The sequence below is a fragment of the Poecilia mexicana genome, unplaced genomic scaffold (genome assembly GCF_051168715.1).
Source record: "Poecilia mexicana isolate PSO_F unplaced genomic scaffold, ASM5116871v1 scaffold_13, whole genome shotgun sequence".
Lineage (NCBI taxonomy): Eukaryota > Metazoa > Chordata > Actinopteri > Cyprinodontiformes > Poeciliidae > Poecilia > Poecilia mexicana.
Genome location: NW_028263382.1, coordinates 25,130,949 through 25,273,537, shown reverse-complemented (window position 1 = coordinate 25,273,537; position 142,589 = coordinate 25,130,949). Strand labels below are relative to the sequence as shown.

The following is a 142,589-nucleotide window of genomic DNA, read 5'->3' as shown; positions in this document are numbered from 1 at the left end:
ACCACTTGACCTACTGAGTGTACGCTGACATCAGAGCCGAATGCGGATTAAAGATTTATACAGCGGCGAGTAAAAACCTTCAAATAAAATTCAGCTGAATAGACAGTCTTTTTCTTGCAGAATATCACGTTCATAAGCGTTTAACGGAAAGCAGAGAGTACGCAGACACGTACGAGTGTAAAAGCTTTTCAGTTCGACCGTCATAGAAAGACTTCTGGCCAGTACAAAGAACTCTGTGACCTGAAAAATCACAACAAGGTCTATAAAAAAGGTTAGAAAAATAAACATGGCAGAGTAAGTTTAAGAGCCTTTAAAACAGCAGGCTCTCTCCTTGGGTCAAGCATTAAATGTCGAGGTACAAAACTCACAACGCTAGCTGTTTGGAAATGGGTGGTACATCAACACATCAGCAGGTCCTTATAGTCTACAGTATGGCTATATTGATTGGATAATAGGCGCATGACAGTTTTACCCTCTGAACTACTGCATGAGTAAAAGCACTTGATGTCAGAGCTTTCATAAAGAAGAGGGAAAGGGGGGAAAAAATATATATATAGCACTTTTCTGTTATAAGACACAGTGGATACACAGGGAAGGTTGGCTGGCGGGATTCACGTCGCCGTCTGAGAGAAACATCTTCATGGTGGCACCGATGGGACTGTGCTGTCTGTACCATCATCCTGAGTGGTTAATATCTGAAGAGAACAGAGAACATGGTTCCCTCAGTAAACCTGAAATGGTTCATTACAGACGATAGCATGTGTTGTTTCAAATCATCTATCGTTTCCCGATTCTTTGCTTCCACTGAGCCAGATGTTCAGTAAACGCTTAAAAGTCTTCGTACCAACTGATGGCAACAAATTGTTCAGACCTTTAGTGGAAACTGGGGGAAATTGAAAATGTGTAAAACAAAAGGAGAGGTGTGAGGTCTGAAAAACTACCAACAGCAGATCATAGTCATGTCTTTACGAAACAGGAAAATCCAGCAAGGATCGACACGACCAGTGAGAAGCATTAGCCTTCTCACTTGGTTTTCACAGAACCAGTGAGACTAAACATAAATAAAGAAAATCAAAAGAAATACTTTGAAAAGGCCTCCAGGAAGCATAATTTACAAGCTGACCAAAAAAAAAAAAAAAAATGACTTACTGGAAGCAAAATATAAATAAATGGGACATATAGTGCCTTGCAAAAGTGATATCTTGAACTTTTTTGAAATAATAAAAATAAAAGTTTTCAAAGTTAAAAATAACTATGTTATGACCCCATTGCAAAGCTGGAGTCATTTTTTTTCTCCATTCTTAAATATCTTACAATTGACTAAAAGCAGCTATGAATATCAATTTTGCCAGTTTTTTTTTTGTCCTTTTGCTTTTCATAACCATGTCTATTTGTATTTCACTTTATAATTACAGATTGATCTCCCACTTATAATCCCCATTAATACAATAAAGTTTGTGATACAAAATATGATAAAGTTCAAGGCGTATAATTAACTTTTCAAGGCGCTGTATCTCCAAGGTTTTGCAAGGTTCCGCACTACTGAATGCATCTAATTCGCCTGAAAACAGTATGGAGCACTACTTAACATGCAAACATCACATTCACTAGTTTGCTATTTTTACAATGTTCACACATTATAATCACAAAGTACTAAAAAACAAAATCATGCATCATGTCTACTTATATACATTAGATATTAGATATCTAAATAAGAATCAAAAAGAGTGACTGAAAAATAGATGAGTCCAAAAAGGACAGAAATGAGTGCCTTTCAAAAATGTGTGTGAAGGATGAGACACAGTGATGGTTGAAGCAACGGGAGTCTACAGAGCTGCAGAGTTATGAGTGTTGAAGCTACAAACAATGGATTCAAGAAGGAAGGGGATGATTTTACTGATCGGGTTCAGACTGAGGGAATCACATGTGAAATACCGTGTCACTGAAAAGCGCTTTTATTCGGTAACCGGAGCGACTGGATTGTCTTTCTGCTCAGAGGGAACGGCTAGGTAGTTTGTCCTGCAGGAAAACAGAGGAGCGTCTTAAAAAAAAAGAGTGCCTTGGTTTTCTCCTGTTGGAAGGCAGAAGTTTTCTTTTCAGTCTGGAACAACAAGGCTGCAACATACATTTCCCTTCAAGTCACACGCAAGTAATTCCTCACATGTCCCATGTGGAGTTCGAAAAAGACAAAGCAATCAGTGCAGCATTGAGACAGCGAGTGCACATCCAGATGAACTGACACACTCATTCAGTATTTATCATCATGCTCTTAGCCTCTTAAAATCTCAGCGCTAAAAATGCTTGCAGTTACATGCAGTGCACCTTCACGACTTCTCTGCAGACTAAACACGATTTTTATTAATGAAATGAACTTTGTTAGCCAGTCAGCAAAGTACCATCTAGCTTAATATGCTTTACCCAAGGTTAAAGTAATTATTTGGAATGCAAATATCAGTCATGGTAACCTTATACAGCAAGGCTCACAACTTTAAAATAACTGCTGACCTGGAATATTATAAGAAAGTCCTCCTAATAGTAATCATAGCAATACAACTACTCTGCTCACTGGCAAGAAGAAGAAGTCACTGAAATGTTTGAAAACCGTAAAACAGGCTAACAACAAGCTCCTAGATTTTTCACCTTCTTGGCCTAAAGCCAACCTTAACACTATGCAATGAGTTAAAGACCAATAATGGTTAATATATCAATCATATCTGCAATTATGTATATACCGTATTTTCCGGACTATAGAGTGAACTTCACTACAAGCCGCACCCAAAAAGTAAAAAAAAAAAAAGAAAGAAACTGGAAACATGCATATAAGCCGCACCGGGCCATAAGCCGCTGGTATCTCCGCAGACGGCTGCCTCCTTTATAAATTTGCTATTAAAGACGCAGCCCTCCATCTCCAAAGCCGAACCATGGTTTCGTTCACGCCGAGTTTACGTGCAGCGGCTCCATTTCCCTCCTGTACTGTCAGATCGATAACATTCAACTTAAAAGCTGCATCATATGAGTTTGAAGAAATTTCTCCGTTGTGCCTGCTGCTAGCATGTGCTTGTTCTAAAACTGAAAATTAGCGCTTTCTTCTTTGATTTCCAATTTTGACTTCCAATGATTCACTTCCTGCTAAAGAGCCCCCTGGTGGTTGAAGAAAAATCCACAGAAAAGCCGCACCGGCCCATAAGCCGCTTGGTTCAAAGCGTATGAAAAAAGTAGCGGCTTATAGTCCGGAAAATACGGTGCACATTTGACTAAAAGGGGCTCAGTTAGTGGAGTATACATGTACAGAGGCTTTTGTCTTTAACATGTGGGTTCAAGCCATTTGCTCCTTGTCTTATTCTTATTTCACAGCACTAAGTGCAGCACCACCTACCATTTACTTTTGAATAAAGGCCATAAGAGCTAAAAAAATAAATAAATAAATTAAAAAAAAAGAGTTCTGGGGAGGTTTCTACGGAAGAGGATTAGGGCCACTGGGGGGAAAAAAAAAATCTGAATTCTGAGAAAAAAAAGTCAGAATTGTTTTGGGGGGTTTTTCCAGTGGCCCTAATCCTCTTAGGTTTCAGACTTTTTTTTTTTTTTTTTTTTTTTTTTAAAAGAACCTATAGATAGATAGAAACTTTATTCATCCCTTTGTGATTTACCCTCAGGGAAACTGTAGACATTATATGACATTTAACCAAAGGTACAAACAGTGACATTAGATATTTGCCACCATTTTCACAGTCTGTGATTGCATTGCACATTTCCTCCCCCATGAAATAAGGAATCTTTAGAACATACCGCATTTTATTTTGCAGCTGCAGGACTCTATTCACATTGCAAGAATGGTGAATCAACACATGGTGCTGTGTATTATCTATTACTTTTCAGAATGTGACTCAATATGACTCATGATTTTCAAAAGAAGAAAGAAAAAGCTGTCAACAGACATAGGCTGGCAGAGTCAATGTTGTGGAAATCCAGTGGGAGCTGAGTACATAGGTGGCTTTGAGACAAGGTGACACAAAAAGCCAGTTTACGATGGAGCTGAAAATCCAGCTTGGATGTTAAAAGGTTGCTCAAAAGACGAACAGTCAGCAGAGCTTGCAATAATTCAGGTGTGTCTGTCTGGCTGGCTTCCGTGGAGAAAAAATAAATAAAAACAGATTAAAGATGTAAGAGGGTTAAAAACCAGAGCAGGGAACATACTCAATTTTCAATTATTCCCATATCTGTCTGTTAGTCTGACCTTTTCAGTCTGGCTCTCTGTCTGACAGCCTGCTAAATCTCAGCCATTGATGTCTGGAATTGTAATATGAGCATAGAGTAAGAATACGAGATTCAAGGATCCACAGGTGCAAAACATCCTTTTCAGATTAGATCAATTTGATTTGCTATTAAGCAGATTGCACATCAGAACACATCAGTGTTTCTCGTCAGCTCGCATTGATCTGAGCGCATGGAAACATGCGAAACTCACGCCGTGTCCTGCACTTGCTCATCAGATTTCGAGATCTTCCTGTAGCAGTAGACCATTTCCACCAGCAGCCACAAGGTCAAGAACACCAGCAGGACATACATCATGATCTCAGAGTAGATTGCGGTGGTGTCATTGGAGGCTGCGGAGCACAAACAGCAGATAGGCACATGCTTTATTTAGCACACATTCATTTTCTGCACCATTTTTTGTGAAGAATAACAAAACAGACTCTGCTGCAGCTCTGAGGAAATGTCCTGAGTTCGTTGAACACAGCTGGCACAAAATCTCGCATCGTTTATGACGAAGAGGACGAGATATCAGCAGGATACTTATTTGACTAAATAAAAAGTTCACTTTAAGTATTACGTATTCATGTTTAGTCCTTGTTTTGTATTTTTATTTATGCTTTTCTTGTTAACATTGCTATTAACATAGAGCATTTTACACATTGGATCTTTTAGCTTGGTGCTAATTAGAAAGTGATTGAGAAATGAAGGTGTTTGTCATTTTAAAGAGGCATAAAACATCAATTATTCATTTAGTAAAGTGGAGGTAATAGTAAAGGTTGTTTTCATATTCCACTAGCCCCTACTGATGATGACAAAACGATCTAAACCTGCTGTCTCGACGTTCTTTGCAGCAACTCGGCTCGATGAAACTAAATTTCCCACTAAATATTCTGCTGCCAAATGCAACCCGGTCTAACAGCAAAATGCAAAAAAAAAAAAAACTGAATTTACTGGAAACAGTTTCCAGATGTTTTCCAGGCTAATGGCCACAGAAATGAATGCACTAGAAGAGGACTGCTTGTCAGCACATTTTCGTGCCATCAGCACATTTTCAGAAACACTTGCAAAATAACCACTGGATGATATTCAATGAAGAAATCTGACTTACCAGGAAAGGCTGGCAGCCTTGAACGGCTGAGCTACACACACACACACAACTTTGTTGCACAACAAACCGTCTTTATGTTCTCTTACTCTGAAATTTTTCACTTAACTTTTATAGCTTAGCCTGGAACAGTGCATTCTGTCTTGATTTGTATTTTGGTTTATTCAAAAATATATATTTTTTATTTGTCTCTATACACGAAAAACCCAAAACATGATGGTTTCCATGCAACATACATTTTGTTAACAACATGAAAAATCCCACTTTCTGTTAATCTACTAAAAACTTCTTCTTTTTTTTTTACATTTAGGAGTAATGAGATACTGTCTGATTACCAATTACAGTAAGTACTGTTAAAAAACATTCCTCTTATAAGTTCATGCTTTTAGGATGCATTATGTTTTAGATAAGTCTAACAATATACAGGTAAATATGATGGGCATAAGTACTGAGTGATGATATTAGAATCTAAAAACGTGAAAGGAAAGGTGCCTTGCAGAGATTTCACAAAGTTACATGCAGGCAGAGAGCAAACCTGCCTATTGAACTGTGAAAGCTCCACAGGGTACCTCTATGTATGATATAAAATGGAGGTGCAAACTCACAGTGGTTCTTGGCTCAGACATTTCTTGTTGTTGTTTGAAAACAATTATAGCATCAAATGAAGAACGTTTCTGCTTACTCTCGTCATTTATTATCTTTAAATCCATAAGAAAGAGTGTTTTCACTATTCTATTTGTTTATATTTTCTAAAGTTCTTCGCTTAGCTGTAGTAAAAGATAAGAAATTAAAAAGTCATTGGAGAATGAAGTGCTTCGCAAAGGTATTTATACCCCTTAAGCTGTTTCACATATGACCACAAAATTCAATGTATTTTTGGGTTTTTATGTAATCGACCATCAGAACATTGTGCATAATTCTGAACTGAGAAAGAATTGTTTTCAACTTTTTTGGTGTTATTTATAAACAAAACACTGAAAAGTTTGACCTGCTTCCTCAGCCCTAATCCTCTAAGCTGATTCACAGCTCAGGTGGGAGAATTTGCCAGGAAGCCTTTATTAGCCATAAACTATCCAAATCTGATCTCTAAAGTGGAAAAAACAACAAAGCCTTCCAAGAAGAAAATACGCCATTCGCCCAGTTTAAAGTTTTGTCACAAGGCATGTTGAAGCCAAACAGGAGATGATGGAAAACTAACATCACACATCACCTTGAACAGCGCGTTCCCATGGCAAAACATGGCATAGCCTTATCATCCCATGGGAACATTTATCTTTTTTTTTATTTTTTGACAAGCAGGAAAGTTGAGAATAGATATAAAACAAATATTTGCAACACTTTCAATATTTCAGCTGGAAGTGTGCAAACTGTGTATTACTTTCCTTCTACTTAACTGTTTGTGAATTGTTTTGTTGGTCTATGACACCAAACCCTAATAAAACGCATGGATGCACTGACAGTTTTAATGATATAAAAGAAGCAGAAATGCTTTTGCGAAGCACTGAACGTCAACCATCAATCACAATTAAACTTCGTTTGGAGGAGAACCTTAACAGATGATTTAAACATGAAACTGGACTTTGGGAACCAAAATGTCTTGGGAACAACACACTGACGTCTGGAAATTGTATATAAAAGCTTAACATTTTTGAGCCACTGTGAACCTGTTTGTTTGTACCAAATTCCAGAAAACCTTCTCAGAAGAACTGTGTTCGTCCAGCTTGATTTGGCTGTTTTTGTAATATGATCCATTAGATGAGAAAGCACAGATCCACTGAAGGCAAGCGTTTCCACTTTGTTACCATGAAAATCATTATCAGAACATATTGCATAATGGTTGCTGCAGAAAAGGCTTTCTGGAACTCGACACCGCTGTTGTATGAAATATGAAGGAAGATTTTTGATATTTGTGCAGAAAGAAATCTGACTGCAACATTCTGCGTGTATATGCATCTTATTCAACGTTCTACCAAATGCAGGCAGTAAAAATGAAAATCTAAAGAAATGCAACAGATTTAGGAACTTCCAAATATACACGTTGATTTGTATATTCGACTGAGGTGGAAGATGAAACATTCAGCAGGCCAAACATCCAGGAAGCATAATACATTACCCAGTTTTAAACAGATAGCAAAGTAGCTGGTTTGAATTAAGGCCTTCACAGACAACAGAAGAAAGCTTTAATGGAAAAAAAATAAAGGCAGACAAAACAAAACACAGTTGTTATTATTTTTTTTTTTAAACCAGTCACAACATAGAGAAGAGTGGGGAAAGGGAAGAGGTACTGTTAGTGGCAGAGTGCTTTCACAGTAATGCATCACTTAGCAGAGACAAAAAGTTGGGTTTATAATTACAAAGCAAGTCATGCTGGCCTGATAAACATTTTAAAATCACATGAAGAGGAGGCAGAGCACAGAGACAGGGCTACGTGCACAGAGGCCAGCAGTTTTGCATCTAAACAGTGCAGTGTTGATTCAGGCAGCTCTAAAATAAAATTTAATTAAATAAACTGCTTAGCAGCTTTCAGCAAAACACCAGCGCCTGTATGCAGAAGGATTTTCAGATCCCTCAGAGAGCTTCTATCTTAGCCCAAAAATTATTGCCAAGAAGTCTTAAGAGTATCTTAAGAGTGATTCAGTCAGGTACTGGGAGTGAAAGAAATTGCCATCTTACTGAGGAAGTATGGTTGTCCCTGGTTGCTATAGGCAACGCTGTCTTCTAGGGTGAGTGATTGGTTGTTCTTTTTCTGCTTGTTTTTTAATGGCGGTGTAATGCTACATCACTAACTGAGACAAAAAAACAATGGGTGTCTTTTCACACAGTGAGTTGAATATCTGGTTTCTGCTGTATTTACACACAAAATAATGGACACAACCGTACCTTTCTCTTTCACGGTCAGTGTGATCTTCTTCTCTGTCACTGTCGATGGTGTATAGGTTCCAAACTCAAACGTGCGATTAACGTGGCACTCGTAAATACCACGGTCGCTCTCTGAGACATTTAGGATCAAAAGGGAGACGTCTTGCAGGTCTTTGCTACCATTCCAGATCAGACGGTTTTTAAAAGGTCCATCCAGGCTTTGTGGGTCTCCATTGTTACTTTCAAAAATCTAGGTAAAAAGAAAAAAAAAAGAAAAAATGTTAACATTTACAGTCTAAACCGATCAAGCACAGAACTCAAAAGCATGGGTCGTACACAACACTGTTCTGGAAACATACATGAATCCTGTCATATGTGTTGTTTTCACTTGACGTGAAATACCAATTCACATTTGTGTTTGGTTTGAGTTCCTCCCTCTTCAAACAGGAGATGCATGTCAGCTTCATGGAGCTTCCCAGCACTGCTTCGGTGTCGGACGCCACATCGACACATACTGGCCTGCTCAGGTGGACTAAAAAAAGAAGCAATATTTCACACATTTATGTCCACAATTGACTCATACTTCCATATGTAAAATTCGTCAACTTTCAAGAAAGTGTTTAATGAATCTTGAACATTTTCCTCTGTATTTGATTTTACATAAACACAGGCATAAACTTAAGCTTACAGTTCTGTGTTATAAAAGATCGACAAAAAAAATATTGTGGTTCCTGCCAAGTAAAGTTTTCTTGGTTTTGCAATATTGGTAAAGACCACAGAAACTATGGGAAGCATTTGAAGGGGTTTTCATCATACTGTGAGCAAACTGAGGAAGGAAAAGGCTGGAATATAATTGAATTTCAGTTAATTGAATAAGGTGGAGAGGGAACTGAGTAAAAAAGGCAAATGATGCAGTGGTTATAAATGCTTAGACTTGGAGTCTGCAGCCAGCAGCTCTAGAAACAAAACTCCTTCACTCCCTCGTTTGTGGCTCCTTAGAACGAGGAAACATTGTCTAGGCCTTCTATCAAGAGATGTATGTAAAAATTTGCACTACTGAAAAACACTAATGGTACAGCAGACATTGTTTGTCTTGCTCTGTCCGGTAATGACATCAGACTTCAAATTATGATTTTTTTTTTTTTTTAGTGGACTATTTTCCATAAATAAAGAAAAGAGTCAAGTGGTCAAAATTAGTTGTATTCATACTTAAGTGTCCTCTCAAGTCTGAAGATAAAGGTAACAGACAGTTGTATATTCATAAAACTTTATATGTTTTCTTTTGTCAAAGGATGCTTTATAGTTGCGTATAATGTCACAAAATGTCTATGTGACTGTGTTAGGCCCATTGCTGTTATATAACCAGAGTCTTGCCCTGGGCAGACAGTGACAACATTGATTTTATCTCATCCTTTTTTATTTTATTTAAAAAAACAAACAAAAAAACATTATGTGGGCGGAGAGAAACAAACAAGAGGACAGAGAAGGAGACGAGAAGGAAATAAGAGGACACAGCCTAACATCGCTTTCTTTCCTCCAGTTTACCCATTTTATGAAACGAACGGAAAGCTCTGGAAAACGCCAATGTTCACAACCGTGAATGCGCCACGGCCAAACACACAGCATTGAACGCTGATAATTTAAACCAGACAATGTACGAGCCAACCTCAAGATGCAATACTTACCGACGAACAACAACAGAAGCAACGTTTGCTGCTGAACTCGGTGCAGAGTTAGCATATTCAGCCCTATGAGGAGCTGCTGGTGGGACAACCCGCTGCTGCAACTCCAGCTCTGTTTTGAAGTTGTCTTCAAGGCCAACTCCTGGGTGAGATATGCGAGTTCAGGACCACAGACAGCGCCTCTCCTCGGCCGCCCCGAGCGCAGGGAACTTCCCTCTGCCCCACGAGTGAAAACCCACCTGCTGAAAGAAACGACGCGAGGCGACAAGTCAAGTGACGCTCTGCAGAAGTGCGGGGAACTGATTTTTCTTTTTCTTTTTTTTTTTTAGCGGTTTTACGAGTCCATCTATGAATTTACAGCTTCTCGGTTCGCAATTCCTCATCTACACGGAGACAGGAAATTTCATCATCCCCGGGACTTGGATGGAGTGAGCAGGTCCGTGATGTGCGAAAGCAAGCTGGAGTGATGCAACAGTTTCCTCGCCCACTAATGCAGTCACCTCAGTCCAGATCCATCCACAAAAGTATTTTCTTCTAAAGAAAAGAAGAAGAAGAACGAATCAAAGATCAGAACCTGTGGATTCTATAACAACAAAGCCGATTCACTCACTTACAGCCTCGAGATTTGAAGTCTTCTCCTATTTTACACGACATGCGGTAAAGATTGTTGATTGATTCAAATCTATCTCTTTCATAAAAAATAATTAAAACAAAAAAAGCTATTGACCGTATTTCCTAGCCGCTGCTCACTCTTTGTTTTCCACTTAGCGCCTGGCTCGAGGAGAGGGTTTGATACGCATGCGTGAGTTACTCCCACCCACAACACAACGTGCATGATCTTGTTATAGCCATTTGGGTCCTGTCTAAGAAGGCTCCCCCTTCAATTAATTTTTTTTATTTGACTGAAAACAAATCCGAGCAGCTCCTAGAATGGCTTGCAGACATTTAATGCAAATCAATAGAGTGAAAAAAAAAAAAAAACAGAAGTATGAAAGAGAAGGGGGTTCCTCGTTTGTCATGTCTTACATAAGGTGTTTAGAGAAGCCCACTCATGACATTTCCTTTTAAAAAAAAAAACACTTGAGCCCTTACATTATTTCAACCTCTCCAGCGTCATCATAACAAGGCACAAAACATGTTGCAGACGGTCAAGCCTTTAAGTAATAATAGCAAAATGAAGTATCCCCACCCTTTTTTCATGTTGTCACTTTATAACCAACTACGTCAAAGTCTTTTATTAGAATGTGATGGACCACTTCAAAGCCATGTATAATTATGAGGTAAAATAAAATCTGAATAGCCATGTATGTACTGTACATGTACTCAGACTCATTTGCTGTAAGTACAGTTGTTCGTTTTCTGAGGCATGTTCAGCTTTGAAAACACAGAGACTACAATTTGTGCCTCCTGCTTCTCCGATAAATGCTGCTATTCCCATGGCTGTTAGTTCAGCCAGACAGCCTCATCTTCAAAGGTTTAGCCGTCCCGCACTCCTTTCATTTTAAATTGGATTGTCCAGTGCTCTGTGAGATGTTCATATCTTTATTGTTCTATAAGCTAACCCTGATTTATCCCCGACCTGTCCACTGTGCTCCCTGATCGTCGTTATGATGTTTTTCTTCACTGATGTTCTCTAGCAAAACTTTGCGGTCAGCACAAATAAACCGCTTATGCTAAGAATAATTTACACACACATGTGATTTATTTGCTAATCAGGAGACCTTAAAAGGTCACACAGGGGCAATGTAGTGTGGTGAAAAGTAATGCACCAGTTTATTTATTTAACCACTTCTTAGTCATGCTCCACTTGTTTTAGTTTGAGATTGTAATATAAGAAAATATGGAAATGTTCAAAGAGCATAATTAAACCAGGGGACTAATTAGCAAAGGATAAAATAGAAGAGTTTAAATTATTAGCTGTCTATAATCAGCAGTGTGTACATTTAATGGTCTAAAAACTTCCCAAAGTGAAGCTGCACAACTTTAATGGCTGTACAACAAAATAATGACTTGATGACTTCTTTAATGAGTTAAAAACAAAAAGCTCTTGACTTGAGACTTAAGATAAATTGAAAGCCTTTGGAAGGTTCACTAAGTCTGAGGTGTCAAACTTATTTAGTTCACACAAATTCATGAAGTGAACTCACTTCATGAATTTGATTTATTCCTTGCACGTTTACTGCTGTTGTACAAATCCCAGAGCCTCCAGACGACCAGAACATCGTTATGGGAAATGATTAAAACTTTGAAAACCGTTATTGATTTTTCTTGGTAAGTGCATCATTAGTGTCAGGGTTGGAAACTGTCCGCGTCCGCTGAAGAGTTGGATCTTAAACTGAAAACTGTGATTCATGATTGACCAATTGACGGTCTCCTTATTTTGCCAAGAATTTCATTTCGTTATTTATCCAGTTTCTCCTCTCCGGTGCTCCATTTTATTCCCTCCTGCCATAAAGGCATGTTCAGCAATAATTTAAATAGGAGGCAGATTCAAATCAGTTGCTTATAATGTATAGATTTAGAGCAAGATAAAGTAAGGCGCCTCTTTCCATTCATTATTGCAATGTCTAATGTCTCTGCTGAAGCTCTTTGGAAAAAGGAAATCATTAAATGAGCTTCCAGGATCCTAACAGAACCTTCACTGCTTTCCAAGTGTTGAAGTGTTTTCCCTCGGGACTCGGACTCCGCTGTCCTTGCTGCAGGACTCGGCTGACGAGGACGACTTTAGTCCCCAGGGCTGATCAACTCCTTCATTTCCAACCTTGTCCTGAACTGCACTAAGACGTTGAACCAGCAAGGTTGTGCAAACGTTTTAAATAAAGATGTTTATTTTTATGAACCATTTTAAATCATTTACTCGTGAATGTTTTTACCCAGTAATCCGTTATTCTGATGAGTCCTTCTCTGGTTTCTGTGAATGTGTCTGTGCTTTCCTTTACTCTGAACAGGAAGAAACACAAACTACTAAAGTCTCACTTTTCCTTGTCTAAATAAAATATACTGTGTTCTGTTTACGGTTGTAAAATGGATTAAAACTTAGAGAGACATTTTAACATTCCACATAAATATCCAAGGTTCTACCCAAGCAGACTGATGGATATTTGAGGGGTTTCTTACAAAGTTATGTAATTCTTGCTCAAATCTGTGTTCAGTATATTTTTTTTTACTACAAAGAAAGTCTCATTATATGATATAAAGTGTTTGGGATTTTTTTTTTTTTTAATTCCACATAAGATAATGTTTCTACCAAGAAAGTCAGATTTCCATGTGGACTGTTCCAATCTGTGAAGGACCAAAGAGTGGCAGGTTCAGACCAAACTGTGATAAAGCCTTAAAGAGAGACAATAATAATCTCAGAGTATTTAATCCTGCAGATCTCGTATCTGGAACTATAAGCGGATTATATAAACAAAACAAGAATGTAGGCTTGGTGAGGTTCGCCAGCATTATTTTGTTCAATATTTTGTAATTTCAAAGATAAAGAAGTCTAATTTCTGGCTTACCACTCCCCTCTATGTAATTGTACATGATGTTAATTATGTTAATGTTGTGCTAGAAGTGCAAAAGTAAAGATTTACACAACAGAGCCACTTCATTGTTCACAGTGAAAAAAACAAGGGATGCTAAGTGCATCCAGCAGCAGCAGACTAAATATGGCAGGTCTGGTTGAACCACATCCTGCAGATAAGGAAACCATAGCAACAGTAATGCAGCGCCATGGTGACTAAGGGCCTGCTTAGTGACAGACTGAAAACTCAATATAAGCCTACAGGAAGCTTCAGAACTATTTCTCTTCCTTACATGCAGACCTAATAGCTGCAAGAACCGAAGCCAAAAAAAAAAAAACATTGTGTAGAGTGAATGGATGTGGTTTTACACTGTTGCTCTTTAAAGATCTGCATATTTATGCAGCTCATGAAAAATTAAGAGACCATTTAAAATGGTCAGTTTCTCTGAATTTACTTTTCACAGCTACATGTTTGAGTAAAAAGAACATTGTTTTTCTTTATTCCATGAATTTCTGACATGTCTCTGAAATTCCAAGCAAAAATTTTGTATTTATTTGCAGAAAATGAGGAATGGTCAAAATAACGAAAAAGATGCAGCACTTTCAGACCTCAAATAATGCAAAGAAAACAAGTTCATATTCATTTAGAAACAACAACACTAATGTTTTAACTCGGGAAGAGTTCAGAAATCAATATTTGGTGGAATAACTAACAGGTTTTCAAAGGTGCAGTGAGCTCTTCATTTTTTCCAGCGCCATATATTAAAAGTTTAAAGGGAGCACAGTTGCAGCCTATAAACATACGATTGCTGCATATATTGACGTAACTTTTCAAACAGGAAGTTGTTGTGAGAGCAGATATTCATGACACTAAAATCGAGAGAGCGCTCCAAAATGGAGGAATTTAAGTGGTGAGAAGTGTAGATGCTGGTTCATTTCTACCAGGACGGGTTGTGTGTGAGAGTGCTTGCAGGACCATAGAGCAGATTTCCAGGGATTTGGAAGGATTTCAAGATTATAACATGATTACAGCAGGCAGTCATGGATCAAACATGATGGAAATTGAGATGTAAACCTCATGTGTGTCTTACAGGAAAAACCTCTTAAAGCTGCAGCTTGTACAGCCAGACATCACTCATCCTTCGGCACGATTAACTGTTTTGTTGCGCGCCGCGCCTGAAGAGCGTGTCTTGCAAACATAATCGTACCCAGTGTACTGTGCAATATTTTGTCATGTTACAGTCACTCATTTTAATAACCTCTTGGTACCTCTACAGTGTTTTCTTGCAGGGTTGCCACGTATTTAGCTTCGTCCATGTTTCCATCAGCTCAGACTGGTTTTCCTGTCCCTGTGGAAGGAAAGCATCTCCACAACATGATGCTGCCACTGCCATGTATCACCATGGACACTGTGTGTTCAGAGTTAGGCTTTCTGGCACTAATGTTGTGAACTTTGTTTAGTAATTAGGTGATTTCTGAGGACTTATTTATCTGGATTTCCTTCTTCTTCTTCACAGTTATTCACTTAGAATCTCAAAAGAAACGTGTGTGCGGTTGAAATATGTGGATTTTGTGAAAGAATAAAGATACATTTTGTTTTCTTCTCTAATCATACATTTAATCTAAATCTTGAGCAAATGTGTTTGATTTTATTGTCTTTTTTTTTCCATATTTCAAATGTTCATTGATTTCATCTGTGCAGCACTTTTTAGTAGCAGTAGTTTACTCAGAAAAATGTTTTCAAGCAAATGAACAAACACAGATTAGGTCCGCATTCACTTGATTAGTTACCATGACTTGATTGAGGGGAAAAATTCAAAGGGAGCACAGTTTGCAGCCTACAAACGTACGATTGAAAACGTAACATGTATGGAAACATACCCACACAGATGTCACATGAAGTTAATCTTCCCGAAATAACCCATGTGTTGCGATCTAAACAACTAGAGCAAGTGTAATGTGGTACAACTGCAAAACATCCCACAGATTCACACACGCGGACTCCTCCAGCAGTTTGCTGCGCGCCTGTGGCACTGCGAAGCAGACGTGCAGGTCAGATCAGTGGCAAAAGAAGCTAATCTGACTGATAAGCACATAATCTCAGGTCAGTCACTAAACGACACCTCACATACTGACCAACAAGCACCCACACGTAGCTGCGGGGCATTGCTGGGTTCTACAAGGGGGACTTGGCATGGAGCTGAAAGCTAACACTGATATTAAGTGAAGACTTGTTCCATCTGACCTTCTGATTTGGCTCACAGCCCCCCCGGTAGGAATACTGACTTTCTATTATAAGACCCAGAACCCTGTGTGTTAGATAAAGCGCTGGCCCAGAAGAAAGCAGCGGTTCTGAAGCTTAGGTTTCTCCTCTCTGACTGGCACTCATGTTGTGGATAGGGTTACAAAGACATTTCTAAGGCTGTGGGAATCCAGCAAACCACAGGGAGAGCTATTATCAACAAAGGAAGACCAAAATGGAACCCAAAAGCGGTAGACTGGCCAAAATTACTCCAAGAGAGTGTTAGCAACTCCTCAGGTTGGTCAAAAAAAAGATAACCCAGAAAACATCTAAGGCAGTTAAACACCTAGAGAAGAGCTGCAGGGGGCAAATTACTTCTGTACGAAAAAAAAAAAAAAAAACTCCACAAATCCTCAAGACTTTTGAGAAAATATTCTGTGACAAAGGGAGAGCTTTTTTTTAAACATTTGTGCATCCATTAAATCTGACATTAAACTAAAACAATGTCAGCTTATATAGAAACATAGAGGTGGGTATGTAATAGTGTGGGGCAGCTTTGCTTTTTGCAGGAGCTGGAGGATAATATTTTGGAAATTATAATTTTTTGTTCTCTAACAGAAATCTCCAGGCATCAGTTTGTGACCTTGAGGTCAATCTCAAGCTGAGATTGCATTATGTTGGCTTTGCAGCGATACAATGACCCCAAAGCAAATAAGCAAGTCCACCTCTGAATGGCAGAAGCAAGTAACTTGGATTTTTATTTATTGAATATATAAACAAAGACAGGTTGTTATCAGGAGACAAAAAAAGGAATTCAGTTTTAGTTTGTCATCTAAATTAGATTATTACAATTAACATAGGTTGTTCTAAAGGCAATATTGCTTCCCCTTTATTACCTCTTGACAGAGACGCTGTCTGGATAATATTACAGGTTGTGTCATACCGCGGCTCGTTGCCAGAATATATTCCTGTCTGTTATCGCTGGTAGTTAGCAGGGCACAGCTGAACTGCATGGTAAGACTGAGGTCACTGGAATCACGCTTTAGCAGACAAATGTATTATCTTGTACAATATTAGCTCAAAGCTATTAGAGGCCAAATACTACAGAAGAAGCAGCCTCTGAGGAAAGAATATGACATTGCCATCTGAATGAAAAGCAAAACATCAAATATATTTTGTAATAGTTTTGTGTCCTTTTCTATTTTCCTTTAGGATTGTCTATTAGGCTTTAGATTTCCCTGGGGGATTTTATTTTATTTTTTTTAATGGAGTTGATCTTTAGTGCGCCGGAGAGTTTGATCCATTAAGATGTCAGGATTGTTGGTCTGAACAGAGCCGCTTCTCTGCTGGTCGGAAATGTAACTCTCCGCTTTATCATTTAAAAGACCTCTGCTCTCTCCGGGCTGCGTGGGCTGAGTTTCTGACCAGCTGAAAGAGCGGCACTCCGCTGGTGGTCTAGAGGACTGCGGCGCTCCGTGGCAGGATCGCGCTCCTTTTCTCTGTGCCGATCGGAGCCGTCGTCGCTTTCCTCGCGGCCTCTCGTTCCGTCTCTCGGCTCGGCGCCACGCAGCTGGCAACGTCTCATTTGGTTTAATGTGGTTTGCAGCTCGTCGAGTCGCTGTGACACGTAACATCTCTTCAGCTCCAACAGGATCGTTCCGTCACGACTCAGGCTCGGCGTGCTTGTTGATGTTTCCCACTGCAAAAATAGACCACTTGTTCATTCATCATACTTATGCATCCTAATGTGAGCTTTTATCTTCCATGTCAAGAATGATTTGGAGCACATTTACGTCTACATGAAGGAGGGATTTGTTCAAGTAATTATTCCCATTAACGTGATTACATCAATGCAATGTGTCTCTTATTTGTTCAGGGTCTAGAAAAATAGTCAACTCTCTGAACCTTTTCAAAATTTGTCATGTTACAATTTTGTTTTGTTTTTTTATACAGCTGAGTGAAGAACTAAGAAGTACTTTACTTTTATACATAAATCAAATCCAGTACAACAATGTGTAATTTAACGAGAATAAACAGCTTAAGTTTCAGTATATAAAGCTATGAGGTCTGTTAATAGTATCATGAAAACCAAAGAACACAAACAGGTCAGGCAGAAAGGACCAGAGAAGTTCAAAGCAGGGATATGAAACAATAATCCAAGTTACTATATCCCATCTCAGAATTGTTGAGTCATCATTTGGAAATGAAAAGAGTTTATCCAAACTGCAAATCTACTAAAAAAAATATTGTTCACCCAAACTAACAAGTTCGGCAAGGATATTATTATTATTCACCTGGTCAATTCTTATGGAAACTCTGGATGAGCTGCAGAAATTAGAGCTCAAGTTGGAGAATCTGCTGACAGTAAGGATGAGTGATTAACTGTCAATTGTTCTTTTAATCTTCTCGAGAATTTTTATTTAACATGACTATAACAAACTCCAAATCCCCAAAACTAAAAACATTGCCAGGACTGTTATTTCTGATTTTTTTTTTTTTCACTGTTAGATCCATAAAAGCAAAACAAATGTTTAGATACAGAGGTCATGAGCTGCTTAGGGATAAAACTGCACTGCAATGTGACTGGTGTCCAGAAGTAGCCTTTTCAAGAGTTTATTAACCCTTTCATGCATGAATTATGATCCTTTGTGTCAGGATTTTTTTTTTTTTTTACATTTTTTCAAAATCTTTTTAAGGCATAAAAAAAGTAGGATTTTTTTTTTTTAGGTGATCAATTGTAACTTTCTCCAAATACAAAGTTGTTATTTGAAAAATACATCAGCAGTATTGTTCTTTAGCGGTTATCTGATGTCACAATATTTTTTTTTACCTGCAAGAGTCGTCTACAGTAGAAGGAGGGACCAGGATGGTTGGCTTGTCGGACATATTGGATTTGGATGGACAAAAATAATTTCTTGCATTTGCAGCTGATGGCCAGTAGTTGATGTGTATTTTATGATGCATTAGTGTCCACTTCAGTGGTATGTGTGCATTTATGACATAAAAATCCACAAGAAGCACAAGAAAATAGCTTTTAGACAGCTGTCCACTGTAGTGACCACTGTGCATGAAAGGGTTAAAAAGTGGTTTGTGACTGTAAAATTAAAACATTGAAAAGGTTCAGGGAATTTAAACAATTTTGGCTGTATTGAATAAAAAAAAAATCTGTGACAAAAACTTCAAAACAAAGACACAGGAAATAAGTCAGAAAGAAATCACTTATGAGTGGGACAACGCACCATTCAGTTTAAACAATAATGTACAAATCATATATATTTTTAGGATTTTAAATATGCAACCAATCATTCTAATTACCGCCTTTTCTGCAGCGCCGTTCTCTCTCTCCTTTAACATTGTGCTTATTTGAGATCTCCTCTGCATCTGCATGCTTAGCTGCAGGAAAGATTCACTCATGCGGTCAATTTCTTCCTCTATGCATGACATCTGGGGAAAAAGGATCATGTTATGCAAGGCATAAAGGAAATTATCTTTGCTTCTTTTCTTCTAACCATCTATGCCATGTAGCTTCATTACCTGCACTGGTGTCCCATTTGGTGGTAAAACTGAGGAAATTAAACCATACACTGTTAATTTCTATAAAAAAATTAAATAATGAAATAAGCAATTAATAAACAGAGCGGTATGTAGTTGCTTTTCTAGAACAACAGCCCCTGTGTGCACTCCTTCAGCACTCAATGGTGCTGGGATATTGGGTCATTTCTCATAAACAAAAGCTCTCTAAACTCATTAGGGAGGCAATAATTGACTTTCTCTCCAGACCCCACAATTGTTTAATGATGTTTATAGCTTGTGGAAGTGGAGAAATGAGAAAGAGAGAGTCTGATATGGCAAATGGATTCATCCATTTATCTACGAGGCGCATTATTCTAGCAGATTAATGGAACTTAATTGTTCCACTATCTGGACCCGAAATAGATTACGTTCTGAAGATCTAAAACAGTAATTTTAAGTTTAATCTGTGCTAGAAGAGAAAGTTTGTATTGACCATTCAAAGTGTAGTTTTTCCGAAGTACATTTAAGGATTTTTTGTAGAGACTGCTAAAGGCAAACGGAAAAATGAAAAACTGGAAAAACATAACACAGTGTTATTGCTTTCATTTAAAGCAACAGAGAATTCCTTATTCCTAGTGCTGCCATTATAAAAAACCCTACTGATTTCTACTGTTATAATATCCTCTCTCTATTTTGAATACTGGCTTTACTGTGCAGAGCTAGCTTTTGAATAAGAATGCATGCCTGGCTTTTCTCTGACATGGATTAGTAATTACTAGCTAGTAGTAATTACTAATGAATTACTGTTCATTAAGAGTTCACATGAGTGCAGAGCTCTGAAGGATTAATCAGGTATAAAAATGTTGTTTTATGAAATAATCAATGTTATATATAAGTAGTGTCATCCTAAAGACTTGAGACATATTTAAAAAAAACATTTGATTGATACTATGCTTAATTTGTTTTACTACATAGCACTAAATTCATAAATTAGGTTTAGACACACAAACCTGAAGAGGCAGAGCTCATTTCTCAGACGTAGCATCAGGAGGAGGTTTATCATCACACTAGCTGTGTGCTCTTCTAGGCTTACACCATCTTTGTTTGGACAGAGCTATGTGAGAGTATCTCAGCAGCTGATTTTTTCGTTTTTTTCTGCTCTGTTAAGCTCATGCTCTATTTGCTGAGCTCTACAAAGTCTATGATTAGATTTACCTACCTCCTCTTATTAAAGAGAGATGGATAAAAAAAATGCAGACCGCAGATGGACTTTGTTGTGCATTTTTAAACTATATTGCCTCTTATGAATTTGTCAACTGTTAATAGACTTAATATTTTTAATTATTATGGCAGATGAATGTAGAGAGACAAATTTTAAATGTTTACAAAGTCCTCTGCAAGTTCTTTGCGTGCCTTATATTGCACTTGTTTATTCTAAAAGTGTGAAGAAAACAATAAGCCGACAAAATAACTTGAACTTGAACATTAAAAGCTGCCATACCCGCATTTGGAGTTGATCTTTGTTTGAGGTTGCAGATAAGATCCTCCAGTTTAAAATACTTATATTTCTCAAGTCTAAAGTAGAAGAAGATGAGAAAAGTTACTTATAATAAATGCATCCCACATTCTCCGCTGTAATTTTCAGCTTTTCACACCAACCTTCTAGCTAACAGGGACTCAGTGAAGCGCGCTTCAGAGGGAACTCTGATATTGAGAAATTGCTCCACTAATGCCCCGTGCCGCCCACCTAATGCATCAAAATTAGGCTGGGAAAAAAAGAAGCAATAAAAAGTTATCAGCCCACATTTCAAACTGTGTGAGGATGATGAGTGAGCTTCAGATTGCTCTCACACACCTCTGCTGGGCTCCATTTAAAAGAAAGGTTGAACAGCTGAAGGCTTACAGCTGAAATGGCTTCATGCAGAGCTTGCAGAAACCTCTGGGGTTTGGATCCTGGATATAAAAATAAACAACAAAAAAACAAAACACAAATTAATTTTTCTGCTGCCGAAGAAGATTACATAGTTACTGCTCAAAGACGATTGCCCAGGCTATAATGTTATGCATGACATTCAGGACTCTCTTTTACTTTATTTTTATTACCTACTGCTATGTGGGCCATGGACAGCAGGATGACAGCAATAAAGTGTCCCACATGCTGAAGCTTTGCCTCTGACAGATAAAGGATTTGATTGGTCGGATCAAAATAGAAGTCCCCAGTGAAAAGAGCCAGGGGATTCTCATTAGAGGAAGATGAGCAAAAGGGAACCGACTTTGCCAGTAAAAGAAGCACAGAGGGGAACATGGGGGAATCTGCGAGCCACTGCACCACGTGGCAACCAAAAAGGTAAACAGCCGAGTGCTGTGGAGACAGGCTGTCCAGCGCAGTCGGAATCAGACGCTCGTTGTGGTTCTCTTGGACCGAAGGCCCCGTCTCTGCTGAAACAGAGAAATGGTGAATCAGGAGTTGATGCATTGGGATTTATGACACAGTGCCTCGCAAAAAGTATTCAAGCCCTCGTTTCCCATCTTTTGTTGCATTCCAGCCACAAACTTGCAGTAAATGCATTTCATCAGGTTCAGTAAAAGTAGAACATAATTTTCACATGGAAGGAAAATGATTTGTGGGTTTCTTTTTCTTTAAAAAAAAAAACATCTTTCCAAACAATCTAATTGGTATTCATTTGTAATTCAACTCTTCATTAACCCCTGAAACAACTAAGTGCCACCAATGGCCTTCAGAATGGTAAATGGCCTGTACTTGCATAGTGCTTTAAAATCACTGTCCATCACTACATGGTGATCTAATGAATAAACACCATCAGGAAGACGAGTGGTGTCAGTGATAACTCTGTGGTGAACTTTAGTGCAGGTTAACATTATAAAACTGTAGCAGAGCTGCTATCAGAAAAGCAATTAAGAAAGTTATGGTAACTCAGATGGAAGAATTTGTCAACTTTTATTGTGAAAATCTCAGGTTTAGGGAAGAGACAAAAGGAAAGTGACATTTTAAGGAAAGACCCGTGAAGTCCTGTTTTGTCAGTTTCCAATAAGCCAATGTGCAAGGCATAGTGTGTGGACAAAACATAAACTCTGATTGCACAAGTCATCCCCATTCTGAAGTAGAGTAATGGCATCTTCTTGCTGTGGAGACGCTTTTCAACGACAGGAATGTGGAAACTGTTTGGACTTGGGGAAAGACAGATGGAGCTAAATGCAGGGCAACTTTGAAAGAAAACTTGTAAGGGGAAGGAAAAGTCTTAACGAGTCCAAAATCAGCTCCCAAAATACAACGAGTACAGTGGAATGGTTTAGACTTAAGGACATTAACGTGCTAGAAATGATGTTTACATTAATTCCCAACATTCTTCCTGATCTTTACCTGTTTTGGAAAGAAGAATAGGGAGAAGCTTCATTCTGTAGATTTGCAAAGCAAGTGTACATGTAAGCTTAAAGATTTCTATGAATGCAGAAAATGGAGGTAATACAAAGTTAAAACTCTGCCATTTTATTTCTATTTTACAACAATGCACTATTTTGCATTGGTTGATTAAATAAAAGTACTCACTGGTATGAATGTGAAGTTTTATGCTTTTGCAAGGCACTGAACGTAGTTCAAAGTGAATTTTACTTTCAAGCTAAAACACAGTTTTGTTTTTGCACCTGGATGGGAATGCTGACATGACTCATCTGTGGTAAGCTGCTGTAAAGACTGCTGAATCTCCTGGAGAGTTTTGAACAACGGAGATACGGTGACCAATCTGGATAGATCGTCTTCACTGAAACAAGGGGCAGCTGTCTGTGCACAGTCTGGAGAACAGAGAAACGGCATCTTAAAGCAAGTACTATTTTATCCTGATTTATTCAAGAGAAAAAAAAAAGCTCAACTTTTAAAGATTTGTTTCTGACCTGTCTCATGACAAATAGCTTCTCCTTTATTCAGAGACGTTGATGAGCACTGGAGAAAGCAAACGAAAAAGGAATACAGCTTTTACATTCTCAACGTATGCTTGAAGCAATTGGCAAATTTGTCTATATTACCTGTGTAAAACACATATTGGTGTTACCAGGCTGCATGTATCCAACCTGAGCCTCAGAGTCTCTTGAACCATGGCAATATGGAAGACCACGCAGGTCCTGGTTCAGCCAAGCCTCTCCTGTCAGCTTGCATAAAAGAGCTTCGACTGATCTGAGAACAGTTCCCAGTAAAGACACGGAGGCCTCAGCTTGGCCGGTGGAAATGTCTGCTTCCATGAAAATATACAGAATATACACAAGGCATTTTAAAAATCTGAAGCAAAATAGTTAATATAGAGAAAAATCTGAATGAACTTATGAACAAGAATATGGCTAAATGTATCCACTGAATGACATCTGAAAGATTAGACGTATTAAAGCAACAAATGAAAACAGTTTTATAATTTTTACAATGCAATGTTATGATGATTTTATGTTATTTCAATCACATGAAATCAATTCTCTCTGTGAATATTTGACAAAGTGAAAATGGTGATTTTGTTTGACATAAACTGGATCCTCTCTCCATCCATCCACATCCAATATAATATAATATAATATAATATAATATGATATAATATAATTACTATCATCAAGGTAATCAGAGAAACAATTAAAACTTGTTTGGTATGAAAGAATAGAGAGGAGAAGGATGGATTGTATTTTTGAGAGAGCAGTTAACATTGATTAATTTTTACTCTGGTTTGGTGCAGGACTTTTTTTTTATTAGAGTTGTCCAATTTGAATAAGTTCCTCCAAAATTTGTTCAAACATTCATTGCTTTACTAATAAAAGCAATGTGTTCAATTCATTGTTCATGTTTATTCTAAAGATTTGAATATTTGATGCGTTATGCTCAGCATCTTCTTTATATTTTCTGTAAACACATCAGTAGACCTGCTGCTTGATGATGATGATGCTGATGCACCACATACATTTATGATCGTAGCTTTAAATACACCTATAGTTAGGATAAAGTGTGAGAGTGGAGTGGGCTGATAAAAACAACTTAGATTATCTGTATTATTAAGTTAAGTGTAGTTAAGTTTGAATTTTCTAAACTGTCCAAGTTGTAAACATTTAGTTGTTGAGTTGAGGTGTGCTGAAAAAATGTGGACGTTCTCCATTTTATTGATATTACAATCCACTGACCAGAACCACTGGTACCCACACAGACCCTGGCATAATGCTGCCAGCTGAGTCTAAAAAAATACTCAAAGTGATAGACAGAATTTTGAATATCATAGAGCATATATAATTTCAGTTATTTTTACTTTCTGTTACTTCACTAACTACAGGCCTGTCTCTCTTCTCCCACAATTTTCTAAAATCCTGGAAAAACTCTTTAAGAAAAGACTGGAACAATTCATAGAAAAACATTCGCTACTTATTAGCAGTCAATATGGATTCAGAGCAAACCGGTCAACATCGCTGGCTGTAACTGACTTAATAGAAGAAATAACCAACGCAACAGATAGTAAGAAACTGGCAGTAGGGATATTTATAGATCTAAAGAAAGCTTTTGATACAATAAATCATGAAATCTTACTTAAAAAATTAGAACGCTATGGAATTAGGGGAGTAGTTTCTGACTGGATGAGGAGTTATTTAAAGAGCCGGAAACAATTTGTGAAATTGGGAGATGTGGAATCTGATTGGCAGGAGACTGTCTGTGGAGTACCACAAGGATCAGTATTGGGACCAATTTTATTTAATCTTTATATAAATGATATCAGTAAAGTGTCCAATGTATTAAAATTTATCTTATTCGCTGATGACACAAATATTCTAGCCTCTGGCGACAATTTAGAGCATCTTCTCTCAACAGTCACTTCAGAGATTAGTAAGTTAAAGATATGGTTTGACCATAACAAATTATCCCTAAATTTGGACAAGACGAAAATCATGGTCTTTGGGAACTGTTATAAAAATACTGAAATCCAAGTTCAAATAGAGGACGTAACTCTACAAAGGGTTTTTGCTAATAAGTTCCTCGGTCTAATAATAGATGACAAAATCAGTTGGAAACCTCATATTAAACATTTACAGAGTAAACTCAGTAGAAGTATATCCATATTGGCTAGAGCTAGACATGTATTGAATGCTAAATCACTTCATATTCTATATAACTCTCTGATTTTACCATATCTATCATATTGCTGTGAAGTGTGGGGAGTTAATTACAAGAGCTCTTTACATCCGGTAACCGTCCTACAGAAACGAGCCATTAGAATCATCCATAATGTCGGTTATTATGAGCATACAAACCCGCTCTTCATAAAATCCAGAATTCTCAAATTTGACGAGCTTGTAGAATTTAAAATGGCTCAGTTTATGTTCAAAGTATCTAAAAAGTTGTTACCTGAGCACATACAGAGCACGTTTTCTGAAAGAGAAGGGGGGTATAACTTAAGGGGTCACTCAAACTTCAAGATCCGCAATTTTAGAACAACAAGAAAAAGCTTCTGTATTTCAATTAAAGGTGTAAAGTTATGGAACAAGTTACATGAAGATTTAAAACAAAGCAATAGTTTAACACAATTCAAAAGAAAGTACAAAGAGGTAATTTTCAATAGATACACATATGGGTGACAGAAAGCAATAAGGTGTGTATTGCAGATAACTTGGTGTAAGGGTTTAGAAAGACAAACCAGCATAAAATGGGAAAATGTATAGGTAAATATTAGTAACTGTTACTTCTGACTGCCACTTTGATTGTGATTTTTTTAATGACAGTAGGACTCTAAAGTTTCAAGTGTTTAGGGGGTAGGAGTTTATAAGTTCTCACTTCTTCCTACCCCATTTTGAGCATGATATGTTAACTGAAACAAAAAAATCTGTATTTTCTCTTCTTTCTTATGCACTTCTTGTTACTGTGCACTATTTTATTTTTATATTTGTATCATGTTCGAATAAATTTCAAATTTCATTTCATTTCAAATTTGTTTCTTATTTTTAATGATAAATTCTTGTAGCACAGACTAATGTGTTTCTTGATCTTCAGGTTTTCATACCGCAGACAGTCAGACACAGACTGTTAACTGAGCAATCAGAGTAAGGCAGGAGGGACTGCAGTGATTACACACAACAGATGGTCGAATGCTGCGATGTGCTGCGGTGAACCTCAAAACTGCACCGAAGTGTTGTCCATATTTTATACAAAGAGACGGCCCGTGTTTTCAGAGCAGCAGCCGGAACTGCAGTGAAGGGCATCAGCAAACAATCTGTCCATCTGTTCGTCCATCCCTTCAGCAGATACCGAATGAAATTACGAAACGCTAATTTAACGAGATTTCTTTTTTTTTCCCCCCTTATTATTTTAATATAAGATGATCCAGAAGCTTCTTCGGAGCTGGACAAAGACCGACATAATGGGAATAATAACTATAATTTCTGGTTGCAGCTTCTATCATATTAATGGGTCCATCTACTTTTATGAATACCAAAAAGTACATCATTTATCTTTCTTTGACCATAACATTACATTGTGTTTTTTTTTTTTTTAAAAGTTCACATTTTTTGATTTATGTAGCTTAACTATTTCTTTAATACGTGCATTTATTCTCACCTTGGTTGTCTCCCTCTTCCAGATGAGTGTGTGATAACACTTCCTTCCTCACATTGTGGACTAGAATCTCTTTAAGGAGACTCAGGTTTTTACTATCCATATTTTCAAACACATCCTGAAACAAAATGTACAGTTTTCTTCATACATCCAATATATTTTCAGTGTAAGTCCACCTATTTGCAAAAAAAAAAAAAAAAAAAAAAAAAGCCACTAAACCTTCAGTGATTCAGCCTGCTGGCATATATTCCTATAAAATTCCTGCATGTCTTTGCGATGTCTGGCCAGCTGGGCAGCGATGTGGAGGTTCTGGTCCTCTAGCTTGTCATAAAGAGTCTTCACATTAAACTCCTCCAGATCCAGGCAGCCTGACACACTTCCTAAATGAGAGAATTAATCATCAGTAATTGTGAAATGATCTTCGCATATGGCTGAATCTTGAAGTAAAAACTTTGCTTAATTTGACCACATGTCGATTCACTGGGCTCTCTCTCTCTCTCTCTCTTTATATAAATGATATAAGCACCAGTCATTACAGTCTAACATTACCCATTATTTTCTTTATTGTCTATCTAATTCAGAATAGGCTGCTAACTAGGAGCTGTCATGGATGATGATCTCATTATAACCATCCTGTGAAGCTGAATGAATAATGCAATACGCACTAACTGAGTAACATTAGGGTCAGCACCATTATCAGACAGTGGAGCATAACAGCAAATGATTACACATGCAGAGAACAAACACTAAAGGAAAAGTTAGAAGGAAAAGTTAGTGAAGTGTTTCAGAAGACTCTTAATTAAAATGGAAATTAATCAAAATACAATTTTTTTTGTTTGATAAGCCTGCCCACAACCCCTCCTTAAAGATTTAAATATTTTCTTAAAAGACATTCTAGTCTTTAAGAGTGCATAGGTACCTTTTTAATTAAAATATGCTTTTACATAATAAGTCAAATTAACACACTGTCCTGACAGTGTGTTATGAGACAGATGATCTGTGGGGGAAAAAAAATAAATCAAGCTCCTCTGTCTCCTCACTGAGGTCCTACTGCCATCTGCAGAAATACACCAGCTCCAACCAATCAGAGCCAGGAGGAGGGTTTTAACGAACCAATCACACTGCATGTGGCGCTCACACCCTTCTCCTTGCTCTCTGCGTCTCCTGGTGTGAACATGCAGGCTAGCAAGCATCCATCTCATACTGCACTGTTATGACATTGTGGCAGTTTTAAGCAAATATGTACAGAAAATATTTTTATTAAGCTTACCTACTGCATCTTTAAAGACAGATTAAGGAAAAAATTTAATGGTTTCGTATGAGAAAGGTTTCATTACAAACAGAGCTCACCTCCCTTTATGACTGCAGGTTCCTCAGCTTCTGCTCCCTCGCCTACACCTCGACTGGCGAGAACGGCGCCTTGACTCTGGACAGTTGTGCTAAAACAGACGAATAAAGGAAAGATTTCTGAAAATCTCTCACATGTTTTCACAAGATGTTTTGATTAAGGATTATATGACTACAGGTGCACCAATTGCAGTTCTCTATCCGATCACAACCTTTAAAGCTTGACCTGCCAATACCAGTTTTGTGAGATGCAGAAGTGTTTTTTGTCAGAATTTTTGAAAAATATAGTAACAAAGTCTCAAAGTTGGCAATAGTGGGATTAAAATAGTTCTTCTTATAAGATCATCGAGAAGCTGATTTTATTTTCCAGACTATATGGAGTATAGTCGGAAGGAAAGTCTGTAGATAACTATAAGTGTCTTATTTTCTGAGCTTATTTTCTTGGGCTATCAGCAGAAAAATGCTTGAAATAACATAGTAACAACTGTGTACGAGTTTATCTTTCAGAAAGTACCAGTCTTGTATGTACTGTAGAGCAAATTTTGTACTGAAAAACATTGTGCATAGAAATGCTAAACAGATCAGTCTACTTTAAACCAATTTCCGTTTTATGCATGCACAGAGCATGTTGCAAGCTCATTAACATGCTAGTGACACTGTGATAAGCTTGCTTACTCTAAGAAGATTCAGCCCATTCAGAGGCAGTTATCACAACATAATCAGCCGGAGAGGCAGAGACATAATTGTGTTTCTTGGCAAGAAAAAAAAATCCTAAATCACAGGTGTCCTTATGGTCGGGTGTCCTGGCAGTTTTACACGTGTCTCTGTTTCAATACTGTTGATTCAAATGGTCCAGCTACGTCCTCAGCAGGTAATGGTGTTCGTCAGGAACCTGCTTACAAACCATCATTTAATTCATGTGTGTTTTACCAGAAAAGGAACTAAAACATGCAGGATAACGGCCCTTGAGGACTGACTTTGGACACCACAGGGTTAAATCCCTCTGTTTCACTCTAGCTGATAAAATGACTCAACTTTCTAATTTTGATTTGATTATCGTCTTAATAGTATAACCACAGGCTTATAAGTGAAGAATCTTGGCCTAATCTATAATTTGGAACCAACAAAAAAAAAAAAACTCAAACTGAATGGTGGGTAATATATAATGAGCAGGAATTGTACAGAAGAATAGCATTAAAAAGAATCAATTCTGTATTTGTTATTAGTTGGAAAGAGGGGAAAACAAAATGTTAATAGACATGAGTGTCCAATTGTAAGTAAATAGAAAACTGGCTGTGTGCGAATATTAACGTAGCCCCCCAGCAAGTTATTAAGGAGCTCCTGTACCACTCATCCAACTTTGTATTTCACCTTATGACAATATTGGTTGCTTTGACAGATAAATGTGAATTATTTCTTAACATGGTGCAATATATTATTTATGCAGTAGAATAAATATATAATGTTTGGATAAAAAGAAAACAGCTGCAGTAAGAAAATTCGGGTTATGTAAAAGTAAGAAGTAATCTTTTTTTTCTTCATGTTATAAAACTGTTTTAATTTGTAACGTGTTATAAGAGGCTTTAGCTTCATCTTTGTTTCTTTACCTGAAGCCGAAACATCTGTATGTAAATATGTGCATAAATGTGTAGATGTGTATATATTGTCACTTATTTCTGCATTTTCTTTTCTCTGTACTCTGGTAGCCATGCAACAAATTTTGTTGCCAAGTTCACTGTTGTGTCTTTGTGCAATGACAATAAAAATACCGTATTTTTCAGACTGGAGCGCACCATACTATAAGCCACAACTACAAAGTTTTAGAAAAAAATGGAAACGTACATATATTAGCCGCACCGGGCTATAAGCCCCTGGTTTCTCCGCTGCTCGCGGTTTTCCATAATAACCTAATAAATCTGCTGGATTTATTAAGGATGCAGCCCTCCACCTGCCGAATCATGTTTTCATTCACGCAGATCTTACCTGCAGCGGCTCTATTTGCCTCCTGTACTGCCAAATCAATAACCTTCAACTTAAAAGCTCCATCATATGAGTTTGAATAAATTTCTCCATCCTGCCTGCTGCTAGCATGTGCTTGTTCTAAATGAAAATCAGCACTTTCTTCTTTGATTTCCATTTTTGACTTCCAATGATTCACTTCCTGCTAAAGTGCCCCCTGGTGGTTGAAGAAAAATCCACAGAAAAGCCGCACCGGGCTATAAGCCGCTTGGTTCAAAGTGTGGGGAAAAAAGTAGCGGCTTATCATCCGAAAAATACGATATCTATAATGTAGTTTATAAGCAGTTTTAAAAACGTAGTATGAAAAAACTGCCTGAATAGTACTCTAGCGTATCTGTAACCCAAACACACCTTTCTCTACTGCAAACACACTCAGCTGGGCAAAAAGGCTCTCCGAGGCTGCGCCACTTTGGTCTTATCTTCCAGTGGGGAACGAGTTTCGTTTTGCTGGGTCGCAGAACCAGCACAGTTGTGGTCAGGACTACAACTAGGACCAACAGCAGACTCAGGATCCCTGCACACAGCCAGTGTTTAATAATCCTGCACCACTTTACTCAATGAAGTCAATCATTAAAAAAATAAATGAAAACAGCTTGCCAACAATGAGCCCCCAGTCAGGCAGAAGGTTGAGGCGGTGATTTTTTACAATGCCGTATTTGACCAAGTGTCCTGGAGTCATGGGTTGAAACGCGGCAGCCCTGGTGTCACATTCTGTCCCCTCCCCACTGACCACCACAACAATACTCCACTCAGGGACAGCACTGTCCACAAACACGTACTTTCCTGCTTCTGAGAAAACATGGGCAAACCTGGGAGGGAGGAGAAAAGATTTTAAAAAAACAAGTGTTTGCAAAATGCAATTTGAAAACGTTAACTGTGGAGTCGACTCTACATTGAAGAGTTGAATTTTGTTTGCTTCATGAGGATCTGCAGATGTCTGAAGGCTCCAAAGTCCCAGCTTGGGTTACTGTTAAACAGATGGTCCTTCTGGTACACTGGGAAGTGGCTTAGAGGGCGATCTAAAGATTTAAATACAGTTAAAATATCATTGGAATAGCTAAAATAAACATATGTAATCTCACCATTATGACAAATGATTGTTAAAGTAAATAAAATACAATATACCAGTGTGGTTGATGGTAAGATGAAAAACCAGCATGTCACCCAAGTAAAGGCAGGCGATAGGATTCGGGATCCGAGGAAGGGCATCAGTTTTATTCTCGTCATCTTCAGTGTCTCTCCTCTTTCTTGTATTTAGAATATCAATTGGTTCTAAAACCAAAAAAAAGAAAACAAAAAGAAAAACAGTTCATGAATATGAGAAACTTTGAACTGATCTTGTTTTTTTTAAGAAATATTCAAGCAGATCAATAACTTCAATGTTTACTAAAACAGAATCCAAGAGGAGATCATTTATGTCAATAAATATACTAATTTATACTTACAATTTGTACTTAGATACCAACTGAGTATTACATTTAGAGTAAAACAGAAGAATCCTTTCTTTTTACACAAGGAATTTGCAAGAAAGTATAATTTGAAATTCCACATTACAAATATTAGAGATGGTACTTAAATCTATAAGTATAATGTTGACCAATACAGATAAAAGAATATCTACAATAAATTATGCCTACTCTTTTTTCAAATTCACTTAAGTTGCATGTTTTTCCATCATTCCTGCCTGGAAGATTTATTGTTGAAATACATTACAAAATGCCTGAGACTAATTATGACGTTGATGCTGATGATTAGTGTATGTAAACTTCTGACCAGAACTTACCTGAAAGGAAAAGATTGACAAGATCTCTTTGGAGGGGAATCCAACCAAAGAGTCCTTCAGAGGTAAACTGCACTAGGTGAACTCTTCCAGATGTCTGTGCGTGGATGTCAGGACCCAAAACATTTTCTATTTTCTGAAAGTAGAAAACAAAAACCGACTGCACAAGAATGGCACTGCAACGCTTTGTCATAGTATTAGTGAAATCATTTTATAAATATGGTTTTTAGGGGGGGAAAAAAAAGATAATTTAATTGTTTTCTTTCTGATTACTCAGTTGTAAGACTTGCACCTTTAACTATATTTATAAAACTATATTTGCACTACTGTACTGCTATTAAAACTATTTTATCAGTGTGTATGAGAATGTGTGTGAGAAGCGATACTATCGCCTTTCTACTACAATAGTATATTTTTACCAGTGCTATGAGAAGAAAAATATTTGATCAATTTTGTTGATCAAATATATACATTTGAAAGTTACCTGAATGTTTGCCGTGACACTTTGTAAAGTAATCTCACCCTATTTAATGTTGAGATTACACCCAATGGCAACATGTTTGGTTGACAGTGTTGCCAGATTTCATTTTGAAAACGGTTTTACGTGGAAAGACGGCTTGCGGCTTGTCTGCTGTAATGCAGGCGGTCGTCTGATCTGTCATGGTGGAAACCTCCGCTATCGTTCCAAACCTCACCCATGGCTATAAATCATGACTGATAGGAAAATATCTCAGATGTGAGTGGCTAAAAATAACTTTTTTCCAGGTGGCTAAGCTTAGCTTCAGGTGAGGAGAAAAGTCATCCAGAGGAAGATCGTAGAGAAAATGTTAATCTTTCCCTACAAATAGTCGTCTGATGTGGTTGGGACATCTCATCAGGAAGCCTTCTGGGCACCTTCACCTGGAGATTTTCAGAGCTGTGACATGTTGACTGTCAAAAGATTTTATTTAAATGTTTCTTCTAACAACTTTACTTGTTTAAAGGAGGTATTATGTATGTTCCAGGTACATGGTGCCATTTTACAGAACAATCAAGTAACTATGTCACCTGCATTGTTATAAAAAGGCAGATTATCCAAATTAATTCTCCTTTTTGCCTCTTGTGACAATATTTTTTTTTCTCAGTTGCGCATCTGGATCCACATACTGAATCATGACCTCTGACAGTAATAAAACACCTTCCCTATAAGCCTAAATGGTGCTAGACTTATCTGGTAAAAAATATGTGGACATCTATTACAGATCAGAAACTATACAGTTTTACCTTTTCTTTTTGTTAAAAAGAAATGATTATTCATCATTTCTCAAGATACAATCCAAAAAAAAAAAAAAGAGTCTGAAACTGCAAGTTATTTAATCCAGTAAATAATAATTTGGGACTAATACTTCTTGTGCAGAGCTTTCCAAAAAAATTCTTATTCCAAGCAAACAATACGGTCTGCAAAATAACTTGGCTCTATCATTACAATCCTGATAATGCATTGTGTCTATTTTTATCTCCCGGTAGCAGCTTTCACATATCCTTCTCAGTTATATACGGACATGTAGGATAACAGATTTATGCATGGTAAATAACTGGACTGGACGGGATGATTTGCTGTGCTTTTAAGGTGTAGCTGATCATCATTTTGCCAGCTTTCTCTCACCCTCGCCCAGACCCTGCTGTCTCTTTCCCTAAGGCTGAGCTGCAAGTCGCCGTCCTGCGTGAGCTCGGCAGACAGCTGAGGCAGCCTGAAGAGGCAGGAAGCATTGCAAATCTCCTCGGCGGACACATATCGCTCACACCGACAGCTGGGACAGCCGCAGATAAGACAGGAGACAGGGGAATATCAGACATATCAAGATGAAAATTTCAAACCTGGGCGACACGGGCTGGATTAGGCTTTGCATGGTAAACTAAATCAGTACTAAATCAGAAAAAAAAAAAAATGTGTAAAATAATAAGACTCACATGCCCATCTCCACATCCAAGATTCCTCCATGTGATCCACAGGTGATATTACAGGAGTGGAGGGAGGGCGAGACACACTCTCTGGATGCAGCTACTCGAATTTCTCCTGTGCTGCACCGTCTGCTGACCTGAAAAACACACACACACACGCACACACACACACAAAAAAAAACAATCAGAGACACCAACATCTGAGTTGGCTTCAAACACGAGCATGTTGCTGTTTGTTGCATCACTTCTGTTTGGATCCTTAGAAAACAATACATAAGTTTAATCACAAATATCGGCCTTAATGCAAGTGTTCTGGTAAACGCTATATTCTGTAAGATTTATTAAATATTCAGTATAAACTATGTATGTAATTTTACTGGCCTCAGGCTGGCAGTCTAATCCACTGTCAGAAGTAGAGCTTTTAAAGTCCAGCTCGTTGTAGTAGATGAAACCGGTTCTGCACAGACACGACCCATCAGAATACTGGAAAGCCCGGTTCTTCCCGACGCAGGTACACGAGACGGAACCTGAAAATGTCATTTTGGAAAAAGAAATAGTGTAAAATCATAAAAATTAAACTTTTTTTAAGTTGAAAGAAATAACTGGTGTCATTACATATAGTACAGATAATGTATTTTGAAATCCAGCAAAAGCAGAAGTTGCTTATTTTAACTATTAATTAACTCTTAACCTAATGACTAAATTGTTTCCAGATGTAAAACAACTTTTGTGTTTTGTGATTACGTAAAGAAACTAAAAATAAATAAATAAATAAATACATCTCATTTTCAAGAGTTTCTTTCAGTCCTGATGCTAAACTCTCATTCTGTAACACACTTGCTGAGACAACTTTGCCTGTCAGAGGAAAAACAACTTTCACATCAGTTGACTTTTTTATATACATATTGATTAAAAGTGACTCAATTAAACAAGAAAAGTATTGTATCCAATTTTAAAGTACTGTGTTTTTGTACGATGTGTCACAATAAAAGTAGATTAATATTATTTCTATACTTATTTTGTTAACAAACCAGGTGTTGAGAAGGAGGAGCTGCCACAAGGAAAGCAAGCCTTCTGGGCAGGCAGGTGGTTAAAAGTGTTGGCTGGACAAGGGTGGCAGTCGTCCAGTTTCTCTGCACGGGTACGGTTACCAAACGTGCCTGGTGGACAGGACATCGGCTGGGCGTAACCCTTCCCACATACATGTCCAAAAGGGCAGGGATGAGCTTTGTAATCTTCTGTGCCTTTATGAAGTTACGCAACAACAGCAAAAAAACAAAAAAAACAAAACAAAACAATCAAATACTGGAAATTCAAAAGATAATAATTTAGAATTTCTTTATTTCAGCACCTGGAGGGCAGTAATATCCCGGTGGACATGGGAGGCACTGCAGACTCGGGGAAAGATACAGACGATAAGTGCCACCTTCACACAAGCTACAGCCGCTGCTGTGTGACCCTCTGAGAGCGCTCGTGCTGACAGGCACGGATCCTCCAGAGCAGGATTTCATGGCAGAGCTGTTGGCAGGGCAGTAGTAGGGAAACGGACATCTGTGGGGTGACGCAAAACGTTTATTTATAAAGCTGCTTTCATCCACCCCTTGTAGAATCAACTAAAGTCCACATTTTAACAACTGATTTTTTTAAATTTATTTTTTAAAATCAAACTTACAGGGTGCTTTTGGGTCTGAACACACACTTTAGTTTGATGGATCCTTCACGTACTCACAGTTGTTTAGGGGTGTCGTACGAATACGATCCCTCGGGACAAATATAACCCTTTGGACACACTTGAGGCTCAGCAGTCTGAGGTCCACAGAACGAGCCAGCTCTGCATAACTTCTCTGAAACTGCACCTGGAGAGCAGTCAAACAGCTCACTGCAACACCAGGACCTCGTCTGGATGTGTTTAGAAAGTTAATATTTATAGAGAAGCCTACCAACGGGACATTGATATGAGGCTCTGCAGGGGATTCCTTCCACGTTGGGCTTTCCTGTCACGCGAGGGTCTGGGCAGAAGGTTCCCCCTGCACACAGTTCACACTGGTTGGGTGCAGCGGCTCCAGGAAGCGGCCTCTTGGTCCCTGCTGGGCAGAGGATGGGGGGTCCGGTCCCACTGCACCAGAAGCCAGGCGGGCAGGGACTACTGGTATACTTTGTAAGTCCTAGAGAAACCCAAAAGTCAAAGGGAGGCTATATGGAGGTAAATTAATCTCCACAATGGCCAGCCTATAAATGTGTTTTGAATTTCGTAGGCTTCTTAACAAAATAAGATTGTTTTCCTCCAAATTGGCGTATTACATTTGTACTCATTTAGTTTTCTTACAATGACTGGCAAGTTTTTGTTACTGAAGTTTTTTCTTTTTTTTTCCCTCAAGTCAAACCTTGTTCAATTTGCACAGGCTTGAGACGGGCAGTCGTTAAAATTCGTTAATTTTCTATCAGGAGAGAAACCAATAACAGTGTGAAAAGCAAAAATGAAAAAAAGGAAAACTGCTACAAACATGCAGTGCTGTGGGAATGTGCTTGCCGCCTTAGAGATTTCTTCTTTATATTTTCCCTGTCACACTTAATATGTTTTATCTGAAATTTGCACGACTCCAGTCATCAACCAGCCTATTTTGAGGGGATGGCAACTGCAGCACTTGCCTGGCTGTTAAATTTGAAAGAATTAAAAAAAAACATTAAATTTAAGTGAAACCTCCTGGAGGAAGGAATGAAATTGCAGCAGCATCAACCTCACACATTCAACGGAACGTAAAATTAAGTAACGTCCCCCTCAGGGTTCAGATATATTAAAATTACTGTTTCAAACGTGAATCTCCTTGCTCCTCGTTATTTAAAAAGGGAGGTCGTTTCAAACCTGTAGAGGAACGGGGAGGGAAACTATCTGCTGAGCATTATCCATTAGCTGAAATTACAATAGGGTTTAGTTTCAAGCCTCGAGCTTTTGTTAAGGGGATTAGAAAGACTTTTTCTTCTCTGAAACTCCACAACTCATTTATTTCTGTGGCCTCAAGTGACAAGCTTTAAATTCAAAGCTTCCCCTCGCATCGCATTTCTTTCACTCTTATCTCAGGCAGTGGCAGAGGCAAACATATTAGAGTGAGCGAGCATATATAAATATATATACACATATATGAAAATAACTGCATAAAAATTTGCCGTGAATGAATTTAAAATATAAAAATTCTAATTCAAGTCCACCAGTATAACAAGGTGAGTTTCACCTTGTTACTGTCAATAGAACAGAGAGGATAGAAGTAAGGGAAATAAAAACAATAATGTATGTTTGATTAAAACATTCGCTAAAGGGTCTTTGCATGGTACCTGTGGTGTTGCAGTGTGAACCAGGAGGACAGGGCAGGCAGTCACCCTTGCTGCCCGCTCCTGGGGAAGCTCGATAAGTAAATACGGGGCACGGCCGGGGTCCGGTACCACCGCTGAAGTCACTGCCGGGCAGACCGTCACAGTAATGACCAGGTGGACACAGGTGAATGACTGGATCTCCTGCAAACAAGGAAACCCCAGACAGTAATCACCCAAAAATGATTTTGTGGTACAACTGATGTTGCTGCTAAGTTTGAATGGTCCATGTGAGACGCATGAAGTCCCTCTTACAGGCATTCAGTCAATACTGCAAGTAGATGCAGTGCATTCAGCAAAATTAACCCTAACCCTTGAATATTGCAACCAGTTTTATTGGGATTGTATTGAATAGACCAACAGAAACTTGCTTGCATACATTTGTAACGTGTGGTGGGTATTGTATCCCATATTCTGATACCATAAAATGAATTTCAATCAATTGTCTTCAAACAGTTAATAGAGTCCATCTGTGTGCAATGCAACTTTAGAATCATCAAAGAATGTCTGAAAGTCTCAGAGGTTTGTTAGGGAACATTAGTGAACAAACAGCATCATCAAGACCAAAACTCACTGGGTCAGGGATAAAGTTGTGGTGAAGTTAAAGCATGTTTAGATGGTAAAACAACACCCTGACCTCCTCACAGAGAACTGTTCAATCCATCAGCCAAAACGAGCCATTAATCTGGCAACCGAAAGCTACCAAGACAAAGCTCCCCAACCTAATCTCAGCGACGAGGCTAGAGGCAATTACAGAAGCACTCCACATGCTCACACCAACTACAAAATTACCGTAGAATAAGAACTACCATTGTCAGTTTGCCACACGTGATGGAGAGGACACTGAAGAAGTGCAGGAACATGCTCTGGTCAGATAACAAAACTTAATTATTGGGTGGTTATCACATGCAAACCGCTGTGTGAGGCGGTTGAACATTTTTTTTAAATAAGACTAAGTGAACTTTTTTTTTTTTTTTGCTTGTCCCAAACATTTCAGACATACCCCCAAAGAAGTTGAACAAAACTCCACTCTACACTTTTCAGATTTAATTTGCAAGCACGGTTTGTAAAGCATACAGCCATTTCACTCCACTTTAAATGCACAGACTTTTTTTTCTATTAGTCTAAAAATCTCAGTAAATTACGATGACATTTTTGATTGCACAATGAACAACTTTTCCGGCACGCGTGCCATCACTTACCAGGTTTGCACCAATACTGCGGAGGGCAGGGTAAGCAGTCCTTCAGACTCACTGCCCCTGCGAAGCTCCTGACTGTGTTTGCAGGACACGGCTGCGCCTGTTCTGCACCTTCAGGGCAATAAAAGCCTAAATAAAGAAAAAGAAAAAGCTCTTTTTACGATCGATAACTGGAAACTTCAAGGACCAAAAGAAACTGAGGAACTTTTTATTGATGCATAATACCTGGTGGGCATGGGCCGGCACACTGCACACCCCACCGGCAGTGGGTCATGTTAGACATTGACCCCTGAGGGGTGAACTCTGCACTCCCAGAAATGCACAGATATCCTGCAGCGCAAACTCCCTGGATCTTACCAGCCCTATGAAAACATGACCAAATCAAACACACAAAACCATTGGTAGGTACTAAAATGTGCACTTAAATGAATAGAATTGTACTTAAAACAATTTGCTTTCTAACAGCATCATTTTTATCAGTTATAATAGCAGTGCATAACAAGCACGACTAAATTTCTCAATATGATATAGTTTCCTGCTGTCTGCCTGTAAAGTGAAAGATGAAGTCAGCCTTCCAGCATGTGTTGGTGAATGTAGGATATAAATGTGCCAAATAATGTGAGTGGAGTGTTGGTCTAAATATAGAGTGTGACAGTGAGACACGTGCAACGCATGGTGCATTTGCTTCCAGAGGACCTGCAGAACCTCCCTGGAGGGCAAGGCAAACACTCCTCCTCTTCCTGTAGCCCAGTCTGGTTGGAATGGGTGTACGTCCCGTTAGGACAGGGCTGTGGCACCATTGTCCCTAAAGAAAAAGTCACAGTAGTAAAATAATAGTTACATTCCTCCTGTTGGGAATAAAACTTTCAATATCCCACCTGCAGGGCAAAACGAGTGTGGGGGGCAGGGCCACGGGTCTCCCACCACGGCCTCCTCACAGAAGAATCCAGGTCGGCACGGGACGCAGTTCTCGGAGCCCGGGTTCGGTTGGTACTCTCCGGTAGGACAAGGCAAGGCCAACGCTGATCCCTCAGGACAGAAGTGGCCCTGGGATGACGAGAACACAATAAGAGGCACATCCGAGGAGACGCATCCAATTTGGCAGGCCATTAATGATAAACGATGCGGCGTATTCAGATCCAACGACAGAAAAGAGGACAAAAAAAAAAAAAAAAAAAAGCGAAAGTGTAAATTGAAGCATGCATAAATAAACATACCTTGGGACAGAGGAAGGCATATGGAGTAGTTGAGGAGAAGTCAAATGGACAATAAAACCCAGCAGAGCATGGACCACTGGGGCTAGCGAGGCCCTCGGAGGAGCAGTAGTGGCCAGCAGGACAGGCGAAGCAGCTTTCCATGGAAACGCCTCCTACAGTCAGAAAAAAAGTACTTGTTGTATATAGTGACACAATAAACATTTCCAAACTGCCTTTGAACCAAGGATGGCAGCTGAACAACTGAATTTATCACATGTTCAGCTTTTTCATAATGTGCTTTGTAAAAGGATTTATTGCAGACAGTAACTTTAGCTGAATGTCAATAGGAAAGTTTGCAATCAGCCAATCCATCCATCAGTTTAATCCAGGGTTGAGTCAAGGCAGCAGATTAAACAGAGAGGCCCAGACTTCCTGCCGCTTGGGCTCCTCCAAGGGAATCCAAAGACCTTCCCAGGCTAGCAGAGAAACATAATCCCTCCAGCGTGTCCTGGGTCTTCCTCCAGGTCTCCCCCCCCAGTGGGACGAGCCCCAAACGCCTCACCAGGGATTGGCCAACGATTTTTAAACCACATTTCACCAGAACAACAGTCTTAGAGATATGGCTTAAACAGCTTTTCACACCCAGAGTCAAAATTCTTTGCAAAACAGCCCAAGCTCCGTTTCATTGTGGAATTGAAAAATGCGTAAAATATGTCTAACTCTGAAAAGAATAATAGGAGAAAAAATACTCAGAACATGTAGGACACTCTATTTGGGGTGTCTTACACATGACATACTACAAAAAGAAGTTGAATACTTGGTAAAAAAAAAAAGTGATAAAGTCATCACAGGAATATAAGATAGGATCAACCAGTGACTGTGCATTGTGGAGGCGATATCTGTGATAAAAACACAGATATATAAACTGAGACTTCAAGGGGGTCCGTTTATTAGGAAATAGGAAAAAATGGATTGATTATATGGACACGAAAAACTAACAATTGTCCAAGGATGTAAACCTGCTGATACTTCTCCATTGCAAGTGTTCAAAGAAAAGCTCAATAGGAAATGAGAAAAAACACAAAAAAGAAAAGACAAAATCCAGGGCAATAAATATTCTTGAGACTCAATTTAGATGGTGTTGTAATAAAGGCATGTACCAGTTGCGTTGCGGATACTCCCAGCGGGGCATGGGAGTGGGGTGAGAGACCCTGCTGGACAGTAGTGTCCCACCGGACAGAGGCCGTTCCTCAGGAAGGTTTCGGAGCTCTCGGGTGTCGGCACTGTAGCTCCACCTTGGCAAAAGTAGCCCTGCAAACATGGAGCTACACAAAACCCATCAACGCCAACAGCTTGATATCCTCTAGCAAGTCGAATCAACAGACATCAGCATGAGTTTGAAATAAAATCAGTGAGAGTCTGAGTGTGCGTTTACCGTGCGGAGCAGAAGCTCCACGTAAGCTACAGTAGACCCCAGAAGGACACGGCAAGCAGGCAGAGAGCGAATGAGCTCCTGTTTGGTTATTGAAAGTTCCTATAGGGCATGCCTGAGGCACCACTGTCCCAGCAGGACAAAAATGGCCTGAGAAAAGAAGGAATTATACATTTTCAGCAGAGAAATAAGAGCTGGATGGCTGGAACATATTGCACCTGCACCCAAAGGAGTAAACCACAAGAATTCACAGTGCTGATTCAAAATGAGTTTGTACCGGCTGGGCAGGTAGAGGGCTCTCGAGTAGCTGAAGAGGGACACAGGGTTCCTCTCGGGCAGGCCAAGCAGCGAGCTGCTCCGGGAGCAGGACTGTAAGTGCCAGCTTCACAGGGCACTTCTCGCGCTGAGCCAACAGGACAGCTGTAGCCAGCAGGGCAGGGGTAGCCATGGGAGCCGTTGGATGGAGAGGGGCTGGAGCTTCCACTCAAACAAACATATCTGTAGGCGTAAACAAAGAAAACAAACTTCATATGAAATAAAAGATTACTGGGAGCATGCATTAGTAAAGCTGAGTAGACTGTCGGCGGGAAAGTGTCCCTCCAGCGAAACACTTTTGGACGGGTGTCAGGCTGTGCCAAGCACTTCAAATGATGATCGTTACAATTATTGGTTTGGCTACAGTAAAACTCTCTGGTTGAGCATGTGGGCCTCGAACATCGAAAGCTTTATATATATAAAAAAAGGAGAATTTATAATTATTTGTCAAAAACCGACTGTATTTCTTGAACTCGAGGAATATAATGAGGCTCACTGAGTGAGTTCAGGATTAAAGAAATGAGTACTTGTGTTAAGACCTGACTCGGCATGCTTTTCTGTCTGTCAGCCATATTGGATTTAACAAAAACAATTTCTTGCATTTGCAGCTGATGGCCAGTAGATGATGATGTATTTTATGATGCATTAGTGTCCATGTCAGTGGTCTGTGTGCATTTATAACATAAAAATCCACAAGGAGCACAAGAAAATGGCTTTTTTCACTATGCATGAAAGCGTTAAAAGCATACTCAAAGTATTGCTTTGACTCATTCATGCATGTTTGAGAAATCCTTGAATCTCCCACAGCAGCCTTTCGGGGTGTACAATGCTCCACCGATTTACCCAAAGCTCCTCCTCGGAGCTTCAGGCCCCAGCTGAGCTCCACAACTATTTTTCTGCCAAGTGATTTTTTTTTGATAAATGCGAGCCAGTGTGCTAAATGCTTCTGATTTAACCTTACCAACCTCACATTTCAGGTTATCCAATAGTGCCAATGTGCATTACAATTTGCACAAGACTGTTTTAATAAAAAAAAAAAAATCTCAGAGCTACAAATTCACAGCACATTCATAATGAAATTTAACTCTATTACATTTAAAAACCAACTATTTTAAAATATGAAAAAGGTCAGGAAGTTTTACCCAGCGCGACATGGCAAAGCGACAGAGAGGTCAGACATTGCAGGACTGTCGCAATATAATCCAGGAGGGCAGGGCGGACATTCTTCTGCCGCTTTTAGTCCTTGAGAAATGGCAAGAGAGCCAACAGGGCAAGGCAGAGGATGACCACTGCCAGATGGACAGTAGTGGCCAGATGGACAGAGATGGTGGTTGGTTGAATTACTCTGGAAGAAAAATTAGAAAAATGTAAGCAAAGTTATTAATAACAGCACGATTTTTAACTTTCTTAAACAGTTGGTATGGTAAATAGATGAACTTATTTTGTTATGTTTCTTACATACTCTGACATTAAATGTTGCCAGTGGATAAAATTTTAGTGAACTTAACAAACAGAGCAAGGTTCAGACAGCAGGCCTGAAGATCCAGAGTCCTTTTGACCCTCTCTCCTACTTTATGAAATTTCTCTACAGCCACAAAACCTTCTTTCCATCGGGGAAAAGATTAGCTATGCACTTTAGCTTTTTTATTGTTTTGAACTTATCAAGTTCAAAACAATTTTTGACAATTTAGTCAAAATAACAAAATATGCTTCGATTGGTAGAATAATGAAGGAGCCACGTAGCTTTTATATGTAAAAGTGTTGCTCATTTTTGTGTCGGTTTACATTTTAAGAGCCACTGTGGAGAATCTGAACAAATCTGGGGGATGCACACAAGAACAAATTACGAAGGTCCTTTTAACAATGAATCCCGTCAAACTACTCAAGCTTAAAGACAGGATTTTTTTTAATGTAGCAAGGTTACATTTTATGAGACCTATAGTTGAACAAAGGCGCAATTAACAAAAAATATAGACTAAAAATCCTCACACCTGACTTTCGGTGGAGTTTGGGCTGGTTGATCCTGCAGGGCAGAAATATCCCTCCTGACACAGACCTGAGGGCTGTGACAGACCAAACTGAGAGCAGAACATTCCTGCAAACACAATACAAAGAAGCATTAAATAGTACACATGATCCATGACGCACACAAATATTTTCCAAAGTATATTTCTGATTAGATGATTGGGAGAAACTATTTTAATAAAAACTGTTCCCTAACCCGCAGGACAGGGACTGCAAGCATCAGGACTGGACGCTCCAAGCCTCCTCTGTACTGTGCCAGGTGGGCAAGGGAACGCATGCCCTAAAATCTGCCCCGCAGAACAGTAATGTCCAACAGGACAAAGTACAGGCTGGAGAGTACCTTCATCTGAGACACACCAGAAAGAAAACATCAGCTGCTCAACCAAATGCATCCTGGGAACTTGTTACTTTGTTGCTTCTATAAAAAGACAACACATTGACTAACTCCATCCATTTAACTCAAGACAAAAACTCTGTAATCACATCTTTGCTCCTTTTGCTGCACACTGTGTTAGAACAATGAGTTGACTCTCACCTTGACAGTAGTAACCAGGTGTACAGGCGGTGCAGTTGTCTTGGTGAGTGTTGCTCGTTTCGGAGCTGAACGTCCCTGCAGGGCAGGCTAAGGGGACTGCTGTTCCACTGGGGCAAAAGAAACCAGCTGGACACACAGCCTGATCTGCTTTGGTGGACCCCCAGTCACAATAAAACCCTGCCTGGCAATCACCTGACGAAATGAGTTCACTGCTGGTTTACATGTATTCTAACACTACAACAAAAATGACAACTTTTTATTTGTTCTCGATTCATCCCAATTAGATTCCATCTACCTGCTCTAAGCCCCTGTTGGCAGAATATCCCCGGCGGACAGAGAGATCCCGTCATGTTGTCGCTTGGATTTGGCACCTTTGCACCCATCAGACACAGAAAACCTGCCGCACACGATCCTGAGGGCTCCACCAAACCTTCGGATCCGCAGAAATGGCCTGCCGGACACATTAAGCACTGACCTGCAAAGAAAGAGACCAGCAGCTGTGACATCAGCTGCCAAACAGCGAAACAACCTACCTATCTACCTCATGCAGTTCATCAGCATAAAGTGCGGACGTGCTGTTAAAAGTGCTTGGGGTGTGATAACTGTAATTTGCTGAATGTAATTAATAAAAACTTAATAAAGGAAAATCTGATTTCCACCTGTAGAGATAAGACCCTGGCTGGAGCTGTAGGTTCCTTTAGGGCACGGAACAGGCTGATTGTCCAGGCTGTCTCTGGGACAGATGTGTCCAGCTGGGCAGGGCAGAGGACTGGAAACTCCGAGAGAAGTCCCTCTGGTGGGACCAGGACTCAGAGGCTGGCAGTGGAATCCCGCAGGGCAGGGAATACACTCTGTCTGCCCCGGCAAATCCTGGAACCAGCCTGGAGGAAGCATTATTACGGGAACTGTAAAAAATCAATTCGTAGCACTTAAAATGGGAGGTTTTGCAAAATTTGCTATGGATTACCAGGTGGGCAGGGTTTACAGTCATCTTTGTCTTTGCTTCCAGGATTATTCTGGTAGAAACCAGCTGGGCAGGGTAAGGGAACACTGGTGCCTTCCAGACAGTAGTGGCCTGCTGGACAAATACCTGCAAAGTCACCTGACCCTGGAGAAGCAGACTGAGAACCCTCTAGACAGTAGAAACCTGGAGGCATAAACAAAGTTTAACAAACTGAATCAGGTGTCTTATGAATATTAATTTGCAGCACCTTATGGTGGGTGTAAATTTGTACAACTTTAAGATTTAAAAATGAGATTAAAACATTTGGAATAAAACAACACAACGTTTGGTGCCACCACGCAGAGTGAGCACCTGTGGGGTTAGCAGACAAGACGGGAGCAAAAGAGAGGATCCAGGGCTTTGGTGGACACATTTATTTTAATTTTTTTTTTTTTTTTTTACACATCTTTGCAAAAAATGTAAATAAGTTTGGGAGGCATCATGTTTACCTGGGAGGCAGGGACCGGAGACTGAAGAGAGACCAGGTTCTGAACAGTAAAAACCAGGACTGCAGCTCTGACACTGAGAAATGTCTCCAAGCCCACTCTGCTCACTGTCACAAAACGTTTTAAAAACACACATTGATAATGACGCGCAGGAAAATTAGGGTTGCTACTTTTGCTTGTATCTTTGTAAAAAGAAACCTCACTAACAAGTTGATAACTTGGAAAGAAATGTAAATACTTAAACAACTTTGCAAAAATCTAGGTTATCACATTCTCAAAACCTCAAAAATCAATTAAATTTCACATCAAGTCATATTTTGCAGATAACATAGTATGTGCCAAGGAAAGATATTCAAAGGTTGAAGAGATACAACTCAATTTGCACCTGTATGTTCCTTTAGGGCACGGTTTTGGTGCAGAAGTCCCCATGGGGCAGTAATGCCCAGGAGGACATGGGAATCCTGTCAGACTGTCTGATGGCGAATGCTCAAAGGCGCCGCCGACACAAACGTACCCCTCAGCACAAAGCCCACTGGGGAAAGTCCTACCTGGAAGCACATTTAAATGTTTTGTTATACAGGAACAGTACAGCACCAAGATCAATCCGACGTTTTAGCACTTAATTTAAATCCCACAAGTCTGTTTGAATTTGGCAGACATTCGCTGTGCGGATCAATGTCATACTCGTTTTAGGCTTTTAACAATTCATTTGAAGCTGTGTTTTTCCAAAATGGGAGGATGTTACAACATTGGCAATGAACTTTAAAGGCTGTTTTCATAGCCTTCAGCAAGCCTATGGCATAATTCTTTGTGCATATTTGTCCACTCTAAATCAGCATTGGTAGACCTTAATCAAAAATGTTGGTTTTCTGGCAGTGTTTCAGATCCTGTGCATAACACACACATTTGAATGCGGTTAAGATCCCAAAAGGTTTATGTTAGTCTTTGCTATTCATTTCTTAAAAGCCAATTCTAATGTTCCAGGTCAATTGTGCCGAGGTCTCGACCATCAAACCCAAATTCTGATCGGTTTCTGACGATAAATCTTCATACACTTCATAAGGCTGGAAATCCAGCATCACTGACTAGAGTAAAGCAAGTCTTCAAGTGAATCTATTCTATCATTCCACTCTGAAAAATAAGCATCTCAAACAAATCACAAAAAGCCCAAAATGACATGACACTCATGCTGGTGATGAATGGCTGTGAACTTCTGGAAGCTTTCTGCACAGTGTAATTCCCTTACACTTTGAGGAATGTCTCCATGTTACCTGCTCCTTTGCAGTACATGCCGGGGTCGCACGGTGTGCACTGGGACTGCTCTGCAAGTCCTGACAAGTTTCCATAGGTCCCTGATGGACAGGGACGTTGACTTGCTGAGGCAGAGGGGCAGTAATGTCCTCTTTCACAGGGAAGCGGGTGACTCATTCCTGTGTTGGTGCAGAATTCCCAAAGAAACATTTCCTTTGCTCTCATTAAAAACGACATGAAAGAAGGCTAATCAAAATTCAGTTCTTCATCCGCTAAAAGTGTGAAGCTATGATTTACCCTGATCTTGACAATAGAAGCCAGGAGGGCACGTTTCGCAGGTCCCTCGGCCCCGTCTGTGCTGGTAGCTGCCAGGAATGCAGGGTGTCTGTCTTGCACTGCCCTGAAATGACAATTAAAATGATTTTACAAGACTTTACACCTGGGGAACAGCAGCTATCAGCTGTGATAACTGCAGAGCAGTGATAAGAGTGGAGACAGACAAGAGCACAAGGAGAAGACTGAGACAGTCTTGACCCAGTCTGGGAGACGACATTAATTGACTGCAGCATATAGTAATGTGCTTGTCATACCAGAGCACTCTGCTGTGAGGAAATCTCATACAAAATTCAGGAGCGATGACTGACAAGAGCTTGAGGACTAATGGAGCATGGCTGACCTTCTCACAATAATGTCCAAGTGAGCAGACATGAGGTTGTGGTCTCTGAGAGGTCTGTCCTTCAGGACAATAGTAGCCCTCCACACAGTGGCCGCTTGGCTCAGTCCCGCCTCTTTGATTGCAGTAGTGACCCGGAGGACACGGCTGACATGTCTCCACTGTGGATCCACCGAGGAAACCTGGGGTTAACACACAATAAACATACCAGCAGAAGAAAATGTTAAGCAAGAAATTAACACAGTTACGCATAATTAAGTCTTTCAAAGATCCCTTTTCAAGATGTGATTTGTGTATTAAACCACTTGCTATTCAGCTTCCATCTTACCTCAAAATAACAATGGTTTCCTTCATCACAAAACATCAATTGTTGACATTTCAAAGCTTGTTTCACACCATGTCAGCCTTTATTGTTCTCCAGAAAGACGATTTAAAAGGCATTTGTATATTTTCTGAATGGGAGAAACTTCCAGACCTTTACAGGTTCGTTGGGTCTTGCAAAACTGATGTTGCATAAAAAATACTTAAGATTTGAATATTCTTTATATCATCAAGGTGAAGGACCTTGGCATGGGTAGTGAATGTGCACCAAACTGTGCCAAAATCAAACTTGAAGGCCATGTTTATCACAATAATCCTTTTGAGCCGAAGTCAAAATGTTGGTTTAATATATAGATAACATATTCAAAGCGTGCACTCTTGAAGAGCAATCATGTACTTGAAGAGTACAAGTTTATCTCTAAGCTTGCATTTTTCTTGGAATGCAGCAATGAATCAGTTTCAATCTGTGAATTAAATAAATTTAGTCTTTTTACAACCACGGCTAATAGAAAACCTCGTAATAGGATGACATTCTGACAATACCACAGTTATCATCCCTTCAGCCTCAAGGAGTCTCATTTACAGCCAGTTGTTAAAAAATGTACAGCACTGCAGAGAGTTTGGACAGATGAAAAAGACTTAAAGATGGAGGGTATGATGACCTAGTTTTAAAGAAATGTTACGGTTACATAAAAAAAAATCCTAGCAGGGATCAAGCAGGGTTTTCCTAAGTGTATTATAGGCCTGGCGGGCCACCAGGCTTTACTTGTGCCCCCACCAGGCTGAGCATTGCTTACTTTTTTAAAATCTTTTTAAAATATTTGCATGTTTTTAAGGCTTCATAGTTAGTGTTCAAGTATTAATCTCCCAATCTTTCAATAACACATAATTATCAAGTGATATTTTCAAACTTTCTGTCAATTTTAAACATTTTTTAACTCAAAAACACGCTGGATGAATGACTGCCAAGCGCCCCACCCACCAGGCTTAGCAAGTTTTCTGGGGGAAACCGTTGATCAAGTATTAGCCTCCAGACATCTATCTCATAGAGAATCAAACATTTTATTGACTACTACATCTACTACAATATTTAAAGAGACCAAAAGACGAGTCCACACAAATTGACTTCAATTGGATCGAAGGAGATGTTTTTCTAAACCCTCATGAAGGTAAAACGTCTTTCCACTACTTGTCATATGTGGTAAACAGGTGTTAAAATGCCCATGAAGCTTTGAATACATTGGCAAAACTAAATAAGATTTTTGAAAACAGATCCCCAGTTGATAAGCACAGACGGCCATGATTTGTTATAAAACAAGTTCACCTTGCCCACATTAAAGAGAGGAAAGAACACGCAGCACTGTTTACTTTTTTGGATATTTAAAAAAACAATATCAAATCAGTATGTGAGATTAAATAATTAAAGCATTAAAACAGATAAAAATGTAATTTTAATGCAAACTACAAAGTACCTGCTCCCTCATCAGTTTCTAATTCACAGCCACACAAAGAAGCTACGGCACACATTAATGAGCTTCTAGTTGTCTGCAGCGAGACGAGAATATAATTACACGATTAAACCATTTTGCGACAATAATTATTTATAAGCGCCCAAGGGAGGTGAAAAAAAACCCTGCTTCAGTGGATGTTTTCATATTTTTCCACATCAGTGACCCACAAAGACAGACATCCAGTTCATTTGAGGACAACAGGGGGAACAAAACTGACAATGATAGCAGAAGAGGATTGGGTCCTGTTTATCTCGGCTCCGGTTTGTGTCTGAACGCTCACTATTTCCAACTCAGGACGGATAGGGATTACACACATGTTCAAACATTGTTTTACAAGCAGTTTTCTTCAGAGAAGACTTACCAAAGTAATTTAGAAATGTCAACTATATTCCAAAATGTCTCACTTTTAATGGTTCCTAGGGGGCATGGCTTGGGAAGAGGCGTTCCAACTGGGCAGTAATGTCCAGAGGGGCACGGGTTGACGTAAGCGTCTGAGGACCCCCAGGGACAGAAATAGCCACCCAGGCACGGCCCTGCTGGTGCCGTTAGACCCGTCTGGTTACAGTAAAATCCGACATCACAGAGCTTAGGATAAGCGGTTCCCAAAGGACAATAGAAACCTGAAAAACAACAACAAAAGCTGTCAGTAAAACTATTCAACTGCTGTAAAATAGGAGGAGGATTCTTTGGATTCTTTTACGCATTGCTCGCCCCGCACACAGGCATAAATACTGAATCTTTTCTTTTCCATCTACCAGAGAGCTTCTTTGACAATTCAGAGGAGCTAATTACTTTGCTGCAGAAATGTGAATTTGTTCTTTTATGGGCTGATATGAGCAACTACTTTACAGTGCCTTCATGCACATCGTCACCACCACCAGGCTTCTTTTGAAGATGGAGGTCACAAAATGACATTCAGACTTTCACTTCTTCATATGAGGACACTTGGAAAGTGAGGCGCGTCGAATAGAGGAGGCAGCTCACTTTGCATAACCATCAGCATCTTCTGCTGCTTTGATTGACAGCAAAGATCGCTTAATCACAGAAAGTGCATGTAAACACTTTCTACAACTACTGTAAAATGTTCTGTCACCACATTTATTTTTTATTTTTTCCAAATATTTAAAAATGCTCGAATCTTAGACACATGCATTTGAAAGTACTTACATGTTACAGCAACTATAGTGACAATGTCATAAGATGAAAACGTCCATGGCAGAGGGGATAAAGTCATATTATATCACACTTTCACTGTCAGGATTTACTCACCCTTAGGACATATATCTCCTCGGTAGGTGGAACATGCATAATGTGGACTTTTGAGATGTTCTGCTGAGCGATTCGCATTGTGATCAGAATCTGCCAGAGGCATCGCGGCTACTTTGATCCAGGTAGTGTTTCCCCCTGCAGCTGAACACGGCAGACAAAGCTAAAAAACTGCTGGTTTTACATCTTTTATCAAACGGACAGTACACAAACAGAAACAGCTGTCTGTTTCTTACAGGGAGGGGGGCAATGGGGAGTAATGCAAAATAGACTCTTTTTTTTTTTAGCTGTACTACATGTTATAATGTCATTCCCTCAGCAAAAACCTACCAGGAATGTTGCTTTGACTTATTCGTGCATGTTTAAGAAAACCCTATGAATCTCTTGTGGCAGCCATTCAGGAGTTGCAGTAGGCAACTTTCAGAAAAAATACATTTTTTTTACATATTTGCCAAAACTGTCTCTTTGTCCAGACAAAATATACTGCTCAAAAAAATAAAGGGAACATTTCACTTTAATTTTGTGTGTGGCTCCAAATCCAGGCCTCCATTGGTTAATAAATTTGATTTCCATTGATGATTTTTGTGTGATTTTGTTGTCAGCACATTCAACTTTGTACAGAACAAAGTATTCAATGAGAATATTTCATTCATTCAGATCTAGGACGTGTTATTTGAGTGTTCCCTTTATTTTTTTGAGCAGTGTAAATTGAGAGTGATAATTTGAAATAAAAAAAAATAGCTCACAAGGCTGCTCAGTGGTCTGAATACCATTTGCAAAAATACACCGCACCAGGTCAAAAACAATCAAGTCAGGAGGAATGTCTTTTCACCGTCAGTAACGCTCGCATCTCAATCAAATCAAAAACCCAAATATCTTGTTTTGTTTTGGAACAAATAACATCCCAATATGATATAAAGCTCAAAAAAGTCAATTTTACATAATGTCCACTAATGACACAAAACAGAGCCACTTGTGATAAGCCTCTCTAAAACAAAAACTTCCTGTAATATTTGAAAAATGTGTATGTAACAGCAGAATGACATAAACAATGCATTTTGTTCTAGCCAAAAAATAGATATTTTTGTAGTCAATTCTACTTATGTAGCACATTTTATAACAGGAATATGCTAAACAAATGTGTGGCTGTTCATTGGCAAGACATAGAAACAATAGTTTTGTAGAAGTGTAAAGTTTCTCGGATAAGAAATTTGACATTTTACCATGGATTTTACTGTTCGAACCTCTATCAGTCACAAGGTCAGAGCTCTAAGGATCGTTTTGATAAAACATTATCAATTATCACACGTTACCAAATGTTCTTCTCAATACCAAAGCCAAATGAATGAGCCCTATGAGCCATGTTTGTATTTTAACTTTCCTTTTAACTGTGTGTGTAGCATTAGCTTAAAGTAACTTTTCAGATCAAAACATGGCATAAAGAGAATTAGCCATGTTATTATGGACGTCTAGAGTTTGAGTCACATGACAACTAGTTACATCAATGTGGTGTAACTAAATCCGCATCACTAAAACACAGAATGGCTGTAGGAAAGAGTGTGTTTTAATTGCTTTAGATCAATACCACTATTTTTCCTACAACCAATGCAGAGCTTCCTATGATAAAGCATTTTGATAACAGTTGTTGGAGAAGAGCGAGTTGTGTTGCACGACATTACACGTCAGAGTAATGATACAGCTAAGAACCAGAGCAAAAATTATAAATCATACTAAATTCATAGCAGAATTTTCACTTAAGCTATCAATTAAAACTGAGCTCAATAGAGAACGCTTTTAAATCTCTGGGTCAGCATGTTTTATTTCTACAAGACGGCCCTCTACCAACATTTCTCTTGACTTCCTCCTCGATGGATAAATCTCTACTATAATTCTCCCTTTATGAGCCTTCGTTCAATCTGCAGTTTGGATCTTTTCCATCCATCCATCGTTTTTTTTAGAGGGCTGCAAAAACATTTGGCGAGATGCATCCTGACGTCCACTACAAGGCAAACGACCACGTATGTTAACACACATACTTAAGAACTAAGTGACCTAATAGTCATGTTTTGAATTGTGGGAGTACCAGGAGAGAACCAATGCATGCACTGGAAGATCATACCCAGGTAGAACCAGAATCCTAAAAGTCAGCAGTGCTTCCAATGTGCCACTGTGCTGCCCTGTTTCTCTAATTTGTATGTATAAATGACTATAAAACAACTGAACAGAAAATGTTGTAAAATGTCCTACTAAGCAGAGAAACATTCACTGCACTACTTAAATGTTAAGAAATGCAAAACAATACCAGATCTAGAGGAAAAGTTGGAGCAGGACAGGTTGTACATCCACAAGACCAAGTCTATTTCCACCGAGTAAGAGTCCAGGATTTCCACAAGACATTTTGACATGGAAGAGTTTGCTCGCGGTGTGGGGCTATCAGCACCACCAGCACAGAAGAAACCGGCGTGACATAAACCTAGCACAAAGAGGCATCAATTCAGAAGAGATGGGATTAAACAATCTGTCATTAAACCCATAAATATGTGTTTGTTTCTTGTAATTATTTGATTAAAGCCTTGAAAAAAAAAAATAAAAAGGAAAAAGAATGTTTCACACTTGACACAATGCAGGAATAGAGAGTCAGAATAACACAAGTTCCCCACCTGAGGGTTGTGAGGCTCCAGGAATAAGGCAGTATTTCCCTGGAGGGCAAGGGCGGCATTGAGAGACGGATAAAGCTCCAGGTTCTGGAAGAAAACTGCCAACAGGACAAGGTTTGGGTGACCCACTTCCCTGAGGACAGAAGTGTCCCAAAGGACAAACGTCCCCATACGGCTGGGAGACAGGTGAAGACTCGGTGGAACCCTGGGAACAAAAATGTCCTGTAGTAGAAAATACGGACAAATATCCCCCTAAGGATTACTGAAATATTTTTAAATTTTACCACACGAGCAAAAAGTGTTTTGCAGAAAGAAATGAACACATGATGTTAAACTTTAATCATAAAATACATCCAGTAAGATTTTAACCTGATCTGATTGCAACAAAATATTTTCTACACACACTTTCTTTTCTAAACATATTCACACCTAATTTCCCCTGCGTTTGAAGATAGATCTACAACTTTAACGCTGCTTTTTTTTTTTATCTTTAAATTTCAATTTATATTCAGTCTCTGCTCAGGCTTGATACGTTTATAGTTGAGGGATATTCCAAAGCCAAAATAGATATCTAAAGAGTCCTTTATGTTATCTCCTTTATTACAACTTTTAACTTTCTCTTCTGCTTCTTGAGATAATTTGTCTTACCAGTTATACATCTAGTTTGTTTATGACAAATTAGCGAAAATCTACTTTTATCATGTTGGGCAATAAAAGTGATAAGACTCAAGTGATAGTGGAGTCCGACTTTCATGATATAGACTTATGGTTTCAGAACTATTAAGTTTCTATAATTTTATTTCTTGTACAGTCTGCTATCATGGATGCAGCACCTATAGATGATCCTACATTTTCACTGAATTCTCTCATTCATTTTTACTTACGTTTACCAAGTATTTATCACTCTAACTTGAACCCACAAAATGTTCTTGCACAAAAATAACTTTTATTAGCTAGGTTTGTTGATACACAGCTTGTGAGCTGACAGACCTGGGCTGCAGAGTCCAGACGGTTCTGTCAGAGCATCACTGTTACAAAAGTAGCCAGAGGGGCAAGGAGAGCAGTGGCTCAGGGACATCCTGTCAGCTAATCGACTGACATAACCCACCGGACATGGAGAAGGAACAGCAGAGCCTTCCAGGCAGTAAAAACCTGAAAAAAAAAAAACTAACTCAAAATGAAAAAAACTATGTACAAATTTAGAGCAGATAAATACATTTGAACACTTAATTTACCAGGTGGACAGCTATCACAAACTGACTGTCCAGACAAAGCCTGAAATGAGCCTGGACTGCAGATCTCTGGCTCTGCACTTCCAGCTGGACAAGCATAGCCAGGTGGGCACTGGTTTTCTGTGAAATAATCAGACATAAAAACCCCAGATTGTTATTTTGCTTCCACAGTGGCTACATTTTGGAAAAAAAAAAAAAAAAAGTTATATGGTGAGAACTTTTTTCCATATATAAGGCGCACCGCATAGATACTACTGTTAGGGTTACCACTCATCCCGACTTCTTCCGTACTCTACAAATGTGGATGTGTAAAAATAAAGAAGTGGTCCCCGAGTACCTTATATAGTAGGCTGCCCCAGTCATTGTTTCACTCACGGTGTTGGTGTTGCGATATTGTGCCCAACTGCTTTCAGCATCACAACGCAAGTTACAGTTCTCTGTCACTACATGCACATGCAGGAGACGTGGATGCAATCAGCTTGAATTCAATAGAAAGAAATTAAATCAATTATTTAAGTCGTCCAGCTTTACATACATCAGCTATCCTTTTTGTTTTTCTAATTGGGTTGAATCCAGTTATCAACTCCACGTTAATAAGTATTGTGGACAGAATTTCTTTCTAATTAGACAAATTATAGTAAATGTTTTATGATATTTTATAATTTGACTGCTATATCAGTTTAGTGAGCATGAGCTATTTATGGCTACAATAATTATGCTACCTGTTATTAAATTTGACAGCTTTTCTAATATTCTCTACTTCACATTAGAGCTCGTTCTGTTTGGTTACTGCTTCCTTTATACAGTTCGTCCACCGTGAATCATTTCAAAAAGGAGCTCATGAGTCATTCTTTACGCTCTTATTGAACAACTGCCTCCTACGAATATTTCCTTCTAATTGCCTGGAAACTGCGACTCACAGAAGAGATTTTTTTTTTTTTTTTTTTCGTAGATATGATTTGTACGATGTTGTGAATTACACCTGGCTGATGTCCAGACGGCGATCCTGTTGGACAGAACCATCCCGGGGGACAGATGAGGTCCACCGACGTCTGAGCCCATGACGGGCAGTAGAACCCTCGCTGGCAAGCTTCACAATCGTCCTCGGAGTGAGCAGCAGTCCTCCCCAAGAAAGTACCTATTCAGAGAAGATAAATGACCCCTACATGCAAAAATGATTCACAGTCCTGCTCCCTTTTGTCACATACACACATATATCTATGCAGACTTGAAAGGGTATGGGATAATTGCCATATGTGCTCCACTGCTCCATTTATTCACCTAATTAAGTACCTATCTGACCATTCTGACAACTTTATTTGGACTCCCATTAGGTTTTACATCTCTCCATAATGTTGTAGATACATTAACCTGTCACACATTCCTCCTGGGGGAATTATAGCCCTTCGCCGTACCTATTGAAGAAATGTGTGAGGTCAGGAGCATTGCTCATGCGGGGGCGTGACAAACCGTTTCTGTGGGAGCCTCGTCAACAACGCAGTCTTAGCAAAAGATAAAACACCCACAGGTCTTGTCAGGAGTTCATGAACACGCAGTGTAATCATAAATGTTATAAAAAGCTCCTGATGATTAATGTCGGTCTAAAAACTAGTTCGTGTTTTAAATCCTTGTCCTGTAGAGGTGAAATTTATTTTGTCTAAAACTTGCCACCTGTTGATTTGAGGTGAACTTGAATAATTAGAGGTGATTTCATCCTTCACCTTCATTCCATCTACTTTCCACCAATACCTCTTGAGCAAATTAAAATAAAATAAATCAATATGAAGCAGTATCATGTTCAGTGGTGCAGTGTCTTTTTACATGAATATTTTGTCACTTAAGCCCAATGACAACATTCTTGACTCATCAGACTATAAAATCTCTCTCTTAGATTTGAGCTGGTAAAAAACCCAGCAGCAGATTTCAAGTTTAAAAGAAAGTTGTCTTTTAAAAAAACAACTTCGGGTGATTTTTAAAAAAAAGTGAAATATTGCTTTAAATGCTTAAAAAAAGGCTTAGTTCAATTGGCAGATTGTTTCACTTATATCAAGACATTTTCCCCCATGTTATAAGTGATTCTGCCAATTGAATTAATACTTTTCATCAATATTAAGAAATTACTGACTTAAAACAGGCTCCCATTTCTTGCTGAAATGTCACTTGTAAGTTATTTCCGTCTTATTTCAAGTGCTGTAAGATATTTGCACCAGACTAAACTAGATCAAAAGTATTTGGTAAGATTTTTGACCTAGTACACTAGTTCCTTTATGTAAGCGGCTGACTTTAAATGTTAATATTTTTTCCTCATCAGCTCTGTCTGTTCATCCAGTCTTTCTACCTGGAGGACAAGGGCTTGGCTTTGCGCTGCCTTTTGGACAGTAGTGTCCCGCAGGACACACGTCCCCATGGACTGAATCGCCATCAAATCTGGCTGAAGATTTCACTTCACCTGGAACAGACAGTACAACTTTATTGGATGCCTTTACTGGCTTTGTTAGCAAGTTATCCAACAGACTAAAATATTTACCAACCTTTGTAAAAAAAAAAAAAAAGAAATGAGAAAAAAAAAAACTACTAAAACTATTAAGATTATTAGAAAAATCTTAAAGGTGCAAGAAAAATACCAAAAAATGAAATTTCGCTTTGAAGGTGTTTTACAAAAGCCCTGCTCAGAAAGTTGCAATGCATTTATTAACATTATTTACAGGTCAAGTCGTGAATGAAATGCTACCAGTCATATTTCTCAAAGGCGATGCAGCTTGTGATCCCTCTCTGCAGTAGAAACCAGGATTGCACGGTCCAGACGGGGAAGATGCTCCAGGCTTAGCGCAGTAGTGGCCAGGCAAACAGGGCTGACATGCCTCTATAGACACTGCACCTAATATTGAACAAGACAAGGAAACTAGTGATTGAAAGAAGAAATAAGGTATGGTATGATGCTGTAATCTCAAATATATCCAGGCTTCTTGCTTTCAGTACAAAAATTTGTCCCATTGTGGGGGAAAAAAAAGCAAGTGGCATTTGAATCATTTTAAAAAACACACAATAGATCAGGCAACAAAATATTTAAAAGTCTTCATTCAGGTTATTGTTTTTTTCCATCAATCAGTAATTATTTCTTATTTATTTTTACTGTATTCAATGTACCAAATTGAATTTGGTTTTCGGCGAGTTATCAAATTAATATAACTAACTTTTTATTAAAAATCATATTTCTATTGGGGCATTTGATGAAGAGTACCTCAAATGACTTAAATCTGTCATGTGGTTTTTTCCCTCAGTGAGATATTAGATAAACATAAGTTACTTTTTTCAAAATAATTTTATTAAAGCATTATGAATTTTTTATACAATTCATTTTTCTTCAGAATTTAAATACATCTCTGTAGTTCAATGATTCTTCTTTTTACCAATAGTTTTTCCTTTTTACTTAGATATATGAACTGACAGGCTAAACAATTTTTAATGCAATGACTGTTTGGAGTGCCATAGTTGACTATTTATTTTTCATAATTATGTATGTAATGTATCAGCTTTTTTTTTTTATGAAGGTTTACTGTCACCATCTATGGAGCTAAAGGTGCCTGCAGGGCAAGGAACCATGTAGCTTGTGCTCTGTGGGCAGTAGGACCCTGCAGAGCACCGCCGTCCTGTTGGACCCTCCTCTGGCTGGGCCGAAAGAGAACCTTGGACACAGAGGTAACTAAGGAGAGAGAGGTCATTACAGCAGAGCTAAACTGAGGTAATATGTGGACAAACAATGGAGAAGCAAGATCGAATCAAACAGAGAGAGCTTTCAATCTTTCTGCAAACATCAGAGTGTTTATTTACCCAGGAGAGCAGAACCCTGAGGGAGTAGCCAGGCCTGAAGAACTGCAATATCTCCCAGGGGGGCAGGGCTCACAATCGGACTTATTGGACAATCCCATCTGGCTGCTGAAAGTGCCAGCTGGGCATGGGAACGCCACACCAGTCTGGGTTCCTGTAGATAAACATGTATTGAATCTACAGATGGCTGAGGGCTGAACATCAAAGAACGTTTCATGATGACCGTGCCTATCCGAATTATGCTCCGTAATAACCATTTGCATAATTGGAAAGCAGTTCAGCGCCACAGTCATTCATTGAGGAGTGCAAATAAAACAAGTTCAGCAAAGCACTCTGCGGTATTCAGACAAGCAATCTCACAGAGGTCAAACGCGACACAACCTGTGTCACATTTATCGGTGACGTTGCAATGCAATGAGGCTGTACATTTGTCATGAATGTGTTGTCATATCCCATGCACCGTAGCTCACCAGGTGGGCAGTAATGTCCTTTAGGACAAGGAACAGGGGTGGAAGTTCCAGTCACCTGGTCAACGTCTGCGCTGACCACGCCAGGACAGAAAAATCCTGCAGGACATTCAATACAGTCTGCCTGTAAAGAAGTAATATAGAAGAAAACTATTGAATGTACATCCACTTAATATGCTTATTATGATTTTCTGGGCTTTAGATTATTTAACGCATGCTGTTAAGTTGTTTTTCATTCTGAAATATGGCAAAAAAACCTAAAAACATTTTCCTCCTCACCTGACCCGGCAAATTCTGATATGTCCCAGGCAAACAGGGCACCTGTCTATCAGATCCAGGTGGGCACTTGCTTCCTGGTGAGCAGGTCATAGAGTTGTGCAGGCTGCCGTTTTCTGTGCCTGGACAGTAAAAGCCTGCTGGACAGACATGGGGAGGGAAAGAGAGCCCTCTGCTGACACACAGAAAACCTACAAAACAGAAACATTTGTTAGGCAGCCACTGACGCAGCTTCTTAGGATTACTGCCAAATAATTCAAATTAGTTCCGACCTGGAGGACAAGGTAGGCAGTCAGAGATATGACTGTTTCTGCTCTTGTTGCTGTAATGCCCTGCAGGACAGGGAAGCGGAGCCGAGGAGCCTTGAGAGCAGTAATGTCCTTCAGGACATCTATCACCCGTCATCCCTCCGTCCTCTGGTGTGGGCGAACGAGCACCAGAGACACAGTAGTAACCTGCATCACACAGGCCGGATGCGACGTCTTTGCCAGGAGTCGCACAGAATGAGCCTGTTTGGAAGAAAAAATAAGAGAAGCCAAAATATCATTTCTATGCCGCTGGAAATATATCCTGGAATAAAATAAAAAGCGTTGTGAACCTACGGCCAAAAATACATAAATCTAGACATTTTAATAACCCACTCTGAAGTGGACTATTTTAACAGCAGAGTTTGTAATTACAGTAATGATCATTGACAAAAACGTGACCCTGGGTCAACTGCTGAATCTTTAATTAATCATTAGCTGTAAATGATGAGTGACCTGGAGGGCATGGCAGGCAGTCCAGGGGTTTTGTCATCCGAGTGCGAGGATTGAAACTTCCAGCTGGACACGGGAACTGGTATTTGGACCGGGTTCCGGTCGGGCAGTAATGACCCGGCGGACACTCAAAACTGCCCAGCAGAGATGTGGTACTTTTGCCAGGGCAATAAAATCTGTCCAGGCAAAACGGGAAAAATAATAATTTAGTTGTTGGCGTCTGCTGAATGCAATGAGTGATGACTGTCCTGTGCTCCTGTTCGTTACGCAGAACTAATAGGAAAAACACAGCTAAACTACAAATGACTTGTGTTCAAAACCATCAAAAGCAGACTCCTTACACGCGCCACAGGAATATTTACAGGTCCTGCACCTTCTGCTGTGTATGCCTGTGAAAATCTGTGTCAGCTTACAGTTCGTGGAGACCGTGTGAGTCTTGATAAGCAAGCATACCCCTGGGGACAGACACTGCAGCTGGCTTGGCCGTCTTCTGTGCTGATGGTTCCCGGGGGGCAGCGCTGAGGAGCTGCAGAACCCTCTGAACAGTAATAACCTGCTAGTGCAGACAAGTGCCATGAAACAGAGACACACACAATCCACAAGAAACAGGGTTTGGTTTCTGATCCCGTCAGACCAGCTGCTTCTGTTTGGCATGCCAAGCTTGAAAGAGGCTGTTGTTTACTTGTACGCTGAGCTTCCTTTCAGGTTATGCAAATAAAAAACACAATCGCTTGTTTAGAAATCCCTGTATGTGCTCCTTGTTAAATGTCTTAAAAACATAGTTTTGTGTTGAGGTTTCCTGCTTGAGCAACAATATAGACCTGACCTAATTATGACCACATTTGTATTATTCCCTCAGTAGCTCATTTCCTCCCCAGGCTAATCTGTTAGCCACTTTAAAAAAAAAAAAAGAAGAATAAAGCTGATATCCCAAGAGAACTTGAGCACCTTTTGGGCATGGACCTCCACGGTCATCCTTAAGAGGAGGGTCAGGACGATCTGCACCCTCCACACAGAAAAAGCCTTCCCAGCATTTTCCCGAAGGTGCCGAGAGCCCCGCTGAGTCACAGTAGTGACCTGGGAAACATGGCTGACAATCTTCCTATAAGAAGATAAAGAGCCTGTTTTAGTTCAGACCAAAACTCTAGGAGTAACTTTTCTGATAACTTTATACAACGCATTGAGAAAATATTCATAACGCTTCGACTCATAGCACCAGCAGCCTTAATGTATTTTATTGAGGCTTCATGTTATAATCAACATAATAAGGTTGTAAATACCGTATTTTCCGCACCATATATACTTTTAAGGGAAAAAAATGGAAACGCATATAAGCTGCTGGTATCTTCGCCGCTCTCGGTTTCCCATAAGGACCCAGCCCTCAACTTAAAAGCTGCATCATATGAACTTCTTCTGTAGTTTCTAATTTCTCCGTCATGCCTGTTGCTAGCATGTGCTTGTTGTAAATGAAAATTAGGGCTTTCTTCCTTGATTTTCAATTTTGACCTCCAGTGATTCACTTCCTGCTAAAGAGCCCCCTGGTGGTGGAAGAAAAATCCACAGAAAAGCCGCACCGGGCTGTAAGCCGCTGGGGAAAAAAGTAGCGGTTTATAGTCCGAAAAATACAGTAGTTATAAAGTGGAAGAAAATCTAGGTGTGCTTTTAAGTAAAAGCTGAAGAAAAGCTAAAGAAAGGTTTTCACATAGTATGATGCTGCTATGTTTTGATTTGGGTCTAAAACTTTTACTTTTTGCCTCTGTGCCTCTTATTTTTTGTAAAAGTAATGAAAGCTTTGTCATTGCAAAGAGGATAAGAGAATCACATGCAGAGTGAACGTAACCTCGGAGGCCACTCTGGTGATGTTGGAGAATGTTCCAGGTGGACAGGGCTGAGGATGGATGGTGGCCTGAGGACAGTAGTGTCCAACAGGACAAGGTCCTCCTTCTGGCAAGAGACATGTCTCAAACAGAGCACTAATAGATAATCACTACCAAATTGACAAAGACATTAGCAAAACAACATCTGGGATCAGTTACAGTAAATGTGTGATTTTGCAGAGCATTTGTGTAAAGACATTTGTTTACCTGCAGCCTGTGAAAGAGGCTGTGGAGAGACGTTTCCATGTGAACAGTAATATCCTTCCTGGCACGGTCCAGTGACAGCTGTGGCATTTCTGGAAGAACAGTAATGGCCTCCGTCGCATTGTCTGCACTGGGAGACAGACCAATAACCAGGATCTGGACCGTAGGTTCCTTCTGGACAACTTCTCAGGGCAAATCCCGTCCCTTCAGGACAATAAAATCCTACAGGACAAAAACAGAAATCATGGAAATGGAGAAATATGAAAAGATTAAAAATATTTTGATATATTTCTATGCTTTTTTGTGTCTGTATTTGGCACCAATGTCATGGTATAATTTAATGGATAAGATTGTTTTTTTTTTCAATTTAGGTTTATGAAAAACAACCAAACAAAAGGACAAACAACAAACCTTCAGGACAGAGGTACAGAGAGCCAGACACACAAAACCAGCCTGGGAGACAAAGCTCACACTGAATCGCATGTGTTACAGCCACATAAGTCCCTGGATTGCAGGGCAAAGGTTCAACAGTTCCCTCGGGGCAGTAGTGACCCTCAGGACAGGGTCCTCCTGAAATCCCATCACTGGGGGTTGATGTGACAGCACCCTCTATGCAGTAATATCTACGTAAGAAACGCGGCAAAACAAAATCGGTTTGATTACCAGACGGCTTGAATGGCTTTGACTCAAACTAAATAAAAAGTTGATGTACCCTTTACTGCAGAAGCCGCTGGGCTTAGTGAGGCCAGCAGAGTCACAGTAAAATCCCCCCAAACACGCTTTACAATCATCCGGTCTATGCAAGCCTGAGCTGTTTGACAAACTTCCCACTGGGCAGGCTTTGGGGGATCCGGCGCCTGTAAAGACAACAGTAAAAAAAAAACTGCATTAAACAGGAGTTTGAACAAAAAAATAAAAAATAAAATAACGTTGAAATTATGCATGCACATTGTCTGACAAAACTATATAGCGTGGCAATGTTTCGCACGGTACGGTCAAAGCGTAAGAGCGAGTGTACAAGTGAGACACTCCTATGAAGGAACGAGTGTTGGGTGCAGCGCTGGCTTGCTCACAACAAATCAGTTTGCCCTGCAGCAGCGTTTCTAAGAGATGGGTCAGCCAAGTGAAAGAGGGCATGTGTTGGAATTATTTCAAAGACATCAGGAAAGCAGAAGCCGAAAGATGCGTGTTGTCAGAACTTGCTAATGGCCTCCAAATGGTAATTAGCATGAATAATACATTACAGCCATACAGTGTAATGGGCCAAAAGGGTAATAACGTCTTCCTCCATTCATTTGTGTACATTGCGCTTTTATCATATGGATGTTTATATGTATTGTATTAAAAAAACAACAACGCTTTAACAATGTGCAGGGTATAAACAGCTACAAGCTGATTTTAGCAGAGGCTGGGAAATAACCTGTGGGGCAAAAGTGACCAGGTGGGCACAAGGAGCCTGAGAATCCATCCTGGGGGGAAGGAGAAGACGCCCCAAGCTTGCAGAAATATCCAGCATGACAAGGTCCTACGGATGAAAGGACATAACAGATTTTTTCAGTAATGTTATTATTCAGTACATACATACAGCCCTCCAAAGATTTGTAGAGACCTCTTTCAACAAGTAAATCACACAAATTGAGTTACTTTTAATCCAACAGTTCAACTGCTGTGGAAAGTTTTGTTGGCGAAACTAAAATGCACCAGATCATATAAAGGCTTTACACGTAATAAATCTAAACAGCGGTAGCTGGATTGTTGCCAGGACAACCGTGTCCACCTCACCTGTCGGCTCTGACAGTCCAATGGAAGGACAGTAGTGTCCAGCAGGACAGGGGATGCACCCTGCTGGGCTGCTTGTTCGCTCACTTGGGTTGAAGGAGCCAATGGGGCAGGGGTATTGGTTGGCCAGGGCTGTACCTGCAGGGCAGTAATGCCCTGTAGGGCAGGGCCTGGGAGAGGAGGCATTGACAGGACCCAGTCTCAAGTCACAGTAGTACCCTTGAAAGAGGAGAAATGGTTATTTTTAGATTAATTGTCAGTACATAAGAAGAGTGGAAATTTTTGTACCTCTGCCTGTCATTTTTCTGTACTGCATACAATCTATTCAAACTCAAAAAAAACTTTTTTTAAGCATTTAAAGCAAATCAGATTTCACAAATACATTTGTAGACCTTTGAAAGTTGCCATTTTAGTTGGACAACAGTGATAAATGGCTAAATGGCTATTTTTAAAAATCAGCAAAACTATTAAGCTCTTGAGTTGTTTTGGTGTTTTGATTATTTAATTCTAGTTTGATTATTTTGTGTTCCTTGGTTTCTTTCCTTCAGTCATGACGTGCGAGTTTGAGGGTGGACCAAAATGCAGACAGGAGCTGGGAGCATGGATCATGTAGAACGTATTAATGAAAAATTAAAAAAACACAAAAACTCACAGGGGGCACAGGGAGCCAAAGCAGAACAAAAACCATAAATCCAAGGGATAAGAAAGCAAAGGAACACAGGGAAGAAACGGGGAGAATAACAGGATATAACAGGAACGACCAGCAAGGAGTGTGAGCAAAAGAAGGGTTTAAATACTGTGAGTGTGAATGCTGGAATAAAAAACCTGAAATGATGAGCTAATGGGTGGAAGGGGTGAAAGGAGAGAGCAGCAGGCTGAGCAGAGAGAAAGAAAATGACACAGGGGGTTGAGTGAGAGTATAAAAGGGACTAGGAAATGAATCCAATAATAATAAATAACTACACTTAAGAAACAGAATTAAACTAGAGTAATAAAGAATAACGAGACACCAGAAATGAACCCACTGAAGTATAATCACTCAGGAAGGACTGAATTAAAGTAAAATATAAACAAGACGGATCTATTCAAAGAAAGAGACCAACACTAGAATTAAATAATCAAACCAACTCACGATCCTGACAAAAACATTCATAAAACTTGTTCAGATTAAAAAGAGTTTTAGTCCCGCTCACCAACGTCACAGATGATGCATGATCCCTGTTTGTCTCTGTCCTGGTATGTTCCTGAAGGACAGGGCTCTGGAGCTAAACTCCCCTCTAAGCAGAAATGACCAGAAGGACACGGCAGAGCTGTTGCAACACTCTGACCAGGAGGACACCAATATCCTAAAGTGTTAAATAGAGCACAGTCAAAATATCAAAGTAAAACATGAGAGTTTTAACAACAACAAAAAAAAAAAACTGATAGCAAACTTTTTTTTTTTACAACAATAAACTCATGAAACAAGAGTGTGGATTGACCTTGGCTGCAAGGTCCAGTAGGAGTCCTAAGTCCCGCTTCTCCACAGTAGAATCCGGCCGTACATGGCTGACAGCTAGCCTCATTAGTCAGACCAGACACAGAGGAGAAGCGTCCAGGTGGACACAACTCTGGCTGTCCTGATCCTTCCGCTAGACAAAGAAAGAGGTCAAGAAGTCATCAGTCATTCTTCTATTCATTCATCTTACTTGCGCATCAATTGCCACTGCAGGGTAATGAAGAGGGCCAGATAATTTATAGCTGAATAAACTTGGCTGAATGTATGGGCAAAACTCCGTATGGTTTGGCATTTTATGAGCAAGCCACCACACAATGAAAAGAACCGAGTCACACAGACACAGACAGGTAATTTTAAGAGTTTTATCTACCCAAATCTCTTGGATTGTTTCAGGTCTACAGCCCATCCAATTTATTTTCCACTTTCTCTTTCGAGAAGTGAAAGTGGAAAGATAAAATCAAGATAAAAATAATAATAATAATAAAAAAAACAATACCTCAGAAGTACCCTATTGGTCTCTGTTCTATTTGGCTACAAAGAACAATTTATAAAAGCTATGTATTTCAGTGTGTCCACCCAGGCTGCACTCCTTATTTAGGAATGTAACACTGATTTTTATCAATAAAAAGAAAGTGTTATCTTTCTGGCCTGGGTGGTCCATTACTATTTAGAATGGTTGTTGCAATACAAATTTATCATTGTCCTTGTTCAACACCTCGTTAAATGGATGTTACAATGCACTATAGATCTATTCTCCTACTACCGCACTTTAATTTCACATAGTTTTTAGCTTGCTCATGTGGGTCTCACCGCAGAACGTCCCAGGAGGGCAGATGTTGCCTGTTATCCCATCGGTTGGTCTGCTCTCAGTGGCTCCTTGAACACAGTAATACCCGGGAGAGCACGGCCCCACTGGCAAAGCTAAACCTTTTTGGATAACATGAAAACATTGTTTTTGTTGTTGTTTTTTGTTTTGTTTTTTTTACGTAATGCAACCAGCTCATTTTGAAATGACGCATCATTTCAGTTTTTTTTTTTAAATACTGACAATAAAAACAAAATGAATGGAATGATGTGGCCTTAGTTAAAAGAAAAATTAGCAAAACTGAAATATGTTTCAATCCTAATCAAAGAGTTATATTAACCAGGGAGACAGTTTTCAGAAACATGCAAAAACCGTATTTTTAACTACTGTACCTTTAAAATGGTAACTTAACATGACTTGAAAATGCCAGTGTGTCGTGGCTTTTACTTAACCGACAACAAAAGTCTGAAGAATTGTTGCTTTAACCACCGATGCTGCAGGTTCTGAATGATGTGGTTTAATTGTGCATTCAAGTTTTATGCAGAAGTAGCGTTTTAAAATGTCCTAAATTAGACAGGAGATGCCCTGAGGTTAAAATGCAAAAAGGTAAAATTAAAAACTTTTTTCACTCGTCCTAACCTTCACATCTAATTAGGACGATGCTTTTAAAGATATTTGATGGTGTTTTGGTCATTAAATCATTTTCACACACAGTACTATATAAAGTATACATGTGAACATGTTCAGTTTGTGCTTAAATACATAACACACACACAAAATAATACACTGCTATTAGCCAGTACTGCAGCGGTTGGCTTGTCACCGGGCACAGCAATTATTGCATCCTGCTGTCTTTGCAATTTGCAAATGGATATTGGTTAAGTTTAGTCTAGCATCATTGCTAGATGCACATCCTAATTTCAGAGGTAAATAAAGAATCTAATACTTGTATTGTTGTTGTCTGCTTCCACAGCAAAGCTCTCTTTATAGTTTCTGTGTCAAGACAAAAACTGCTTACTTCAACAACAACTCATTTTGGCCGTTATTTATCACCGTGTTTACATGTAAAAACTAGATTTTACAATTTCCTGTGTGCAACTACAGGAGTACCACTTGAGTACCATAACCTAAGTAAGACAGTTCAAGAACTCTGGGTCTAGTTAGCACTCTGTTGGAGAAGCATTTTATCACAGGAACTCCAATTAGGACAAGTCAGGGAAACAGAAACCACAGTAACTGGATTGCCAGTGATTGAGTAAGAAGTGCATGATCAAAACATCAATGTAGATGATGAAATACTGCTCAAATGTAGAGTTGTCTTCTGAGGTTATTAGGGTTTCAACCATATACTTTAATCAACTTTCAAATAGTATCATATTGGATCTTAGTGTCAGCATATCTCTAATTTCTGATCATTACCCGTTTGTCTTTAATGTAAAAATGAGTTAACTAACTAACTAAGTGTAAAACAAGAGTGAAAACCATCCAGTAAAATAAATACTTATGACAAAGATTCATCGCTGTTGCCACCTCTTTCTCACTTTCTCATTTTAGCTGGAATAAGATGAAGTGAGAAACTATCCAGAAGTCTGATCTATCAAAATGTAAGCCATTACTTAGAGGCATGTTTTGTAGCCCAGAGTGTGTGTGGGGGGGGTCATTAAACTTCTTATCAGCACTCTGCTCAAGAATCAATGATGCATGTTGATGCATTTGTGCACAGGGCATGGCCTAATGCCACAGCCATGAAGGCATCACTGAAGCTGATTTATTTATGTTCCAGAGCAACAAATTCAGGCACCCATGCAATGCCAAGTCAGAAAACTTTGCTTGAATAAAAATAAAGGAATTCCACATTATGCTCATATCCCTAAACAACACAGGTCTGCAGGTAGAGGAGTAAAGTACAACTTCTGGAAAAAAAATACAGATGTCTTAAACTCCATAAAAACATTACAAAAAAATAGTTGATCTATTTATAAAAGTATTTCAATAAAATAAAGTTACAGAAAAGCCACAGCTCTGGAAGAGATTTTTATGCACAAACTTGTGTGTGAATGGCCGTTCTGCTCGATGAAAACAAAGAGCTTAAAGCAGAAAGCATGAGGCAGGCAAGAGGAGATATGCAGTTTGCTAATGTGTTAAAGCTTTAAGATGCAACTTTGTTGGAACTATGTGTAAAACTGGCATGCCTGAGGTCCAGAGCTGCCACCAATGGAAAGCTCTTTGAAATGAAAAACAACAACAAAGGAAGTCTTGCACTGCTGAACAGCTGGAATCCGACACCAAGGAAGAATGCTGTAAGATTTTCCTTAAAAATTAGAGAGAGCAGGGTGTTGGTGAAGAGGAGATGACATACCACTGCAGCTAGATTTATTTAAAACTGTATCGCACAATGAAATAATTACCGCATTTGTCATAAATTCACATTTTACTGTTAAAAGCAAGACTTTTAATGCGATGTGAGTGTGTTGTGAGTTCCAGAGAAACATATTGACTAGTTAGAAAAGACAGTCTGGCCATATAAATAGAGCTGTCGTGTTAAGGCGTCAGAGGTGAAAAAAAGTCTTACAGTGCACTGCTCCACTCCGCATCTGCAAACCTACCAAGATATCAGGTTTACTGACAGACCCGGCAGAGACAACATTAATCAGATAATCCTCCCAGGTGTCACAGAACTTTGAAGGAGCTGAGCTGAGGAGGATACAATAGTGCAGCAACTACTATGCTAACAACAGCTGAAAGAGAAAGTGTAGTAGAGAGTTTATTGAAGCTCGTGGTAGCTTGTAGGTTGTCAGATTCTCTCTGAACAACCGAAACTGCGAAAGTTTTCTTGTGGAGCAATCTGTTTACATGACATTTTTGCACTTCACAAAAAAGTTTATTTTATTTAAAACTGTTATTCTCACCTTCAAGTAACCAGAAAACCACCATTGAGATTAATACTCCCTTTTACAAAATGGTCTTTCTCAAGTAGTAAGAGGTTTTAGGTGCACTTTCAGTCATAAAAACATACAACAGAAGCAAGCTTTAACAGAATATTAGATAGTCAGTAAATTGTTTAGACACTCAACAGAAGGTAGAGGATCAGGGAGGGAGGAAAGTAACAGCCCATGTCTAATAGTCGCCCTGCAAATGCCATCCCTACGATAACCAATGGTGGTGGCATCATGGTGTAGAAGGATGCTTTATGATGATGGGAAGATCAACAAAGCTAAAAAAAAAAATCATCAAACACTGAAAGGAAACCTTTAACAGGCTGCAAAAGTCTTGAGAATAGAGTCAAAGTTCACTTTTCAGTAGGACAGAGATCCCAATCTTTTTACTCCAATAAAATGCCCTAAAGTCTGAGACTACAAAATGACAAGATGTGAAAAGATTTGAAGCGGTAGGAATACTTTTTCAAAGCATATAGGGACATAAATGTATTAGAAATCAGTCAGTCTGCACACAGTTTAAAAGCTGTTATGGTTTTTAGAATCTAAATACCTGATTTATTGCAGAAGGTTCCCGGAGGACAGGGTACAGGCTCAGAGCTTCCCAGAGGACAGTAAAAGCCAACTTGACAGCGCCCCCCCGTGGATGTAGCTGGGCACAGGCAGTTGGCATTTGTGTAATTATCAAGGTCAAAGGGCTGCGAGTTCCACGCTGCGGACACGCAGAACCAACCTGAGAGGAACAAAAAGCACAAAACGACACAAATCAGGCGTCATGTGACGACTTTCTCAGCGTGGGTTAAAACCTGAAATCCAATGTTGCAGGAAAGGAAGCAGCACAGGGCAAGGTGGGAAGGATGAGTCACTGCTGAGAAAGGAGACGACTTAATAAACCAGACAGGCGTACTTCAAGCTCCAACCTTAGAGATGTGGGTAATACATGACTGAGGACAGGGCCATTCTCCTGTGCATCTTTGTGCATGAATAAATGATACGTCAAAAATTATTCAAAAGCTTTTGTTGCAGCTGAGACGCTGCCTCTGTTGGGTTGCGGTGTTTCATGCTTCATGCGCAGCCTTTGTTGTCTTCTTCAAAGTCTTAAAGGCTGCTTCGGACAGGTCGGCCCGGCCCTGAAGCCAAAACAGGCTGGCGCAGAGGACAAAGTCCTGACACCGGGAAACTAGGCTGCGTGACTGTGAGCTCGGAAGAAATGAACAAAGACACCATTACTCACCAGCCTTGCATTTTCCAGACACTTTGGTCAGCCGCTCCTTCTCACAGTAGTGTCCTGGAGGACAAGGCAGGCAGCTGTCCAGACTCTGAGTCATGGGCTCTGGGTTGTAGTATCCACGAGGACAAGGAAACTGGGTGGCATGCTTAGTTCCTTTACATTTAGCAAAAAAAAAAATTAAAAGAAAACATTAATTTCATTCGGCTATTTACAAAGCAACAAAGCTGAGGAGGGAGGTTTACTGAAGCAAACACCATACAGAAGTGCTAAAAATATCTCCGCCTGCTATTTCGGCCGTTTCTCAAGATGTATATGACTGATAAGCCTTTTGGATGACAGTACCATCAGGACAGTAGAACCCAGGGGGACAGGGGAACTTGGAGAAGTTGTCAGTCTTTTCCGGGCAGTAATATCCTGCCGGGCAGCGCGAACACGCCGCCTGACCTGTGAGGTTGCTGTAGGTTCCAGCTTGGCATGCCACTGGGCTGAAGCTCCCCTCAGGGCAATAATGACTTGATGGACAAAGTCCTCCTTCAGAGCCTGAAGAGGAAAATTAAATTAGACGTGATGGAAGGATGCTGAAATGATCACTGCTTCGAGCCTGTAATGTGATGAATCTGCTTATAGTTTCAAGATTGTAATCACTTGTTCACCCTCACACATTTGAGTTGCGTGTGTTTCTCCCCTAAATGATGGTCATTTAAGATATTTCTATTCTAATGATTCATTTAATCCAAAATGTGTGATTTTAATCCGTCATGTTTCCAAGCTCAAATGTGAGAAAGACACGTTCTTCCTTCCTCACTGATCAGACAAGAAGACATGATAAAAAATAAAAATAAAAAGAAACTCAGATACATCAGTATTCCTACTTCCTACCTGTGCTTGCTGTGTCTCCACCTGGACAATAGGATCCTGCCTGACACAGACCAGATGGACGAGTGAGTCCTGTGGTGCCACAGTATTGACCTGCTGGACATGGACTGCAGCCAGAGGCTTCTGTCAGATAAAGTCTGCAAGCGGAGGAAATGTCAAGACCGTCAGAGTAAACTATCTAAAGTCAGTAAAAAAAAAAAAGTATTAATTTTACTATTTAGGTCAATGAAACCTGTCAGAGTAAGTGCCAGGTGGACAGGGCAGAGGAAGACTGGTGCCCTCGGGACAATAGCTTCCCTGCGGACATGCTCCTCCGATTCCCGTGCTGAAGTTCCCATCGGGATTCTCAAAGTTCACACCTGGCAAAGACGAGCATTTCAGCGAGGTGTACTCGGTGGTTTGTCACAACAGTGTTTGTACAGCATCAGGCCTTTTAGTTTGAGTAATAAATAATAGTGAGCATCTAGCTATGCTGTCATACTGCTGAGGCGTTTCACATTTTGTAACCAAAAGTTTTACTATATTATGTTGGGATTCTAGGTGGGAAATACTTGATCAAAATCACTCTGTCCATCCAGTAGAACTGAGCTTTAGCTGTTGTGTAAAAACAGATGAGTAAACAGGGAAATTAAATAAATGCAGGCCACACTTTCCAGATTTTTATTTATTCTTTCCATTTACCATGAAATTTCACTAAACAATCCCATCAGATTGTGGTTGAATACTTTTTTGAGGCATGCATTGTACCTGCTATGCAGTAATACCCAGACTGACAGAGGCCAGTAGGTTCAAACAGGCCCCAGTCATCACAAAAGAAACCTGCAGAAACCATTGATGAAGTTGCTGTAATGCATGAAAAGTGTTCGTAGCAAACCCTTCATCACATCATCATAATATATTTCTCATTTAGTTCATTAAATACAGTTAAACTTTGAATTATTGCCTTTAATTTTTATCAATTAGTTTCAATCCCTCCAGTAAATAAATTACAGCTTAATAAATTAAAATCCATTTCAGCAGCACTTCTTATGTGCAGAATACCAATGAGTGCTAAAAATGATGTAACAACACTCCCACCTGCTGGACAAACGAGGCACTGCTCTACCCGACGAAGACCAAACCGAGGGCTGAATGTGCCAGGCGGGCAAGGCAAGATCCCTTCCACCCCCCCGCCAAGACAGTAGTGACCCACTGGACATGGCTGGACGCCTTCTCCAGACAGACAATATGTCCCCAATGGACACTCATCACACATTTCTGACCCTTTAGTCAAGAAGACAAAGAGATGTATGTTTTTGAGTACATCTCTGATACCCAGTAAGCTGCTTTTTCAGGAATGTGTGTTATACCTGTACTGTTTGAGTAAGTCCCATCAGGGCAAGGGATTGGAAAAGCTGACCCTAAGGGACAATAGTGTCCAGCTGGACAAATGTTCCCAGTTAAACCATCAGATGGCTTTGAAAACTTTGCTCCTCCTGAACAGTAATAACCTATAAAAAAATAGATAAAGCAACATGTACACCAGTAATTATAACAAAACTGATCAAAATAATTCAGCGTGGTTGATGCATCTTTCATTTTCAAAACATTGTAATCTTTTTGGAACTGGACGCATCACTGATCGACAAAGAAACACCTGTGTCGCATAATCCTGACGGCTGACTGAGTCCAGTGTTGTTGCAGTAGAATCCGGGTGGGCAGGCCCAACAGGAGGACAGGTTCTGGCCTCCCACTGAGATACTCCAGGTCCCTACAGGACAGGGATGCTGCTGTGGGAACTTTGTCCCCCGCAGACAGAAGTATCCTGCAGGACACACGTCACCAGTAGCAACAGCTACCTGTAGGAATTAAGACAAATATCAGTCTACTTCTTAAATAACGCTAATTTCTCTCCTAATTTGCAGCAAACAAAACTGAAGAGCACTAGGTGTCCTCAGGGTGTCAAACGAAACTTTTTGTTCAGATAAATATTCTTGGACGTCAAAAACATGATGTTGGCTTCATCTCAAATGTTCTTTAAAGTAAGACATGTGGGCAGTCGAGGCTGGTGCCTGTCACTCATTTCCTACGCACCATCAACGGCTTTTCCAAATGAAGAACTGCCGCTATTTATTTACCAAATAGAAAGGAACAAAATATTCCTCTGGGTTTGCATTTGTGCTATTGACATGAAAGTAACTGCGTAAAAGTGCGTTTAAACATGAAAGTCGTGTGCAGCTTGATTCATTAAAAAAAAAAAAAAAAACACGCACAAAACAAAATCAGGACATTTCTCCCTCTTTAATTATCCTGTTTCTCCCTTCCTCCGGTCCCTCCCCCGCTCATACGTGGCACCATGCTGACAAATTGCCCGACTCGAGCAAAAAATGATTTACAAGCACAAACAGGCACCTGGCAGACTGCTTGTCAAACATTTTTACCCACAAGACGGAAAGAGCAGGTACAACTCAAGACACCGAAACGTTTGAAGCATTTTCTTTGGGTAAATGTACAAGCTAACACAGTGTGGCATATATTTGTAAAGGGGGCGAAATGAATCTTGAAAACATTCAAGATTCATTTTAAAATCAAACAGTTAAAAATCAAGCAGATTTTTAACTGCTTGAAGTGAAGCAAGTGAATTCATCCCTTCTGATATTTTGGATTAAACCATATGACCCACTTCTTTAGGGCCTGATTTGTGTCTGCTATATTTTTTGTAGAAAACTACAAACAGGGTTTCTTGTGCTTTCACTCAACAGTTATCATGTTCAGAAATTATTCTTCCAGAGCCACGATCTGTGCAGTTCTTCTAGAGCAAACCATAGGTGTTTTGCTGCTTTTTTGACCGATTCCTCCTGCCATCTTAAATAGAGAGCCATATGTGGAATGGATGTATGTGTAGTTACCCCATAACATTACAATTTTTGGAAACAATTTAAAGAACTTAAATCTTTACATATTGGTTCTTAATTTAACTTTGCTTTAAATCAAAAAAGTCTTGATGATGCTGTTTGTTCACAAATGTTCTCAGTGAAACCTCTGATGTCTTCGCAGAATAGCTGAATTTCTGTCATGAAATACTTTTCCAAGTCGACACATACGATTCGATTTAAAAGCGCACATCCGAATCGTTTTGGATGTTTTACCAGAACTTACGGGGGAGCTTGTGGTGGCTCCAGAAGTGCAGTAGTGACCCGGGTCACAGAGACCCTGAGGCTTGGAGAGGCCGGCTCTGCTGCAGAATGAGCCTGCTTCACATGGTCGACAATGCTTCACATCCTCACCACTTAGCTGGTCAGAGTAAGTGCTCTGGAAAAAATGAATTATTCACCATCATTTGCACAAACTGCATTCAGAATGTCAGCGTTATTGATAAAGTTGATGAACCCAATGGTACATTTTAGATTGCCCAAAAAAACTAGTTATTGCGTGACATAATAGCAGTGCAGAGGTAGCAAAAGTGTAGGAAGGTTTATGCTGATCAGATTTCTTAACGCTCTAAGTGAGCCGAGACTGTTTGGAGCATTAAGCGTTCTCATCTCTACTCATTCACACAGTAGCATTTGTAATTATCAGGCAAACAAGGAATTCGTAGAAAAAAATTATATTTTTGTAGCAACATCGAAGCAGTGAGACAGAAACGTCACAGAGAAAAAAACATGAAGATACTGACCGAAGGACAGGGCCGTGCAGCAGAGGAACCAGGAGGACAGTAGTGTCCTGTGGGGCAGACTGGTGGCTGGGACAAGCCTGTTCGATTGCACAGCCTGCCTCCCTGACATGCCACACATGAACCTGCACCTCGACGCTGGGAAGTTTTTTTTTTTTTTTTTTTTTTAGGTAAAATATGAGTCACAACTTCAGATTGGCACCATCAGATTAAATGTATTTATTACTTCCTACCGGCTGAAAAGTGCCTAAAGGACATGGCTCTGGCCTGGCTGCTCCTACCAAGGAATAAAAGCCTTCTTCTACTTCATTCTGAATTGGTGATGAAGACCCCCCAGCACAGTAGAAACCAGGAAAACAACGTCCTGAAGGTGAGGTATTGTTGGAGCCTAAACAATAAAAACTGAGATAGGGAAAGTGAGAATGTGGTTGTACATGGAAATAATGTATTTGCTCTCAAAAATGGCGATTTAGTTTGAGTTGAATTACCCAGGCGGACAGCTAACACACTCCTCAGGGCTGCTGAGGCCGGAGCTGTTGCTGAAAGTGCCAGACGGACAGGGGATGGGAGAGGTTGAAGCCAGAGGACAGTAGCCTCCAGGGGGACATAAACCTCCTGTTGGCCCATCAGCTGGAGTCTGGACATAAACAAACAGAGGATTACATGTGAAAAGAAGCAAAAATCCTCTGGCTCTGAAAGTGACTCTGGAAAAAAAAAAAAAAAAAAAAAAAGATTTCCTAATATATGCGAAGTAAAACATTTTGCCACTGCTGCTACTTTCACAGCAAAAACAGAATCGTACTGCAGATTTAGCTCCCACTCTGCAGTAGAAACGTTCTTTGCAGCTTCCAGAAGGCTTTGTCAGTCCAACACCGCTGCAATACTGTCCACCGCCACAAGGGGCACACTGTGAGAGCTCACTGAGAGCAGAGTGCGAGCTGTAGGTTCCCTCGGGACAAGGCTTAGGAGTAGAGGTGCCGTCTGGACAGTAAGACCCCTGAAATGAGTAATGGATGAGATGACATATTATGTTGATTGCGTTTTTATGTAATCTGAGAGCAATTTAGGAATCTGCAATTTATGTCTTTAAAGAGAAACGAGTGAATTTGTTTTAAAGGGATCCGTGATTAGTTGTAACAATATTTATTTTAGATGTAAAAAGAATACAATAATAATACTGTAGGCTGTTAAGTTTTTATACATTTGTTCATGGTGCAACGCATCCTCGGTAAATGACGTACACTTGGTCCGATTACGCAAGCTTCATAAATGAAACAAATGACGCATACCTCTGGTCGGACTGTGTGATCCGGTAAGTAGCTTTGTGTCCGGTCCGGTAAAATCTGTTTAGGATTCAGTTTTCGGTGCGCTGTCGGGTTCCTGGTTTCACATTCAGTACCAGAGCTGTAGCAAAAACTCTGTTATCATTAAAATAGAGCTTCCAGTGTTTCCTGTCTCTGATGTCTCTCCCAGCGTCTTTCGCTCACTAGCTGGCAAGGCGGTTTAGGTGCTTTGTCGATACGGCATTTGGTTTTAGCTTGCAAAAATAACGACCACCTGTTAGGTCTTTTATTAGTTTTGCTCGACTAAAAGTCTTCTGGAGAGAAATATTGATACTGTTTGGCTGTTTTCCACCAAGCTGTTTTTTTTTCATGTGGGAAGCGACGCAGACTCACCTCATTATTTTATTTTATTTTTTAATTACAGTCAACAGCGACACAGTGTGGCATTGTCTAAATTTACACCAGTCAAAAACATGATAAACAACTCAGGTAAAGTTAGCCTTCCTGTGTTTACTGTGTAGATTCCATTACAGAACGGGCTGAAACGCGTCATCAACCCAGCATGCATTGCGCAGGTGAAAAAATGGCGACCTCCATTGAGGAAAAACATACCAAAAGATATGAATTGTTTTGAATTATGAGTTTTGTTGCGTCAGAAACAAAACTGAAATTGTTTTAACTGAAACAATTTCCCAATTGTTTCAGTTAATTGGGAAATTACAACATATTTAGGCCAACACGTTCAACTAATTGTGGATCCCTTCAGGTCCCACCTGAGGGCAGAGTAAAGGCAGATCCATTCCCAGTTGGCTGCAGAAATGCCCGGATGGACATGAAATGCAGACTTCTCCAGTGTGACCATGCGTGTTGTTCCTGAACTTGCCAACCTGACAGGGGTACGTGTAGGGGTGGCCGGTCCCTGGGGGGCAATAGTGCCCATCAGGACATGGCTCTGTCTTTAGTATGAGAATACACACAAAACACAAAACATTCACAGTGAAATACAAATAAAGATTTTAAAAACCTTATAAATTAACAAGTCACTATAAATCTTGATTGATTTACTGGCATTGCTGGTAAAAAATTTTTTTTTTTACAAAAAACCTTAAAGTTGCACTACTAGGGAGTTGTCAGTAAACCTTGAAAATTCAACTCTCTTGCAGTGGAGCCTGGAAAAAATGTTGGAATAAAATGTTTTCCTGTGAAGTAAGCTTGTTTCTCCGCCATGGGCTCTTTGCACCTAAGGCGTTGACGTCACATCTCCAGAAGCTAATGCGGCTCACTTTTTTCCGCTTTGAGTTACCATGACTGGTAGAAAAGACCAAGTCATATTTCAGATGCAAAAAAACAATACTATTAACATTGTTGTCTTCCTAATATAATGGGCTTTTAAGTTTTCGTTAATTTCCAAGCGATCCTGAATTAAGAAGATGGCTTGTAAATATCTGTAGCTACCAGCTAACGCCGCACAGCAAAGTTTGCAGCCTTCACTTCACTCCGGATCAGCCTAAAACTACCGGGGATACGGATGATAAATAAAGGAGCCTCCCTGAGTTATTTCCATGGAATCACTTCTGTATTCAGCCTGAAAGAGTTTATGGGAACCAGAGAGCAGACCAGAGCCAGACAGCCGAGCCGCCTGTACATACTGCTGTAAACACCGTCCTATCTGAGCTCTTCACAAGAAACATGCAAAGGTAATAAAACGAAATAACACGGAGACATGAAGCAACACGGTCATATTTTTCTAAAAGCAGCAACTTTGAACCTGAACAGCTGAACCAGATGTCTGACACCAGAGCTGCGCTACTGTCAAGCTATGAGGCTTGTTGAGCTCCGTCAGGCTTCGTAAGTAAAAAGTCCGAACAGTAACCGAACCCCTTTAGTCTGACACTAACGACAATAAACACACATAATATACTTGAAAATTAGGTAAAAACATTGTCCGTTAGAATGTTTAGATACTTAAATAGCACATTTTACAAGAACAATGTCCGAGAATATTGCCTACTAGCATAAGCTAACGTTAATGTTAGCCACAAAGTTTAAGTAAAACTCACCTTCGTGTCAGTGAATGTATAACGAGGCGAACATCTTAATACCTTTCTCCAGCTTACTTGTTGGGGCTTCGGATTGATGTACAAACCTTGGCCAAGCACTGCAAGCACCTAATGTAAATGATATTTGTATTGGATCGGAAACAATCGAGCCGCTTTACCTCGAACGCGGAAGCTGAGGTGCAAAGAGCCCATTAAAACATGGAGAATGAACTATGGGGCAGAGGATGTAAGAGCGTGAGTGCTAAGTCCCTCCTCCTGGCTTTGATTGGTTGTTTCTGATCAAGCGCAGGGCATTTCTGCAGATAGCAGTAGGACCACTGGAGGGAGCCAGAGAAGCCTGATCTTTTTCCACATCTACTGTCATGAGTCAGGACATACTAATAGTTTTAACAAATATGTAAAAAAAAAAAAAAAATACACAAACACATATTTATATAAAGGTTACTTATTGCAACTTTAAGGAAAAAAAATTACATATTTTGACATAGTGGTATAACTCCACACTGAAAAAAATTACCAACCAAATTTAATTTATGTGCACTTGCTGATTAAAATTAGGGTGTCTTTCACTATTCCTCTATGCTCAATCTCCATAAATCATGGGTTTCCAAAGGGTGGCCCCCTGGCCTGTTTGCAGCCACTAGAAGGATTCTGTCTGGCCCACTACCACAATTCTGGAAAGGTGCAAACTACAAAAAAGCAGAGCTTTTTTTGTGAGGCAAATGACCTACAGATCCCCTATCAGACAACTTTGTTTCATTAAAATATTGGACATTTAGATCATTGTTGGCAAGATAAAAAAAGAAGTCACAAAAATTGACTCTCAGTAAATGGTTTTCCCCGTGTGGCGAAAAGTTTGAGCATCACAGCTCTAAACTGTGCAGAGTACTGGATCCTCTCTAGAGCTTTTTTCTCTTCTGCTCACCCTACACATCTTTTTACATAACCCTGGAAACGGCAGAATCAGTGACCCAAGGACTCCTCTTTTTGCTGTACTTTTCCAACAGATAGAGGTTCTGCTTTATGTCTCTTACCATCCTCTTCACAAAACACCTGTTGTCTTGTTTTATTCCATCTGTTAAAAATGGGCCACTGTGTCACTTTTATATATCAGTGAATACTAATTAGAGGAGTGCAGAAGCTTATGTTTTACTTGAAAGGGATTGTTTGGTTTACCAGCAGATGTACCATTGGTGACTCTGTTAATATTTTTTCTTCACTTTTAATTCTCCCCCCCCCCCCCCCCTCCTGTATTGGAATAAATTTTTTAAAGGATTTTTCAGTTCTGCGTGAGATCATGCCTCTGCAATCAAATATTTTATTTTTTTTATTTCACACACCTTTGCCAGTAAAGCCAACAAATTTGCCCTCGTCTGTGTGGCAGCTTGTAAAGTGAATAAAGCGTTTCATCTTAAATTCAGTTCTTTTCTTACAGGCCTGGTGATAGGCTGCTCCTGAGGCTGCTGGGTGTAACAATACTTCCCCTCGGGACACTGGACACACTGAGACACGTCACGCAGACCAGGAGACGAACTGTACGTCCCGTTGGGGCATGGAATGGGGTTTGGGTCCTGTGCGTTTAAATTTGCAAGCGGATTAATTCAAGATGCGGTGTGCTTTTATTTATATTCGCTACAGTCATCCCGTTTCCCTACTCCAAGACTCACAATGCCTCCTCCGGGACAGTAGAAACCTCGAGGGCAGAGCGTGGCTGATCTCTGAGGGTCTCTGGCCAAACCCTGAGAGCAGAGGAAACCAGGTGGGCACACCATGACACTCAGCATGGCCTCCTCGCTGGTGGTCTCGTTACTGCAGTAATGCCCCTGTAGGCACCGAGAGCACTCCACAGAGCCCTCATCCTACACACAAGAGAATGAGAAGAAACATTCAGGGAGTTGAAGTTAAAGATATCAACCGGTATGGAGGTGGGAGACAGCGAAACGCACGCTGGCAACTTGCGAAAAAGAAATATTTGACTCTGGAAAATGCTGGAACGTTAAGACGGCCTCAAATTGGGAGGAAACAAAAAAAAGACGATATATTATATCAAAAGCACTATACTAGCCCTCCTGCTGGCATTTACAGATGTACACAGTAGGTGAGTAATATAAGGCGAATGAATGTGGGTGGTAAATGTAATCTAAAAATAGGACAATCAAAACCGTTTCCAGAGTGATGGGACTACACCAGCGCTGGTTTCCACTGGTGCTGTCGGTTGCACAGTCACACAGGCTTGTGTTTAATGGGGTCTTACAGAGTAGCTGCCAGCTCCGCAGACTCTCGGGTTGATAGTGGCTGAGTAGGGACAAAAATAGCCAGCAGGGCAAGGGGAGCAGTCCTCCAGCCTTCGACCTCCTTTCAGGCGGCGAAATGAGGAGCTGAGAGTGACAGCAGACACAGTTACTGAATCACAGTTTTTGCACCTGCTTCATTCTCTTATCAAAAAAGCACACATCTTATTTCTGAGGTTCTGTTCACGCACGGAGGGCAAGGTGAGGGTTTGGAGGTCCCCAGCTGACAGAATGACCCTTCGGGACAAGTCAAGCAGTCCTCCCTGTATCTGTTGCCCATTTGGATGCTGTAGGTTCCTGCAGGGCAAGGGTGCTGGGTGCCATATGCCGTCCCTGAGAAAGCAACATCCCCATAATTACATCCGAATGAATGACTCATGACTACAGCACGAGTGAAACGTTTGCAGTGTGTGGTAAAGATATTTAAAAGACAATTTGCAAGTTTGTCTTTTACGTACAATCTTAAAAACTTTCAGAGCCAGACAGACAAAAATAAATAAATTATATACTTTTCTTCCCGTGCCTTCAACTTGTACATCTTTACCTTCAGGACAGTAGTGTCCAGAGTTGCATCGGCCTGATGGCGCTGCAGACCCAGCCAGGCAGTACCAACCTCGAGGGCACGGCTGGCACTCTGCTTCAGCCTCCAGTCCGCTCTGACTGCTCCATGTCCCCACTGGACACTTGTACTGCGTGGGAAACATCGTTCCAGGGGGACAATAATGTCCAGCGAAACAAAGAAGTGGCGGCCTTTGAATACCACCAGTTCCTGAAACGGCAGAAGTGAAAAAATAAGAGTCACCAATACAATAAGAAAAATTTGATGTTATGCAGAAAAGATAAATAATCCATTCTTAAATCTTCAAATATTGCTGTTGATGCGTTTGCAGTGCCTCGAACCCCCTCAAACTTTCTCAGATTTTGTAACATTACAACTACGAAATTATGCATAATGTATTGAATTTCAATTTTATATTTTTAAACAACACAAAATAATGTATATCTGTGAAGAAGGATGCAGTATCTAGTTTTTAAAATGTTTCACAAAAATCCTGCAAACAAAACTGCAAGTCTTTTTGCAAATCTCTGCCAACTTTTCAAAATTAGACTCAAAATTGTTTGCCCATTTACTGGTGGGCTTTGTTAAACAACTCAATTTATGCTGAAATCAAATTACCTACAGGTGGTACAGGTTATTTTCTTTTTTTTTCGTAATTAGTTAACTTCTGAAATTGGCCTTGACGGATTTTGTTTAGGAGTAACCAGAATTAAAGTGGCTGTACTTTAATGACTGCCACGACTTTTATGGGTAAAATGTTTACATCCTGTTTCTTACGCTTCACAATAATGCATATCTTTAAACGTATGTATCAAATCAAAAGAAAATATATCGACATTTGTAACAAAAGTGGAACATTTCAAGCAGCATGAATACTTTGTAACACTCTGTAAATTAGAATGTCACCAATCTATGTAAGGCATAAAAAAAAAGATCTTGTTTTTTCCCGATGCAAGTCCTTTTGAAGAAAAAGTAACCTCTCAGACAGGCGTATTGTGCTGGGCACAGCTGACACTGCGAGCGGTCAGTAAGGTTGATGCGATTGCTAAACGCTCCCGGAGGGCAGGCGTTGGCTGGTGCGTTGGGTTTTGATGAGCCAGGAGGACACACGAACCTATGCAGACAAATCCCTTAGAACTGCTCTCTCATCATACTTAAAGCAACACAACCAGGAGTATACCGAAGCATTCTCGATGAAATATTTTCGTGTTTCTGAACAGGTTGCTTACCCAGGCATGCAGTCTACATCTGGAGCCTTTAGCGCTATCTGTGTACAGGCCTTCCCCGGGTAGCATTCTCTGCAATCGGCCACCTCATCCTGCCCCTCTAAGGGGTTGAAGGACCCTGCTGGACAGGGCATCGGGTCGCTGGTCCCCTTTGGACAGTAGAAACCAGGCGGACATTTAAGACAATCCTTCACACCTGGAAGGAAAAGTTCGAATACTGAAGTCAATGTAGGTCTGTTACATAAACCTCCTTTGTTATAAGTTTTTCTCATTAGCTTTTTTCTTCTTAATCAGTTTGTTACTTTTTGCCCTCTTTGGCATCTGTCCATTGCGGTTTTCCATCTACATATTGTGGTTTCTCAGGGGAACCTTTAGCAACTGAGTAATTTATGCAATCGGTGAGCCTTTCACCTCACGAAAAGATTGGACTAGTATAAGAATATTGAATTATTGTTTGCAAAACTGTAGAAAATGAAATCAAAGATGGAATTAAATTAAATGTAAGCAAAACATAGACATCTAAAAACCAAACAACAGTGGAAGAAGTTTTTCATTTGCAGTAAAAGGTTTGCCAACGTGTCACTTGTTTATGTAATTTCCAACAAAAACGAGTACATGTATATGAACAATTCTGGTCTGATGTTTACATATCCTAATGTGCGTGGATACCTCATTAATTTGGAGTTTTTAATTATTTTATTATATAATAACGTTTTTATTCTAGGGTGAAATGTTCTTCTATTGTTGTTCAGAACAATTACTGACTCAAATCTTTTCATACACCCCCACAGGATGTATTATTACCACAGCTGTTGTCCAGCTGTCATAAAATCTCCATCAATTTGGTTAAATATTGTAGTTACTCTCATTTTAAAATAGTCCACAGATTGTCAACAATATTGAGGTCAGAGTCTGAAAGAGTTGAAACAAATTATATTTTGATCCAAAACACTTATTAAGGTTGGTTATGGGACAAACCAGCTGTCCCGAAACTAACCCAAAAGACCTTCCTGAGGTCTTAACAATTAAGACCTCAGCTCTTAATTGTTAACCATCCCTGAAATGAAAGGTTGTAACATAAAAATCGCCATAACAACGGTTAAACATCAAACCAGAATAATGCCACAATCTTATTGATAGCTTCAAAAAGCATACTACTCAATCAAATGAGGTCTATATGAAAATATTTGAGCCTGTGTGCATTACTTCAACATTGTGAAGAAGCACAGTTTAAATAAAGTCCAAAATCAACATGACACGCTTATGGTGTCTGCACTTCTGTCTGAAAATGCCCATGTAGAAAACTCACTTATTGCTCCTTGGTGAGGGGTGAAGGTGCCTGACGGACAAGTCACTTCCTCCACTGTGCCAGCTGGACAGAACCTTCCTCTAGCACAGGGCAAACCTGCACCTGAAGACCCTGTTTAAGGTCAAACACGAAGCATGAAACGTTTGGAAGAACCTCACTGAACTCTGAGGAAGTCTTTCGCAAGTACAGCGCATTTTAAAAAATGAACTCTGTTCACAATGTCTATTGGTGATACATTTTAACTACCTGTGTGTGTGTGGGAGTGTGTGTGGTTTTTTTTTTCTTCTTCAAGTGAGAAACATTTACTTTCTGGGACATGTTTTATTTGTATTTCAGTACCTGTTGCTCCAGTGAAGTGAGTTTTATCAGAACAAAGACTAACCTGCGGGACAGAAGCGTCCCTCTTTGCATCTTTTACAGGCTGCCCTACTTGTCTGACCCAGTTGTTCCCCTGATGTACCAGCAGGACAAGGTGACCCATGAGGGGTGGCGGTGCCCTCTTCACAGTAATAGCCCTGTGGGCACATGAACTGGGAGGTGGGTCTCTGTGAGCTCCCTTCCAGACAGTAAAACCCTTGAGAAAAGTATTTATAGATTAGAAGAACATTTTGTAAAGGACACAGCCTGTATGGTAAGATGATACTTCTAAAGATGGAAAACACTTAGTTCCTTCGGCTTGAGGAACTGCAATTAGAAAGCCCACAGATTTTGTGCAAATCTCTGGACTTGAAAACATTTAGAGAGCTTGCTGTACCGGCAGGGCAGATTGCACAGTCTTTCAGTCTCTGCAGACCTTCTTTAGGACCATAACTCCCGGCAGGACAGGGTAAAGCCACACCTCCCACACAATAATGACCTAACAACGAGATAAACGACTCATATTTGGTTTCTTTCTAGAAGCAAAAAAAAAAAAAAAAAAAAAAAACTACTAAAATCTTAGAGCAATATTTAACACTAACCTTTTGGACAGGCAATACAATCTCCATCTTCTTTTACAGGTTTGTAGGTTCCCGCTCTACAGGTGTTGGCTTGACCAGATCTGTGCACAGACTGGCTCCAACGGAAAGCCACAGCGCCCCCACACAGCAAGGATGTATCATTACACCTACGGCAGGAAGTCTGTCCAGGTGTGGAGGTCCAACCAGCAGGACAGGGAAGCGGCTGTGACATCCCACTGTCTGGACAGTAATTTCCTACAGCCATAAGGCACAATCTTTGGTATTCTGGCACACATTTATGACATTCAACTATTAAATAGAACAGACGCAACAGCTAAAGAGAAGTAATATTTTCTGGAAGCACTACCTGCGGGACACTGTAGACACAGAGCCGTACAAACAGTGGAGTAAAAACCCGGGAAACAGTCAATACATTCGGTGTGGTCCACGTCGGGCTCCTTTCCAGGTGCACACTGTGAGCACATAAAAGCCGTTAAAAAAACAAGTAAATTTTCTTTTTGTGCAGCGAGCGAGTAAAAGGGTTTTCAATTCTTTTCACGTCTTTAATGGTTGATGGTGACCTTATAAGGAAGCCCAAACTTGCAAACAGAATCAAAAGGGCAGGTCAGACACTGTAGGACCCCTTCGGGTGAATGTTGTCCTGCTGGGCATAAATAAAGTGTTCCATTGGTGACGTCACATGAAAAGCCTGCAGGACACAGCCGGCAATCCACTCTGTCCTCTGAACTGATCAGGCCTGGAATACAAGGCTGAAACACACAGCAAATAGCAGAGAGCTCACATAAAGGCACATGAATTTAGGCGATATGTATATATATATATATGTGTATATAGATATAGAAAGATTTGTATTTATATTCAGCTTTCTGAGTTCAAGCTTGGCATAACCAGCTTTTGCTGCCATTACAGGAGATAGTTATTTGGGATATGTTTCTAGAAGTTTTGCACACCTTTAGACTGAAATACTTATCAAGTCTGAACAAAATAGCTGAAGCTCAGTCAGAATGGAGGCACATTAGTTCAAATCACGCCACTGATTTTCCATTCAAACTTTTCAAAGCCGTTTGTTTACCATTGCTCTCTTACAAAAATAATATTAATCGACCTTGCGTTCTTGCCTTTTATCTTGCCTTTTTTGAATTTTTTCAGCTCACTAAAGTTAACTAGTGGAATTTTGTCACTTAGTCAAAATAAAGTATCTTCTCTATGACATTCCAAACGATTATGGTGTTGTTGTTTTCAACTATTTGCCATCTGTAACATTAATGAACTCATTATGAGACAATAAAACAAAGGCTCACGAAGATCAGCCATTTTATTTTAATTAAAATAATCCATAATTGTGTAATTTTTATGTTAACTATGTGAACTGCATTAGCAAAACACAAGTTGCAGCTGAGTTTGAAGGATTTTATTTAGGGGTATTAAAGAACGTGGGGGCTAGTTATGAAAGTTATGAAAACAAATGGACCCTACTTTTTAGATTTTAAAACCATATATAATTTTTCTACTTCTATGTGTTAATTACAACCTATAACATTAAATCCTAATAAAATGCATGAATTTGTGACTGTAAAGTAACAAAAGTTTGGGAAGTTGAAGGAGCATCCGAATTTTTGAAAGCACTGCAAACTGTAACTGCAACATTTCGGTGTCAAATGCTTGGAAAACGTTTTTCCCTGATTATATTTAATTCAGTGTTATAACAAATAAAATAGTTGCGAAAGGGTCATTTGAATGCAAATCATACATTGGGGCTTAACAAATAAGAAGCTTGTGAAAGAGCGTTTTACCTTGCAGTCATCGATGCTGGTTTTCCCTGTGTAGAGGTTGAATGTTCCTGCTGGACATCGATTAGGTGCAGATACATTTCCAGGGCAACTATAGAGCAGAAATGAAGTAGGCGAAACATCATCAATTATTAATTTCCTCTATCTCATGTAAAAATAAATAAATAAATAAAATACTGTCCTCCAGTTTCAAATATGCCTGACGACTTACAAGTGACCAGAAGGACAATCCAAACAAAGCTGCTGGTTGAAGTACTTTCCTTCTGGACACACACCAACATACACTTCATCACTGAGAATAAGATCCGCACTCCCCTCTGGGACTTCTCACACCAAAATAGGGAGAATGTAGAAATTGGTCATTATGTTGATAAATGTACTTTAGGAAATAATAAAAGCATGAAGATTGCTCTTCTTACCTGAAGCAGCTCCAGGTTGCATGAGCAGCAGAAAAACCCCAGGAGCTAAAACGCACAGCAAATACATAGCCCTCGCCAAGCACATCATATCTAGATGTCTAAACCTGTGTGCAAGAGCATGTTACAGGTTTTCTCCATTTCCAGAGCACAGCATTTTTGGTCTAATCCTACACGGATAAATGTTTAGAGCCAAGAAAGAAAGAAAAAAGAGCGGGAGGCCTGTTTGCCTGAAAGTGAAATGAGCACGAAATGTGATTCCCAGGTGGTGACTCAAGCTGACAGTGATGTGCAATTAGGTTCTGTAACTGTATCTGTGACTTTCATTATGCATGAGCAAGTGCAAACGCTAGCCTAGTTGTTTCTGTTAGTGGATCACAGCAAATTATTTATGTTACGCATGAGCTGTCATTCACTGTAAGCAGGGAGATTTTAAGACATTGAGTATGTCAAAGTCATTTATTTGCATGGAATAAATGGATGCAAGCAAGGTACATTTTTGTTTTCGCAGGGAAATAATTGAAAAATACATCATTCAAATATAGAGAAGCATCAAAAAGTTGACTACAGCAGACACAAAGCTACAAAAGCAAACGACACCCTCAGCCTTCCTGCATTAGCATGTGCTGTGTGGCCTTTAAAAAGCTCGGTGTCAACTGCATGAACATAGTATTACTCCACAAGTGAAAAACTTTATCTTCAGTAAAAAAAAAATAATAATAATAATAAAAAAAACATTTTAAAAAAATCACTACTGTATAATTGTGTTCCATGATGCGTTTACCCTATCTGTTTCTTAACAGCACTTTTCTGACAGGAAGGCAGATGCGATGTATGGAAAGTTGTGCATTATTTTTGCACACCCCTGAATCCTTTTGAACACCACTTCCTGTACCCGAACTCAAGAGGAGAAACATATATGTGGGTATGTGCAGGTGCAACCAACAGCAGGCTGCAAGAACACAGGGTACTTTATGTTTGAATATAAGGAACAAAGAAATAAGAAAGAAGGAGCTGCAATGCAGGTCTTAGTCTACTTGATCATACTCTTCCTTTCGGTTCTAAAAGGTAAAACAATTATTCCTAATGTTTCATCTTCGTGCTAACATAACTTCTCTTTCTCCAGTGTAACTAAATTATCCTCTTGTTGCAGGAAGTGTGATTTCTGAAAATGCAAAGGCACCCACCGATTACAAATTGGTAAGACAGGGGCAAAGTCTCATGCTGAGCTGCACCTATAACTGCTCGTCTGGATTCGTCCGCGGCTTCTGGAGGACAGAGTCTGATATCGCTCCTTGTAATAGAAATAAAAGTAATGGAGGCTTTTGCACCGTGTCCGTCTGCCTGTCAAACATTTCTACTCAAGATACAGAGAAGAACTACAGTTGCTACACTGAAGACACAGACGACCCTAAGCTCACAAAAACAACAGTTCACACAGTTTTCCTTCGACTTCAAGGTACTCAATGCTCTATATAAATATATAAGACAAGCTGTGTAAGAAAGTAAGCACTGAATCACCCTTTCTCTTGTATTTGTAGCTCCAGACACTGTCCCAAACTGGACAAGTAACCCAAACATTCTTCTTGAAAATGGTGAGAAGCCTTTCTAATGTCTGATACAAAATATTCAAACAATTACTTGAACAGTTTTTGATTGATCCTTATGTTTTAATACAATGATCTTAATTATCTTAGCATCTCTTCCTACTGAATTGGGTAATTCAAACAGAGGTGAGGCAGTATGAAAAAAAAGCATTCTAAATTATATAAAAAAATTGTTATATTTAATAAATTTTAATACATCTGTTTTTATGACAACAGGACAGTTTAATGTAATGAAGGTTTTGGCAGCGGTAACCGTCACAGTGGCCATGGTTCTCGCAGCTTTGGCCGTCTTCTTGTGCGTGTATCGCAACAAGCCGATCTGGAAGGGTAGAGGTGATTACAATGCAGTATTCTATTGCAAAAAATAAGCGTAAATCCTAGATGAATAGCAAGAAAAATGCACAGATTTGAATGTAGTGACAGCAGTGCCTCTCATTCCAGGGCAGCGGGTTATGTCCAAGTCAAGGTGAGCCGTCTAAGCTCATGTTTATTCACATTTCCGCACGATTAACGCTGAAATCTGTGATTTAGATTTTACAAATCAGCATTATTTTTTAAATCTTTCCAGCTCATCTCAATCCCCAAGTGACGTCCTCCTACCGGTAAAAGGTAAGACACCAAAAAATATCAGATAAATAAAGAGCGTACAGAAAGAGCGCTTCAGCTAACGCTTGCCGTCTTCTCCGTCCAGGGACGCTATCGACACAAAGTGAGAAAATAACCTTACGAATTCCTCCGCCCGGTAAGACAAACGTGCAGAACCACCTGAATTATAGTCCGTATGTCGGCTGATATTTACAAGTAAAACCCGTTGTTCTGTTTGACCCAGACAATGAGGGGGACACAGAGGTTCCATATGCGGACATAATGATCACCGTCCGAGGGGTCAGTACACCCGAGCTCACTAAGGTTGGCTACTTAGGAACAGGAGAGGTGAGAGACAAAACAAGACAAGTCCAAACCTACCAATTCACCCGTCATTCCATCTCCGTCTTTATTGCACAGGAGGGTTTACCACAAAACCTGTAGTTTTCTTTTTTCTTTTTTTTACTTTTTAAAGATAATCTCTATATGATAATTAGGCTTTTGCAAATACATGCTTATTTCCTGCTATCTAGTGCTAAAGTGCTGTTATACTAGCTGTTTTATTGCTACCTTAGATGTGTCGTTAGCTACAAGAATCATAAGAGAATTTGACAGATATTGCTGCTTTTGTTTCACTCCATCTTACTGCATGCAAGACATTTCAGAAGAAATGTTTTAGTGTGTTAGTTAGTTTTTTTTATATTTACAAATATTTATGCATTTTAGAATCATGCATTTTTAGTTGGCAGTACAAATTGCTCAGAAATGTACATCAGTTGTTAAGCTACAGTGATGGCTTAGCTTGTATGCATTACAAGCTAAGTACATTAAAAGTACATTAAAACACAACCATTTTCAGCACAGACATGCAAAAAAAAGAAAACTTTTGTCCATTTAAGCTATGGAAAAACCTCAGTACAGTCGTCATTTTATTAATGAGCTACTTTGCAGCTTGACTCGAATACAGCGGATCTCAAAAGTGTCAAACTATCAGATACTCTGATGAAAAAGATCAGATCAGGATAATTTAAAGGACATTATACAACTTCTACATGACGTATATCCTGTGAAATTCAACTCAACAACCAAAGCAAATATTTCAGAGAAAATTAAAGAATAAAAAATGGGTGTAATCGCCTAATTGCATAAGTGCGCTCACGTTTGGATACCTTTGTCTTGTGCACTTCTCTATCCAGTATCAGAAATCAGCCCATCTAGATAAACACCAAACCTCAATAACGAATAAGCCAGATCACATCTGGTTTTAAAATTATTCTAAGTCAACTGAGTAGTTTATGCTTGATAGGAAATGAGACAAGAATTTCTCAGAGAATAACAACATAAAAGGAGTGCCAATTTAAAAACACATTTTTTTCAAAAATATCATGCAGATATTATTTATACTCTTCTCAATAATTATTTGAATTATTGGAAGAATCTGTGTTGGCATCACAGGAAGCTTGTCTTTAATAAGTGGTTGTGATTTTAAAATATACTGTTTAATTTAGTGTGTATTTGTGGGATTGTTAGTAGAGAATCAATACTTAATTGTGAAACAAAGGTATTTTTTTTTTCTTTTTTTTTTCTTTTTCTGGTTCATGTGCAGTGGCGTGGAGATGAACCAAGATGCCACCTGCAGGCCTCGCGTTCAGCTGACAGACTGCACGTTCCCCAGCCCAGAGAGGTCAGCCGCAAGATGAGCACCAACTCTGAGTATGCGGTTATCACATACGCCTGATCACAAGCACTTCAGCCTCCAAATAGAGAGAAATCATGGACAACAAAGAACAGGTGCTTTCTTGTTTTGCTGGTGCTTTTCTCTCTGACAACAGCAGGCCTGCATATGGACAACATGCATTAAGTGTTTAGTTGATACAGTTAAGTTTAAATGCATTCTTTTTATCTTCAAATGGATCATTTTAAAGGGACAAATCATTTGACTTGAGAAAAACCATTTCAAAGTACAATTAAAAGATAAACCCTGAACAAATTGTTGAAAGACCAAATCCCCTTTCTGCTGATTTGGAGTTTCAAAATGTTACATTTAAAAAAAAAAATCTTGCATTGAGCCCCTAAAATACTCACAACATAATATGTTTGTGCCAATCCACATTAATTCTGAAGTTGTCTTTTCTTAGGATTTTGTAGAAGCAGCATTTTGTTCACATAACCTCTATGCCAGGGATGCATTAGCCTACACACAGCTATTTCAGCACCCAGTAGAGGCTTATTGTGCAGGTTTACTGTAACCTAGATACTTATGCATCTTCTCTGGTTAAGATGTTGTAAATGTTCTTCTTAGCCTTGTGCAAACAAAAAACAAACAAACAGGGAAATCTATAGAGCTTAAAATAAAACTTCTTGAATAAAGAAATCGAGCAAATACATTTTTTTTAATCAGGATTGTATAAATAATCGAGGTTTTCTTTAAACAAAATTGTACTGATCTTATAACTGAATAACTGCAAGAAAAACTAACTGGTTGTAAATAGAATATAAATATAAGTACATTAAATGTTTCAGCAGATGAAATCCACATGTATAGCACATTGTTAATACAGTGTTTTATGTGTAGTAAAAGCTCACAATATTTATGATAAGATGTATTTACTCTTTCAAACTTGAAAGCCCCTAGTTAAGCAAACCGTGATTTTTTTTTATGTTAATCAAAATGAAGTACATGATGATTTTGTAGAAGACTTGAAAGCATTCAGAAAGCAACTTGTTTTTGTCTAGATGTGATCCTCCCTTATGAGCAGCTTAGTTATGTTTTGCTGTTCTTTGTTTAAAATTTTAAATTACTCATTTTCTCTTTTTCAATAAAAAAAAGAAAATGGGGATAATCAATAATCAATTTTTCATAAAAAGCTATGTTATGTTCATCTTATACAACTGTGAAAGTCATTTTTTGTATTATACGCTTTATTATTTGATTTTTTTATACACATTTATTTAAATAAATGTTTTTATGAATGTATCATTTATTTTTTTCCTAAGTCTATTAAAAAATACAAAAAAATGTTTATAGGTATTTTAGGGTATTTCCTGTGTAATCATGTTATGTCTAAAATAAAGATTTTTTTTTATTGAACTATGCTGGAATGTGTTGCGTCATGCATGACCCTTATTTGTCTCCGTACTTGGAACCGTTGCTAGGTAACAGATATCAACAAGCCACAGCAGTAGTAGTGGCGCTAGCTAACTATAAACGTTTCGGTAAAGGTCGATTTAAAACGCTTCCAGGTAACAGGTGTTACAACAAACCGTTGCATTAGAACGGAGTTTTAAGAAAGATGGTTTACATTTAAACAGTTAACTGATTCAACAGCGAGATTTAATTACGAACGTAAGCAGTATTCAGAAAGTCCGTTAACTAAAGATGGTAAATTAGTGGTGACATTTCACTTGTGAAAAGCCGGAAACCTCTTCCTGTTATTATAGCTTGGAATCAGGCACGTAGTTCAGGAAAATGTCAGTGCCTTTTTCCAACACTCACCTGAGGGTACCACGGGGATTTGGGGCCCTGTTAGAGGGACTGACCCGAGAGGTTCTCCGGGACCAGCCGGACAACATCCCTGCATATGCAGCGCAGTATTTTGACAAACTTCTGAAAGAAAGAGAAGGTAACTGAAGAGAAGAAAATAAAACAGTACTTTATTGAAACTTCAGATTTCATTTAATAAGGAAAATTTCTGTCACTGGTGTTTCCTTCTTTCTTCACAGAAAGTGGGGCGGACCCTTCAGAATGGGCTGCCAAGCTGGAAGACAGGTTCTACAATAACCATGCTTTCAAGAGTACAGAGGTACACACTTTTTGAAGCTCTTAACATGTCTAACTAAACTGAGTCTATGTTCGTTTATTGTATTTTTTAAATTATTTTTTTTCCAGACTTTTAGTCCTGAAAAGGAAACAGCAGCAGAGGAGGCCGACGTTTCCAAGTGAGTGTCACTTTAAGTGCAGCAAGCACATCAAGAGGAGAGTGAGAGGAAGAGCATGAGGGAAAAGATAGAAATGTGCTCTGATGAAATTACATTGGAGTTTACATTTTCATCAATAAAAACCTTACTCAGTTTGTCATTTATTACATTTTTTTATATCGACCTTTCAACTCAACTAAGTGAGTTAGTATAGGGCCAATTTACAACCACTGTTCTCTCAAGGTGCTTTTGAAGACAAACAGGTTCTGTTATTATCCCTTTGTACTGAAATATAACAAAATCAATCCAACTCATACGAGTGTAATACAATTATGTATATTAAGATTTCAGAGCAAAGATTTCAGAGAAATCCTGATGCATTTCCAGCAAATTCAGCTGATTTGATAATCCAATTAGAATGTATGATGTGAAATATGTACAGAAACACTGCACCTATCTTATTTTTTTTCATTTTGTCCAAAATCCTTGGCACTCAAAGCACTCTGCATGTGAAGTTTGTCTGCCTCAACAAACCAGACTTAAACAGTTGATGGAGAAATAACAAGCTTCTGCAGTGCCCCCATAATAAACCAAGTTTGGAAAACAGTGGTCTTATTCTGTTGACTGCTTTGTATTCTTGATGTGTGTTTTTTTTTTTTTTTTTTTTTTTTTTTTTTTAGAACAGGCCATGATGTGTTTTTTTTCTTTTTTGGGCCACATTTTGCTGACATGTTCTACTCAGGTGATTTCTTGATTAGTAATTTACTACTTAGTAAATGTGGCTTGTGAAATTAAACCAAAAAATGTGGTTAATCACAACTAACTCATGATTTAACAAGAGAGTCATGCATGTGGCCACCTTTTCACGTAGGGTAGGGTTCGATTAGATAGAATCCCCCCCCCACCCCCCCAAGTAGAAAATTTTATTTAGTATTTACTCAGGTTGTCTTTACCCAATATCACAATTTGTTTGATGACCTAAAACATTTAAGTGAGACAAACAAGAAGAACAAAAAAGAGAAGATTTTCTTTGTCATGGCCGAGAGGGAATGGCGGAAAAGAACTACTTGAGACTAAAAGCAGCAGAGAACATACACAGGTTGCAGCTGAGTTTGAAAGATGCATTTAATAAATTCTAAGCATTGCTTTAATCTGTAATATTTCTAAAAAAAAAATGTTCCATTTTGTTGTTGTTTCTTAGAGAAAAACCAAGCGACTCCAAAACTGAAGAAGAACCACGCCACTCAGTTGAAGATACAGCTCTTACCACCGAACATCTTCCTCTTTCAGATATAACTGATTCGGCTGCAGGCCCACAGGATGCAGAAACTGAACTACAACATGCAGAACAGACATCTGAAGCAGATGAACAGAGCGGGATAGACAAAGATCATGAGCTTACCGAAGCTGAACCTAGTCAAACTATCGGACTAGAGAGTGAAGTAGATGATAACCTACTACACCTGAGCTTGGTTCAGGTGGACTCGGATTTGCCAGCCGACGAAACTTCAGATGTAAGCGAGGAGGAACAATCTTCTGCCCTGTGGACGGATCAGGAATATAAGGATGGTGCATTTGAAGAGCAGGAAACTGTTGGCTCAGAAGAATCAGAACAACTTCAGAGCCTTCTACATTTGACTCTTCAAGTGGACTCCTCTGCTTTAGAGCCTGGTGAAACAAAAGCAACATTAAAAGATGACATTTCTCAAGAAGACACATATTCTGCTGAAGAGACAGAAACTATATCAACCCAGCTTGAGGAATTTGCTGTCGAATTACCTGCAAATCAGTTTGAAATCCATCCGGACAACCAACAAGAAGCAAAGGATGAAGCTCAAAGTGAGAGGGAAATAACAGAGACTCAAGGTGAGGGAGAAATAACAGAGACTCAAGGTGAGGGGGAAATAACAGAGACTGAAGGTGAGGGGGAAATAACAGAGACTCAAGGTGAGGGGGAAATAACTGAGACTGAAGGTGAGGGGGAAATAACTGAGATTCAAGGTGAGGGGGAAATAACAGAGACTGAAGGTGAGGGGGAAATAACTGAGACTGAAGGTGAGGGGGAAATAACTGAGATTCAAGGTGAGGGGGAAATAACAGAGACTGAAGGTGAGGGGGAAATAACAGAGACTCAAGGTGAGGGGGAAATAACAGAGACTGAAGGTGAGGGGGAAATAACTGAGACTGAAGGTGAGGGGGAAATAACAGAGACTCAAGGTGAGGGGGAAATAACAGAGACTGAAGGTGAGGGGGAAATAACAGAGACTCAAGGTGAGGGGGAAATAACTGAGACTGAAGGTGAGGGGGAAATAACTGAGATTCAAGGTGAGGGGGAAATAACAGAGACTGAAGGTGAGGGGGAAATAACAGAGACTGAGGGTGAGGGGGAAATAACTGAGACTGAGGGTGAGGGGGAAATAACTGAGACTCAAGGTGAGGGGGAAATAACTGAGATTCAAGGGGAGAAGGAAGTAACTGAGACTCAAACTGAGGGGGGAGTAACCAGAGTGAAATTTGTGGTTACACTACAAATTAAGCAGAGTCGAGGTGAGAAGGAAATAACTGAGACTCAAAATGAGATGGAAATAACAGAGACTCGAGGTGAGAGGGAAATAACTGAGACTCAAGAGAATGAAAGAACTGAGACTCAAAAAGAGAAGGAAATAACTGAGACTCAAAAAGAGAAGGAAATAACTGAGACTCAAAAAGAGAAGGAAGTAACTGAGACTCAAAAAGAGAAGGAAGTAACTGAGACTCAAAAAGAGAAGGAAATAACTGAGACTCAAAAAGAGAAGGAAGTAACTGAGACTCAAAAAGAGAAGGAAATAACTGAGACTCAAAAAGAGAAGGAAATAACTGAGACTCAAAAAGAGAAGGAAATAACTGAGACTCAAAAAGAGAAGGAAATAACTGAGACTCAAAAAGAGAAGGAAGTAACTGAGACTCCAAGTGGGGGGGAAATAACTGAGACTCAAAAAGAGAAGGAAATAACTGAGACTGAAGTTTCTCTTGAGAAAACCGGTGGAAGTCCATCAGTCTCTGAGAAGTCCTTCGATAGCGTCAAGGAAGGAAAACAGGTGACATTTAAAGATGAAGATGAAATTTTTACTCCTGAATTTGATTTTGAATTTGAAGAGACAGATTATGAGGAGAGTCCTTCTGATAGTTCTGATGGGACACCTGCTGACTCCAAGGAAGAGAAAGGGCCTGCTGAGCGCTAGGAGGACAGCGCAGCAGGCGCAAACAACAGCGACAAGGTAATCCTGGTTGTTTGAGAAACTATACAGTCTCTGATATGATGCATTTCACACTTTTCCTATGCAGTAAAATTAACATTTGCACAATTTCTGTAAGCAATTTCCTTTTACTGCCATAACTTGAGTAGAACTGACAGTGAACATTATATTACCCTCTTTAATATCTGAGCAAGCATCCCTTATTGCATTGAATCCACCTAATTGTGGAACTAATGATGTCATCCTGTTTTTGCATCGCTCCTTCAGGAGTTCTTTCGGCTTGTTCTTCACATATATTCTGGGCGGGACTTTTTTTGGGTGTGATTTCACACACGATTGGCCAGAAATTTGAAAATGACAAAAATCAACTCTGCAGCGTAGGACTTCGGCACTGTAAAGGAGTTGTGCAAAAGAAATATTTTAAATGAACTCCGCCATTTTGGGTCAGAAGATGGATCAACTAACCTTGCAGAATATGCCGGAAGGTTGCTAATGACTACATAAGTGCTGTTTGTTTTTGTTTTTTGGGGGGGTGTTGTTTTTTTTACTTTTTCTCCAATATTATATATATATATAATAATATATATTAATCCTGTATCCACATATATTTAATCTTGTATATACTGTGTATCCATTTAATCTTGTATATACTGTGTATCCATTTAATCTTGTATATACTGTGTATCCATTTAATCCTGTATATACTGTGTATCCTCTCTCAAGTAGAGAATCATTTAAATAAATTATTTAAAGCTCAAAATTATTGTGACATAAATATCAGTGTTTGGTGTTTGTAAACCTCGGATAGAAACCGGGGCCTTTTACAGGAATCCCATACAGGATCACAACTCCCTGTCTGGAGGGAAATATTTGGAAATGTCTCCAAAATATTTAATTCTTTAATGACGTGCCATTTTCCCTCTGATACTTTAAGTGCCATCTTTTCTAGCATGATGATAGAAATGACTAGGTGGTCTTAGTCACTCTGTATCAATGCATGTTGTAAAAAAAAAAAAAAAAAAAGCTGTCTAGATTAGATCAAATCTCCTCCTGGGAGCCAACACAGCGCCCCCAGAGTGAAACCAGTCTCTAAAATCTCTCTAAAAGGACGACTAAACAATTTCTCAAACATTTATAGTGCTGTCACAGGTAAAACCCCCATCTGGTTTGTCTGGACCAACCAGGCTTCTCCAAACATACAGGGAGGGAGTGTAGGAAGGGGCACTGAGAATGTTACTATGGTAACTCCCTCACCATCCACGTATCGTCATGGATTTAATAGGAGATGGTGATGCTGATAGTTGCTAGGCACCCTCTGTATCAGTGCTATACCTTTTAGAGCAGTTTCTAACTCACCGAGTTAAAAAGTAGATCCCCTGACATAAGTTGAAACGAGGCCACTTTGGCGACATGAAGACAGCTGTGGCGACACCGACGTGTTTTTTTTATTATTATGACTTATATTTTCACTTTGCACCAACTCAGTTTAAAATACTGATATTTACACTACAAATTAAGCAGATTAACTACACAGAGATTCGTTACCACCTATTTAAACGCGTTTACAATTTCTAAATATTGATTATTAATTATCAGAGCAACTCGGCTTCGAGCTGTGAGGCATGTGCCGCAATTACCACGACTAACCGCTCGGCTAATTGGCATCGTTGCGTTGCTGTTTGACATATAACGTGGATAAATGGATGTTTTCTGGTCCTCCCTCTCCCCCCCCCCGTCTTGTCTGTTAGGCTTGCAGAGGAGTGTGGGCGGCCGTACCAGCTGGGATCAGAGGGATGGAGAGGACTGTTAGCTCTCTCTGCCTCTAATAAATTTATAACACCTCCCAGCGCAAAAAAAAAAAAATCGCTCCAAGATGCTTGCACAGTTTTTGTTTTCACACTATTAGTAATTTTTTTTTTTTTTTTTGGAGGGCGAGGGGGGGGGGGGATCTATTGTTTCGCTGCCATCTGGACTTTAAATAGTATGTCCAGGCTGGTCACTTTTTTTTTTTTCTTAATTGTGAAGTTCCTTACTGTGATGGAGAAAGTTGTCAAATTTTAACAATACAGGTTCCATGCAGAACCGGCTTTCTGTTTACACAAGGATGGTTCAACTAAATCTTTCGCTCGCTCATGTGATGTGCAATTCCCATTTTAATGTTGCACTTTGTGGATGTGTTGGGACATTTGCAAGGGTAAAGTGAGCAGAGTAGGTCAGCAACCCTAATGAGACCGAAAGGACGAAACACATGCCGTTATGTTTGTAGGAGGTCTCTCTCTCTCTTTCTCCCTCTCTCTCTGTGTCCCTGCTCCTCTCTTTCTCTCTCCCTCTCCCTCTGTGCGTGAGCGACTGTTACTGAACATACAGCGACTGTTAGTGAGAGCCAGTCAGGCATCTGTATTGGATCAGAGACCCGTTTAAAGAGCGTCCTCCTTGGCCCGAGTCAGAATTGATTTAGGCGCTCGAGTTAAACTAGATCAGCTCACCTGAAGACTGAAGTCGTCCCAGTGCAAAAGAAATGGACTGTCACAATGTGAGTAAATGCTTCAGATGAACTTTTAACGCCTTTTAGCTGTTTGGATGAATCTGTTGCTACTTACAGACGATGCCCCAAGGGTTGTTACTCGGAATGTCAAACTGCATGCAGAAGCTGGAATTGTTGTTGTTTTTTTTTTTATTTTATTATTATTTTTGTCCTTTTCCTGTTTGTTTTTTTTTTTTTTTTTTTTTTTTTCAAAGCTAAATTCTTTAAAAGAAGCGAATATGTTTTGAAGAAAGAAAACGTCCCAACTTTATACAATAGATGTGTTTGGCCTCTGCTCTCCTGTGAAAGAGCTGGATGCTGGCTGCTCTGTGAGCAGTCAGACAGAGAGGCTAATGAATGCTGGCCGAACAGGTGGGTGGTCACACTCCCACACTAGAAGGGGTTTCACTGGAGACATGATGCGCTGCTGCTTCGCTGAGATAGCGGGATGGCAGTGGGACCGTTCTGTGGGCTGCATTTTTTATTTGATTTTTTCTTAGTGGGAAATGTCAGTCCGTTACCACAAGCAAAGCACGACGTACGCGCACATCTGTTGTCTCCACAAAAATTGAATAGGTGTTTACATAACTCATCAATATCCGTGTCACTTTTTCACTGACAATTTGTCACCAGCAGGAATTTCTCTTCCCGCCCACTCCGCTTTTCCTCTGGGACAGTGGATTCTGAGTGGCTGTCGTGGATTGCAACATATATATATATATATATATATATATATATATATATATATATATATATATATATATATATATATATATATATATATATATATATATTTTTTTTTTTTTTTTTTTTTTTTTTTTTTTTGCTGGATCGTGTTGTGTTTTTTTGTGGGGAGGGGCGGAAATGCTGCAGAGAAGGTGTGTTTTTATTTCTTTGATTTCTTTATTTCTGTGAATTTGGCAAGTTTGGAATGATGCAAAGTAACTTCGATCTTTCATTCTTCAAATCTTGGGCACTGTTAGTTTCTCGCTATGAAAGATTCAACTCTTTCCTCACCTTCTTTGAAGATAAAAGCCAATAAAACAAAACCCAGAAAAAAGAAATTCTTGAAATTAATCGATTTGGACCGGCAGTGCTTCATTGACAAAAACAGAATGTAGACTTGGAAAAAGTTGAATGTTGACAGACTGAGAACACGGATCACAGCTGCTAAAACGAACATGCTTTAGGCAAAAAAAAAAAAAAAAAATACAACTGTTAAGCATTTACAGTTAACCCAGCAAAATATGGTCTCGCAATCTGTTATCGGTGGAAAAACTCCCACAAGTGTTTCATGGAAAGAAATTAAGAGAAAACACCATGGCATGATCCTCAAGTCCGTTCCCCGCACTGCTGTAAACTCGCTTGTCCTGGTAGCAGGAGGAATGCAGCCGACCCCAGGAGGAGGAGGACATCTTGGACATCCCCCTGGACGACCCCGAGGCCAACAGAGCCGCTGCCAAGATCCAGGCTGGCTTCCGCGGCCACATGACCCGTAAGAAGATGAAGCCAGAGGACAAAACCGAAGGGGAGGAGGTGAGCAGCACTGGGGATGTGCTCAACAGCAGCCAGGGGGGCTCAGGTCAGTGTTGTAGAGCCAAGGGGTAAGACTAAGTCCCATAATGCTGCAAAGAGGGCATTATGGTTAGCGATTGTAAACATGGTAAGAGAGAGAGAGAGAGGCTGTCATCACGTCATAACTACACTAGATAACTTAAGGTAAGTGATGGGGAAGTACTATATAGCACACCATACTATGCAGCTACAATTAAAAAATAAATAAAAAAACAGGAAATGTAAGCCACTCTCGGTTTTCCATAAGGACCCAGCAGAGGGCTGCATCCTAATAAACCTGCTGGATTTATTAAGAGCCCTCCATGTAAAAAGCCGAACCATGGTTTCGTTCACGCCAAGCTTATATGCAGCGGCTTTATTTCCCTCCTGTTCTGCCAAATCGACAGCCCTCAACTTAAAAGCTGCATCCTATGAGTTTGAAAACATTTCTCCGTCATTCCTGCTGCTAGCATGTGCTTGTTCTAAATGAAAATTAGCGCTTTCTTCTTTGATTTCCAATTTTGACTTCCAATGATTCACTTCCTGCTAAAGAGCCCCCTGGTGGTTGAAGAAAAATACACAGGAAATCCGCCCCGGCTATAAGCCGCATGGTTCAAAGTGTGAGGAAAATATTCTCAGGATGTCTTCTCTGAGACAAACACATGTTGAAGGAACACTAATAACATTTTAAACTTTAGGACAACAACCATTTCATCCTATACATAATTCAGTCTGTCTTTTAAAAGTCCCTCATGGTTTAACCCAAGTGTGATTAATGCAAGACATAACTGAGTGACTCATTTAATTACCCCACGGGATAGCGACAGATGACTGAATGTCTCAGTTCATTTTTTCTCCTCGAGAGCTCAGATTAATCTGCCTCTAGATGCAAGAGGCAGAAGGTATTCAGGTTCCGTTTGCTTGGAAAATGTCAAGTACCGTCATCTCGCACCTATTTACTAGTCTCTATTTGATGTAAGAGAGTAGGTGGGGAAAAAAATTAACATTTAATTATTACATTACAAAATACTTAACGGGTTGTGCTTAAGCTTTACAAAGCAGCATATCTGTGGGTGACAAAAGTCCAAGGAAATTGTTTTTTTCATCATTATTACTTCCATTTTTATGGAATATATATGTATATATTCTTTTGAATATATATATATATATATATATATATATATATATATATATATATATATATATATATATATATATATATATATATATATATATATATATATAGCCCACATCACAACAAACACAAAATGAAACAATTTACATGAAAATGTAGACAAGAACTCACATACAGAATTTAGAATTTTAATCAAATAAAAGCAAAACAAATTCAAATGATGTAAAATATATAGACTACTAGGACTTTAGATTTGAAGAGTTGTCACAAACTGTAAGATTACTACTACTGCTTTATGGATATTAATTATTGTCAACATTACTGATAATTACCAACATTATTAATTGATGTTGAACCTTGAGTTTGAAAATGTTTCCTTTTACAAACATTGCATTGCATTTGTAACCACGGAGCTGAAAGTGCTTGACCAATAGAATAATCCTCCAATGTTTGCTAAAGACAAATTAATTTGTATTTGATTAATATAGCAATGTGTAGAACAGGTTTCCTGTCTTTGTAAATTAATTTTAAAATAAGACTTTTGCCTTTCCAAAACATCTGGGTGATATTGTCAATGTCTTAATTTCTCTTAATGATCTGAGCCAATAATCATCAAAGTTATAATCTCTCGTTCTGTTCAGATCTTTACCAAAGCAGGATATGTCTTTGGAGCGATGAGTAGAAATTTGAAAACAAAAATTTAATACAATCACCACCATCATTCTTTTAGAACGGTGACGACATGTTAGGGTTAGGAGTTAAGATGAATGAAAAGCTTACTCCAACTCGTTTATATCTCACTGTGGACAGTGAGGTATTCTTCTCATTGCATGTTGGACTTTGCTGACTCAGTGGCATGACAGACAAGATCTGATTCAAGCATCAGGGTCAACTTGGCACAACAATCATAATCCTGAAGCCTGGAGCCTGAAAACGAAGGCAACTGCGAGAAACAAAACAAAATAACAATAACAGAAAAGAAATTAATAAAAAAAGAAAACATGGCATAAAATGAAAACTGTTGAATCTTTCAAGCAAATTAGCATGACTCACATATCCTCAACCAGGAGGCAGGCCAGTCAGTTCAGACTCCAGTTCATACCTTTGCATCACCCAGTCTTCCTATCGTACTTTCATTTTGTATGTTACCTCCCCATTAACATCCATATACTTAAAGAACAAGTCTTAGTTTTGAACTACAGGCTTAATTTATTTTGACAGTGTATTACCTTCTGAAAGGTTTCTGCAACACTACATCTCTTTTGCTCTGACTCTTATCCCTGTTTGAGACTCTAGACGTCCCTCATCAAACCAAATACAACTCAAAGTGTCCTCATGCTGGTAGATATTTTTTTAAAGTCCACATTTACCTGATGTAGACTTTGAGTAAGATAGAAAAAAAAAACCTTAGATTGTTAGTTGTCAAAGCTGAGATAAAAATCCCTCTTGCAAGTTCAAAATGGCACATAGTTAGATGGAAAGGTACAAAAAACGTTGGCCGTAGAATAACTAAAGCTACATATGGTGAGGCAACGACTGACCTACATCCAGGAAAGAAAATAAAAGGATGAAAACAACAAAAAAAAGGAAAGAAAGAAAGAAAAAATGAAATGCAGCTTAAAAAGATCATTCTTCCCATCACCCTTTGCTCCTCGTAATTCTAATAAACTTCCATGAACTCAAAATAAAACTTTAAACACATATGGCCCATTTCTTTCCCCAAGTATGGCCGGTTTTTAATCAGGTGAGCGTGTTTAACGTGGTGGATCTGCATCAATAATTCTCCCTAACCCAGTTGCTGGATGCTTTGTGTCTTTAGGTAGGAGATGTATTTATAGCTGCAGGTGCATTAGGTACAGTATAAGCCTAAAACGGCCGAGCAGAATTAATGGACCTGTCGGAGGGGAGCTGAGCGTCTTGAGCTCCTCCCGCAGGGGTAGACCCCCTTTCTACACGAGACGTTCTCATCAGTCATTTCAACTGTCCCCCTCAAGAAAACTCCAATGTAAACTGTACACTAAAACTTTGTAGAGTTAATAAACATATTTGATGTGCCCCCCTCCCTTTGCTTCCCCCCCAATAGCTTTTCTCAACTTTAGAATGATCAGTGTGTCGCTTTGAGAGGTTTCTTTAACCTTGACGGTAATAGATATAGGAACCGTCCCTTCTAGGTTCTTCGTATCCTGACTGCGCCTCGCCTATTTCTGTTTTTAGAGACAGGAAGATCGGGGGCAGTAGAGAGAGACGACACATCTGTGCCGGAGCAGTGACGCCCCTGTCCTGACCTGGATGATGATGAGAGGGAGAGGAGTCAAGAAGAGGTAGTGAGAGATGTGTGGCTCAAGCTGGTATAAGCTGGTTTGCAGGCGTACCTTTTTAATCCCCCCCCCACTCCCCCGACTCCCCAACATGAGTTAGCTTTAGAAAATGAACAGTTTCGAGGGTGTGTCATGTGAAATATTTGTGAACTTTAACACTCCCTCCCTGCTTCTTCGGCAGCCTCATCAGTACGGATATGTTTGACCCAGAATCTGCGACTCACTGCATGTACTTGTGAAATTTCTGGTACTGTGCTAGTTTTTAGACGATGATCTGTGAATGTGAAAATGAATGTCTGCCAAAAGCTAAACAGGGCTGTTTTTTTTTTTTGTTTTTTTTTTGAATGGATCAGTGCATATATCCCATGTATACACCTTGTATGCATCACTTTTTGTGACTAGTGGCTTCTGTTTTTTTTGTTTTTGTTTTTTTTATTTGCCACGTTTTTTTGTTTTTATTGTTTTTGTTTTTTTGACGTGCTTGTATTTTGACCGTTTTCTGACTTGCTTACAAAAACAATTAAAGCATCCAAATCGCCAAAAGAGACGTAGCTATGTATGTTCTATTTGTTGTTTATATGTTTCTGACCATGTGGGAAGACTTTTCACAAGCATTTTTCTATAAATCTGATCTTCCAGAGCAGTAAGCATGCCGTATCTACACTCTTATCCAGATGCATTTTGGTACAGCTTTACCTTCGGCGGTAATAGTTCTATATGCTCTGTTCCTGTGTTGTGCTGTAAGTTTTTTCAGAGCCCTTGTGCTTCAAAAATTTAACTGAGTAGTACCTGAACTTTTGGTGTAGAGTCGTGGCATTGCACTAATAAATCCATTCTAACTATACAGTGAAACTTGAGGATGTGTTTGTTTCACACAGGCCCCTTGATGTTCACCCGCGTCTCATCCTCGCATTAAATGGCTAAAAGTTCAGCCGCTCGTTCTCCTCTGCAACAGTAGCAGAGCATTTAATCAGAGGAAGCATGTTTTATTGAAGCTGAGACATTTTTCTGTCTCCCGTGGAGCTCACTAATGCAAGAAACCTCATGAATAATTTATGACATAAATGTGTGTTTTTCGAGCTGCAGACAGAGTTCCCAGGTTTGGTAGCAATAATGTTTATTAGACAACACGGCTTTATTATAGTAATTATGTTTTTGCATGGTTGCAGAGCCGGCGTAGATTAAATGGCACAGATGCTTTAATTGTATCTCCAGATGTTTTCTCTTGCCAAATTATTAACTTTTCCACATTTTGCCATATTGCAGATACAGACCTTAATGTAGTTTAATAAGATTTTATATGCAGCACAAAATGGTGCACAATGATTTGAAAAGAGTGACAAGGCATATATATTCGTCAGCTGTTTACTCTGACACCCCAAAATAAAATGCAGACCAAGAGTTGCCTTCACAAGTTCCTTAACTGGTAAAGTGAGTTTATATAAATACAGCCGTTCTGTCAAGACCTCAGAAGATTGTTAGGAAATATTTGTAAATAAACAGCATCATGCAGACTAATGAGGATCATAATATTCAGTTGTTGGAAGCAGGTTTGGGCTATGAAACAATAACTCATACTTTGAAAATCTCAAACGGCAATTAATTGATCCACCTTCCCAAAATGGAAGAAATATTGGACAGCCACAGGACGGTCATGATATCTTTGGGAATCTGTTGACAAGAAAACTAGCAGCTGTGAACAGCAGGAATATGGACTTATGTTTAAGGGTGGCCAGAAAACAGCTGTAAGGGGTTGTTGCCAAAAGCCGTGTTGGGGCAACAGCAAAGCTGTGTAAGAAGTATCTCTGGCCAGAGCTGAACCCAGTGGACAATGGAGATTTTGGGTTTACATTCCAAACTCAATGCGTGAACACACCATCTCCACATTGTAACATGGTGGTAGCAGCGTCAAGAAGCACTGAATGCAGCCTTCTGAGGGTGCCAGTAAGTAACAGTTTATGTGAAGATAGATGGAAATCTTATATTTGAAGAGACTTTGAAGAATATGACCTTCTACAATGTAATAATTTTAACATTGATCCAGAACTATGATGGGAATTATCGTAGCGTGTTCATGTCTAAGAATGGCCTAGTCAAAGTCCAGACGGAAATTTATTTTGGAACATTTGGCCAGACCTGAAAAAAAAAAACTCGTATTCCTACAAGAACGAATGTTGAAGTTTGAACAGGTGGTTTGGAAAAATATCTACATAGGTGAGTAAGTGCAAACGCATGCCACACTTTTCAGATTTTCACTCGTAGAAAAAAAAGAACAAAAAGTTTTGAATATTATGTATCCCTACCCTTCCCAGTTGCTCTCTACTTTCTCTAACATTATGAGGCTGTGACGCAACAGATGTGGAAAAAGGTCAAGCGGTATAAATAACTTCGCAAGGAGCCGTTTTCAATAATAGACGACTTATTACAATAAGGCTGGCTACGCCACCGAAGTGTACCTCCATTTCTCTTCATCTGCCGAGGCAGTCTTGTTCACTTTATGAGAAACAGGATAGTGCATCTTCAGTCTCCCTGTGCACCCACTCAGCCCACCCACACACATCTGAGCCATGCAGCACACTGCACAAACCCGAGCTGCACATGCTTCCTCGCACAGGAAGAACACAGCCCATACTTTAACATGCTCATCAACACTCGAGTCACTCATTCCCACCGTCTCTCATGCACACACACACACACACACTGACACACGCACGCAAGTGATGGGCTGTGTCACCAGCTGTAGAGATAGGACAGCCGACGTCTTGTTAGAAGTGGTTTGGCAATGGCAGAGTGCAACCACTTCCTTCTCAGGCTGACATTGCTCCTCTTCCTCCTCCTCCTCAATCTCATAAACATCCTCTACGGGTTTTATTTGGACCTATTCTTTTCTCCTACTCAGTCCCAGAGGAGCCATGGCCACGTTCTGCTGTCTCTTTAATGACTGTGGGTGAACAATCAATATTATGCACACCTCCAAACATAGCACAACACCCACTTTGCGCTGTAGATTGAATTCTGACAGTGAAGAGAAAGGCACAGTTTAAGGGGAAAAAAAAAAAAAAAAGTCAGCCTGGAAAGAAACCGTGATTGCTGTGAAACTGAAAGGAGGACTTAGTAAAACAGATGGTAGGCTTAAACATCTCTGGAAATTTTGAGTAGCTGAAGCTGGACTATTTTAGGAGTAAAAAATAGGAAAGCTCTGCTTGGTTGGCTTGTTCTACTTCTTAGACAGCTTGTCAGTGGGAAAAAAGATACAGAGTCTCCTGGGTGATAATTAGAAATGAATAAGCCAGGACATAAACAGCAGGGGGCGCAATTATATTATTTCCAGTGGTTATCCCACTGGCCCACCATCTTAGGTACGCCTGTTTTTTATTTATTTTATTTTAGCAAAGTCACACAATTTAGCAGGAAGTTACAGGAAAGACATGAATTAACCTTAAAGTGACACGACACAAACTACTCCTGATCACCGTCAAGAAACAAGACACAAAATATAAAGACGCATAATGTTATGACCACGAATAGCAAAACTATCTTGTGTTGCTTCACAGGAAAATCTATGCACTGGATAATGATCCTAGAAGTTTATAAGATCAGACAGATGCGTAAGGATACACTTTGTCACAGCCAGACGCTAATCAGGAAGAGGAAATGTTGCCAACATCTTTTTTTTTTCTTTGCTTGTTTTTCCACTAATAAATGTCAAAGAAAAAAAAAAAAGCACAGCTGAGAAATGTCATATGGATTTCCACACCGAAGAGATGACTGGATGACATCACAGAAGGAACAGGAATCCAGAACTTTGATTGGTACGAATCGACTTTATATTCCTGTTTGAATCTTTACATGAGACTTCAAGAATATCTTTCTTTCTGATCCTCAAGAAATGAGATTGTTTCCCCTTTTCTTCCTTCTAATATTAACTGAGAACCTGCCATTGCAATGTTTGCCAATTGCAACGGCATGGGCAGACATAATAGTTGGGACTTGAAAATAATCTTAATGCAACAAATTTACCAGGTTGCTTCTTACAGCAATTTGACTTTAAATAATCACTAAAGATCTTAGATAAAAAATCTAGTTTTACACGGTGAGCCTTGACTTCTTCTCAGAATGCCTCCACGTGTTTTATGATTGCCATAGTTTTCTGAAATCCATGCAATATTCTTACATATGGTGCAAACGAGGTCAATTAAATACCTATAAAAAAAGACATTTTAAAATAAATCTAAGCAGGAGGAAAAATCACAACGTAGATATAATAGATCTCACATTAGTTGCTCTGTGCCCCAGATCATCAGACATGTTGAGTAAAACAGCAAAATAGAAAATCTTTTAAAAACACCCTTGATGCATTCCATAGGTGACAATTTGGTCAATTTTACAGAAACGTCTGGTGAATAACTTTAGTGAGAACATCAATGGCTTCAGTCATGAAACATTTAAGCTAAAACTGTCTGAATCTCTCAGTCTGTTTCCCTTTCTGCCTTTCATGTCTGAGAAGAAGCGTCCCGCTTGACTCAGAGACCGTTAGGGGATGAGAGGAGTGGGGAGGTCTGCTCTTTAGCGGGGGCAGAGGCGAAGGGGAGAGGTTCGACTTTGATGGCAGGGTACACAGGGGGCTTAGCGTTTGGGTGACTAAAACAGGAGCTGCTCCCACAGTCCTGCGGCTCTTCAACAACCATGATTCCCACTCTGGAGAGAGGCGACCTTTTGTTTCCAACAAAATCCAGATTAAAAGAGAGCGTCCGGAAGTCGGAGAGATAGATCACTTATAATGGCTGCTGACTCATCAGACCACATGCAAAGACTTGTTTATCTGGACTGAAATAAAGAGACAGACAAACTAAAAAAAAGAAAAAAAAAACCTATCTGGTTGTGGGCAAAAGATGTATGGTGTAAAAGTCTTTCAATTAAAGTTTTCTGCCTCATCTGCTGCTTCTTAGGTCTTTTTGTTTTCCCCAGCAGTGCATTTGATGCGTTTCCTTCACTTTTGCACAGCTTTAATGTGAAAACATGGCCTTGGCTGTTCTTTTGATGCATCCCCCCCTCCCGCTACTCACTTTGTTTCTCAAATGAGAGGTTGCTGTCTTAATGCAGCCTCTACTCCGCCTAGAGGACAAAGTAAGTAGTGGTTTGGTAATTTGCTGCTCATTTTGTCATAAAATAACTAAACAGGTGCAGTACTTTGCAAAAGTATGGTTTTCAGCGTCATTTTCATCAAATAAGAATCTAAAAGGTTTTTGGTTTTTTTTTACCTCTGGATTCAAAATTCCTGAGCAAAGACTTCAGAGAACCACCTTTCACTGCAATCACAGCAGAAAGTCTTTAAGGATGTTTCTCTGACCACTCTTTGCAAGATAGTTCAAGACCAGAAAAAGTGAATGGAGAGCAGCTGTAAATTTCAAACTACGGATTTAGGCTTTATAACACATGCATATGATTTCATCCAAACCGTTCCATCATACTGGTCAGGTTCATTATCCTGGTGGATAAAGGTCACCGCCTCCAACAGGTTTTATTTCAGAATTGGCCTGTAATTAGCTCCATCCTTCAATCTCTCTTCCTTGTCCACGCTAATGAATAATTTTCCCACAGCATGATGCTGCCACTACCAGGTCTCACAGAGGGGATGGTGTGTTCAGAGTTATGTGCTTTTTTCGTTTTGCACACCACGTAGCGTTTTGCTGTGTCTCCTGCATAGGCTGCAGCAAAAAGGAGAAAAATAAACAAAAAAATCATGGTAAAATACATTAATGTTTATGATTTAAACCTGATAAAATGTTGAAGCATTAAAAAGGACATTAGTGAGGCACTGTGATATACCACTGATGTACCTGGTCAAAGGCTGGAGCAGAAAATAGCCTTCATAGTTTCTTTGGTTAACTGCAAATTTACATACAGTATGCTTTATACTGTGAATTAGCACAGAACAGTGAGACAAAAGCAACCAAAAAAGACACTTTGCATGTTCCTATAAGAGTCCCTGATTTATTTAAACTAGTCACAAATCAAAAACCATTAACATTTAATTCTGTTTGTAGATTATGAAGCGTCAAAACACAATAAGGCCTGTTTAAAACACATTTTCCTTTCATCCCCTACTTTTAAAGATCAAAGTTAGGAAGAAAAGAAGGACTGATCTACTCTATCCACACCGTCTCTGTGTCACATGAACACACACATGGACACACGCGCGCGCACACACACAGTTGGCCGTTGTTGGCTGTGAGTGGGGTGCTGTGGGGAGAGTGGGGCTCAGTGTGACCAGGCAGAGGCCAGCGTCGCAGGCAGGCAGGCAGTGGAGAGAGTGCTGTGCCGCAGAGACGTGCCCGGGGTGGATAAACCATGCTCACTGAGCGGGAGAAACACTCTGCCCAGGACACAAGATGAAGGTAGAGAGGAAGCCCTCCTCTAAACTCAGCAACTTCAGGGACATTCCTCCACTGTTGACGCTCTTCGTCCTCTACCTCCTCCTCCTCTTCACGGGTAGGTACCGATATTTGCCGTCCAGTCAAGAATGTTAACCAAACTAACAGAACATTTTAAACAGTTGTCACCTGGCAAACGTGAAGGGTGTTGACTTTCTTTTATTTTTTTCCCTATTGTCATTCTTCAAATGGAAGTAAGCGAGAGGTTAAATGAGTCTAGGAGATTTTGCCTTTTGTGTTCGTGTGCTTTGTCTCTGAATGGGTTCGCTGAGTTCCCACTTTGTGCCCAAAGGGAACTTGAAGTGGCCATTAAGAGAGTATATGAAGAGGACAATACCAGGTCAAGAGAGATGATAAAGAACAGTTAATATGTTTAAGTGCTCGTTCCAGAGGACTAACCACGAAAAATGTATTTCACAACAGTACCATGGGCCCAATTCACCCAAGCAGGCCAGATTTGGTTAGAATCACTGGATCCTGTGTCTATCTCCAGCTTCACCAGTGACAAAGAATTTCTCTCTGTAAGCCTCTCTCTCTCTCCCTCTCTCTCTGTCGCTCGCTCTTTTCAAGGGAGGAAACTCATTGCAACAATCGTGCCCTTTGTGTTATTGCCTTGGCAACTCTTGTCAAGGGGACCAAACGGTTACCACAGCAATGAGGCGATGCCCTGCTAACTGCTTCTCTGTGAAAGAGCGCCGCAGACTCTCCCTCTCTCGCAGGCTGATCTCTCCATCACTGGAGCCGAACAGTAGGATGCCCTCCATCAGGCTCGCAGCCAATGTTTGGACCTCCATGTGTCCGGCTACGGCTGAGTTATGGCTACCTCCACTGTGAACATAATGGCTTTGCTTTGTTTGGTTTCCCAGACAGGGCTCCACTGTAAAGGTAAAATGTGACTTACATTATAAAGCCCTCCCTAAGACGCGGGTGATAACAGGGGAACACAAATCAAAATTAGCACAAGCCTTGTTCTCGCTCTCTGAGAGGTCATGAGAAATTCCAGCAGCGAGTTCCTGAGAAGCAGATTAGCGATTGAGACGTTTAGGATCAAATAAAAACAGGCATGCGTGTCATTAAGTCCGTCTCTGGAGCAACTTCGCCTCACTCACTGAAGAGGAGGTTGTTATAATCAAAAAAAAGAGAGATCTTCTAAAAAGTTTCACATCTTTTTAAAAACGCATTTCCCCCGTCACCCCTGCACAACCTTTTCATCCTCTCAATTTTTTTAATTACTTGTTTCCAACACCACTCACGTTGGCCACCTTCCAAAAAAGAAAAAGAAAGTTGTTCGTGATACGAGAGGTCAACTAATTAGTTCAGGACAGTTGCTCATCGTTGTAGGTGTGCCAAACTTGCCACCAGGCGAGAAATATGTAGATGATTTGCTGTCGATAACACAGAGACCGAACAGCGAGCAACTGTTTCAGATAGTGTGGGGGCATGCACCATCAGCAGCTATCTTTAGAGTACATGTTGGACTTTGCAGATCAGCTTCAGGGTCTATAATGCAATATGACGCACTGAAATCTAGCAGGGGCAAAAGAAAGGGACAATATTTCAGAAAAACAAATGTTTCTATTGTACAGATTAAAAAACAAACAGATACACCAAAGGAATGTTCCCTTCAAAGTTTCTTTGCACCGAGTTTCTTACCTCTTCCTTGTGTTCTGCTATTTTTGTACCGAGGAATCCAATTGTTCTTTTAATTTCTTTAAAAGTCCCTGTTTAATTCTTGTTTAGCTCCATCTGTTCTCATTTCTGTTTTTATTAGTTCTGACTTTCCCTCAGTTAATGTGATCAGATTCTTCCTCTGCTGCAGCACAACATTCCCCCAACTATTCACAGCTGGTTCTTGTGCTACTCATCAACAAGTGACAGCTAAAGTCTGTCACTTTCCTCAAGGGTTGGCACAACATTAATCAGAGACGCAAGCAGGTGGTCTACAGGTACTCTGGAGGAGCTGTAGAAATCCAGAGCTCACATGGTGTTTTGGTGCTCCATTTCCTCTGCAGAGACAGGCAGGCTTGTCATGCATCATAGGATCGTGGACATAGCCTATATCCTGAAGCAAAACTGATTTATTTTGTGAAGAAAAACTGAAGGCTCACATTCCTGCAGAATGATGATCCTGAAAATTTCAGCCATTTTGGCAATGAAATGGTGTAGTTCCAACAATGTTCATATTTTACATTATTTCACTGAGAATATGTGACAACATACAGGAAATTATTATGAAAGACAATGTCCATTCGATCTGAATGAGTTTCAGCTATTTTATAACCCAAAACTTTCAGTCACTTAATAAATAAGAGACAAATCTCAAAAGATCTGCAGCAACAGCCGCATAAAGACGACTCAGCAAAGAGTTGATTTAATGAAACTTAATGCAGCACAAACACAGAACTGTATGAGTAAAATGAAAAAGGTTTACTATTCCCCTCTTCACAATTAAGCACCATTTTGCGATTGCATAAAATGCCAATGAAACGAATAACTCTGTGGCCTTATTGTGAAAAACAATATATTAAGAAGTGAACAAGGTCTGAATATTCTCTCAACCGTTCATGACCTCACCACTATCTCCCTGCCCTCCAGGTGAGGCACTTGGCGTGAACGTGACCAGCCAGACCCAAGTGGTGAGGGGCACGGTGGGCAGAGAGGCCCTCTTGTCAGTCAGCTACTCCAGCAGCAGCGCTGACAAGCCTGTCATCAAGTGGCAGGTCAAGAAGGACAAAGTAAAGCCCGTCACCGTCGTTCAGTCAATCGGCACAGAGATCATCGGAAACCTGAGGCCTGAGTTTCGCCACCGAATCCAGGTGTTCGAGAATGGCTCCCTGCTACTCCACAACCTGCAGCTATCAGATGAAGGGACGTACGAGGTCGAAATCTCCATCACAGACGACACGTTCACCGGAGAGCACTACATTGAGCTGACCGTGGATGGTATTCAGACTAACTTTGTGCACCACATTGGTTTTAAATAAAATACCATGCTATTTATTTTTAAATAATATATGTATGTGTGTGTGTGGGAAAAAAAAAAAAATCGTCAAAACAGTGTGATTGCAATATGGGTTTATGGGCTGCGATAGTGAGTTTCCTATAATAAGAAATTCACTCTCAAACCCACTATACAAGTGCAGCTCAAAACAGAATATCATAAAAAAGTAATATTTTTTTTTCTCACTTATTTTACACAGTGGAATAGATTAGTTGATCTTAATAATATAGACTATAGTTTACATTCCCTGTGAGACACAATCATCAAAATTGCAAGAAATACAGGCTCGAAATACTTACCGTACTTTCCGGACTATATAGAGCGCACCTCACTATAAGCCGCAGCCACAAAGTTTAAAAAAAAAAAAAAAAAAACTGGAAACGTATAAGTCGCACCAGGCTATGAGCTGCATGGTTCAAAGCGTGAGGACAAAGTAGCGGCTTATAGTCCAACAAATACTGTATATAAGTGACCAAAAATATAAAACTGTTTCACCATGTTCTGCGTCTTTGTGCTGTACTTGTACTTTGGTCCTGTTATCCTCCTCAGTTCCTGTGTCAAAACCTTACATCCAGATGATGGCTTCTTCCGTCCTGGAGTACAGCGAGCACTTCCACCTCCACTGCTCCCACGATAACGGCACAAAGCCCACGTACAGTTGGCTGAAAGGAGGGAAGGTGCTGACCAATGACTCACGCCTTCTGCTTTCACACGACCAGAAGGTGTTGACCATCTCACGCGTCCTGATGTCCGATGACGACGTCTATGCCTGCACAGTGGAGAACCCCATCAGTAGCATGAAGAGCATCCCTGTTCGCCTCACCGTCTACAGTAGGTGACATGTTACTCTGCCAGAAGCCTTATAACACAAGATCACAAGTGGAATGAGATGATGGACAATCAAAACCTGTTGAGTTGAACTGGGTAATTTATCCTAAATGCATCAAATTCTTGCCTCAAAACATTTTTTCAGCTCTAAAAATGTTAAGGTGAAAATATCTGAAGTATTGTGCTCGAGTACAGCACTTTCGACCAGTTGCATTGAACACTGAATATTGATTTATATGCAGTTTGTTTTCATTTCTTATATTGGTCTTGATCAATAGTTCTTTTAATAGGCTTTTTCAGCTTCTTTTAAAGTTTTCGTCTGACTTGTGACCAATTTTCTTTAGTCTTTGTGTCCAATTTTGACAATATAAAAAAATTAGAGTGAATAAATGTGAGACAGAAGACATAAGCAAATACTATCCATCCATCCATCCATCCATAAATTTTCTATACACCTAGAAATACATGAACTTTAAGGATGTTTTCTAAATGCTGGTTCATTAACTTCTAGCTAAAACCACAAGCACTTGTGGGTGATCACAACTCAGGAATGAGTTTGAGCTAAATAAAATATTGATATTTAGACTTATTTTTAAATTAGCTTCAGCAAAGGTTTGCAGAGTTGTATATTTTTAGGTAAGTAGTTCTTAAGTAGTTCTGTCTTCAGAAGCCTTTTATTATCTCTGAATAAAAAAACAACAACAAAAAACATACATGACTGAGTAGAAAAGCAGCCCAAGTGCAAGTAAAGTCTTTGTAAAACATACAGAAAGCTGAAAGAAAGACCTTACTTTACCAGTGTTCCTACAACAGAAGCATACAAAAATGAAGCGAGTCTCAGGACTTTCAGTACTTTGTTTACAAACCGTTCATTTTTCAGGGGCCCATCAAACCAATTATCAACTCACGGCAGCCAGTACACAGGCATGCCGGCCTCCCTAACAATGTTGTTTACGACGAGTGCAAATCCCGGTTGTGTCCGTAAGAGCGACGCCTCGGAGCGGCTGCTGTGGGGCGCCGGGGCAGAACTGCAAACCGAGGCTGGGAGAGATGGGCGGGGAGCGTCCAATCCAATGAGCAAAGAGCTATTTGTGAGGAGGGAGACGGGAAAGGAGGCAGGTGGGGAGAGCGCTTTGCCTCAGTGAGCCTCAGTAATTCTGACTTCATTATTGCTGTGCTGTTGTGTGACGCATGAGCAGATTGCTACAGGCCCTCCGACATGCTCCACACTTCCTCTGCATGCACAGCAGCGCCACACAAGATCTCAGACTGACTCCCCTTTCTGTCCACCGCGTCCCAGTCATGCCAGTAAGACAAAAAGAAATGTGACAAAAGAACTGACCAGAAAGGTTTCGGGTTTAATTACAGCAGCTACAGTATATTTAAAAGGCAGGACTTTAATTACACTTTTATTAATGGCTCTCTTTCTGCGTTTTCCTTTCTTCTGTCTACCACTCTGGTTCAGGACGGAGCTCGTTATACATCATCCTGTCCACCGGGGGCATATTCCTCCTAATCACCCTGGTGACAGTGTGTGCATGCTGGAAACCTTCCAAGTAGGAGCTGTTCTTTTATCTTTCCCCCACCTCCCCACTTCTTTTCCAACACTTTTCCTCTCAGCTTCTATTTTTCCTTCTACTCTGAGAGGGTTTGATAAAGCGAACAATAATGTGACAAGAATTTCAAGTAGTTTAGCTGTGAAGTGGGAAAAAAAAAGTCATGATATTTGCTGTGTCTTGAGTTTTTCAGAAAGTTTGTTTTTTTTTGTTTTTTTTTTAGCATAAGTGGATGTTTCTTTGGTGTTTGTTGCAGAAAGAAGCATCGACCTGTTCCCCAAAGAGCTCCTGTCTACATGGAGCAAAGTGAAAATGGCCATGATGGTGAGAAACTTTATCCTTTTTTTAAGCTTTAAAGAAGATTTAAATCAAGTTATTCTGTATTTGGGAATAGGTTTGATCCAAGCAATTGTTACCCTGCAAGCTACGATGGCTGAGGGTAATGTATTAGATGATATTCCCTCAACGTGTGATGCTGTGGTATGAGAAAGACGAGACACACACGTTGAGCTTCCTTCACATTCAACCCGAAGATTTATTCTTCTTGTGTGTTATAAACACACTTCATATACAACATACTTCAGGTATAGAACCAACTTCATTACACCAGAAATTACTGTAATATATCTTTAAACCAAACAACATTCTTTTAAAATGCTCCATTTAGCATTATGAATTCTATCAAATTACAAAATTAATTCACAAATAACTTTCACTTCTCTAAACCATATTAATTTTGTAGTTAGTGCTTTAAATTCAAGACCTTGTCCTCTTTTCTGAGACCTTTTGTATTTAACTATCAAAATAAAATATATAAAACATATTTTAACATTTAAGCATTTTAGCTTTTAACAGTGTCCATTGTTTCAGTAGAACAATAATATTTTACATCTTGCATACACAACTATTCTCTCAATATCAAACTGAAAAAGGCGTAATGCTCCTTTAATACTATGCCTCGGTACTCGGTTTCACATGAGGATATAGTTTATCTGGTTTTTCCAACAAACCCATGAAAAACAGGTTTTGGCCTATGGGGCCTCTCATAGAGCTTCCTTCACATTCAACCGGAAGATGTATTCTTCTTGTGTGCTCAATCTTCTCTACGCCACCAACGCGGCAGCGCCCCTAGTGGTTGTGTGTGGAATTGCATAGGACTAACTAAAATGACACCAAAGAACTTAGTACAATGAGAAATTAAAGATACAAAAATAAAAATTATGTTGGGGTGCCTATTTTCTTACTTATTGTTTTAATTTACGGTTGACAAGTTTTTCACCCCTCTACACATTACTAACCAGTCAGTGTAATCCCAACTCGTTGTAGACCAGAGTCTACCTTAAGCGTTGAGTCCTCCTTTAACAACACAGTGTGGTGTAATTACTGTTGGTTATCCATACAAGGAAGAGAGACAAAGTTGAACTGCGAGAGTGAAGGAGCAGCTTACCTTAACTCTGACATCTCCAAAAACGCTGCCAACATTTCTACATTCAACATTCAACTACTAAAAGTACAGATCATAAATGTACATGATAAACTACAGACCAGAACTACTAAAGTACCAAATAACAGCATTACTTACTACAGACCAGAACTACTAAAGTACCAAATAACAGCATTACTTGATTATGCCTAAATCATGTAACAGGATTGTCTTTTGCAGTTGATGTGGTGCCAAAGCCAACCACGCTTGGCCGAAGGAGCCCCATGCCTCTTTATGTCCTCAACGAAGACGTAAGTCTCTCATTTATTTACAAGACCTCTATTTGGGATGGCTACGTCTTCATGTTGTCTCTGTGAGACTGAACCTGACTGAAAGCACAAAGCAAAATCTAAGCATGTCCACAAGCACAGTGGCAGCATCATTTATAATGTATAACCCATAAAGTGCTGCGTATTTCTACTCATTGTTTTTTAAGAGATGTGCACGTTTTTTTTTTGTTTTGTTTTTTTTTTTACTTAAAAGTAGAGTTACATAAAGAATTTTAATTGTCAGATTGTTCAGACATTCTTTGGAAAAACAGCATCAGACTGAGTCATAAGAAGGAACTTAGGACTACATTCGTTTAATAAAAGTTTTAATCTGAAATATTTTAACTATTTTACTTTTTTTTTCCACGTTAGACCTCATTGGGATTTTACAGGATGAACAAACACAAAGTGACAAAATGTCAAGCTGAAGGCAAAAGACTGATGGTTTTTATGTTTTTTATGACAATCTGAAACTTTTATTTTGTGGTTGTATTCAGTCCCTTACTGTTAAATAGAATAGAATAGAATAGAATAGAATAGAATAGAATAGAATAGAATAGAATAGAATAGAATAGAATAGAATAGAATAGAATAGGCAAAAGATTTACATTTTAAACGAAAAAACTGAGTTAAACACAATTATCACATTTATGTTTTTTCCTTTTATTATTTCAGGAGACTCTGGAGCATCTAGAAGAATCCTCTGGCAACCCTACTGTCCAATCAGAAATTAATATCCCTGCCACCTATGTTCCAGTCCTCCCCCCGACCACCAACAGAACTGAGCGGCCGATCTGGTCCACGCCCCGCCGGTACCCCCGCAGCCCGTCTCCGCTGGCACAGCCTCTCCCTCAGCCCCTCCCCGCTCCCCTCCTGCGTCCCGTCTGCTCTCCGGCTCGCTCCCCGGCGAACTCTCCGGGATCGTCCCCCCGCAGTTTCAGCCCGGTGAGGAGGGTCCGTCCTCCAGTGGGCATCCCAGTCAGCCACCTGCCCGTGGAGGCAGAGTGCACGGAGCCCAGCGATCAGACTCTCGGCTCCTCACAGCACTGACAGCCGTCTGGAAAATAGTTTTCACCCTGGGATATGTGAAATGCATGTTTAGTTTGGGTTCCACGCTGTAGGTTAACAAATGGGTTCTCTTCTTTTCTTCTTTTTTTCCTTCATTTGTCAGTATTTATGACGCACTTCTTTATGGCTATGCACAAAAAAAAAAAAAATTAAGATTCTTTCTTAAATACTGTTCAGTGTTCTGGTATATGCAGATCTATTTGTTTTGTTACGGTGAGTTTTTGATTTAGAAAAAGTATAATAAAATACAAAACAGAGTCCCAGCCATATTTATTGGCATCCATAAAAGCCTTAAACTGAATTTGAATTTTATTGCTGCATTTTCGTCTCACGTTAAGCAGTTTAGTTAAGCCAAATGATTAATCTGAGTGTAATTATTCAGGCGGGAAAATAAATCCCATGTTACAAAACAATTGTTTCAGTCAAACGTATTTATCAGGCATCTCTGCTGTCGGTCTCATCTCATAGCGTGTGAATAGATCAGATCATATATAAAGAGAGATATTATTTAGCTCGTCCTTTTTGCACATTACCCAGAATCCTGAACTGTCTTTTCCACCTCATAGATTTTAAGTTCTCCAGATTTTTCTTTAGCATTTTTCTAAAGGTGATGCCATTCACTCTAGTAAAGTTCTCAGGGGCTACGAAAGAAAAACAGTCCCACACCATCACAGATCCTCCACCGTACATAACAGTGGAGGTGTTTTTCTACTATTTCTTTCTTTAAGATTCTTCAAGTATAAATAATTTTTAAAAAATGGCTCCAGTTAGATTCATTTTAGGACAGTTGTTTGGGTTGGCACTGGTGGTTTTGTTAACAATTGCTTCTTAAGGTATTTCCTAGCACTGAATAAGTATACACTCATATCAAAGGTCAATTTAAATAAGAATCTGCAGAATAAGATAGGGTGCCACTAAATGTGCCACACTTAATGCGGCATCCACACATAATGTACAGTAGTCGATAGTTTTGTGTTTTTTTAATTATTTGCTCTTTGTGTTGTTTCAAGGCATTAAACACACTTTCTATGTTTTTCTCCAAATTAGGTCACTTTATAACATAAAGATAAAAAGAATATTGTTATATGTTTTATCTTCTTACGTACTTTGTGACAATAAATCCCGCAGCTCCTGCAAGTTAAATCTCCTGCTTTATTTTCTGAAGCTCATTTTAAATAACCAAACATATGACACAATGGCATGTTTGTTAAGAACATCTTGAACTTCGTTTTGCCTTCTTTTGTCATCCTGAGAAAGTTGAAAGTAATTTGGTTGGCTTGTAATGTTGTTGTAATACTTCTTCAGTCCATTAGGTGGCACCAAAACATTTCAACCGATTGGGCTACCCTGCATAAAAAGTAACTCTTACAGGATTGTCTGCTTTTTATCGACCTTTACATCTGATCCGAAAGGTATAACAAATGACATTTTGAGCAGGTTTTATCCATCTTTATGTTTTTCAGTGATTTAAAAGTTTTTTGTTCTCTAAATCTAATTTAGATACAAACATTTTATGACTTATATACGGGAGTCCTAAATGCAAAAACAAACGGTGGTGAAGGTAAGTGTCTAAGAGAATAATTAACACAGCTATTGCACAGGCAACTGAGTTTGACACAGTAGGATATACAAATCTTAATGAGAAAAAACTTGAATTACAAGAGAATAAAGCAAAATGCAAAGAGTAAAGAACACAAGAAGTAAAATAGGAATTAAACACAAAGGAAAGAATAAATCCACAAAACTGGTCCATAAGTACTTTCTTTATTCAAGAAAAAGTGAAGCGTTAACGGCACAATCCCAGCCAGCATGCCTAGGTGGGACCCATGTGGGGGAAAGGAGGGCTGATATATGGGTCCCATATGGGTTTGTCCGCGGGTTCCACGATGGCCCCACATGGGTTTGCCCATGTAGGGCCACAGCCCACATGGGCCCTACATAGGCCCTAAATGGACAAACCCATGTGGGCCACCACCATATAGGGCCCATGTAGGGCCCATGTGGGCTGTATCGTGGAACCCGCGGACAAACCCATATGGGACCCATATGGTCTGCCCTCCTTTTCCCCACATGGGGCCCACCTAGGCAAGTAGCTCCTTTAGTGGCTTCATCTAGGAGAGAAGCACAACTAAACACATAAACTCTGAGCAGGTAGTCCAATTTATGCCTAATAGATGTCAATGACTGATTTTCATGTTTATTCAGATTGAGACATGATTTGTTGTAGTGACAGTGTTATCATTTAAGCTTCCATTTTTCTCTTTTTTAAAATCAAAAGCAATTTTTTTTCCTACAAAAATGATAATAATTTGATAGCACTATGTTGAGTTCACGCAAGTTATCTTGCTACAATTTAACTTTTTGTTTGATGACCTGAAATAACAAATGTGACCCAAAAAAAATAACAAAACAGTAGAAATCCCCAAGAGGACAATTCCTCGCAGCTCCGTCTGCATCAGCTGTGTTAAGAGGGAGTCCTGTATACCAACTCTGTTGTAAATTGAGCTTTTGTCTTTAGCGCTGTGGCCCCCGGGTCCTTTTGTGTGCATGTTTGTGCATGTGAGTCCCTGTCGAGGAGCAGTGAGCAGTCACACCGGCAGATTGTTTTTCTGCCCCGAATAAACAACCCAGTCACACCTCAAAACAGTCACTAGCAAGAAAACTAAATCTGTTGACTTGCCTCCAAAGGCTTGAAATCCAGTTCAAATACATGTAAAATAAATAAACACAGGAAATAACACTCTTCTTACTACATTTCATAGAAAAACTCACGACAGGGCTCTAGAATTGTGGAGCTAATTTTGATGCTTTTGATATCTGGTGCTTTCAAAGCGATCCATCCAAACAACATGCAGGATGTTTTGAAGCATCTGCTTTCATTATAGAAAAAAAAATACTGTAGGCTTTACCAGTTTACAGACAGATGTGTACATTTCACATCTGTCTCAATATGAAGTGGTCCAGGTTTCATAAATCTCAGGTTGCGTTTTAAAGATTCTCTACTTGGTGTATAATAAATGAGATGAAGTTGAGTGAATGTGATTGTGAATTGGAAAGCAGATACAAACTTCAGTATTATTAAAGAGAATTATTTACCAACTGTGCTATTAAAAGTTCAATTTCAAGAAGTCGTGTCATCGTTTTCCCAAGCAGGCCACGTAGTTGAACAAACTGTTGTTTCGTTTTGACTCCTACTGCAATACATGAAGAAGTGACTCAGTGCAACTTTGCGTTGCAACTGACAGATAACGTATTTTTTCCAAGGCTCACTTGCTTGTTTGTGTTGCCTTGGGCGGTGAGATGTAAGACCCACACAGCGAGCCCCTTGATTGGTGTAAAAATAACATGCAAAAGCTTTCATACTGCTTTTAACTATTCCCCCTCTGGAGACAGACACCAGCTCCTCCACTAGCTTCCACAGGACTAGCGAGTATAGATAACGGAGGGGCTAATACGAAGCACTAAGGAAAATGACACATGCTTCAAATGTATTATAAAAATCTGACGCTGTATTCAACCCTCCTGAACCAATCACTAAATGCTTCACAGTAATTGAATCTCACAATTCCACCTCTTCAATAAAAGCTTCTAAAGTTTGTTAGGGAGTGTTAGGAAACCAACAGCATGATGAAGATTAAGGACAGAGACCAGGAATAAAGTCTACCAGGACATTTTCATCCACCTACCATAAAGGAAAAACAATCCTCTAAGAGGCCTATAACTCCAGAGGAGTTATCTGGAAAGCTACAAGTCTTGGACTATGCAAATATGTCCTTTGAGGCAGAGATCCTCGGGTGTTTGCATTTTGGGTTTCGTTCACATTTGTCACTTTATTATTGCTCAACAGGTCTTGGCAAACTCAGTTCATTAGTATTTCCTTAAAGGTCTTTTCACATATGTTCTTTCTTCTGTCTTTAGTTTCTTCACTTTTCATTCTTGCGTTTCGTCTGGTGTTGCCCCAACATGACAGCTCTGTCCATGCATAAGAGGAGCAGTTAAGCAACTCCATGATTTATTTCCCCCTGCTTTATGTTGCCAAGTACCTAAAGAAACATTGAAATAGCATAAAATGTAAAAACAAGCCAAAAAATAAAACAAAAACTGAAATTGGTAATGAGGTGTATTTACATGTGAACTAGATGTGTAAAAATTGAAACAGGCCCGATCTATTAGTATAATCAGGATAATGCGTTCTCCTCAGAAGTCCAGCTGCACATGTTTTGTAATGGAAATCCTCCCGATGTTATCGATTGCTTTTATCCCGAAATGGATCTTCTCTCGCCGAAGGTGCGAGTCCCGTGGTTGCATAACCTCATCAGATCCGCTCGGTTTGATCTGCTCATTGCTGTCTTTGTATTAATGGATGCACCATTTGTTCACTGGTGCTCACTCGCACTCATGAATACGCATGCAGCACGTTGTCCTCACATGACAGCAGAGAAAGACAAAAACACGCAGAAAAGTGGTGCATAATAATCACTCGTGCGACGTGAAACGTCGTCAGATGGGTAGAAGTGGGTCAGCGGTGTTGTGCTTCGGAAAGCTCCTTTTAATCTCTGGTGATCTCACTTACTGAACGCTGGTCACACGCTCTGTCCTGTGATGTTCCACCTTCTCCTCCCGGTGTGGCAGGAGAGCTGGGAAGGGGTGTAATTAGACTCTGGGGGAAATGCATCACTGCAGAGCACAAAGACGATGTGTGTTTGTGGGTCTGCAGGTGTGTGGAGGGAAGGTGTCCTCTGAGTTGACAGGAGGTGATCTACACTCTCCAGTTCCAATTAATCACCTCCACTTGAGCCGCCGCTGCAGATGTCCTTGTTAGCACCAGTCAGTCAATCTGAAATTCCCTGCAGAAAGACTATTTTATTTTTTAAAATCGTTACTTTTTTTGAAATATCTTTATAACTTTATTCAAATCATGGTAGGCTGATGGAGCCTTACTTATAGGTATTTTGAATTTTCTCAATTCCTTTTTTTTAATCATCAAGAAATATTAGAATTTTCATCACAATGCAAAAGCAAATAATTCCTTTTTATTATAACTAACCAAAAGCTGTATGGCAGACAAACTGATTTGACTTTGATTTCATAGCTACTTTTTGTCTCTTGTCTTAACAACACTGTTATGCCATTTTAATGCTATTTAACTTGCTGATTTTTTTTTAAATTCCCAAAAACCAATTGACCTTTCAGCTCAGCAGAACAGGTTCCACTATTACCAAACTGAAACCTGTTTGGTAACACCCCCATGCTGGCAGGGGGGGGGGGGGTTGATGTTGTTTTTTTTTCTTTTCAAATGCACTCTTCATAAAACCTGATCCAGCTCGAGGTATTTTGCAACGAAGAACCGGCTGAGGCGAAATCATTTGCAAACATAGTTGAACATCTTCAGCCTCATCTGAACCCATTCAGGTAAAAAACCTCTTACTCTTTCAGACCTGATGATTGTCTCTTTCTTCTCCATAGTAACAGCCCCATGGCAACAAGTGCTGCTTATATTCACTGCTTTCACATGTCCAGGCGTCACCAGCCTCATCACTCACAGCCTCCCTCTCCTCTCTTACTGTATGTCAGAGGGCATGCACGCGGTTGTCTGCGTCTAAACGCGCCGCCGTCATGTGAGATGCGAGTAAAGCCGGATCTTCTGCACCTGGGACTTTGTTTCCAGTCTCCACGGGGGAGAAGGAGGACGGCTGACACCGTGAGTTCAGTACATGCACTGTTTTTTTTTTTTCAAGCGTTGTATCTATTACATGTGTTTTATCGATTTATTACATCCATTGTCTCACTGAAAGTTACAAATACGACTTAAGTGTTAAGTTGTTGACATAGTGTTTGTTGTTATTGCTTGAGTTTTTTTTTTTTTTTTTCAGATTTGTATTTATTGCTTGAATAGCTGTGCAAATCATACCAAAACATCAACCTATTTCCAGCAGATCCTGAGACGCAGAACAGGGATTTTGATTCTTCAGGGTTGCTATTTTGGTCTCCAAAGCAAAACGTCTTCAGGTGTTTAGCAAAGGAGACCAAAAAAAAAAAAAAAAAAAAAAAGCAGCACCATGGGGTCCAGTTCCTCATCCTTCCCCCCCAGAAACATTTACCTGGATGTTGATGGGAAGGTGCAGAAGGTGAGACTAATTTTGCATGTTCAAATGAAGAGTTTGAAGTATTGAACTTGATAAGTATTATGTATCAAATGGATCCACACTTAAATATGCACAGACTGGATTATGCATGAATGAAATTGTCAAGGAGCATAGAAAAGAAAAAACATATTAAAGAGCATTAAAGGTTATTGTCACCGTCAGGAACAGCATCATTTCATTACTGAAAAGACTAAATCTTTGTTACTCAAACCCTTTGCAGTTCACAAGCTAATTTATGGATTTATTATTTTGTTATGCCTGCAAAAAGACAATGAGCACCAGAGAGAGAGAAAGCTTGAACAGCAAATGCAATAACATGAATAAATACAAACAAAATAAATACGAATAAATGTCTATAAACAACAAAAAAGATATGTTTGAAATATTTTCGTCTTATATCATTTTTCAAGTAGGTTTGTCATTATATATTTGACCTATCATGTATCAGAGGATCCTTTTTTTATTTATTAGAGCTAGCTAACATAAGCAACATAACTTTGACACAAGCAGAATCAAAATTAATATTGCTGTTTGTTTTTTCTCTCATATTTGCCTGTCTTTGAGTTTGTTGGTAAATTGTAGCTCAGTCATTTCAAATTAAATGAGTTCACTCTCAATAACATGGAAGAAAGAGCGCCAATCTTTCCAGAAAGGGAGTTTGTTTACAGCAACATTATCGTAAAACAAACTAAGATCAACAAAAACTTCCAAACATAAGTTACCTGTTCAAAAGCAACTGCAGTTTCCCAGAGGATTCAAGAACCATAACGAGGATCTAAAATTAGACACTGATGTCAGTGAGCCTTAGCAACACTCGCGTCTCTTCCTGCATCCAGAAAACATTTTTGAAACACATAGTGCTCTAAGTGTTAATAGATCTTGAATAATGTTTAAATAAATCCAGTTCAGCCTTCGATAAGCAGCGACAACAGACAGCTTCTGGCTCTGGTTTTTGACATATCCTGAGCGCTCTTCATCTAGTGATGTAAAACGCTTTTTAAGTGGAGGCCTGGCTGTGACACACGCCTCTACAGGAGCTTCAAGCCCATGATCTGGACAGCGATGTGGTTTGTTTTTCTGCCTTACAGCTGGGTCTAATGCCCCCGCTCCCATGAAAGCTACAGTTTTCTGGATCGTTGCTGTAAATCTTTGTTCATTCCTTCAATTACACGGCCTGCAAGTGCTGACTTACTCTTGTAAACTAGGCTGATTTGTTTGCATGTGACATCTTTAAGGGCTCCGGGAAAAATCTCACACTCCAGCTGTTGTTTTCTGTCAAAGTGTTCCCACGCAGCAACGCTACCTTTAGCTTATTCTGATTTATTCCTGAAACAGTCTAATACTCATTTCATTTTCTTAGATTTTTTTTTTTATATTAAAAGAAAAAAAAAAAACACAATAAATTGTATGACCTCAATGTTATAAATTTGTGTAACAAACGCTTTTTATGCGAATTGTTTGTCATACGCTCTCTGCCGTCTGACCTTGGATCTGACTTTGTTGAATGACGACATTTCAGGTGGTTTTCAGTCGGCACTGCAGTCCGTGTGACATCAAGGAACTTCTGTGTTCCTCATCCAACCTTCCCAGGTTTGTTGTTTGGTTTGGTTTCACATCCCAAAATAAGAAACGTAAATATACATATGCATGTATAATATGTATGTATTTTTCCGTATGGCTGCATACACTTTCAAAAGTCTGCACACCCCGTAAAGTTTTTCAAATTATTTTATGTTACAACCATAAACTTGAGGGGCTGAATAAAAAATAAATAAAAAAAATTTGCCCACCAAACTATTCAGATTGGTAGTGTTAAGAAATACACTGAAGTTTGTGGTTTTAATGTAGCAAAATGTAAAACCAAAGGGAGTTGAACATTTTTGCGAGGCATTGCATATAATGCTCACATTTTTCTTCAAATCTCATTCTCTTTCAACAGGAACACTGCCATTAAAGTTCTAAATCCAGAAGGTGCCATGGTTTCTATTGATGCCACAATGCCCGCCAACTCTCCGAAGTAACTTACCAGACATACTGTAGAAATATTACAGCTTTGTTTCATTTTCCTCACTTTCCATTTTCTTAAAAAGGGCGGTGTTACGTAAAACCAACTCTTTTGACTCCCACAGTCAGCTCCTCCAGGCTAGCGGCAGCAACAATTAGCAAACATCTGGTGGAACTGCAAGTCTGCAGAGCTCTTCATGCAAACTACTTCTCTGTCCAACACTCCTAATAGTTGTAGATGGGATAAAATGAACAAACATTGTTGTGACGATGTGGAGGTGGAGTGTTGGAAAGAGCAGGAGCTTCTTAAAGAGACAAAGGCCCTATTTCAAGGTGTCAAGTTTTGAAGTCGAAAGTCTGTTAAGTCATGTTTTTTACATGCAGCATTTTATTAACAACTGAAGGTAAAATAGTTACTTGATTGTGCTATAAAACAGCACAATGTTCCTGGGAAATACATAATACTGCCCTTTTAAGACGTGGTTACATCCTTTGATGGTTTCATCAGCTCTTTAGGAGCACTAAATTAACTTCAAAGTGACAGATGATGTGAAAAGGGAGAGACAAATCTAACTAAAGTGTTCACATCTGATTTCTTAACAGTTTTCTATACAAAGTTGTCCCACTATCTACCGATCAGCCAGGAGGTAAACAATTTAAGAAAATTGTATGAGAAATTATTGAACTGGTGTTCAACGGCTCATCAGATTTTTATTCCTGCCACAGACAGGGAGGACATGTTTCAGAGCGTGTTGTCCCAGGTGGCAGAGCAGTTCACCAGGTAACACGTATTCATCTTTCGTTGTGTCCGAAGCTTTCCCGTCTCCGTTTCACAAAATACCCGTGTTAACGTTCTCGAAACTGAAGCACTTCCACGACAGCCCATTTCGCTACCCTCAGAGGTAAACTGAATCACTTGTAAACAAAGCTGATTTCTCATTTGTTCTCATCTGTTTGAGACAGAGCCTTTCGCATCAGCGAGCTGAAGTCTGAGGTCACCAACAGGTTGGCAGCGTTGGAAAAGAGAGTGGAAAGTGAGTGATCAACAAAAACAGAGAAGCATCTAGAAAACTCTGATAGGGAACTCAAATTTATCACCCGCCCTGTTTCAGTGGAGGGTTTGAAAGTAGTCGAAATCGAAAAATGCAAGAACGATCTGAAGAAACTTCGGGACGAGATGACTTCAAGAGGTGGAAGTAGGTGAGACTTCACGCCGAGTACTTTAAAACAACAATAAAAGATCGATTTACTCTACTTCTGACCTCAGGGTAAGCTGTTCGTGCAAATTCAATTTCTCAGAAGATGGGAAGAAGGTCACACCTAGAAGAGACGTCCCCACTTACCCAAAGGTATTTTTCTCCACAACGCATCCTCCGAAGTTCACAAAAGGTGTGTGTGTGTGTGTGTGTGGATTTCCTGACCGTGTTCGTCGATCTGCCATATTCAGTACACACTTTCTCAGGAGACCATCGAGGCGCTGAAGAAGCCGACGTTTGACGTTTGGCACTGGGAACATAATGAGGTTTGGTGATTTCCATCATTACACTTTAGTGTTATCCCTCCCACCTCCAAAAATGAAGGTCAACATATATATTTTTTTTCTTTCTCCGTTTGTGGCGACAGATGCTGAGTTGTCTGGAGTTCATGTACCATGACTTGGGACTGGTGAAGGAATTTAACATGAACCCCATCATACTCAAACGCTGGCTGGTAAATAAAGCAGACACCCGTCGATCTATGTATTTCTGTTCGAAACACAGATTAAAGTAATATTCTGCAATACAAAAACAGTGGGTGTTCTTTACTTCTTTAGCTGGCAATACAGGAAAACTATCGCAACAATCCTTTCCACAACTTTCGCCACTGCTTCTGTGTTAGTCAGATGATGTATGGCATGATTCACCTTTGCAACCTGCAGGTACGGTAGATGTTTGGGCTCATTCTGGGCCTTTCAAAATTATTCGCACGTCCTCAACTTTAACAAAGTATGATGCATGCAATATTGAAGCTTGTTTTATTGTGGCAAGACGTACAAACATTCAAGAGATACGAAGCACTGAACACATCTTAATCTTATTTACTAAAACCAGATTAAAGACGGTATTTCCAGTGAATTTCCAGGCAACAGGCTTGTTTCATCATCCGTTGTCCTGCAGGGTAAGCTGACCCTCACAGATCTGGGAATTTTAATGACAACGGCAGTGTGTCATGACCTGGACCACCCTGGCTACAACAACACGTAAGACTCACTCCTACGTCTTTGGTGCTGTTTTTATGTGCAGCACTGGAGAAGCCCACTGACCCTCGTTATGTTTTGATATACTCTGCTCAACATTGTTGTTGATGAGCTGTGAAACTAGTTCAGCCTGGAGAGAATTCAGGTATGAAAACATTCCCAGCGAGCAAATCGTGTTGATACGTTTGTGTCTGAGTTTCATGCAGGTGAGAACCTTATCAGAAAAGCTGCATGAGAACCCACTATCCAGCCATCTCAGGTCCATTTTACTATGCCGTCCGTTTATCAGATACCAGATCAACGCTCGCACAGAGCTGGCGGTGCGCTACAACGACATCTCCCCGCTGGAGAACCATCATTGTGCTGTGGCCTTTCAGATCCTTTCGCTTCCTGAGTGCAACATCTTTGCAAATGTTGATCCAGAGGCATTTAAAAAGATTCGACAGGTGAGATTATGGATATTTGACTCGAATCTTTTACAGTGCTGTCACAAAATCTGTGTGTCATTCTGATTCTGATTTCACGAGAAATCAGCAAAAATCTTCTTATTTCTGTCCAGACTCATGAAAAAAAAAAACTTATCTTAACTTTTTAGACTTTTTTGTGGCATGATGATGGGTTCTCTGACAAACTCAGTATTTGGCAACAAAAAAGTTAGTCAAAATAAATCAATGTGACAAAATTTGACTACATTTGTATGCCAGTGTATGTTGACTTCAGATCTAAATAGTAATAAAAAAAAGATTTCAACTTTCCTTTCATGTTTTCAGGCTATTATCACCCTCATTCTGGCCACCGACATGGCCAGGCATGGTGAGATTCTCGAAGGCTTCAAGCAGAAACTGGACAACTTTGATTTTAGCAACGAGGAGCACGTAATGTGTGTACGTAAACATTTCCACCAACAAAATCCCCATCTGTTTATTTTACTGTACTGCTACCCTCACGAATCTGGCCTTTTGTGACGAAGCGTGTCGCAGCGAGGCCACAACGCTTTTCTGATGAATGAGAAATTAAAACGAGAAGTACGAGCAAAGCAGATTATTTTCACAGCTGCACTCGTTTTAGTCCTCAGCTCTTGGACACGTTGAATTTGAGTTTGAACAGGCTTGTGTTTATTATTCCAGTTGCAGAAGGTGTTGATCAAGTGCTGCGATATTTCCAACGAGGTGAGGCCAACTGAGGTTGCTGAGCCGTGGGTGGACTGTTTACTGGAGGAGTACTTCATGCAGGTGACTTGAGCTCCACGGGAATTTCCTTTCATCAGAACGATCTGATCTTCGTGACAAAATGCTAATGCGGTGACCTCTTCGGTTTGAAGAGTGACAGGGAGAAGTCGGAGGGCCTCCCAGTAGCTCCCTTCATGGATAGAGACAAAGTTACCAAACCCACGGCTCAGATTGGATTCATCAAGTTTGTCCTCATCCCCATGTTTGAGACCGTCATGAAGGTATTGGACAAACGTGAACACAGCACTCTCTTTTCTACAAAAATAGTTGTTTACTCTACATGTGTATTTTGACCAGCTATTCCCTCAGATTGAAGAAATCATGGTTCAGCCTTTGAGAGACTCTCGAGACCATTATGAGGAGCTGAAGCAGCTTGAAGACTCAATGACAGAGGTAGGATCTGAGTTTTTTTTTTTTTTTTTTTCTTTTTTTTTGCTTCGCATCCCTTATTTAGTTCAATTTAGCTACACAGAGAAAGCAATGTGTGAGAGACACCAAATTATTTACATTTTTCCAAAGCGGTCACAGGGCACTGACTACTTTTTCCTAAGATGCATTTGTTCTAGATTTCACTCAGTCCAGCAACATTCAAACATTAGTGGAGACGCAGGAAACAGCAGGGATGATTTTTGCATTAAAAAAAAAACAACTCATAAACATCCAACTCTCCCTCCAGTCCTCCAGCCAGACAATATTTAATGCATAATCTGTAACAAACCCGAGCCATGAAACTAATCTATTTCCCTCATCCTTTGCCAGAAAACGAACGAGAACATTTTCCCCCTGCTGTAAAGTTCCAGTGTGAAACTTTCAGAGACATCTATTTGCATGACATATTTGCTGCAGTAAAAACAAGAATAAAGGAGCAAAAACTGTTACTGTTTACATCCAATAAAGCAATAAAACGATGGTGAAATCTACCATCGAGTCTAAACACACACGCAACACTGACAACACACACTTCTAATCAAAGGTTGTGATTAAGATAAGAGTTTACGAGCATTTTTAAGATTTTAAAGTTATACATGATTGCAAAGTTCATTGGCATTAGACACACACAATTACTTTATAACTTGAAGTATAATTCCTAATTCTGACAATAAAGCATGCCCACCAGTCATGGTGCATAAAAGGAAGATTGCATAGTGCCAACATAATAAAAATAATAACAAAGAAAAACACCATAAGCATTTTCCTACTTTTCCCTGATGGCGTACAAAAGGCTGTGAAAAACTCTGAGTCTTCACACACACCAGCAGAAATCAAAGTTAGCATGTGCTGACAGATTAGATCAGAGCATGAGGATTTGATTGGGAAGCTATAATGTAGAGAGTCTGTTTTGTACCAGGATGAAGTCACTCAAATGTTCACACACACACAAACACACACACACACACACAAACACAGGCTCTCGTCACATGCAAACGTAAAGGTATCTTTTGTTTAGTGAGGCAGAGAAGACAAAAAAATGTGTGTGTGAAATAAAATCAGCTGAATTCTTAGTTGTGTTTTGTGCGTTTTAGTGTGAGTGCGGTGAGCGCTCTGAAGACATTTATAGCCAGGAATGTTGCTGCACTTTCTCCGCGTTTGATTTGTCATTTCAGCTTTAAGAGATCAATTTGCTCCCATAATCCCATGTAATTGAGTTTCCTGGCAAATCTAAATCGTTCACTTTGAAAGCAAGCATAAAATGTTTTAGAGGGCTTACATGAAAGACAGAAACAAAACATGTTTGAGTGCAGATGTGATATAAAAGACTTTGGTGAAAACAAGCTGGTAAAAAAAATTGCGTATTTAGTCTTTTCTATTTGTTCCCCCTTGTAGTTATGATGTTTTTTCTGTTGAGGAGCTGAAATCATAACTTCTTTGATGTATTTCATAAATTTACTCCTCACTAACAACCTGGCTCTAAAACTTTGCCTCTTGCAGAAGTATTTAAAGAACCGTTTATGTATTTTGTTTGGATGTTATGTGACGGACCAACACAAAGTAGAACATGTTTAATATCTCCAAAGTTCTTCCTGTTTCTCATGTGTTTGTTCACATATTCTCCTCATCAAATTTGACTAAGACCTAGCCATTTTGGAAAGAATTCGGGGGTTTTTTGTTTTTGTTTTTTATCTCTTGATGTGCAAACCTGGTAGAAAAATATCCCCCATAACCTGCAGCCATAACCTCAGGCGAACATGGCAACAAGGCCTTGAATCAGGGGGGATACCACACTTTTCAAGTTTTGTTGTTTTTTTTTTAAACATTATGAACACAATGTAGAATTTTCTTTTGTACCTCCAAATAACTTCAACTTTGTGGTTGTGACGTTACAAAATGCAAAAAATAAAAGCTTTTGCAAGGCCCTGAATCAAGGTTTTTCAATACTGAATCGTCTTGCGCTGTCTGAACTGGGCAGTGGGTGTCTATTTATCTAAAACCCAGTCTTAACATAAACTTTTGTCCTTGAGGCAAAATTAATTCCTGCCTGTCTGAATTCGGTTCTTTTTTGATTGCAGGAGTCGTCTTTCATGAGCCGATTGAAGAAAGACTTGAAAAGTGAGTGAGGCCCCAGTGAAGAGATCCAGGGCTGCATACTGAAGATGACAGCTGAAGCAGGGGCCTGAGATAAAAGCGACACAGCTCTGCAGCATGCTGAACTAAAATTAGGCAATGCATTTCCTGAACTTTGACTTTGATTTTTACAGCAGATGATGAAGGGAGGTGCTGACCTCCCGTGCATATTTATGTGGTGAAAGCACTAGCCTCTATAAATGTGCATTTTCTTTTTATGTATTTATTTTTGGCAAGAGTCTAAGAGGATCGCTTTCTCCAAACAGAAAGTAATTTATTTTAATTTGTGATGTGCTTTCACAAACTATAGAACAAGTTTTCTAGTTTACCAAAGTTTTAGCTGTTTAAATAAATAAGTGAAATAAAATGGACCAGAGTGGCACATCCATCCATCCATCCATCCATCCATCCATCCATCCATCCATCCATCCATCCATCCATCCATCCATCCATCCATCCATCCATCCATCCATCCATCCATCCATCCATCCATCCATCCATCCATCCATTTTCTTCTGCTTCATCCGGGGTCGGGTCGCGGGGGCAGCAGCTTCAGAAGGGAGGCCCAGACTTCCCTCTTCCCAGCCACTTCTTCCAGCTCCTCCGGGGGAACCCCAAGGCGTTCCCAGGCCAGCCGAGAGACACAGTCCCTCCAGCGTGTCCTAGGTTTTCCCCGAGGCCTCCTACCGGTGGGACGTGCCCGGAACACCCCACCAGGGAGGCGTCCAGGAGGCATCCTGACCAGATGCCCGAGCCACCTCAACTGGCTCCTCTCGACGTGGAGGAGCAGCGGCTCTACTCTGAGTCCCTCCCGGATGACCGAGCTTCTCACCCTATCTCTAAGTGAGACCCCAGACACCCTGCGGAGGAAACCCATTTCGGCCGCTTGTATCCGTGATTTCGTTCTCTTGCTCATGATCGACCGGTAAATCGAGAGCTTTGCTTTTGGACTCAGCTCTCTCTTCACCACGACGGACCGGTACAGCGCCCGCTTCACGGCAGACGCTGCACCAATCCGCCTGTCGATCTCCCGGTCCCTTCTTCCCTCATTCATGAACAAGATCCCCAGATACTTAAACTCTTCCACTTGAGGCAGGACGACCCCCCTGACCTGGAGAAGGCACTCTACCCTTTTCCAGCTCAAGACCATGGTCGTGCCAGAGTGGCACATTTTAAATGAAATTCTTGCAGTAAAGTTTCACTTGGTATTACAAATTAATGTTTTTCCCAAGAACGATACTGTGTCATACCTTCATCTTTTAATTAATTGTCCTTTTGCTTTTACTTTTTAGTGAAATACAGTGCATGAAGTGTGTTACAAACAGTGCAACTCGCCAAGCCCTGTGTACTTGTGTTCAATATAGTTTATATAGGAGACAAAAAAAAATGCTCCAACTATTCAGGACCTCCTGCTGCACCAGATGTTACACAGTAAACAGCAGCATTAGTACACACTAAATAAGGAAAAGCTTTATCCTCGAAAGTTATATTCATTTACTCAAATTTTTATTCTAATTTAGTCATTTCTGCTGCTTGAGTTAAAGCCACAATTGCTTTTTGTTGTTGTTGTTGCTGTTAAAACATTAAACTTACGTTTTTAAAACTGTCACAAATATGTAGTTATGGTAAGGGGCTTAGTTTTACCATAATTAGAGAGTTTTGCTTAAGATCTTGTACTGTACAGTGTTGGGTCGGTCGGTAACTCTCTGCTCTAAAATGTAATTCGGTTAAACTTTGAATACTCTCTTACTTCATAACAGACTTAATCTCAAGTTTAATCCAGTTAATTTCAACACTACTATAAAGTTATGTCAAATGCAAATTTGATCCGGTTTTAATGCAGTGCTTAGTCAACAGCTTTTACAAAAAAAAAAAGAGAAACCAGCCAATCACATCCAATCTTTACTCTGATTTGCACCTTCGTCCTGAGAAAACATGGGGTGACTGTGAAGCCAAAATAAACTCTCCTTTAATAGGAAAAGATAAAAAACCTCAAGTAGCAGCAATTTGCCTTGTTCAGTTTAAAACTAAGCAGGCAGGAAAATACATGGAACAAAAATATGAGACCTGAAGGGGCAATTAAATCAAAAATAGTCCCAACTGTTAATGGAGAACAAAATCAAACTGAAAAGTGAAAACTGGTCCAAAGCTAAGACAACCCAAACTTAGCTTAAAAAAAAGAAAAAGAAATAGTTCTAGGCTCAGTCTTAAAAATAGACAGGGTGTCTGGCTCACAGATAAAGACTGGGAGTTGGCTCTACCGGACAGCAGCCTGATAACTTCCAGACCTGCCTCCCATTTTAGAAGCAACAGGAACCACAAATAAAACCTGCAGTCCAGGAGTGAAGGGCTGTGCTGGAAATAAAAGGAACTACGAAGTCGTCAAGATAAGATGGAGCCAGACTATTTATGGCATCAAACGTACAACAAACAACTTTAGATATCATGAGAATTTTCTTCGGATCATTTGATCAAGGTCGTTTTTAGACCTCATTGTGATAAAGAGTAACAATAGCCCAGCTCCTGGTTTGACGTTCTGCATCTCTTTCTGCACCTACTTTTGGAAAAGTTTTTGCAAACAAAGACGGAAGAGGAAAGTGTTAGTAGGGTCAGTGTCCTGCAGCTTTTAGATGCGTCTCTGACGCATCACACCTGAATCAAATGGCTCATTATGCGGTCAAGTTCTCCACAGTCCAGCGAATGACCTCAGTGTTCGACTCAGGCGTGCTGAAGTAGAAACGAGCCTAAAAGTTGCAGTCGGCTTCAGTATGTGGGTTGTTCTCTGCCCCTGTGCCACTACAGCGCCCCCTGATAAGGTCCACTTTTGAGGTACTGGTCAGGACTCTGATGGAGACATTTTGGATGAGCTGCATTGGTGGACTTAGTTTTTACCTGTAAAAACACTGTGACAGTAACGTAACCCTCTCAAGGTAACAGCAGACACCAGTTTCTCTGTCTTGTTGACAGAAAAACAAGATCTATGTTTTGATGTCTCACATCTTTCCCTCTCTGAACACATTCTCAGTCTACAACAGAGTACAACTGCAAAATAGTCATATACACAACCCATGTGATTTAAAAGTTCAGGCAAAAGCACAATAAGTTATAGGAACGTAGTTAACGGCTGGTTTTTATGTTCGTGTAAAGCGTAGAAAACCTTCCACTTGTTCCCACCCCACCATCATTACCCAAAGCGATTCGTTCAGCTGTTCTACGGCCTGATACACCTCTCATGGGTCAAACTCATCCCTACTGTTTCCCAAGTCACGACAACCCAAAGGTGTAGTCATGGAAACCCGCTCCACAGTCCACACCCACTTCTCCTGCCACAGATTCCCTGTGAGCCACATGGACGCTGGTGGTTTTCCTCCAGGTACTTCACGCTGTTTTTATGGATGCCTTTTTATGCAGCATGTTGTAAATTGCTTTATTACTTCACCCTAAGGCTACATCTGACATCCACTAAATGCCACCTGTGTAGATCTGACGAAACTATATGACTACACACCGGCAAACGGCGCGGATCAACAACGTTTGTGCTCTGCTTTAGGTGGACGGTTTGCCTGAAGTTTTTGTAATTTATGTGGCATGACTAAACTACATTTGCAGCCCATCAGCGCGCAATCTATTTTGATTAATGTGTTCATTTGCCTGTCAGTTTGAGTGTTATTCTGACTTAAGCTACTAAAGAGATAATCTTGAGGCAACAACAGAGAAAACAGCAGACCACATGCTTCAGTGGCTGCTCAGATGAAAGAGGAGAAAAAGCTCATTTTGGACTTGAATAAAGGTAATTTACCCACCACCTTCACCACATAGCGTGACAGAGCGCTGAGATGTATCATGTAAGGAATGCCGTAATCAAATGATGTTTTATCTCATCGTATTACTGCCCTGTTTATCGCAGTGCTACCGATAAATAAGATGAGTCATATATAATTAATGCCTAAGGTATGCTTAATTAAAAATAGATGATGGAACATGTTCATTTTAGAGATGTTTTTTTCTGGGGGCTGGGGGGATTGTGAGAGGCGAGCAGCTTTCAATCTCTTTTTTTGTTTTTTCTTCTTTTTTTTACAACAGTTTCCAACTTGTTGACTGGTGTTTTTCATGAAATCAACACTAATTAAATCTGCTCATATTTAAACCTCTGTAGCTGTTTTGTTTGCCTGCAGGCAGGGCGTCACATCACAGCACATTCAGCTGCTCTGTTTGTGGACACGAAGGGAAATACATTAATTATACCTGGAATAGTTTGACATTTAATGAGTTTATATATATATATATATATATATATATATATATATATATATATTTTTTTTTTTTTTTTTTTTTTTTTTTTTTTCCCCTTATATTTCCTCATGCTGAGCTAAGAGGCTGCTTTATGCGTGCATGTTTTTTTTTGTGTTTTTTTTTGGCAATTAAACCACAGACCTTCAGTGTTCGGAGCCGAAATGTCACATACCTCCCACAACTTTCATTGAGCTCTAAATCTGCACTGGTGGTCTCACAAATCCTGATCTCGGAGCCATGGAGAGAGTTTGAAAAAGAAACACGGGGGTAATTTGATCACGCTTAATCCCTTTTTATCTGGTTTCATCCACACTTTATCAGATTAAAGAGCATGTGAGAAACGTGCAGTCAGGAATGCTGATTGAAGCTGATAAAATGTTTGTTGTTTGAAAAGAAAAAGGGAAAAACCCACTTTGTGTGACAGCACAGGTAATTTCTTGTAATTGACGATGCAGCGATTGACATGTTGTGACTTTCGATTATTTGTAACACAGACGAGATAAAAAAAATAAATAATTCCAACACGATACCAAGCAGGGTCTCTCGTAATTTGAATGCCATTTATATCTGAATTTAGTCAAATTTACAAAAACCAATTGAAGTTTAATGCCATAACTTAACAACAAACATACAATTACTTTTTCATAAGCATTTTCTCCAGCAAATGTACTCCTTGTTACTGTATTTATACGACACTTTAGGCTCCAAAGATTCAGTCATCCAAAACGTTCTCTGGTTACAGGACGACAGCAAGACTGGCCTGTTTTCACGTGACCAAACAAATCACGCACACAAAGGCGGGCGAGCAGCAGGGATGGCTAAACTGTCCAGGAACTGACGCCCACACCTCCAAGAATGCCGAGCTCCTTGTTTGACCATTAAACTGCGAGGACACAAGCTGGATTTACAGACGACAGCTACATCCCCGCTAATAATGGCAGAAGGTCAAAGGTCACAAGGGAGAGTAAAGGATAAACAGTGTTTCTACATTTTTGCACCAGCACTTTGAGACCCGGTGGAGGAGAGAGAGAGAGAGAGAGCAAAGAGTCCTGGAGGATGGTGTGGAGTAACGTGTAAAAAAATATTTTCACCCTCGGGTGAAACCTCAGTTCATTTTTTTTTTATGATAGAAGAGTTCAAATGTGTTCAGAAATGTGAAGTGGTTGGGTAACTTCACAAGATTTTCTAAAGATTTTTTAAATTAAAAATCTGAAAAGTGTGGCATGCATTTGCTTTCACCTCCCTTAGTGGAATCAAATGTTACCAAACGTCTTCAGACCTCGCCTACTTAAATAAACCTGCGTACCTGTGCGTAATCTAATATTAGGCCTCAGAGGGTTTTTTTTGTTGTTTTTTTTTGTTTTTTTTGTGACAGCTTTAATGAAGAAGCGGCTTCATAAAAAGGAAACAACATAGAGCAGTTGCTGAGAATCGCAAAGCAGGCTAAGGTTTTAATCCCAAGTTTTCAATGAAAGTCATCTGTCAACGTAATAATCTCACTGACACTCCAACTGGCCTGAGTGGCAAGAAAAAAAGTCAATAAAACTAAACCACCACACGCACAGTTTGCCTCTGTTGACACAAAGAACATATGAAAGAAGGTGAAAACAAAAACTTGTGTTCACAGATGATCTCCATCCTGTCTGGTTGAGCTTAAACTGTCCTGCAAAGCAGAAAAAAAGTACAATTTTGATCTCAGTAAGTAAGTAAGCATTTCAGGCTATGGATGTGCAAAAATGGTGGAGACATAACCAAAAAAAAGGAAAAAATAGACTTGCATCTATAAATGCAACCAAATCTGCTTCTACAAACAATCAATGGACTTTTTAGGAGGGGGAGTTGTTGTTTAAAGAAATGAAGTATATCTTATATATTCTTGGCTGAATGATACACATGGACACATGTGCTATGTAGGAAGATTTGTCAAACTATTAGAAGAGTGTGTGCGCTAAAACAGCATTAATGACTTTGGTTCTAACGTGAAAATTAGAAATATGGTCAATTTATGGCATAAAACGTTGAGGCGCTGCCTAACGATGGAACATTTGAACAAATGCTCATACCAGATTGTTAAATTATAATTTACACCTCAGCCAACATACATGCACACTCTGACAGAAAACCATAGCAATAAGACAAAAACCCAAACAACCTCGGGGAAAACCACAGAGAGGCTCCAACTGGGTTTCTGGGATTCCCAAAGGGGACTGCATGACATTATGAGTTCTTTCTTTTTCTCTGACTGTGCTTGTGTTCCAGACAGGAATGTCAAAATGATGCAACAAGCCAGCTGGGTGTTGGCAAAACCACCAACAGCCATGCTGTAATTAATTTGTTGCACATAATCTCGTGAAACCCTCAACTTTACTCCGGGAGACTTGTGCTCGCATTATTACGGGGATTTTTTGCAACAGTTTTAAAAACAAAACCTACAAAATAAATAATTTTAGGAGTATTTGCACCATGTATCCCAAAACAAGAGATTATTTAGGATTTTACTTTCTTAGCTGTTGAATAATGCTTGTATAGGCAGCGTACACTCCAGTGAAAAAGCATAGTTTCCATCTTTTAAAACAGGGAAGCCGTTTTAGCCCATTCTCTTTCTTATTGTTGATTGATCTGCAGTGCTTTGCTTGTTGTTCTGTGTTCTTTTATGGCCTTTTATATTAGTTGTTGGTGCAATCTTTGAGTAAATTTCCCCCACCAATCCTGGGAAGGTTCACTCTTGTTCCACTTTTTCTTAATTTGTGGATAATTGCCATCACTGCAATCAGAAGAACTAGAAATAGTTTTACGGCCACTTTCACATCTACATGCATCAGTGACTTTGTTTCTTATCTTTTTTTGGTTATATGATACAAAATGCGTTTCTTTTTGCAAACATCATTTTGTCAGACAAGTTTGATTTATTGCATAAATAGACAAGAGAAAGTAAGTGTTATGTTGCGACTGAAAATTTATCAAATGATCTTGCTAAGGAACAAAGATGACAAGAGAAACTGAGCATCCGGTCTGAACAATGACAGTGAAGCAATTATGAAAGAAAATCAACAGAAAGTTCAGACAATTTAAGCGATTTCGTGATTCTCCAAGTCTTGCAGTAATCACAGTTTGCTAAAGAAAAAAAAAAGTGTTAACTGCAGTTAGCTCATGACTTAGCAAGGGGTGGTGGTGTTTATGATATCAATAGGACCGCATTGACTTGAAAAGATTTTTTCCTCCTAGTAAATCAAATCAATGAAATCTTGTCCTCGTCGCTACATTGGTCATTTTCCATTTCCTGCCCGGTTGTTGCCTTTATTGCATTTATGTAAACCAGTCACGGTAGACTTTGGCAACCCCAAAAGAAGAGGGAGATATCAAAACGAAGGGACACTTTTTTTTTCTTCAGCAGTTTCAAATGTTTATAAAAGGATTTCCATTTGTCCAGAATTATTTAAAGCCGTGAGCCTCGTCATCACTGGATCAGCAGCACTGTGTGGTTCTTCAACACAGTTGGCAAACTTACGCCGTGTCGTTTCAAAGTACAGAGGCTCCTTTGAGGTTGCACACTGCCAGATTTTCTGCTGCACTAATCTATGTAAAGGCCAAACCAAGAAGCAAATGCCAACAGGAACGATCGCCCTGCAACGCTCATTTATCAACAGCACAGATTCAGCACAAAGGTCAGGCAGGACACCGACTACACCCAAAAGCCACAGTTCAAGTTGAAAACTAAGTTTGGGATTCTGTTTTTTTTTATATATATATATGTATTTCCTCTCATTCAGTCTCTATTATAACTGGATTTATTTTTTCATTTATTTATTTTTGCTCTACCACTAAGTTGCTCTCAATTACAGGTATATAACTATATCTGTTTCCAAAAAGCACTTGGTTAAGGATAGAAATACATCACGGTCTGGCACAAAACCCAAAAGAAAACACAGTTTCCTGCTGTTGGGGACAGTTCCCGCAATACTCCCTTCACCATCCCAAAATATCCTTCAAATTAAATATAAGCTACAGCTTCACTCTGCACGTTGAAAACCGACGCTTCAATATTTCAACCTAATGTGAACATGTGAGACATTGGAATATAATATCAGGTTGCTCCAAACAAAACTCTACAGAATAAAATGGTTGAAAATAACCATGGTGCATTGATCTGACGCCATAGCAACTCGGCAGCGTTGTACGTCTTGGCATGTTAACAAAATATATATTTTCCATGACAACATTCTCTATCCCATGAAACATAGAGGCATCTGATAAAAAAAAAAGAAGAAACTTTCACGTAGTTTATCTCGTGTGTCGTTTACCTGCATACCACCATTTCGCTTGTATCCTTTACTGCCCTGGTTCCCGCATGCTGACAAAGAACTACTTCTCCTTCTTTACATATTTTATCAGAGAATGACCTTAACCTGAAGCCTGCACTGTCTGTTTGCAGTTTTGTACATATGTACATTCAGTATTTTCATGCCAAGAAAGAAAATCCAAGAACTTGCTGTTTAAATTGTTTTTGAACTTGTTTAGGATCAATAAATAGCTGAGATCACTTGATAATTAAGTGCATGCTGTTCTCATCTTGCAAATTAAGAGGAAAATATTGTGTGTCACGCTAAAAATTGCAAACATGCGCAAAGCAACCCAAAAATAGGGGAGAATATTTGTTTGTGAAAAGCTTGGAAGATGTTGAGAAACACACTGGCATTTTTTTCATTTGCAACCCCCGAGGTTGGTGCATCGTAGTCCAAAATTTAATTGCACCACAGACAATTAAAACATTTTATGTAGCTGAATGACTTTATGTTTCACATGCTAATTTAAAATCTGCAAAATAAAAATTTATCTCTCTTCATCTGAAATTTCCTCCCCTCATACCAGCAAAACAGATGGCTTTTCTGGTTTCTTGGGCGAAACGGCACTTCATGTAAGCAGAGAACCAGCAAAGCAAACACACACACGCACACACCCGCACACACGCACACACACACACACACACGTGACGCAAACTGAAACGCACAGGCAGACTGAGGCTTAAAACATGTCAGACAGTTTGCTCAAGGAAAGACCTTCACCAGTTTGTTTACAGCGTAATAATCTGGAGCAGAGATCTTGATTGTGTGCTGGCAGAACATCAGCAGCCATGCAGTGACTCAACGGTCACATAGCAATTACACTGGCCTCTTATCTGTATGAATAGGAGGCCTGTTGCTGCAGCAGAGCTGGCGTAAAGACAGATGGACGTATGGAGGACAGTTATATAAAAATTTTTTAAAAAGGCCAATAAGTGCTTTGATGTCCTCCCTCAATAATCTCAATCTTAGTTAGAACATTAAGCAGAGGACGAATTATATGGGTTTGAATTATTAGAGAATTTGATTTTACGAGATTTTTATTTCGATATAAAACAGTGATAGCTTCTTTTTGAAGCTTATCTAACTCTTAAACTGCTTAAACAACCTTTCCAAACAGTTAAAGTCCATGGTAAAAACCAATTCTTCATTAATTCTGGTATTTTAATCCTACACTAAAAATGGAACCTTTAAATTGAATACATTTCAAAAGAGAAAAAAAAAACAAACATGACCAATGGCAAAATCACCACCAATTAAATGTACCAAAAGCATTTGGGTGATTTGTACTTCAGTATTAATGCTAAGTTAATGAGAGAGTTCAGGAAATTTTAATTAGTAATCCAAAGCTTTTTGTTTCCCAGGGGTGTAAAATCACTTGACACAGAGGAACATTTCCAGACTTCACTCTTCTTCCTTTATGTGAAGAGTTAGAAGAGATTCTACCAGCTAAGGGACTAAAGTCCTTTGGCGTGAAGGTTGTTTTCACTTCAGATCTGTTCTAGAAACAGATAAGAGTTAACTTGCCATTCAAGGAAGCCGGATGTGTAGTGATCTACATGAGACAGGAAATTGCAACAAGAAAATAGCTGCTTCTCTACAATTGCCCATATCTGTAGTTGTCGCAATCCCAAGAGCTTAATTAGAAGGCTGCCGAACTCAAGTCGGCTTCTAATTAAGCATTTAGGATCATTACATCCTTAATGACTGAGAAACTGTAGAGTTGTAGAGTTGCAGCCGTAATTACAAAGTTTAAAATAAACAAAAATCACTGTTTGACTGAAGTGCATCTTGTCAACACAAACAGTGAGGAGGATGGTAAGTGTCATGATTTGCGGTAGTTGTAGGTTCAAATTCAGAAGCAGAGAGGTGAGGCAGCAACTTAGTTTGATGATTTAATGAATATAATGAGCAAGAACAAGG

General features: G+C 39.6%; 9 protein-coding genes and 2 pseudogenes across 14 annotated transcripts; 6 read left to right on the top strand and 5 right to left on the bottom strand.

The window, feature by feature from the left end:
• Positions 1-1,907: 1,907 nt before the first annotated feature.
• On the bottom strand, positions 1,908-11,367 carry scn3b (sodium channel, voltage-gated, type III, beta). The gene is made up of 5 exons (XM_088011941.1): positions 9,904-11,367; positions 8,578-8,750; positions 8,240-8,468; positions 4,466-4,604; positions 1,908-2,019 (listed from the first exon to the last, which is right to left on the bottom strand). The coding sequence occupies exons 1-5, from the start codon at positions 9,956-9,958 to the stop codon at positions 1,956-1,958; spliced, it is 660 nt and encodes a 219-aa protein (XP_087868067.1). The 5' UTR covers positions 9,959-11,367; the 3' UTR covers positions 1,908-1,955.
• Positions 11,368-16,384: 5,017 nt separating this feature from the next.
• On the bottom strand, positions 16,385-32,153 carry LOC148155842 (uncharacterized; annotated as a pseudogene). Its single transcript, XR_015765106.1, has 18 exons — positions 31,895-32,153; positions 31,237-31,383; positions 31,004-31,130; positions 30,709-30,920; positions 30,463-30,625; positions 28,096-28,184; positions 26,965-27,125; positions 26,749-26,863; positions 23,205-23,407; positions 23,073-23,121; positions 22,827-22,973; positions 21,267-21,599; positions 21,019-21,116; positions 20,823-20,929; positions 20,665-20,738; positions 19,185-19,213; positions 18,966-19,094; positions 16,385-17,349 (listed from the first exon to the last, which is right to left on the bottom strand). The product of XR_015765106.1 is annotated as an uncharacterized LOC148155842 (transcript).
• A 14,733-nt stretch (positions 32,154-46,886) lies between these two features.
• LOC148155841 (uncharacterized) lies at positions 46,887-54,534 on the bottom strand. The gene is made up of 7 exons (XM_088012131.1): positions 54,528-54,534; positions 53,032-53,280; positions 52,674-52,844; positions 50,375-50,509; positions 49,510-49,725; positions 47,277-47,455; positions 46,887-47,000 (listed from the first exon to the last, which is right to left on the bottom strand). The coding sequence occupies exons 1-7, from the start codon at positions 54,532-54,534 to the stop codon at positions 46,887-46,889; spliced, it is 1,071 nt and encodes a 356-aa protein (XP_087868257.1).
• Positions 53,266-60,991, bottom strand: LOC148155840 (uncharacterized). Its single transcript, XM_088011940.1, has 9 exons — positions 59,593-60,991; positions 59,104-59,340; positions 58,835-59,022; positions 58,559-58,679; positions 58,092-58,242; positions 57,824-57,963; positions 56,992-57,138; positions 56,599-56,709; positions 53,266-55,398 (listed from the first exon to the last, which is right to left on the bottom strand). Exons 1-9 carry the CDS (start codon positions 59,627-59,629, stop codon positions 55,139-55,141), a joined length of 1,392 nt encoding a protein of 463 aa, XP_087868066.1. The 5' UTR covers positions 59,630-60,991; the 3' UTR covers positions 53,266-55,138.
• A 9,787-nt stretch (positions 60,992-70,778) lies between these two features.
• Positions 70,779-86,251, bottom strand: LOC106919650 (uncharacterized; the record flags this gene model as incomplete). The annotated part of the gene is given in 26 exon segments (XM_088011939.1): positions 70,779-70,932; positions 71,028-71,154; positions 71,543-71,614; positions 71,873-72,058; positions 72,145-72,285; positions 72,432-72,633; positions 73,934-74,086; positions 74,451-74,585; positions 74,681-74,849; positions 74,936-75,444; positions 76,504-76,686; positions 79,224-79,361; positions 79,458-79,649; positions 80,045-80,168; positions 80,273-80,414; positions 80,626-80,850; positions 81,618-81,754; positions 81,870-82,062; positions 83,176-83,286; positions 83,558-83,749; positions 83,930-84,031; positions 84,135-84,368; positions 84,481-84,586; positions 84,695-84,883; positions 85,928-86,015; positions 86,136-86,251. Coding segments are annotated over 26 exon segments (4,320 nt in total), but the record flags the coding sequence as incomplete, so codon positions are not given.
• LOC106919651 (uncharacterized) lies at positions 86,173-91,627 on the top strand. 2 transcript variants are annotated; one of them, XM_014990158.2, is made up of 10 exons: positions 86,173-87,408; positions 87,494-87,799; positions 87,882-87,935; positions 88,038-88,073; positions 88,164-88,280; positions 88,389-88,413; positions 88,516-88,556; positions 88,639-88,689; positions 88,777-88,832; positions 90,139-91,627. In XM_014990158.2, exons 1-10 carry the CDS (start codon positions 87,315-87,317, stop codon positions 90,268-90,270), a joined length of 912 nt encoding a protein of 303 aa, XP_014845644.2. In that variant the 5' UTR covers positions 86,173-87,314; the 3' UTR covers positions 90,271-91,627. The 2 variants fall into 2 exon arrangements, with proteins under 2 accessions (XP_014845644.2, XP_014845643.2); XM_014990157.2 differs by having other exon boundaries at positions 86,177-87,408; positions 88,777-88,880.
• A 78-nt stretch (positions 91,628-91,705) lies between these two features.
• LOC106919647 (sperm surface protein Sp17-like) lies at positions 91,706-92,603 on the top strand. The gene is made up of 3 exons (XM_088011938.1): positions 91,706-92,155; positions 92,256-92,335; positions 92,422-92,603. The coding sequence occupies exons 1-3, from the start codon at positions 92,002-92,004 to the stop codon at positions 92,473-92,475; spliced, it is 288 nt and encodes a 95-aa protein (XP_087868064.1). The 5' UTR covers positions 91,706-92,001; the 3' UTR covers positions 92,476-92,603.
• Positions 92,604-94,812: 2,209 nt separating this feature from the next.
• Positions 94,813-95,725, top strand: LOC148155839 (uncharacterized; annotated as a pseudogene).
• Positions 95,726-98,085: 2,360 nt separating this feature from the next.
• On the top strand, positions 98,086-104,061 carry LOC148155838 (neurogranin-like). The gene is made up of 3 exons (XM_088011937.1): positions 98,086-98,219; positions 99,588-99,792; positions 103,114-104,061. Exons 1-3 carry the CDS (start codon positions 98,205-98,207, stop codon positions 103,167-103,169), a joined length of 276 nt encoding a protein of 91 aa, XP_087868063.1. The 5' UTR covers positions 98,086-98,204; the 3' UTR covers positions 103,170-104,061.
• A 5,475-nt stretch (positions 104,062-109,536) lies between these two features.
• Positions 109,537-118,388, top strand: hepacama (hepatic and glial cell adhesion molecule a). Its single transcript, XM_088011936.1, has 7 exons — positions 109,537-109,709; positions 112,247-112,594; positions 113,202-113,483; positions 114,946-115,036; positions 115,293-115,360; positions 116,685-116,770; positions 117,464-118,388. The coding sequence occupies exons 1-7, from the start codon at positions 109,610-109,612 to the stop codon at positions 117,836-117,838; spliced, it is 1,350 nt and encodes a 449-aa protein (XP_087868062.1). The 5' UTR covers positions 109,537-109,609; the 3' UTR covers positions 117,839-118,388.
• A 4,751-nt stretch (positions 118,389-123,139) lies between these two features.
• pde9ac (phosphodiesterase 9ac) lies at positions 123,140-132,404 on the top strand. Of its 4 annotated transcripts, none has more exons than XM_014990166.2 (20): positions 123,140-123,268; positions 123,431-123,557; positions 123,793-123,984; positions 125,522-125,592; positions 125,942-126,019; positions 126,610-126,653; positions 126,733-126,787; positions 126,970-127,040; positions 127,119-127,206; positions 127,274-127,355; positions 127,454-127,528; positions 127,630-127,716; positions 127,820-127,924; positions 128,163-128,245; positions 128,532-128,688; positions 129,013-129,126; positions 129,370-129,474; positions 129,564-129,692; positions 129,781-129,864; positions 131,979-132,404. In XM_014990166.2, the coding sequence occupies exons 3-20, from the start codon at positions 123,916-123,918 to the stop codon at positions 132,024-132,026; spliced, it is 1,545 nt and encodes a 514-aa protein (XP_014845652.2). In that variant the 5' UTR covers positions 123,140-123,268; positions 123,431-123,557; positions 123,793-123,915; the 3' UTR covers positions 132,027-132,404. The 4 variants fall into 4 exon arrangements, with proteins under 4 accessions (XP_014845652.2, XP_014845650.2, XP_014845651.2 ...); XM_014990164.2 differs by having other exon boundaries at positions 123,145-123,268; positions 129,769-129,864; XM_014990165.2 differs by having other exon boundaries at positions 123,145-123,268; positions 123,790-123,984; positions 129,769-129,864.
• The last annotated feature ends 10,185 nt before the right edge of the window (positions 132,405-142,589 follow it).

Excerpts from the sequence above, each read along its gene's own strand:
- pde9ac (XM_014990164.2), top strand. The coding sequence starts at position 123,916 with ATGGGGTCCAGTTCCTCATCCTTCCCCCCCAGAAACATTTACCTGGAT. Across the intron at positions 126,788-126,969 it reads GTGGCAGAGCAGTTCACCAG|AGCCTTTCGCATCAGCGAGC; the intron begins GTAACACGTATT and ends TGTTTGAGACAG. Across the intron at positions 128,689-129,012 it reads CATTTAAAAAGATTCGACAG|GCTATTATCACCCTCATTCT; the intron begins GTGAGATTATGG and ends TCATGTTTTCAG.
- LOC148155841 (XM_088012131.1), bottom strand. Across the intron at positions 50,510-52,673 it reads CAACTTTTCCTCTAGATCTG|GGGGAAACACTACCTGGATC; the intron begins GTATTGTTTTGC and ends GTTCAGCTGCAG. Across the intron at positions 47,001-47,276 it reads TTGGACATTATTGTGAGAAG|GGCAGTGCAAGACAGACACC; the intron begins GTCAGCCATGCT and ends TTGTCATTTCAG.
- scn3b (XM_088011941.1), bottom strand. The coding sequence starts at position 9,958 with ATGCTAACTCTGCACCGAGTTCAGCAGCAAACGTTGCTTCTGTTGTTG. Across the intron at positions 8,751-9,903 it reads GCTTCTGTTGTTGTTCGTCG|TCCACCTGAGCAGGCCAGTA; the intron begins GTAAGTATTGCA and ends TTCTTTTTTTAG. Across the intron at positions 2,020-4,465 it reads GAGCAAGTGCAGGACACGGC|GACAAACTACCTAGCCGTTC; the intron begins GTGAGTTTCGCA and ends GTTTTCCTGCAG.
- hepacama (XM_088011936.1), top strand. The coding sequence starts at position 109,610 with ATGAAGGTAGAGAGGAAGCCCTCCTCTAAACTCAGCAACTTCAGGGAC. Across the intron at positions 112,595-113,201 it reads CATTGAGCTGACCGTGGATG|TTCCTGTGTCAAAACCTTAC; the intron begins GTATTCAGACTA and ends TATCCTCCTCAG. Across the intron at positions 115,361-116,684 it reads AAGTGAAAATGGCCATGATG|GATTGTCTTTTGCAGTTGAT; the intron begins GTGAGAAACTTT and ends ATCATGTAACAG.
- LOC106919651 (XM_014990157.2), top strand. The coding sequence starts at position 87,315 with ATGTTTGAATATAAGGAACAAAGAAATAAGAAAGAAGGAGCTGCAATG. Across the intron at positions 87,936-88,037 it reads AAACATTCTTCTTGAAAATG|CATCTCTTCCTACTGAATTG; the intron begins GTGAGAAGCCTT and ends TAATTATCTTAG. Across the intron at positions 88,074-88,163 it reads ATTGGGTAATTCAAACAGAG|GACAGTTTAATGTAATGAAG; the intron begins GTGAGGCAGTAT and ends TTATGACAACAG.
- LOC148155838 (XM_088011937.1), top strand. Across the intron at positions 99,793-103,113 it reads CAGCAGCCAGGGGGGCTCAG|AGACAGGAAGATCGGGGGCA; the intron begins GTCAGTGTTGTA and ends TTCTGTTTTTAG.
- LOC106919647 (XM_088011938.1), top strand. The coding sequence starts at position 92,002 with ATGTCAGTGCCTTTTTCCAACACTCACCTGAGGGTACCACGGGGATTT. Across the intron at positions 92,156-92,255 it reads ACTTCTGAAAGAAAGAGAAG|AAAGTGGGGCGGACCCTTCA; the intron begins GTAACTGAAGAG and ends CTTTCTTCACAG. Across the intron at positions 92,336-92,421 it reads ATGCTTTCAAGAGTACAGAG|ACTTTTAGTCCTGAAAAGGA; the intron begins GTACACACTTTT and ends TTTTTTTTCCAG.
- LOC148155840 (XM_088011940.1), bottom strand. The coding sequence starts at position 59,629 with ATGACAAAACCCCTGGACTGCCTGCCATGCCCTCCAG. Across the intron at positions 57,964-58,091 it reads TCAGGGTTCTGCTCTCCTGG|TTACCTCTGTGTCCAAGGTT; the intron begins GTAAATAAACAC and ends CTCTCTCCTTAG. Across the intron at positions 55,399-56,598 it reads GCCAAGCCCTTGTCCTCCAG|GTACTTTCTTGGGGAGGACT; the intron begins GTAGAAAGACTG and ends TTCTCTGAATAG.